Here is a 143243-nt window from a genome sequence, read left to right as displayed (position 1 = left end):
ACGATGATGGACGCCGTAACACCGAGTGGGCCCGAGTATATCTCTCCATCGTCGGAGGAGCAAATCCCAATCTCGAGCTATCAAGTTACTTAACATACTTTCCCATGAACCCGTAAGCCGCCGTAATAGCCATCCAGTTACGGATGACGTTTAACAAACCCCAAAGTTCATGAAGCAAGCATGAAGAAACTCGATACTCTCATGGTCTAAGGAATTATGCAAACATTAACTATCTCTGTGTTATAAACCATTAACTTGTGACGAATGTATCTCATAGCATAACATCAATTCGGGTCGATTCAACACAAATGTCCTTCCTGACATTGTGCCCTCAAAGTTGCTTGGCATAGACATGCCCATGATTGGGAAAACATAATCATCATGCAACACTTGAGCTAGTCTTAGAGGCACGACTAGGAATACATTTTACCGTTTATTATTCCACACGTGCATATGGGTTCTCCCCAGAGCCTTTATGGATATACGGGCTCGGGAACCACAGCAGTTATAGCATGGAACATAAACATAATTATGAACAAGGAGATAATCAATAACATTTATTATTGCCTCTAGGGCATATCTCCTACAGACTCCCACTTGCACTAGAGACAATAATCTAGCTTATGCTAATGCACTTCACACCTGTGGCACACCGGGGTAAATATGCTTCGCTTGTGGTATAGCCTGATGTCCAACGGATCTGACGACTTCAGTTCCGTGTGTATCTTTGCATGTCCTCGCGTTTTCACAAAATTCATATTTTGTGTGGACTTGGCTTTGTATGTATGTGAATCACAGGTCGAACCTGGATTCCTCAGACTGAGTTATGGAGCAACTACCTGCAGTAGTGTCCCATTGTCAAAAGCCATCTTGGAACTATACTAAGTTCATGAATGAACTATATGATTCAACATCTTCTTTGTCGCTTCTAAAGCGTCAACATACTTAGCCCTTGTTATAGAATTCGCCACAGTAACTAGTTTGAACAAATTCCAACTAACTGTGCCACCACATTGTGTGTTACACAAAACCCTTAATTTAAATCAAAAATCGCATGGAGAAAAGATGAAGACTGTATCGATGTAACATTTTACAACGAACTCTTCATGATCTCTGCTTGCGAGAAAACCATGTCATCAGTACTTACTCTAGTACTCTGTGACATCTTTCACTGTTGTCCCATGATCAGTAATTTGATCACTTTGGTATCCATACTCGCAACACCTTGGGAGTATCGGACATATCTGGTTGTTTTACATACCATGGAATACATGATTAATCCAAACACAAAAGTGTGTGGAATCTGCATCATGTATTTTACTCATCAGTGTTTTGGGACACCGAGTCTTGCAAAAACTCTTTCCATGTGACTTTGGCAAGAATCACTCCTTGGCGTTTTAAATGCTAAAAGGTTTTAGCATCTTGTCAATATGTATTCATTGCTTAGCCCCATTAGGTAAATCTATCTCCATAGATCATCATGCCTAATATTGAGGCTATTTATCCTAAGCACTTCATCGAAAAACTATTTTCAAATGAAGTCCTAATTTGTGTCAAGAAATTTATTTCCAATTACCAATCTGCCAAGCACATAAGATTTTTAGAAATATTATTACGCTCCCACTTACTTTCTTGAATTACAAGCATCTTCGTTACCCATTGATGAAGTCAAAACCCCTTTGACCATTTCATCAAAACACGAAGATTCCAACTCCATTTTGCTCTCTTCTGTCCATTGCTGGAACTCTGAAGTTTGCATACCTACTAGCATCCTCTGGATCGACAAATTACTTTGGACTGTATCATATACAAGTCCTAGCTTTCATTTCCATCAGATGGAAATCCTTTTATCATCCATGTTTCATATCTCATGATTGAAATATGTATTAATTGCTAGTTCAACCCGAACCGACTTTAAGCATCGCTACGATGAAAACAACCTCATCGTAGTCAACTCTTGAACTTGTTATTTCAACAAGTCGAGCTTTATGGATAAAACATTTTTATCCGTATCAGTTTTAAGTTCCATAAATGTTCGTTAGACTCTAAGTCTTCCGAAAGGTGTATCAAGGTTTTAATCTTGAATCACTTATATGGAAACTAACTCGGGTTGTATTGGCATTTAGCCAATTCTGGAGTCAGGGCCCATCAAAGCTTCCTTGTGTATCGTAGGTATAATGTTGTCTAACAACAATATCTCGTTTGCGCACCTGAGAGGTTTGCACGAGCCTTGCCTACGTGGTTCAGCTGCAAGTTCGACCGAAGTTCATACATTTTATTGTAGAGACTTCCGTATCAGTCGCAGTAGGAAACTCTGGAATTACTTCCAAGGTCTCTTTCCTTTGATCTGATGAAGATACTGTTTATCTCGTCGAGTTGCACTATTCTCCCACTCACCTTTTAGAAAGAACCATTCTCTTTAAAAGAATACCGTTCTTTGTGGCAAACCTATTTGCCTCGGTATAGTGAGGGAGGAATACCCAATGACTTGGGATAACCTACAAAGTAGCAATTGTCTGATTTGGAATAGGTTTGTAACCTTTTACACAAGCCCCATATTCCAAATGTTAAGAAAAGATACAACATGGTTGGGCGTACCATACCATGGCTTCATTTCAACAGACCCGATGTAGCTCTTTTCAGTGTAAAAGCCGCAGTCTCTAAAGCATCACTTTAAAAAGGATAATGCCAAATTTATTTATGTCATCTTTGACCTTACCATGTCATAAATGGTTAGATTACATCTCCACGGACTTTTCACTTGCAGTGGTGTTCCGGGAGGTGCAAGTTATGAAACCCCTTTCACAACTCATCAGACATTCGCTAAACATGTAACTCAAATATTCCTTTGTGCAATCAAATTGCAGAAACATAATTTTCTTGTTACAATAACTTCTACTTCATTTTTGAAAACCTTTCGAATGATTTCAAAAGATCCAGACTTACGTCTCATCAAGTAAATATCCATATATCTACTTGAGTCATTTCTGAAGATAAATAAATCCACCACTAACAACACTTATCGGACTACACACATCAAATGTGTGATCACTAATAAGTTTGTTGTTCGTTCCTTATGGCCTGTGAACGGTATTTTAGTCACTTCACTTTTCGGAGGAAAGTTGCAAGTGTCAGATGATTCAAAATCAAAAAGACTTCAAAATCCATCATAATGGAATTTTCCATGCGGGTTTCTCCAATGTGACCAAATGTAGTGCCACACTTGTGTGGTATTATTTTAGTCTTGCGACATTTAGCGTCAGTGTTATGGATGTATCATATTACCCTCAATATTCATAACATACGTCCCATCTTGGATGGAAGCATGGCCCTTCATGTTATTCATAATACTTAACAACAATTGTTGTTTTTATGAACAACTCTTTTGCAACAAACATTGTGCAATGGGCTAGAGTGTATGAAACTCTAAAATGAATTATGAAAGTAAACCCAGAGGTATTGTATTATTATCAATATTCATAACATACATCTCATTCATAATGAAAGTATGGCCCTTGTGTTATTCATAACATCGAACATAAAAGGTTCTCTTATGAACAACCTTCTTGCAAGATACCTTATGCAATGGGCTAGAGTTTTTAAAACTCTAAATGAATTATGAAAATAAATACAGACGGCAATACACCGATGGAAGGTATAGTAACATTTACTATGTTCCCTGTGTATACCTTAACCTCATTTCTGGCTAGTCTTTTTAGGCCATAGTAGCTCTTACAGTGATTCGCAATTGAATGCAATCGAGCGGGTATCTTTGTGATTAACTCACAATACCCAAGAATTAGTGATTAACATGTTTAACCATAATTCCCAAGAACTATCTCTTTGAACAGCCTACTATACATCAAAAACTTGTATGACATTCATACATGAGCTGGATATTCCAGTCATCTTTCTTTCTGCCTTTATACTTCTAACAGTTTAACTTTTAGTATTTCTCCTACTCGCAAAAGAAGCACCCAACTTAAGAGTGGCGTTAGCCCCGAATTTCCTAGGCGTGTAAGTCATACTAACACCCTTTGGACACTTCCTTTCTCTTTAAGTTGTTGTTTTATTCACCTTTCATTATATGACAGGCGTTCTTCTGGATCCCTTTCCCAACAGTCAAATGCATAGTAAACACTTTTACTAATACTTGCAAACAAACATTGCTTTGTTTGTATCTGAAAATAATTTTCAGTTCCATGAATATCATATAACTATCCCAACTTTCGAAGTTTGGGTTTCATGGAAGCAAACATATTGCACTTGACTGAAACGGAATTATAGCTTTTGGATCGAAGGACGATAGTCACATGATCCATAGCATTAGCGGGAGGATACGGAAAGCATGCGATAGGACAAAGTCCTTCTCGGCACTTTTGAGGACAATCCTCATATTACGTTACCAATCGTAAAGTTTTAACCAGATATTTAACAGCTATTCAATTTTAATAGGGAAGGTGGAAACGCGAGCCATTATTCTACAACTATTTTGCAAGAAACACTTAGACAGTGTTCATAATTAATTGCACTAAGAATTAAACATGTTAATTCAACAGTGCGCTCCCACTCAAATCAATATCTCTCAAAATTGATTGTGAGTGATACAAGACCCACATTTCAATTGTTCGCCATTGGTGTAACACCACTGATGATGAAAAATCTCAACCGGTAGGCCAACTTGCCAATCACATCTCTATGTGACTCTTGTTCATCTTTCGATGCGTGTGTTCCGAGCTCATGACGGTCATGCCTGAACGTCAAGACAACCAAGTGATCTCGCTGCGAGGTCTCAACTCACCCGCCTCACACTTCTCTAATCGTTCGTACCGGTGTGACACGGCGCACCTCGAAAAGATAGGTGCCGTGACGGTGCTACACTTGGGAGAACACTAACTACTTGGTATTTTTGTGAGAGATCACCCTAATAAAAAGTGACTACCGCGCAATCAAGAAGGGTGCAACATAAGGGATAAACATCTCAGGCAATTCATAATAGCATGATATGGTATAGCCCTTTCTGACGGAGAAGTATTTCATTTCTTCGTCTTCGGCATTCGTGTTGGTGTTCACCTTCGCGAAGATTGCCACCACCTTGTCGATGCACCAGATAATATTGCTATCTCCATAGCGTATAAAATTAATGCATTACTTAAGGTTGACACGCAGGTCATTAAAGTGCAATCATATGGCTCCAGCCATCATGCCGAACCATGACACGCAGGTCATGTTAATCAAATTACATCATATAGTCATCTCATACATAATCGAATTAGTATGAGCACTGCTATACCACATCACATGCACATCCTGCAAAACCAAGTTAGACACCTCTAATCGGTTTATGCAAAATTTTATTTTACGTGGCTTCTAAGGTTTTGACTTAAACCGCAGCTACCAACGTTTTAACATCAAGTATGATTATTCAAGTTGCTAGATTAACATCTCGGGGTGTATGAAACACGAGATAATTAAATCTCGAGCCCCATACTAAACTTCGTCATACGCATGACCCCCGTGCAGATAATATCTGCAATGCCCTTTCATCTGCGAATTTCATCTTTCTTTTGACTACGGCAGAACCCAAAGAACTGATAGCACTTCCATGATCAATCAGGATCACGGATTGCCAGAACTTTGTCAAATTCCACCATGCTGTCTCGAGATTGAGCAAACGCAAATTCTAGGGAAGCAACAAGAACGTCGGGTAACAGATTTCATCTGTCACCCGCATAAATAATTTTCAGCAATAGATCTCATCTACTACCTAATTATATTATGCAATACCCATACATCTCCATGTATTGTAGATCGAAACCTGCATCTACGCATAGCACGGCTCTTGATGCCACTGTAGGGTAACGTAGCAGAAAACAAAAAATTTCTGACCTACGCACCAGCCCAGGACCACTATGGAGACTGCATACAAGGTTTGATCTTTTTCGTTACCGACTCATAGCGCAGCGGGAAGTAGAGTCGATGACGATCGGCGGTGCAGATCCCCGCAGCTAGGATTTACAACCTCCCAACCGCGAGGATGAATACCCTCATCCGCCATATGGACAGCCCTCCGGGAGGCGGTCGAACAGTCCCCCGGACGGTGTCGCGGACAGCCCTTCGGGAGGACCTTCGAAACTCGAACGGTCACTCGGACAGCCCTCCGGGAGGACCCACAGAACTTGGACCGTCACTTGGACAGCCCTTCGGGAGGCACTCTCGAACAGCCCCTCAGGGCACTAAGATCGAAACTACGACCTCTCTATAGAGTTGCACACATACGGTGTCAGCTATCCGGCAGGGCTTCGCCGTCCAGAACTAGTTCCTGCCGGAACCCAGACAGCCTTTCGGCTCTACGAAACTATTTCGCTGGGAGGGAGAGAAGAAGCCAGATCATTGCAATGGCATGTATGTGAGAAGGGATGATCCTTTAGGCAGCCCCCTCCACCCCTATTTATAGGCCAAGCCCAAGGGTGGCTTCTCCAAGAAGCCAAGGGGGGAAATACCAAAAAGGCCCTCAAGGTGGCTTCTCCAAGAAGCCAAGCAAAAAGCACTTTCACTATTCATGACGACATTTTTCAGCGTCCGTTCGAATTGAAAATATTTATGTGGGCTCAGAACATTTCCAGTACCCACTAAAATAATTTTCAACGCGTTCCGAAACAATTTCGGTTTAGTGATTTTCATCTGCGAAAAGCAAACAAGAATGCGTTTTCACTATTCATGAAGACAATTTTTCGCGTCCACTAAATCCGAAAATATTTTTATGGGTCTTAGAATAATTCCAGTACCCACTAAAATGATTTTGGATTCGTTCTGAAACAATTTCAGATTAGTGAATTTCATCTGCGAAAAACAGCCAAAGCGGTACCGGCAGCTCCGAAACATTTTCGGTTTTTATTTCTGAAAATTCCAAAAAGTTTCCAGAATGATTCTGGCACCCTCCAAGAATTATCAGGCATGTGCCGAAACCATTTTGACTTAATGGCATACCCCGAAACAACTTTTTCGGTTTCACCGAAACTCATCCGGTGACCTCTCTCTGCGGTACGATTCCGCTGTCCGAAACTTTTCGGTGTCCGAAACTTTTTCGGTGATTTTCTCTCAGACTCCTTGTCTAGTATTCAGCAGATAGATGACCCTTAAGCGTGTGACCCTATAGGTTCGGTGAAGTATAGACATGACCTGGAACCCCTTCCGATCAATGATCAACATCGGAGCCGTGGACACCCATATTGACCCCTATACCCACACGAATGAATATTCGAGTGAACCTCCAGTTGAGGTGAGCTATTCCTGTTGCTTCACGATATATCACAAACACCTGAGGTGAGATTTATTGCATCCCCGTGGGCCAACACTTTGTCCACTATGCAAGTTACCTCGTTACCGGTTTTGTTCTCTTTTCTCGTTTCGTGTTCCGGCATCCCCGTGATCAAATCACAAAGTGTCTGGCCAGACGATGATGGACGCCGTAACACCGAGTGGGCCCGAGTATATCTCTCCATCGTCGGAGGAGCAAATCCCAATCTCGAGCTATCAAGTTACTTAACATACTTTCCCATGAACCCGTAAGCCGCCGTAATAGCCATCCAGTTACGGATGACGTTTAACAAACCCCAAAGTTCATGAAGCAAGCATGAAGAAACTCGATACTCTCATGGTCTAAGGAATTATGCAAACATTAACTATCTCTGTGTTATAAACCATTAACTTGTGACGAATGTATCTCATAGCATAACATCAATTCGGGTCGATTCAACACAAATGTCCTTCCTGACATTGTGCCCTCAAAGTTGCTTGGCATAGACATGCCCATGATTGGGAAAACATAATCATCATGCAACACTTGAGCTAGTCTTAGAGGCACGACTAGGAATACATTTTACCGTTTATTATTCCACACGTGCATATGGGTTCTCCCCAGAGCCTTTATGGATATACGGGCTCGGGAACCACAGCAGTTATAGCATGGAACATAAACATAATTATGAACAAGGAGATAATCAATAACGTTTATTATTGCCTCTAGGGCATATCTCCTACACCTTGGGGGGGAAGGACTCCCCCCTGGCCGCACCCTTCCTTGGAGGAAGGGCCAAGGCTGCGCCCCCCCTCTCCCTTGGCCCTATATATAGTGGGGGGAAGGGAGGGCAGCAATACACAAGCCCTGGCGCCTCCCTCTCCCTCCCGTGACACATCTCCCTCCTCCCGCAGCGCTTGGCGAAGCCCTGTTGGAATCCCGCTACTTCCACCACCACGCCGTCGTGCTGCTGGATCTCCATCAACCTCTCCTCCCCCCTTGCTGGATCAAGAAGGAGGAGACGTCGCTGCTCCGTACGTGTGTTGAACGCGGAGGTGCCGTCCGTTCGGCGCTAGGATCATCGGTGATTTGGATCACGACGAGTACGACTCCATCAACCCCGTTCTCTTGAACGCTTCCGCTCGCGATCTACAAGGGTATGTAGATGCACTCCTTCCCTCTCGTTGCTAGTAAACTCCATAGATTGATCTTGGTGATACGTAGAAAATTTTGAATTTCTGCTATGTTCCCCATCAGCAACTTCCTGGGCCTCCACTAGCATGGGCTGTTGAATGGGAGGTGGGCCAATGGGCTCAGCTAGAGCTTCTGGTGCCTGCTCTTGTATAGGCCCAATGGGCTCTTCCAATAGGTTCAAATCTGGTACAAGTGGCGCCAAAGGGCCAACCACAGATGTCCCTGTATTTCCACTGCTAGCTGACTGTCCCAGAGAGAGGGTGAGGCTGCTATGAGGTACCAGTTCCAGATCTTGGGACTGTTCCAATCATAGGCAAAAGCAATCATAGAGACATACAACCATACCCCATTCCAGATCAGCCTGTTATATAGCATTAAGCAAGACACCACAAACAGGTGGAAAGAACTGCCAGCATCACAGCCAGAAACAGAAAATGTACCAAAGTGACAGAGAGCTCTGTTTAGCAGAAGGATTACACCCTGGACATCTTTACAAGAATCTTTCCAAAAGATAGAGCCAACCAAACTCATGGTAGAATGCTAAGAGTCTACTAAGAACAACTGAAACTATTAATTAATAGAGCTGGCTCTTGGGACCCCCTTAGCAGCTGGGTTGCTCTTGCTTTTCTTGTGTTTGGTTGTCAGCAACTCCTCTGAAGTATCTTGAGCAGCAACCTTGCAGAAAGAAGTATTAAGACTTTTAATCACTTTAGCAGGAATTGGAGGGGATAGAGCATGACAGGTAAGACAATTCTTATCCATGCAGGTTTTTTTCATGGGAGCCATCAGGTCCTGAAGCTCAAGAAATTCTCTTTCTATCTTTCTTCATTTTCATTTTTTTTTGGGGTTTCACTGGGGTTTCATTGGGTTTTTGCTTATTCTTATTTACTGTCTTCATTTTTCTTTGTTTCTTTGTTTTTTATTTTTTTATTTTTTATTTGTTTCCTTTGTTTTTCTTTGTAAATTTTTCGTATACATCAGGAACTTTTAAGATTTCCAAATACATGATTTACATTTCAAAAATTTATTTTCTTTATGTCTATTTATTTCTATACATATTATACATTTTTCATATACATCAAAAACATCTTATATGTACACGCATTTACCATATTGGGAATACATGACTAATATTTTGCTAAACAAAAAAATTTTGATGTCTACTTTTTTCATAAACATTGTACATTTTTTGTATACATCAGCAACATTTTATATATACACGTCTAACATTTTCTAAATACATGCTTAAGATTTTTAAACATATGTTATTGATACCTCTTTTTCATATACATTGTACATTTTCGGTATACATCGGGAACATTTTAGATGATTGCCTTCTCTCTGCTCCACGTTTCAGTCAAGGAATCAAATCATCTTGTTCATGATATCTGTTACTCTTGCAGATCTACGTGTGAAGGAAAGATGCTTTGAACAGAGAGAAGCTCTTCCTGGGGAGCCTCGCTGCGTTATGTGTGGTCCATACGGCGAATATATATGTGATCAGACTGATGATGACATCTGCGGTGTGGAATGCAAGACTGCTCTTCTTGCTAGAATTGCTGCTGAAACAAAAATACCAGTAAAAGCACCAGCACGCATAAACGTTCCTTTTGGTGATGAGAGCTTCTGTGTCAGAGACAATAATTTTCCTGATATACCGAGTTTGCATGCCAGCCAGATTGCTTCACTGAGAAAAAAACTTGACATTTGTGTCAAGGGTGAGGCCGTTCCTGATCCAGTCATGTGTTTCTCTTCCTGTGACCTTCCTGAGAAGCTTGTGCACAGTCTTGAGGCGGCAGGAATCAGGATACACTATGCCTACTCCGGTGCAGATGCAAATGATCCCTGCATCAATGAGTAATAGAAGCTTACTTGTCTCTGCGGGTACTGTCTCAGGGAAAACAACTTCTTTTCTAGTTCCTATAATTGCACATTGCCCAGGGAGAGGGATGCAGCAACGTACAAGCAAGCATGAGCCCTTGGCTATAGTCCTTGCTCCCACTAGAGAGCTATGCCTACAGGTGGAGGATCAAGCGGAAGTGCTTGGGAAGGATTTGCCATTTAAAACTGCTCTAGTTGTTTGTGGAGACCCCTTGGCTCAGCAAATATATAGAATTGAAAATTGTGTCGAGTTAATTGTTGGCACCCCGGGGAATTGATCTTCTGATGAAACACGATGTTGACCTTACAGACGTTTTTGTGTTTGTTCTGGATGAAGTGGACTGCTTGCTAGAGAGAGGATCCAGAGATCAGGCCATGCAGATCTTTCGGACGCTCTCATGTCCACAGGTTATGATGTTTTCAGCAACGGTACATTCAGATCTTTCGCACGCACCTTCTTGACCAGCATGCATACCAGAGAGGTGGTCAATTTTCTTAAGATGTCAACTGTATGTGCTACCGGTAATATGGCTTTGTTGTTTGATAATTAAGGTTAAAGTTTTGTAGGAAGACAGTCATGAAAGTGTATCGGAATTCGTAACTCCTGAAGTATATGGCAACTTCCTTACACAGCTTTACCAATGAGTCTAAAGGCGGTTCCTCAGGGCATGTTTCTGGAAACAATCAAGTCACGCAGAAAACGTAAACAAGCTACCTCATGTGCAATTGATTTCATAATGGTATGGTTCGCATTTTCCTTGGTTCACTTTTTCAATGTTACACTGATGGTTTTCGGGTTCTTGTTTGTTTCCTTTGTGATTCTGGATTATCTCAAAATATGCTATTTTAACCTGAAATTTATCCATTTGACTAGAAGTAATTGTTCTAATAAATGTTCATACTGAGTTTTCCTCACATCTTACTCAGGTCCTTGCTGAGAATTCCATTATTTTGTTTACTTTATTTTTCTTACTACATATTTGATAATTACATGTTAAGGGGACATTATTTGTTTCCTTTACTGGGAAACCATTCACTAGCTCAATAGTGCAACTACAATGGTGAACCAAACCAACCATATAAACAAATTAGTGTAATCGAAAGTAGTATGGCATTCTCTATAGACATCCTTCCACAACCACAAGTACTTCCATATGTCCTGCCATCGCATCTTGTTACAACCGTAGTGTGGTTCCATTTTAACTACTACAATGACTGACTGCACGTTTTCTTATTAAAAAAACTAGCCATATGATTTCAACAATTCCCATTTGAGTGGACCACTGTCAATTCTTGCATGTCGCTTTTGTTTTTATTTGTTCTTTCAGTTGAAAAAACAGTTTGTTAGTTATAATTTGAACAACCATTCTTCTATGCATGATGTTGGACTAATAACCATCCAAATACAAATTATGCTTTATTATTATTATTCTTTTGCCAAGAAATTATGCTCTATTGAGTCTACTAGACTGGCTAAAACATGGTTTATGTTGCAATTTTGCTAATTTTCAATCGACTGATTTTGATTTCATGCTAAGCCGAGTTTTGTGGCCGTCCGGAGTGTCTGAACTTGGATTGATTCATTCGCAAGTTGTTTTGAGTAGATTTTTCCAGCAAGGACATGCCATAAGTAAGTGCTAAATTTTTTTAAATAATACATTTTATTTTTTAAATTACAGAAATAATACGCAGAAAAAAGAATTTACAAAAATAATACACCGTCGGCCCACTGCAGGCCGACTGAGCCCAGTCGGCCCACAGCAGGCCGATCGGCTATCAGGAGGCCGACTGCAGGCCGCGCTGGCACGCGGCGGCCTGTGGTTGGTCGGGCCACGTCGCGAGGGGGAGGCAGTGGCCTGTCGGCGTGGTGCGCCCCTGTCGGCCTGCCGCCCGCCGATCGGCCACCTGGTGGCCGACAGGGTGCTGCCGACCTGACGCGCGCTGGCCAGCCCGCCCTTATCCTCTCCTTCCTCTCCTTCCTCCATTATTCTTCTCCCGTGCCCGCCCTTATCCTCTCCTTCCTCTCATTTCTTCTGTGTTCTTCCTCCTCCTCTCTCTACAGAAAAATAGCACACATTTGTACACCTAAATGAGCTACATTTTCGCGATTTTGGCACCGTGAATGGGTTCAACTCATTTAGGGCAGCGAAAAGAGGTGTCGATCTACTGACGGGGTAGCTCGTGGTGGTCGTGGTGAGCATTTGGTGGAGGTGGTGGTGGTGAAGTTGGGGGCAGTGTTCGTCGTTGGGGCAGTTGGGGTGGTGAGGTGGTGGTGGTGGTGGAGGTGGTGGAGGTGGTGGTGGTGGAGGTGGTGGTGGAGGTCGTTCGTCGTTCGTCGTTCGTCGTTCGTCGTTCATCGTTCTTCGTTCTTCGTTCGCACGCACGCTTCAAGGGTATATTTCAGCCCACATTTTATTTTTCGTAGGTGCTCCGGTAGTATACGTAAATATTGTTAATTGCCGCGGTAGTATACGTAAATATTTGTGTGCGGTTATTGTTATTTGGCCCGGTAGTATACGGAAATATTGTTATTTGCCCCGGTAGTATACGTAAATATTATTCGTTCGCACGCACGCTTCGTTCGATGTGAAATTAAATTTGTGTGCGATTATTGTTATTTGCCCCGGTAGTATACGTAAATATTTGTAGTTGCTACGGCAAATATTCGTAATATAGTTGTAGGTGTGTGAATTGTATTAGTTGTTAGTGGGGATAATAAGTTGTTGCTTAATACTTGACACGTACACAGGTGCGGGATAAGAAGTTGGAAACATGAATAAAAGTTGGAAAGAAGAGATAAGTTTTTTTTAAAGAGTTCGGGTCGGCATGTGCATAGCATGTCAGTGTGATGGAAATTTAACAAGCAAACAAAAAATGGGAAAAGTAGAACTACATGTTAAAAAACGTTTCAGTCCGTACCCGATGCCAATATGAAGCGGATTACCTGCTAACCTATATTATGCGTATTTTCTAAAGTTTAACCCATAACAAGCAATGCCACACTGTTTTTTTTAAACGGCCACGCTGTAGTTTAACAAAAAAACTTCGGATAAAAACTTCTTTGCAAGGAAGAATTTTACATGATCGTAGAAATAAGACGCATGCCTTTTTCTAAATTATTCTTAACATAGATTAAAATAAAAAATACATCAACATGGGCCATATAATTCAAATAAACTGAATTATCATATTTGTCGGTTATATTATTATTATTATTTGAGGCCTATTTATTATTAGTAAACATGGGCCTATTTATTATATTATTTACTATGGTCCTGGTAATATATATATAGACATGTCTAATACTTGTATTTCTATGTTGAAAAAAAATAGGTGAGTCGAGATGTCCGATGTAGTGAAGTTGAGATTTTACTATGGTCCTGGTACTGTCCAAACAAATGAGTTGGGAGCAGATCTGACTGAATTTACTCACATAGAGGTGGCAATCAGCGCACCACAAACATGGTCTGTTAGTCAGTTGAAAGAATGGATTGCGGCAAGTTTAGGTCTTGATACTGAAACACACACCGTCGGTGTTCATGCATTATGGACACGGTCAAGTTCTCAAATTTACTTTTATTTGAGGCCAATAGAGGGAGACTCCGATTGGGTGCGGTGGTTACAAGGTTGTGAACGAAGGGGATGCAATCCTGTTGCTTTAGTGCTTCCCGTCGTGAAGGAGGTCACTGCACATGAAGGGGAGGGTGGCTACGAAGGACAGAGCAGTCATGTAGAAGGAGGAAATGCTTATGGTTACGAACAAGGACAGAGCAGTCAGGTAGAAGGAGGAAATGCTTATGGTTATGAACCAGGGCAGAGTAGTCAGGTAGAAGGAGGAAATGCCGATGGTGATTACAATGGCGAGGTGGACGCTGACGAGGTAGATGGGCACATGAAGAACCAGATGGAAGAAGAAGACACCGATGTTGAAAGGGGTCATGCCGATGATTCTGACGAGTCAGATGAAGAAGAAAATGCAGAGGAGGTCCCGAATCCTGCATGGTGGAATCATGACTTATCATCTGCAATGACCGTGAATGATGGACATGATTCAGCCTGGCAATATCACCAGAACAATATTGCGACGGGTGCTATGTATCCGAACAAGCAAGCCCTGAAGGATGCAATAATTAATTGGGCAATGTCCACGCAAAGGGTTTTCAAAGCTGAGGTGTCCAGTCAGAAATTCCTCACAATGGTATGCAAGAACGCAGATTGTCCCGCAAGGGTGCACGGCTTTCTCCCTAAGTATGGCACAAGTTGGGTGATAAGTGACTTAGTTAATCACACTTGTCTTATTCCCTGCATCCCTCAAGATCATGCCAACCTTTCATCCACGCTTATTGCTCGACTGTTTTACGATGAGATAGTGCAAGGCAAAGCTATGGAAGTGAAGGCAGTGCAGACAAAAGTGTTCGCCAGGTTGAAGTACAGAATTTCTTATGGCAAGGCTTGGAGGGCTAAGCATGCAGCGCTTGAGAGGAGATTTGGTTCTTATTTTGATGCATATGACTCTGTTGTCCACCTCCTCCACACCCTGCAGCAGCGGAATCCAGGCACCTATATCGATATCCAAGACATGTTCATGCCAGAGTTCCCAACTGTCAGGGTTTTGCATCGTCTCTTCTTCTCTTTCGGTGTATGCATCGAAGCTTTCAGGCATTGCCGACCGGTGATATGTGTTGACGGTACTTTTCTCACAGGCAAGTACAAGGGTCAGATCCTGACAGCCATAGGTCAAGACGGCCAAAATCAAGTCGTCCCACTGGCATTTGCTTTTGTGGAGAGTGAGAACATTGAAAGTTGGACATGGTTCTTCAGGCAGTTGAAAATATCAGTTGTGAAGGAGAAGCCCAATGTGTGCATCCTTCATGACAGGCATGCAGGTATACTCAGTGCGATAAGGACACTGACAAACCCAGGCCCTAAGGAACAAGTTCCATGGCAGGACTTGCAGAGCCGTTGGTGCATGCGCCATCTCGGGGCTAATTTCTTCTCGCAGTTTAGAAATAAGAACCTGATGAATCTGTTCAAAAAACTCTGCAAGCAGAACCAGTTATGGAAGTACAATTTGATACGCGACAGACTTAATGTGTGCACGCAGAGACACGTGAGGGACAGGAAAGCTGCAAGAGATGCAGCGGTGAGGGCACATGTTGAAGCAGTAGCTGCACAGTTGGCAACAGGAACAGCGGCCGTGGAGGAGGAGGCTGTTGGGCTATGTGACCTGCCAGGCTTTGACCCACCTGGTACTAGGAGAAGGCTCGGGAGGTCGATTAAAACCTTCGAGCAGTGGATAGAGCATGAGCCTCTGGAGAGGTGGTCTTTGCTACATGACACACATGGAGCAAGGTACGGTGTCATGACAACAAACCTCGCGGAAACATACAACTTTGTCCTCAGAGGAAACCGGGCATTGCCACTTACAGCCATCGTTGAGGGTATTTTCTATGGCACCATCAAGTATTTCAGAGACAGACGTCAAATAGCAGAGCAGCATATCTTGAACAACCCAAATACATGGTACTGTGAAAGAGTCACGAAGTACATGGACAACAAGATGCAAAAAGCTAGGTCACACACTGTAGTCGCCATCGGTAATCAAGAAAGAAGGTTTGAGGTCCGATTAGCCAACAACAAATTCGGATGTGCAAATGAGTTCAGGACGCATGAGGTGAAAATTGGCAATGAAGCCTGGCCAACGTGTGAGTGCACATGCAATAAACCGAAATTGCTTCACCTACCTTGCTCACATGTACTTGCTGCTTGTGGGCAGCTTGGAATGGACGCAATATCGTTTGTGTCTCCATATTTTCTGAAAGAGGCTGTCCTCAATACCTGGACAGGTGAGCTGATGGGTTTTCGATCAATGGGTAATTTCAACAGCGTCAACCCCGCCGAAAGGCGTTACATTCCAAACCCAGAGCATATGCGTACAAGTAGAGGCAGACGGCAGTGTCAGCGCATCCGAAATGATATGGATGAATCTGAAGCAGGAGGTCCGACTAGGCAATGCATTCTATGCAATGAATTTGGCCATAGGGACACTAATTGTCCCACTTTCGTCACTGGGCGTGGACGAGGCAACCGGGGAAGAAGAGGAGGTAGAGGCAGTAGAGGAGTAAGGGCGAGAGGAAGAAGCTAAGCTAGCACTAGTTTGTTCTGAATTTGTATTAAGTGTGGTGTGGCACTATGTTCTGAATTTATATTAAGTGTGGTGTGGCACTATGTTCTGAATTTGTATTAAGTGTGGCACTATGTTCTGAATTTTTATTAAGTGTGGCAGTATGTTCTGAATTTGTAATAAGTGTGACAGTATGTTCTGAATTTTTATTAAGTGTGGCACTATGTTCTGAATTTTTATTAAGTGTGGCACTATGTTCTGAATTTTTATTAAGTGTGACACTATGTTCTGAATTTTGTATGTGCAGAAATGTCGGGATTGTGGTTGCTGAATGGGGACATTGATAGGGGTCATCGTGCTGCGATATGGTATGAGCGCAAGCTTGAGCCTCTGGTCACTCGCACTCCTAAGGAAAACTGGAAGATACACTCAGGATGGATTCAGCGGTATGTGCTTTATTAATTTGCACACTGACATGGATATTAATGGTTGAAATGGGAGACACTAACTGAAAAGTTCTCTGATGAAGGTTGAAATGGGCCGGCCTTTTACCTTTCGCGCGTCTGGTTGAGTCTATCCCGGGTGAGAAACGCGTCGCCATCGATGGGTCTTTGCTGAGCTGCTTAGTGGACCGTTGGAGGCCAGAGACCCACACGTTTCACTTCAGATGGGGAGAGATGGCTCCTACTCTGGAGGATGTGTCACTTTTGCTCGGACTACCGTTGGCAGGTCATGCCGTAGGACCGTTGGACGCACCGGCTGGTTGGGAGCGAGCTCTTACAGAACGTTTTCACGGTGTTTTTCCGGATGCTCCGGATCTGGTATGGGAGCATCACGGACCTAAGTATGAGTGGTTGCTAAATTTCCGGGTAATTTCCCCTACCTATTATCTTCAAGTTATCGCGCATGAAGTTTTACAGAAAATAATTGCGGCTTACTAAAACTTTCTCTTCGCTTAATGCAGATCCAGAACTTCCGGGCGCCGTTGACTGCGGAACGGATCACTCGGAGCCTCGAGGCCTACTTACTGTGGCTTTTCGGCAAGGTGATGTTCATGGAGAACCATGTCACCACTATTAGCGCCCTCTACATCCCTATGGCACTCGAGATAGCGAGCGCTCAGACGGCGGATCAGATCAGACAGAGGAGTTGGGGTTCGGCGGTGTTAGCGGCTACATACCGAGGTATGTGCAACGGTTGCCAGCTTACATCGAGAAAGCCAGCCCTTCTTGGATGCCCTCTATTCCTCCAGCTGTGGTCGTGGGAGAGGTTCTCTATAGGGCGACCAGATGTACGTGTTCATGAGCCTATAGACGCCATGTTTGATGTTGACGGCATCGACATGCCTACTTTCGGTCTGTGTTGGACTCGTCGCAAGGTATGCACCGTGTTGTAGTTTAATGCAACTTTTTCTGCACAAGAGATCGTTCGATGCTAGCGGCTACTAACTTTTATTCTCTGCAGAGACGCTTTGCTAGTGATCAGACCAGGAAGGCATACACAGCATTGAACGAGCAGTTCGATGCGTACACCGGGGTCATCTGGCAGCCCTACACGGAAGCAGCCATACAAGCGAGATACCCTGCTGGTATGTCTATGCTATGCACAAGGGACCGAGATTACTGGATGACAAAATCGAAGATCATCTTCGATGTCTTCGTCGAGGAGATGGCACAACAGAGGGTTATGAGGCAATTTGGTCTTCTGCAGTTGGAGCTACCTCCCCCTATAGAGAACCCGGTGCCAGCACACATCCACAGGTATTAACCAGTTTTTCAATGTTGCATTTTCTTTCATAGTACTCCATTCGAAGCTTTAGGTAATTGTTGAACACACACCATAATTTTAGGACGACAAGGAAGGGCATGAACCGGACAACTGCTGACTGGCTAGTTAGACTACAGCCGTATGTTATAGAATGGGAGATAGCAAACACAAATCTATGGCACGAGAATCACAATTTCGATCTCGATGAATTCAATCTCTATTTGCGGCGCTACATGACCGGAACACGGTTACGCATTGTTGAGTACTCCCACCCAGAGGAGTTACCGGATCCTACTCCGTCGGATATGTACCCGAGCTATGATACTTCGGGCTCTAGGCAGTACGCGGTAAGATATTTTTTCTTTACGTAATGTTGTCACATACTTTGACGTGCAAGAGACAGACATTATTAATCGTCATGGAAATTTGCAGGCTACCTTGACACGCGAACTGTACGACGACGTGACCACCTTTGGACGATCACTATCGTCTGGACCTCTTCTTCATCATCGTCCAGTGGTACAGCCCTTCTTGGAAAGAATTCAGAATAAGATACGGACTGTGTACGAGGCTATCACGTGCACCCGGAGAACCGATGTTGTTCAGCACGAGCAGGAGCAGCCGCGTCACTCCATGCACCGACATCAACCACGTCCACGCCTAGCACAGCAGCCGACAACCAGGCCACCCCGTCCTGACCAACCTGGCAGTTCTACGTGGCACCCGCAGCACTATGGTCCCACGTCGAGCTTCGTGTTTTCTCCACAGCCACAGCAACACGGTCCCTCGTCGAGCTTCGTGTTTTCTCCACAGCCACAGCAGCACGGTCCCTCGTCCAGTTTCGTGTTTCAGCCAGAGCAGACGTCACACCCAGCAGGTATGTGTTTTCATATTCATTGTTTTCAATATTAATTGACGCGACCTCATTCTTCATGATGAAACGTTCCATCGCGTAGGGGCCTATGGATATCAGGCGTCTATGTCGGCATCACATGATACGTGGGGGAGTGATCAACATCCCGAGGACAACATACAGGCTCAGATGTCGCAGCACACCCAATGGATGAACATGTTTTCGACTCCTCCACCAGGCCCCACACAGGATACACAGCATGACCAGGGAGAGTCTGAGATTCCTCCTCGTCACATTAGGGCACCCGACAGGTTGGGATGGTCCCCGATTCCAGATCCGCCTCCCCGCCAGGCCAGACGTCGTCACTGACGCTTCTATGTATCAATAGAGACATTACCATCTATTTCTGTGTAAGACTTATGTCTATTCTATGTATGAGACAAATGACTATGTACTTATGTATGAGACATATGCCTACTCTATTTTAGTACTCTGTTATCGGAACTACAAGATCATATGTAGATAGAACATAATATTCATACAACGAGACATTGCAAACAATTAGATAGAACTACATCTAAATTAAATGGTACGTAACTGAACTCACAACATACAGCATAAAAACTACATGAAGTCATCATCGTCATATGTTCGCGCCAACTTTTTCCTGCCATATGTTCGCGCCAACTTTTTCCCGCAACCCGTTTCCCGCCACCCGTTTCCCTCCTCCCATTTCCCGCCCCGTTTCCCGCCACCCGTTTCCCGCCACCCGTTTCCCTCCTCCCATTTCCCGCCAACCCTTTCCCGCCATACCGCAGTCGTTTTTTCCCGCCATTTTCTCCTCTCTACCTATAAAACCCCCTTCAGACGGAGCTGCATAAGCATTGCAGTGTGCTGGTGGTGAAGTCGGGGCACTGTGGTGGAGGTGAAGCTGTTGTTCGTCGTTCTTCGTTGGAGCCGGAGCACCAGCAGTTTGGTGGCCGCCGTTCGTCGTTCATCCTTCGCACGCACGCTTCAAGGGTATATTTAAGCCCACATTTTATTTTTCGTAGGTGCTCCGGTAGTATTTGTTAATATATTTACATGTCAACTAATTAGTTGTGTAAAAATGTGTAGTTGCTCCGGTAATAATCCGTCCTATATGTGGATGTCAAGTATTTAGGAGTGTCAGTATATGTAGGAGTCCAGAAAAAAGGTCCGTAATATAGGCGGTCCAGTCAAATATATTAATCTGTCAATATTTGTAGTTGCTACGGCAAATATTTGTAATATAATTGTAGGTGGGTGAATTGTATTAGTTGCTCCGTTAATATTCTGTAATATATAGCTTCGTAATATATAGACATGTCTACTATTTGTTAGTCGGGATATTAAGGGGTAGGGTAGGTACTCAATGCGATTTGTGTGTTGCAGATGGCTGAGGGTACTCAGTGGGTGCTTAGCCCTATTGTTCATGTCCAAGGCTTGTCTCCAAGTGTTGTGCAAGTTAGTGAAGTGGACCTCACTTTTGATTGGTTGAAGACTAAATTCATGTTGAAGCAAGGGTTGAAGGAAGACGATTTTGTGTACTACGTCAGCAGGAAGCATTCAGATGGCCCTGGGGAAAGAAAATTGATTGACATAACTGATGATGGCAAGATTTAAGAAATGTTGAGCGAATGGGAATGGAAAAGGGTTGTTCAGTTGCATTGCTACAGGAAACCGAGTTATATGTGATGAATTTGTCATTCGAGATCCGCCTCCCCGGCAGGCCAGACGTCGTCATTGCCGCTCTTATGTATCACTAGAGACATTACCATCTATTTCTGTGTGAGACTTATGTCTATTCTATGTATGAGACAAATGACTATGTACTTATGTACGAGACATATGCCTACTCTACAAGATCATATTTAGATAGAACATAATATTCATACAACGAGACATTACAAACAACTAGATAGAACTACATCTAAATTAAATGGCACGTAACTGAACTCACAACATACAGCATAAAAACTACATGAAGTCATCATCGTCATCCTCGATCGATGCAGAACTCTTGCCCTTCGACGATGAAGAACTCTTGCCCTTCGACGATGCAGAAACCTTGCCCTTCGATGATGAAGAACTCTTGCCCTTCGACGATGCAGAAACCTTGCCCTTCGATGATGAAGAACTCTTGCCCTTCGACGATGCAGAACCCGGAAGCGGCGGCATGAAGATATCATCTTCGTCCTCGCTCTCCTCAGTCCATAAACATGGATTATTTGCTGCAATCCTTCTGAAAGTTTCACTCTTCGGCACCACTACCTTCTTCCACCTGTCATGCAACCTAAGAAGTTCTTTACGTACCTCCTCATAGGTCCTTTCAGGCCACCCAGACCTACGTAATTGGTGAGCCAACTCATTCATTATGGTGTCACTACCGGTGAGTTCGTCCCATGGAACTATCCTATTATCCATCCTGAAATCGGTAGCTAGCCTAAGAAGAGTCCTGCTCATCCCAGGGTGAAAACTACGATCGAAAGGATAATGGGACATCTCAGCTACACTACACTGCAATGCTTATCCAGCTCCGTCTGAAGGGGGTTTTATAGGTAGAGACGAGAAAATGGCGGGAAAGAACGACTGCGGTATGGCGGGAAAGGTTGGCGGGAAATGGGAGGAGGGAAACGGGTGGCGGGAAACGGGTGGCGGGAAATGGGTGGCGGGAAATGGATGGCGGGAAAAGCGCAGTTTGGAAATGTTGATAACTTTCAAAACAAATGTTCATCACAATGAAAAAAGGTTCCCGCCTTTCGAAAAATGCATGCAATTTTTTTGGAAAATATGAAAAGAAATGGTTCGTGCCACTAAATGAAGCTGGAAATATTCTCGTGTTTCCAAAAAATATCCATGACATTGTAAAAAATGGTACTCCCTTCATCCCATAATATAAGATGATATTACAATTAATATACTCACATATCACGTGGGTTAACAAATGTTTAGATGGATCATGACATTTTAAGAAAATATTCGCGTGTTTCTAAAAAAAGTTTGTGAAAATTTCAGAAAAGCATTTAAAAAAATGTTGTGTGGTTTAAAAAATGGTATTTCCATTTAAAATGTATTTGAAGAAATGTTACCATGTATTCATAACGTGTTAAAATATATACTTTTAAAAAATATCATCATGTATTATTAAAAATAGGCATGCACCAGTCGGCCCACAGCAGGCCAACTGAGCATAGTCGGCCCACTGCAGGCCTATCGGTGTACTGCAGGCCGACTGGACCCTGTCGGCTAACTGCAGGCCGACTGGGCTTGATCTGGTGGCCGACAGCCCAATCGGCCAGCAGCAAACTGATGGGCCACCAGTCGGCCTGCTGTGGGCCGACTGGGCTCAGTCGGCCTGCAGTAGGCCGATGGTGTATTATTTTTGAAAATTCTTTTTTTTGCGTATTATTTCTGTAATTTAAAAAATGTATTATTTAAAAAAAATTAGCTAAGTAAGTGTAGTGTGTTTCATATTCTCATTCAGCTTAGTCAGTCAGTACATGAGGTGATTAGTTAGTAATTATTTGTGGTGTGCACTGGATTAGTATGATAATCATTGGTCACAAGGGGCATTGCTTTGCCTGGATAATATTTTTACTGAACAACTGAATGCAGTACATGCAATTCAAGTTTTTGCATAATAATGCTCTGTCTATGCCATTGATTTTGTGATAGCAAATTTTTAATCCGTCCTCTGCCACTAATCACCCATGGTCATTTGACAGAGCATTCTGGGTTCACTAAGTTTCGCTGAGCATTCCTGTTGATTCCGCTGAGCATTTTGGTACAATTCCAATTAATAAATTAGCTTTTATTTGGTGGAATGCTTTAGTTTCGTAAGTGTTATTCACTAAATTTCTGTGTGTTCGGCTTTTCGTTTCAGATATAATGCTCGGAAAGGAAGGAGTGATCCCTCAGTTGTTTATTAGATACATTCAATAGCAAGGGATCTTATCTTTTTTAGCATGACTCTGCTGAGTCTTTATTTTTGTAGGGTGTGTTTTGGTCTTCTGGCTTCTTCTCTATTCAGTGATGCACGAGCAGCTTGCTCCTCGTCAGGAAGCTAGTGAGGTAAGTCCTCTCAGGTTCTGTTTGGTTGGATCTTGGATGGTTGTCGAGCCCGCCTCCTTTGCCTGCTTCTTCTGGGTCCTATCGGCAACTCTAGGAAAAAAGTGGTAGAAACCACACATTGGTCTTCCTATATTCTCATGATTAGAACGGACCTCCTCAAAGAACAAACTGGAAATTGACCTTTCCATTTTTTTTGAAACTTTTCATTCTTTTTTTTAAAGCTATCATGGCGCATGTTATTAATAATAATCAAGTGTAGATACATCCACAAGTACACCATAAATTAGGTTAGGGGGTTCATCGAACCGTTTACATTTAGTTTTCTCTCTAAAAATATTCTTAGCTATTTTGTGTCTTATGAATGCAATGGACCTTCTTAAAAAGTAAACCTTCCTAAAAGGTAAACCAGAGACTTGTAATGCCATTGGGATAAATGCATGACATAAAAATTACTCCCTTTGATCCAAATATAGTGTCGTGGCTTTAGTTCAAATTTGAACTACATTCGCAAAAAAATGTTCAAATCTGAACTAAAGCTGAACTAATGCCATGACACTTTTTTTTGCAGAGGGGGTACTATATGGAGCAAGCCTCTTTTGTTTTTCCCGGAATAAACCGGATATCTAAGACAAAAAAAATTGGATGAGAAGAAGATGATATAATACAAAGTAAGCAGGGGAAATGAGTGACCGAGCAAAGTATGGGCCTTAGAAAAGGAAGAAACCTGGTGGGGTTTTTTCAGTTAATGAAGAAGGCAAGAAGCATAATCAGAATTTATCATCAGATGGACGAATAAGAAGAAAAGGGAGGAACAAAATGACAAAGCCCAACTAGATAGAACCGGGTCCAGCAGAAAAATAAAAACACAATCAGAGATGGACGAATAAGAAAAGGGCCCAACCAGATAAAATTATCAGAGCCAGGTTTTGATCCTGGGACCTGTGGGTTATGGGCCCACCACGCTTCCGCTGCGCCACTCTGATTTGCTTGTTGAATTTGCAACGCCGAGCTACATATACACAGATAATCAGTTAGCAAGCGTCCATCCTTGTAAGGCTAATCTCGGGCCGTTCTGAAATTAGAATTTCCGACCAAGAATAATCTATTGTCAGAGGTGGTACGTTAGTCCCAATTGAGACAGGCAACGGGAAGTTTCCCAGGAAAGAAAAACATCTTCTTCTCACCAACAAAAGGAGTTTGTGAGTACAGTTGGTTACCAGTTTGGTTGAATAATTCTCGAAGAAACAGGAAAAAGGAGTTCGCTTTGTTCACACACAAAATGTTTCTATTGATTGGATGCTGCTGTCTCCCTGTTTTATTCTACAAATACAACTAATAAAGCTGCAAGAAATGCATTTCTACACTATATATGGAGTCTGAGAGAATATCTATCCATTATCTTGGTACGGCAATGATCACTGTCACTCACACTGGTATCAAATTTATTCATGGTGAAGTACAGCAAAATGTCTGGAAAGATTTGGTACAAACAGAACGGAGACTGGTCAGACAAACGAGACATCGGATTCTTTCCCGACAGCGCCACGCCACGCTTGTTCTTCAGCTAAAATCTGGACAGATGAACCACAGGAATTGATAGGAAGAATTTCTCATGAAAAACATCAATGGTCACTCTGGACCTATCACAGCAACTCTTGAGTAGGTAAGTTTTCGAGAATTGCCAAACCTGGTACAATGTTTTCGCAGCTCTTTTAACTGTCACTTGCAACTGTAAAAGGGCATCTTCCACGCGCATTCCTCGATCGAACCAGCTTAGCTTCCAGATTCACCTTCTTGGGGCTCTAAAACAAGCAGGAACATTAAGATCAATTGGAGAAATAAATATCTCTTGATGGTGCTACCAATACATTAGGATCAGTAAACCGGTTCAAGACGTTAGTTGGCCAACCTTAGCGTCTCTACGTGCTCGTTAATAGTAGTATGATCTAGTGAAGTAATATAAGCAGTTGTTTTCCAACCAATACATAAATCTAGTGATGCAAACACATTTTAAATTGACCTTAAGAAACAAGTGCATCTTCGGCCAAGAGCAGACAACAATGAAAGCTTTCTACTTTCACCGTTGCTGACAGTATGCTTTGCTATGTAACCGTTGGTCCATTGACAATGACACATATTTAACAATTGCAGATGATGTGCGTCGCCTAATAGGCGATACTCTGTAAATCTGTATACATGATCAGTAATGAGCACTACACCGGTTCATGGAGTCTTATGGGCAGCCCTGGTCCCTCTACGTGCTCGCTATTACATTCCAGTGAAGTGGGATGAGCAAATGTTATCCAACCAATATATAAATTTAGCGATGAATAAGAGCAGACATGTATACATTCATCGATTTCTACTTTCATCGTTACCAACAGTGTGCTTTTTCTATGTAACAGTTGCAATTCTCAGGAACACATATCTTGCAATTTGCAGGCAATATATATATAAAGCTTAATGTGCCTAACCCGTGATCTTTGCAATATCCGTTACTTGGTTGGACTTACTAACTATGCAAACACTTTCAGTATGTTTCATAGAAATTCGTGAACTCTCTCCAATTCGCGAACAGACCTCCTAAAGAGAAGATCTTGGTTTGCAAGATATACAGTAGCAAGAGTACTGCATTGGCCGGCCTTGAATCTTTATTTTCTTCTATTTGACACATTTCGACATGTACACACTTCCGGTCGTGGAATCTAGGCTGTATTTGGCACACACTCCTGTCGATCGTTCTTCCGTTAAAAGGCCGGCCCATATAGCGTAGCTTAGCGTGCCATCTGGTAGTAAGCTGCTTCTATTTTGCAAGCTTCCAAGCCCGGTTTTGGACCCCTTTTCTACTGTTTTACCTGGTTTAGTTTAGTTTTAGTTTTTATTACTTTTTTGTTTCTTTTTAATATTTTTGTTTCTTTTTCTTTTTCGTTTTCCCAAATGTGTGAACTTTTTTCGTTTGTTTTTTGCAAATTCTTGAACTTTTTTGCTCAAACTCATGAACCTTTTTTCAAATTTCATCAAGTTCTTTCAAATTTCCGTGGTTTTTTTTCATATTTGTGAACTTGTTTTCAAATGATGAACTTTTCCAAGTTTTGAACTTTTTTCAAAGCGTGAACTTTTCTTAAATTCGTGAACTTTGTTTGCAATTTTTATGAATTTTTTTCAAACTTGAGAATTTTTTTAGAATTCATGATCATTTTATGTAGACGCTAACTGTTTCAACATTGCTAAAATCTAACTCATGAACATTTTGATTGTTCTTAAAAAATCAACTTTTTCGAAAAATCAACAGTCAACCGGTCGACTGGTTAACTGGTCAACAAGTTTTTTTGGAAAAAAAAACTAGGCAAGCGAGCTGGGGGAGCTGGGCCTGCCCATATCGCGTGGGCGTGAGCGCCAGCTGGGTTGCTGGCGCCACAAGCGCTGTTTAGGAGGTTTCCTTCCGGGCCGGCTAATCTCGGCTTCACAAGTTTAGCAGGCATCATAGTGGGGTGGGCTCAGGGCCAGCGGCTGGGAGTTGACTAATCAAGGCATGACCTGGTCAGACCGGCCCAGATCGCCGAGCCAGCGACGCTGGCTTCACTTCAAACTGTTTGTCGGTCCATCGCCGCGACCTGCTCAACCCGCGCACATAAGTGACGAGAAAAAGTCATGCGCAGTGGTCAAAAGCGGAGTGCTACTCACTATATGTTTTTAGCTCAAAAACAATCTACTCCGTTCTCCCACCATCCCAGATTATTTTTCAAACTATGTTAGCTTGAGAAACAGTCTTATACTGTACTCCCTTCGTTCCATAATATAAGAGCGTTTTTGACACTAGTAGTAATTTTTTTTTATCTCAACATCGGTCTCATGGCTTAACCAAACAGCAGTACGCATGAAAGATCTCGCTAGCTAACCCCAGCATGTACCATCTTCTACCCGGAACGAACCATCAACGCTAAGTTTAGGCCGTGTTCGGTAGCCCTCCAGCTTCTCAACTCCTTAACTCCAAATCGGGAGTCCAGCCGAATGGTTTAAATCCTGGCTATGGGAGTGAGAAGCTGACTATTTTCTGTAGTGTAAAGTTGGAGGAGTCATGAAGTTGGAAAGCGCTAGCTCACATAAATCAAAGGAGTGGGAGTTTGACATAAATTACCTTCCTCTGCCACTGCCAAGTGACTATCGAACTGAATTAATCGAAGGAGTGGGAGTTTGACATAAATTACCTACCTCTGCCACTGCCAACTGACTATCGAACTGAATTGGTACGAGAAACAGCCCGAGCGAACAAGGCCCAACACGAATCCCTGGTCAATCCCTTCGTTCTCCCCTCACGCTTCTTAGCAAATTTGAGTATTGCTTCCTTGTCACATGAAATAACGAAGCCCAGAACAACCCCACTGCAGGTGCAAGAGTGGATACCACCACCGGCGGGTCACCACAAGGTAAATGTTGATGCAGCTACTTGTAAACACCCTCCTATCGGGGCTGTTAGCGCGGTCTGTCGGGATCAATCAGGAGCATATGCTGGGTCAGCAGCGGTGGTATTCCATGGTATGACCGACCCGAATATATTGGAAGCTCTGGCATGTCGCGAGGCTATTGCATTAGCCAGGGATCTCGCACTGACTCATTTTATGGTGGCTTCAGATTGCCTTTCGGTGGTCAAGGACATACAAACTGGAACTATGGGTACAATTGCTCCAATCGTGCAGGAGATCATCGACTCGAGCAGGGAGTTTCAGTCCTGCTCTTTCACCCATGAGAGACGTCTTTCCAACAAGGAGGCTCATGGCTTAGCTAGACATGCTTTACATTTAGGGGAGGGTCGCCATGTATGGCTGTTACACCCTCATGATACTTCTATTATTCCTGTAATTCTCTCTATTGATCAATAAAGTAAAGCATGTTTCCCTCAAAAAAACGTAGCCCTCGCAGGACACTGACCAGGCGATCTGGTCGATCGTGACTCGGCGGCCACCGCCCTCCCCTGCGCCCGCTCCTTGTCTTCTCGTCGAGCGGTCGTCGTCCCATTCCCAGGGACCAGGAGGCGCCGTCCCTAGCGACTAGGAGCACATGAGGATCCCCGGTCCACCCCTCGTACACCTCCTCCGTTTGTGCTCCTCCACCAGCCACCAGTTGCGCCTCACGTTCCAGCGGCGACGCGACGACTCAAGGGACGGATGCCCTGGTCAACGTCGGCGACCACAGATGCAGGACAACATCGATGAAAGATGCAGGACGGCCAAGGGCCTGATTTCAATCTTATTTTGTTTTCCAGGGTGGTTTATGCTAATGTGAGGGATCGGTGTGAGAAGCCAGCTCGCCGAACGATCAATCAACTCCACCTTTTTGACCGAGAAGCTGGATGTTGGATTTGGGCTGAGGAGTTAAGGAGTTTTGGGTCATAAAGAGCTACCGAACAGGCCCTTATTCTAGCCTGAAGGAGGATGGCACCAACGCCTAGGTGGAGTACCATTGGTTTTATCTGGCAGTCTCTTGTGCACGTTTGTAGGAGTCCCTCGTCGAGTCCACGACCATCTTCACCTTTTCAAGATTAGCTTTAGGGTGCATAAATGGATATATATATAGAACTAAAAATACATCTAGATACATTTATTTCCACGAAAGTGTACTAGCAAGTCAATGTAGTTGTTATCCTCAAAAAAAAAAAGTCAATGTAGTTGTTCAAAAACGTCCTCGAGGCAGCAACAAGAGGCACCGGGTTGTTGTGGGTTATCTCATTGTAGACGTGCCAGGCCCTCCACAACGTCATAATTAAGAACAGGAAGTCCCTCATCATCAGAGCATTAGTGCAGCAGATGGAGGAGCCATTTAGGCCCCGTATTCTTGATCTCCTTATTTCCGTTTGTGGACAAAAATAAGAACATTGTGTGTGTGTGTGTGTGTGAATACCAATTGAATTTTGTAGGTAAAGTGTGGAACCCTCTTATTGTAAAGTTCTAGATCTGCCCCGGCCCTCGGTTCTCGAATTCTAACCAAGGGTTGGTTTTTCGCATAAATGAGCAAAGCTATCCACCATTGGTCCCATTGTCGATTGAAGATTTAATTATGTCCAAACAAACATTTGTTTTTTGCTACCATGCATGCCGCTCGATATTTGTTACTCCCTCCATTTTCTTATACAAGACCACTATCAAAAATACATTTTGTATCAATACAAGGCCACCAACAATAACCGAGGCAAAAGTTAATGATGTTTCCTCGTACTAGCAACTTTTTAATACTTACATGCATGTAGTCATAATGACACTCAGATACTTCCTTCCCATTCATTCGTTGCATGCTTGTGGCGTATTAATGATCCCGGTTAATGAAAAAAAAAGGTTGAATTGAAAAGCAGTCATTAGATTTTATCTTGGTACCTGTAATACGAGTTTGTGGCCTTGTATCCGTTTCCTTTATTGTTTCTCACATATATACGCTCGTTTGTCCGAATATATGGACATCTTGTTGCCTTGTTGCGCGGGTGCGGGACATCAGTAGTGGAGGAACTGGGGACCCCGAGCAATGTGAGGAAAACGACGGTGCTTGAGAGGAAGGCGGGTCCGTCCGCCTTCCCTGATAACGGGGGAGGCGGTCATTTTCACATAGTCAAACGCGTTTGAAAGTATACTTGTGGTATAATTCAAACATGAAGAGTCTGCGCACGTACTCTACGTGTTTTGCTTTGACCACTGGAATACGTACGGTGCTGCCGTGTAGACGAGGGAGAATGGAAATCTAGGAGTAATGCAAGTATACCTAGGTCTTTTTGATTAAATGTCTCTAAATCTTGTGCAAAAACATGAAAATCTTGGTGGGAGACGTGCGCATGGCAGCTTGGTAGGTGGCTGCCATTTTCTCCTGTCCGTCTGTCGCGGGAGGAGACAGACAGAGCGAGGGACAGCGCACAGCTCGGACGGCGGTTGGCGCGCGTCACGTGGCCCTACCACCGCGCGCGCGCCCATTCGTCCACGCATCCCGGCCGTGCGCTGCCGGATCGGCCGCCGCGCGCGCGTGGACCGCACCGCAACCGGCGTCGCGTCCACGTCCACGTCCACGACGTCGTCGCCTCACCCCGCCCGGAGTGGGAGGGGAGGGAACAGTGAAACTTCCTTTCCTCTGCTTCGCTTTCCCCTGCTTGGCTTGGGCTTGGGTTGTTCTGTTTGTGCGGTTGGTTGGACTCCCCCTCCCCCTCTCGCCGTCGCACGCCGTTGCCGCGCCCCACGACTTCCGCCCCCTCCACCCACCTCCCCCTACATATACGCGCCGGCCACAACCTCGTGCCGCACCGCCTACTTTCCTAGCCGCTCTGCCCGCCGCCCGCCGCGCACCTGCTTGCTTTCTTGGTTGGTGGGATTCGGCCGGCCCGGGTTCCGCCGCCGCTCGGCTCGATCTTGTACTGCGTCGCCGGCGGCCCTGTCTCCCCTGCCCGGCTCAGCGGCCGCGCCGGAGGCGAGGGGGATCGGCTACCTCCCCAGCAATCCAGCTTCCTCCTCCGCCTCTGATTCCAGGTAGGTGCGCACACAGCTTCCTCTCTTTCCCCAACCCTTTTGGAGTAGGAAAAAAAATGCTTTTTCTTCTTCTTCTTCCTCTCTGAAAGCACGCTTTTAGGTAGGTAGGTAGGTAGGTAGGTTGAATTCGTTGGATTTGGGGATTGGATTTCAGCAGATGGGGACCTGGATGGATTGCTACTACTAATTGGCTGTTCAATCAATATATTTATCACCATCTAGTATTGTTTGTTTAAGAAAACATTTTAGATTATAGTTTACGAGTTGAATCCTCCCCGTAAGCATACTTGGACTTTCAACGCTCAAGTCTTAGTTAATCAGCTGATTTGGTCGGTCAGCAGCAGGAGTAATCAATCCCCGTGCTTAATTACAGCCAGGTCTCTCAAGTTGACTGCAGGCTAAATTTAAACTGCTGTTACTGCTTGTTGTGATGTTCGATGGATACTTCTGAGGTTGAGCAATTGCAGGCTGTCAGCGTCTTGTGGGTCACTACAATGTGTTCTGGTTGGTCATTAGTTCATCATGCATAAGTCAGAGAGAGGCAGGTTTCTCAAGTTAGCTCCACGCAAAATTACCACTACTACTACTACGATGACTTATTAGCCTTCCATTCATCGCGAAATATCGTGTTGTTCAATGCTTTTGAGGTTGAACAATTTCAAAATGTCAGCGTCTTGGGGGGGCATTAGAATATGTTCTGGTTGTCAATCTTGAAAAAAAAAAGAATATGTTCTGGTTGTCAATCTTGAAAAAAGAAAAGAATATGTTCTGGTTGGTCATTTGTTCATCATGCATAAGTCAGAGAGGCAGGTTTCTCAACTTAGCCGCAGGCAAAAAATTTAAACTACCACTTACCACTTGTTAGCCGTCCATTCATCATGAAAACATTGCATTGTTTGATGCTTTTGAGGTGTTGAACCATATTACAATTGCAAACTCTCAGCGTCTTGTGGGTCATTAGAATATGTTCTGGTTGTCAATCTCGAAAAAAGAAAAGAATATGTTCTGGTTGGTCATTACTTCATCATGCACAGGTCATGCAAATATGCAATGTCACTTGCTTGTACTTCTCGGGGACCCTCACCATGGGCTTGCCATTGCGTTTCCTACAGGCTTTCATTTTGTTCTGCGTATGGTGCGGCGCAACTCCATCAGCATGATCTCTGGACGATGAGTAGCAGTCCTCGCTCGCAACTGTCCACCCCCTGTGGTTGCGTTCTTGTACTGGATCATGGCGAAATTCCCAGCTGTCAGTCGCAGGTGTGTACCTTTTTCACGCTCCACTTCTGATTCCAATTGGCTGTACGCTTCCCCTGCAGTTAATATTTCCCCATTTGCTCTTTGTGTGGCATGTCAATGCTCGCAGCGTGTTTAGATTTACGAATGAAACCATGAGGATCGTTATGGTAACGGTTATCGGAGTGGTCCTTGGCTTCTTCATCGGAATTTCATTCCCGTCGGTGAGCATAACGAAGGTAATAATGATGATTTTTTTTATCAGTGAAATAACCACATTGTTTTGGTTCATCGGAACAGAGTAACTTATTTGTGTTTGGAATGTGCCAGCTACACTTCCCATCCAGCTTTGTTTCGTACATAGAGGAGAGGAACTCTGGGCTCACGACCCAAGCTTTGCTTAATCATGCCTGGAATTCTGTCAGAAATGCAAGGGAGAACACTTCCGAACCAAATACAAACACTACTTTAAAGGTTTTGTTCTATGACTTGTTAATTTTGACAGAGTGACAGAGTGCTAGTTTAGTTAGTAAAGTATTTGATATGGTGTCCATTTGGCAAAACATTCTGCTTGAATAATCGGTGTGCATAGATTAACCATTTACATTGTTTACATCCATTCCTGATCAATGTTCACCTCTACTAGATTTTGTTCACTAAAACAAAATATTTGCTTATGAATCATAGATTTATGTCCCGACAAACCCCAGGGGTGCAGAGAGGCTAGCGCCAGGCATTGTTGTGCCAGATACCGACTTCCATCTGCGCAGGTTGTGGGGAGACCCAAGTGAGGTACTTCTTCTTGTGCAGAATACTCACATCACCCAACTGCTATTCAGTTCAATGGAACTATTTTATAACTGAACATCTTGAGAAATGTCTTGAATTCCTATCTCTTTATCAAATATTCAGATTTACAAGCATGTGTGCCTTATCTTTAAGCTAGTTCTTTCTTTAAGATCAAAATGTTATGCATTGTTGAGATTGAAATTGATGTTATACTTTGTGGCTCTTCATGTTCATCTCCATTGTTATTAAGTTAGAAACTTAGTACCTCACAACCAGTGCTCACAACTCACATGTTATGTCTTGAACCAATTCAAATCAGAAGTCCTAAATTTTCTGCCCTTCTACCGTCTGGTTCTTGGAGTGCTGACATTTGATCTCAAATATGCAGGACCTGCCATTCAAACCAAAGTACCTTGTGACTTTCACTGTTGGATATGCACAGAAAGAAAATATAAACAGAGCAGTGAAGAAGGTAATGCTGTTGGCAACTTTATTGAGCAGAACAACCAAAATTTTAACACTACGCAGTTTCGGCAGAAACTGAATTTTCTTATGTATGCATGCCGTTCCACTTGATTACCATTCTGATTGTTTTTTTTCCCTTGTTGCAGTTTTCTGACAATTTCGCTATCCTGTTATTCCACTATGATGGTCGTGTGACCGAATGGGACGAATTTGAGTGGTCAAAGCGAGCCATCCATATCAGTGTCAGCAAACAAACTAAATGGTGCGCACTGTGCTGTAATGTGCTGGCTGTTCCTCTGATTGTAATTTGAAATCAATCTTCTTCTAACGCTTCTTTATGCACGTACCTCTAGGTGGTATGCCAAAAGATTCTTGCACCCTGATATTGTGGCAGCTTACGAGTACATATTCATCTGGGATGAAGACCTTGGGGTGGATCATTTCAACGCAGAGGAGTATGCTTCCACTCTTCAGTTCTCCAGACAATTTTTTCTTGATATGAGAACTGACATATGCATATTGGTGTTGGATTACAGGTACATCAAACTTGTTAAGAAAAATGGTCTGGATATCTCCCAGCCCGGCTTAGAACCTGACCGAGGACTAACTTGGCAGATGACCAAAAGAAGAGGTGACCGAGAGGTCCACAAGTGAGTGGTGCAGTTACAATCTGAAAGAAAGCAAAGAAATAAATTTCTTGTTCTGTTGTAGTAACTTCAGCTGGCAAATTCTGTTGTTGCAGGGAGACGGAGGAAAGGCCAGGCTGGTGTGCTGACCCTCATCTTCCACCTTGTGCTGCGTATGTGCTTATTATCCTCTTTGCTGAGTTCTATCCACATCTATACTATTACAGAGAGATCTAACTGACGCGCCTCTGTTGCTGATTACTTTGATCTATGTTTTGCTGTAAAACAGGTTTGTTGAAATAATGGCTCCAGTCTTCTCAAGGGAGGCATGGCGATGCGTATGGCATATGATTCAGGTCAGTATATGTTACCGACTAGTGCCTGCCGTCCTATATGGACTTGCTCCGTCTTTACTCATTGGTGCCTCTCCTGAACGCAGAATGATTTGGTTCATGGATGGGGCCTCGACTTCGCCCTCAGGAAGTGCGTAGAGGTATATTTACCTCTCTTTAAATTCGTCGTGAAATTTCAGCAGCATATATCTTTACTGAACTGTTTTGGTCCTCGTTCCCAGCCTGCTCATGAGAAGATCGGAGTCGTCGATTCCCAGTGGATCGTTCACCAGGTGGTTCCTTCTCTCGGGAACCAGGTAATTATTCATTACAGATACTTCGCGTATCAGGTACCATGGCATTGAGGCCAATCTGCTGATTTGTATGAGTGTTGAATCTGGCAGGGCAAGGCAGAGGGCGGGAAGCCGGCGTGGGAAGGGGTGAGGGCACGGTGCCGGAAGGAGTGGGGCATGTTCCAGACGAGGTTGGCGGATGCCGAGAAGGCCTACTACAAGATGATGGGCATCACCCCTCCAAACTCCACACTTGTCTAGCTTAGCTGATGGCTCGTCTCGGTCCTCCTCGTCTCCATGTTTTCTCTCGGTGGATGACATGACAAGCCCTGACTCCTCTACTCGGATGATGGAGATGATGATGACGATGACGATGACGACGATGATGAATGTATAGGTTTTAGATGCATGTAGAGTACATGATGGTGTTATGTATGAACCAACATTACAGTGCAGTTGTCGACCCACAGTCCTTTCTGACTGTCAATCTCATGAGAGAATTGGCTCGAGAATTTCGAGGAACCTTGTCTTTTTCGGAGTGTACCTGCATATATGATCCTATATATAATACTACTGAACCAGATTGCATGATAGTAATGAGCACCAGTTAATCAGGGGTGGTGCATCCCCTGTTCCTTGGCCTTACCTCTGTGCCAGATTGTCTATGGAAGATGTTGTTTTTTGGTCTGGTGAATGATAGTACAGCACATTACAGGTGAATCAGAATAGCTCACCATTGCCAGGCAGTCGGCGGCGATGAGTTCATCATCTCCATCGCAAACCTGAAGACAACACCTTCTCGCTGATCTTCCTGGTCTCCTTCCGGTGAGATTGCGTGCGTTGATATCAAGGTGCCATATTGAACATTCCTCTCCAGAAAAGGTGCAATACTGAATGGTTCTGCTGTCTTCTGTTGCAGTGTATGTAGGGGAGGCCCAACGATGAAGCTGTGCCTTGATCCCGCCTTCAATGTCTGTTTGGGTAGTTGAGCTGCAACTGCCTGCAAAGAAGGGCTGGTGCTAGTTTGTGTGCTGGAATATGCCAGGACAGGTATGAACACAGTATGTGTGATTGCCATTATTTTCTCTCCAGACCCCTGCTGGTTTTATTCCCTGCAAAGTAGAACAGCGCAATCTTGGTTATTGACCCAATTTGGATTTTGATCCTTTTCGCAAATAAATAAATAAATTGGATTTTGAGCTGAAATGGGGTACTTTCAGATATGCAGAACACATTCTTTTTTTCAGTTTATGAAGTTTCAGAAAGATAGTTCACACATGGAAATGTTCGTATAATATGCGTATTTGCAGATTTCATGTCCCTGTGCAGAAAAGAAAACAAAAGCTGTTTCCTGTGCTAAATTACCCCTTCATCCCTGTCTCATTGCCGTTCATCGCCGTTCTCCTTCACTGCGGAGAAGATGTTCGTCATTCTCCATTTATCTGCAAAGAAGATATTCAGTCAGTCTATATTTTTCTACAGGGAAGATATTCATCACAGTCTAACTAAGTTTAGTAGGCCATTCTGTAGACAACCTAATGAATAATTGCTGAAAAGGGCAGCCCGTGATGCAAGAATCCAAAGAGACATAACTACAGCAGAAAAAACTGCAAGGCCTGCATTCTACGTGATGTGAGACGAGAGCTAGCAACAGATGTTAGAAACTGAATCTGATTAGTTGCATTTTGCTTGAAACCCAATCTTTTGCACATATGCTTGTTACAATTTTATAAACCTGTTACTCTTTACTGCACTAAGGCGTGATGGCCAGATCATCGCCAACTCCTACCCTGACCCCAAGGTCGCTGTCAGCATCAATCCCAATACCCAGGTCGCCGCCACCCCCAACCTCGACGTCCAGGTTGTAGGCAGAAGGTATATTCGGTCGCTGGTACATTTGTTGTATGAAGGTCCAAGGTTTTGAAATCTAAGAGTAAACCACCTGCTACTGAAATACGTGCAAGGGTTAGTTTTGTTTTGTTCTTATGAAAAATGGGCATAAAGTTCAGAGAACATATGCAATGGTTAAGCTTTTTCTTCTTGGACAAAAAAATGCATCAGTAAAATATATATGCTCAAATTATGCACCAGATATTCCCAGTCACAAATCTTGGTTATGTGAGCACTCCTTGCCCTATTATTTAAATGAAATCATCCTGATCTCATTAAGCCATCTTACCACGAGGCAAAAATATTTTTAATTTGTAGGGTTAGGGACCTAAGATCCTAAGCAGTAGTTTTTTTTCCTGTCTCTTACAAAATTATGAAAACAAAGTTGGTTATAGCAGCAAAAGATCCATGCTTTGTATTTTACAGTGGTAAGACCTACAGTCAATAAATTCAAGTGCCACATGTGGCTCATCTGCTGCTACGATTAGACTACATGTGTATGCTAGAGGGAAGTTCAGAAGGTGTATCCGTCCCACAAGGATATGCTGCTATAATTGGACTCTGACGATCTATGAATATGTTGCATCCAAATCTGCATTTATCTCTCTGCAATATGCTCATTTGCTATATAGTTTTGAAGTTTACATATCATGTATATTTATTACCATATCCTGCTCGAACGTTTGGGCGTTCTTCGAAGGAATATCTTTTTTTTCTATTGCAGCTTTCTCCTGGAAACCGTTGTTATGAACCAATCAACTCTTTGAGAATTAAAGGTATGCCAATATACTCGACTACTATTCTCATGTTGCTTTGCTATCTACTATTTTCATACCTGGTTTGGCTTGCTTGTGGTGCGTTCTGTTGTATAGATGCATTGTTATGAACCATTATTTGGACTGCACACCTAATATAAAATACCAAGTATTTGCAATGCTTGATTGTTATGCAAACTTTCCTTAGAATTTCGAGGACTTGGTGCATGAGCTATACAGTGATACACTATATGTAGTTTACGTCGCTACACAGATTTGGCGGTGGCCATCAGCCATCATGTTATCTGGCCTGCAGCTCGCCAACCTCGCCTGCTCGAACCCAAGACGCCACTGCTTCTTTGCCAATGCCATGATAATTTGATGACTGTACCATCTTTCTTATTTTCATTGGAATGATATTATAGCCTCTGTTAGTAGCTATTTTCCTTGTTTTTTAATGCCACCGAATTAAATGCCATTGTTTCCAATGTGTGTGTCTGTCTCTATGTGTGTCTGTGTGTCTGTGACAAGTTCTGCTCTAAACAAATATATGAGACACACAAATGCACATATGTGTATTCATGTCCAATTGTTGTGACTGGTGCAACTATATTTTGATCCAAATTTCTGAACAAGCATAGGTACGAATACTAATGCCAGTGCAGTTTCGCTCGTCCTAGGACGGCCCGGATGGCCCAAGGTGAGCAGCCTTTGATACGCCATGCAAGACGCCTAGGGGCTGCCTTCCAGATAAATCCGGCTGCCACCGACCGGCGTGAGCTCGCTTCAGCCTCCTCCTTCGATCGCCAACCCACAACAAGGTGAGCCTCCTGCCTTTATATGTTGTCATGATTAAGAAGGTTGGAGTAGCTTTGTTAATGGGATGGAATCCCCTGCATGTTCCGTTCACCACCCCCAGTGACCAGTGTTTAGCCCCAATGTCCGTCCAATTGAATCCCTTGCTACAGTTGCTAGGTCCCAGCCTCATTTCATTAGTTAATTTGATGTATAATAGTGTGATAAGACAGTGAGGTTTATGCATATCTATACCAGTATATCATACTTTTGATTGTGGTATAGGTAATTTGGCCGTTTTGGTGCATGTATCTAGCTTCGATTGGTTTTGTGCTTTCTCTAATTATGCTACTATGTTGTTTTGGTTGATAAAATAGCTACAACGAAGATATATAGATTTCGTGTCTTAGTCAATGTGTTCTATAATGATGAAAGCCTCTTTTATTTGCCAGCCTTATGAGCTCCTTTATAGGTCTCTTGATGCGAAGCTTGTGGTTGGCATACCATTCAAGGTCTGATCTCCTATAATTGTATCTTCTAGCATGCAGCCATTTTTTTTTGAGGTACTCAAGTTTGAACTGACTGATTTCTTTTATGAACATTAGGATTTGGAAACTGCAGCTTCAATTCTTGCGAGCGCAGAGTTGGAGAAGGTGGGGCTGCAGAGCAGAGCCAGTTGCAGCATCCATGGCCTTGTTGTGCTTTCCATCGACGATGCGCCAACGCCAAGTCCATGGTTGGCGACCTCGCTGAGCATGAGGACAATGATGGGTCCTCCTCGGCCATGGCCAATTGTGCGAGATTCACCAGGTTGCGGGGCTTGGTCAGCAGTGTGTGTGGCCAGTGGTTGTAGTGCACTGAAGCGGAGAGGCAGTGCCGTCGTTGACCATGGATTCAGGTAATTTCAGGTTTTCTCTCCTGTTGTGGTGGCCCTCTAGGTTATTGTTTACATTCTGCATTGGTTGTAGTTGGTGTCGTGCTTGCGTGTCTCCTAATGCCTCTGCTATAACATGACATGTGGTAATGTAGTGTTTATTAAGGTTTGGTCAGCATGCTGACTAAGTCCAATATCAATCTGTTACATTTGATCAGTGTGCAGGTTCTCTAAAAGCAAACTTGTGTATTGCAATTAAACTGTCATTTCTCTTGCCCTTATAAATTGATAGATTGTTGGTTTATGTGTGTTCCTCTCCTATGCATTCCTTCTTATACCTTATGTGATTAAGCATGGATTTATTTGTGTGTAGCAGATCCTGGGAGTTCTGTCAGGATAGGGAGGCAAAAGGAAAATGTACATGCTCCTTATTACTTATCAGAAACATTTCCTACCAGTTCTTTTTTATTGTGTCTCATCTGAAATGGGTAGTTCTGAGTTTCATATCCTAATGGGTAGCAAAACTGTACGTCTTTTAGATCTTGGTTCTAAATTTCCATTTTCGAGAAATGCCATCTTTTCATTTATATTTACTGTTTTAAGAAATGTTCTGAAGTGACAAGATTATTTTTTGTATGCAATTTCCAATAGTAGGTATTTTGTCAATCTATTTGTAGATGTTGCATTTGTCTTACTACCCTTTTCACTAATTTGCTACATTTCGTAAATGCTTTTGCTAAATGTCTTTATCCTTCTGGGATATACCTATGGAAAATAGAAATCATTTAAACTAGACATTCTAAATTTCAAATTTGATAATCCATATATTTGCATAGGTATTCCCAGGAGGTGGAAATCCCATAGCTCTCTTAACTTTTATTTGTTTGTAATAATGAATGCTTATCCTATTTGGGTAATGTTTGTATTCATATCTATCACAAAAAGATTGATGTCAAGTCTATGTTGTTGTTTGGTTTCTCTTAGAAACTCTATGCATTAGACTACAATACATAATAGAGCGAGGGAATCATCTTACCATAGGGAGGCAGGGGAGCATTGAAAAATGCACTGTATTGGATTCCGCAAATTCAGTGAGTATGAATGCACCTTTTACTAATTAGTTTGTGACAAGGAGGGGAGATCCATGTGCATGCAAGTTTGCTTGGTTTTTGCCGATTCACTCGATTATTAATTTTGGGATTGTGACGATTAGCAGGGGCTGTGGGGTCACTGGCAGACGACGTGCTTGGTTCCGCAGGTCGTATTGTCAAAGTGCCAGTGAATTACCTGCCTTCAGGCTCTTCTCCTATCAAGGGTGACATCACCTGGGATTGCTGTGGTCTTACTGAAGAAGCTGACAACCTTGGCTATTTGTCTATGATGTCGACTGATGCCATCAAGACCATTGGTAATGACACGTGTGATGATGAGTCTAACTACGCCGAATATGATGAGTTTCCAGGCTTACTATTCATCTGACCATGAGGACAACAATAGTGGTTACTGGTTACTGCTCATCTGAGCTTAAGCTGTGGTGAATGCGGCCGATGTTTCGACCACATAAGAAAATGAAGTTCGATCGCATAAGAAAATGAAGTTATTTTGGTTTATCGAGTAATATTATGTGTGGTAGCAGACTACCACACCCTTATTATAAATTACGTGTGATCGTCACTATGAGACAGTCCTACAGTGTGGTAGTTCTACAGAGAATTTCTAAATCAGTGTGGTAGCAGACTGCCCTACCCTTATTGTAAATTATGTGTGATCATCAATATGAGACAATCCTTCAGATGGATTAACTACTAAATGGTTATGTCAAATTATGAACGAATTATGTCTTAGTTCCAGTGTTGGTTCTCTAATTTATTTTATATGCCTGCATTATCCTATATTAATGAATATACTAAACTTGGATTTCTATTAACTTATCATTACCTGCATTACCAAAACGTTGCGCCCGGCACCCTCGCGCCAAGGCGCGCTCCCGATCTAGTAGGAGATGGTATATGAAGACGGTGTGAGGCCACGAGAGCTTCACGGGTGTTGTGTGGTGGATAAAAAATTGGTTGCATGCATATGCATGTGTCTAGGCGTACGGGCCACCGCTTGCCCGTTGTATTGACCGAGCACCCACAAGTGGTCACCTCTTGATTAGATACCCTGAAGAATTCCTAGGAAGCAGGAGTAACATCCATCTAGATAGTCATTCATAAGTAGTGAAGCAATTTTGCTCTTGTCTAAATGTACATGTTTTCATGTCTGAGATTAAGTCGAACTAAAACATCTTAGTAGGCAGAGGAAAAGACTAAGAGGCTATCTGGTTTGAGACTAAATTTGTTTAAGGTTGTCACACCTAAGGTTAGGAAACTTTGACCAACTTAGATGGAAGTTTGGTTTAAGACGCATCATAGGCAAGATGCTTTTTGCCACACTGAGAACCCATGTCGCGTACACTCAAAAAATGTGGCAAGATTCTCTTATGTTTGCCAACTTGTGGCTCCAATTTATGAAACTAACCTCAGGCAGGTTTGCCAAAAATATTTAGTGTGGCATTCCTAGGTCTAATACCAAACAACCCCTAAACCTTTGTACTTAATCCATTGATTTTATCTCTCAGGAATACATGTGTCATTCTTGTTCTTGTTCAAGATTTGGTCGGTACTATTGTGCATGACTCACTAACTTGTGATCTATTGTTTTGAGATTGTAAATTTGCAAAATGCATGTAGTGTTGGTTGGTTGTGCGGATTGATGCCCCAGAGTGTTTTATGATTAAGATGCTTGAACTGAAGCAAAGAAATTATTATTTTTACATAACTATGTTTATGTCTGAGGATTTATGCATGTGCACCATATAATTTAAATATATCTTTTTTGAGTTTGCAAAGCAAGATGTCCAGGTTTAGCCCATATACATTTTATCTATCTGATGTCTTTCTAATAAAGACATCGTGTTATGGTGTTAGGTGCAACTCAACCTTCTAAATTTTCCTTGGTAAGTTTCATGTATAGTGTAGTATGTGACACCCTATCATTAGATGGAAAATGTGCCTTCTTTAACACTGGGACACTGGGTCATTTTCCCTCTTGGTCCGCCCCTGATAGTGAGCTGGAACATGCAACTGAAAAAATAGGAAGACGATAATAATTAATGAGGTGACATGCATGTGTGATAAGGTGGCATGTGTGCATATTGAGAAAAATAAAAGTAGTGAGAATCAACTATCTTGGTATACTAGAAGATAACTATCTCCCTTTTCCTGCAAAAAAGAAGAATATAACTCTCTCATTGCAGCAGTAAGACATGCTAAAATTGGTAGGATAATGATATTATGAGGATGAGTTGCATGGCAAACATGCATGACTTATTAAGGTGGATGAGTTGCATGGATAGGAAAAAATGTATAAATTATGAGGATTAACTATGTTGCCATTGCATGTTGATGATGTGACAAATGTGCATGACTTATTGATGTGGATGAGTTGCATGGATGGGAACAACATATATAAATGTGAGAATTAACTATGGTGGTGATGATGGCGTGGCAAACACGCATTACTTATTGATGTGGATGCATTGTATGGATAGAAAAAAATACTAAAGTGAAGCATGCAACTAAAGAATGGAAAAAAGAAAGCAATTGACGAGGTGATATATGTGATTGTGTGTGTTTTAAAAGAATATAAGTATTGGGCATCAACTATTTACTTGCCATTTCTACTTCTCCATGGAGAAAAATTCATCGATGCCAAGCTAATCCTGGTTGCAATTGTGATGGTGTGCATTCGTGGAAGGGGTGACACTCATGCTATGGGACGAGTTGCCCGATGAAAGGTTTCTTCCAAACGACAAACTTGTTAGCGAGGGTGATGACACTGGTTGCTACCATGATGGCAACAATGGTAGGTGCAACTGCTAACAAGTTTGGCGTGATGGAAGCAACCTTCACCGAGGCTGCTCGGCCAATAACATGAATGACACACTGTCCATCAATGAATGCACACTACCGGTTGTCCTAACAAGTGGCTGAGGGATGATTTGGGAGAGATGTTGTTGCTTCCAATGGGATGCTTCATGTGGAGGCTTATGAAGGTGACCAATGCTTGAAATAGGAGATAGTGCATGAAGGTCGCTTGAGGCCACAAGAGTTTCACGGGTGTTGTGCGGTTGGTGCAAAATTGGTTGCATGCATGCATGTCTAGGAATATGGATCACCACTTGCACATTGTATTGACTGAGCACCCACGAGTGGCCACCCATTGGATACCCTCAAGAATTACCAGGAAGCAGGAGTACCATTCATGGCCGCAACGTTGGAGCGGGGTGGCTATTTATAGCCGCAACCTTCCCAGATGGGAAATGATCATTTTGGACACGAGGTCCAGCCAATGGCCAACCGACACGTTCACAACGGTCGGATTTTGGAGCAACGGTAACATTACTTGAGGAACAAGTAATGCTAACTCCTCGGTCCGAGTCAAATCTCTCGCAGCGAAGAAGAACACAGTCTCTTGCTGACAAGTATTTGCTCGGAGCACAAAGAGATTTCTCTCACAACTTTCATAAGTTTTGGCTAAGTATCACAGCAGATCTAAGCATCGAGAACCTATACCCCTCTTCATAGTACGGAGGTCCTATGACTCAAATGAATGAAAGAAGAACAATGAAATGAATACTACGCCTTCACTTTGTCTTGGACTTCCATCGCTGTAGTCAATTTCTTCGGACGACAGTACCGAATCGAAAGCTTTCCTTCAGCAGTGAAGTTTTGAGGGGTCAATTTCTTCACATCATTCTTCTCGACTATATGACTTCAACACACATAGCTCATTCCTCTCTTTAGCGCAGATAGCCAGATATGCTTTGGTGAAGTTCCTCCAACTTAGCACCGGAGACAACATTCTCTTCGGTTGTGTAGGGAATTTTTCTCCCTGTGTGCACTAGCAAACAAATCAGTCCATACCTATTTCTGTCAGCAATGTCCAAAACACAAGGTAGGCAGATATTGCACCAACAGATATGATGCCAGTATTCCCCCGAACTTTTCTGGTACCCTAAAAATGACTTCCTATATATCAATCTTTACCTTCAGACCAGTCCGAAACTCCTCGTGACGTTCAAGATCTCACCCGGGACTCCGAACAACCTTTGGTCACCATTGTACATATCCCAATGCAACCCTAGCGTCCACGAATGTTAAGCGTGCGACCCTACGGGTTCGAGAATCATGCAGACATGACTGAGACTCCTCTCTGGTCAATAATCAATACCTGGACCTAGATGCCCATATTGGTTCCCACATATTCAATGAAGATCTTTATCGGTTGAACCACGATGTGGAGGATTCGGGTAATCCCGTATGCATTTCCCTTTGTCCGACGATATGTTACTTGCCCAAGATTCGATCGTCGGTATCTCCATACCTAGTTCAATCTCGTTACTGGCAAGTCTCTTTACTCGTTACCGTAATACAAGATCCCATGAATAAACTCATTAGTCACCTGAAATTTCTTGTGATGTTTTATTACCGAGTGGGTCCAGAGATATCTCTCCGTCATATAGAGCGACAAATCCCAATCTCGATCCATGCAACCCAACAGAGACCATCTGAGATACCTGTAGAGCACCTTTATGATCACCCAGTTACGAAGTGACATTTAATAGCACACAAGGCATTCCTCCGGTATCCGGGAGTAGCATGATCTCATGGTCGAAGGAACATATACATGACATGAAGAAAGCTATATAAAAACTAAGTGATATGATCTTATGCTAAGCTAACAGTTGGGTCTTGTCCATCACATCATTCTCCTAATGATGTAATCTAGTTATCAAATAACAATTCATGTCTATGGTCAGGAAACCATAACCATCTTTGATCAACGAGCTAGTCTAGTAGAGGCTTACTAGGGACACGATATAGTTTATGTATTCACACATGCATTTAAGTTTCCGCTCAATACAATTCTAGCATGAATAATAAACATCTATCATGAACAGAAAATATGATAATAACCAATTTATTATTGCCTCTAGGGCATATTTCCAACACCATGGTGCCAACATTTTTCCTGTTTGTTCTTTTCTTTACAGTTTGAACTATTATTGCTTAGTTTTATTGCAGAGTGGCCCTTATTCACCGCAACATGTGGTTGCCTTCATGGATGGGGAAGAATGCAACTCTGCTTGGTACCACTGGTACCACACACAACATACCAGACAGAAGTCGTCGTTGCCTTCATGGCTGCCATAGTTGATTTGGTGTGCGGAAGGCAAAGCTGCCATCAATGTCGACGACATGGACGGTAAGCGGTTGGCCAAGTGGAGGAGGATGGTCTTCGAGGTTGCCAGGCAGGACCACATTATTTGCTTCTAGCTGCTCAAGACTCACCTCGCCACATGGCCAGAGTAATGCTACATACTTACATTTTGTGGTTTTGATTCTCCTTGTTGAAGTGATGGATTTTCTGTGATGCCATTGATGATTACTTCACAATGATAACACAAAGTGGTATGTAGTATTGTCCCAGTTTTTTCCTTCAATGGGCAAAATTCAGTCAATGGTAGCACAACTTGAAACTCCAGTCAATTTTAGTTCATATAAAATTCAGTTTACAAGTGCAAGTTTCAAATGATACTACATATTTTCATCTGCATTTTGTCATGTTTAGAACCAAGGATCATCGGCCTATGGCACCTTCATACAACTCAAAGGTCATGACAGCAACGTTTGTGTTCCTTAGATGCACAAGCTTGTATCTTAGAACTTTGATGAATTATGTCATCAGACCGGCTTATTTGGAAACCACTTACTTCCATTACTTCTATACACACACACTTGCATATCTATTTTTATTTATTTTTCGATGGCTACTGTAATGACCCATTCATAGGAACCAAATAGAAGGAAATAAGATTGATATATTTTTTGATTGGAAATAATATACCTCATCCTTAGTTAAAATTGGATACAATGATGATAAATCATAGACAGAATGTGCTATCAAGTTATGTCCGCGATACAGGACAAATAGTGATAGTGATGTCTCCGATACAAGACCAACATCTATGTACCATGGTTAAATACTGATAGTGATAGAATTATTATATTTCATATGTATTTTAGTTGAGACATGTGTTGCACGTGCATGCTTACTAGTTATAAAAATAAAATAAAATAAATCAATAGGGAGCAATTGCTGATTGAAAAATAATAATGTTAATTGTTCGTAATAGTGACCAAGAGCTGGTGACAGTTTTCGGGTGGTGGTTGCAACAAGTGATGTAGCATTAATGATTCATTACAAAATCGTTAAGAATTGTATTTTTTTTCCTGATAAATTTAGGAAAATGGATATGCATCAGCACATCTCCAAATAGTAGAGGATACGGCTTGCATTCATAACAATAGTAGTACCATTCCTGTTTAGCATTGGGATCATCGCTGGTTGACGTTCTGTTTGAGGAATACAACATCTCGAATGTGGGCCTTGCTTATATAGTGCACGTGTCCGTACATGTTTGACATTCATGGACTACATGAGAAATACTCGAATGCACTTGGGTCATCATGCCCTCTCCTATATCACATCTTTCAAGTTCATTGAGATCCGTGCTCTTCTTATTAGACATTCCTTGATGAGGGTATCATAGCACGTAGTATTATGCATGTCAACTAGGCAATTTGGTTCATTCGTAAAAAAAAACTAGAGAATTTGGTTGACGTATCATAAAGTTAAATGGAAAAGGAGAAGGTTAGATATCATATCACGATACTACTGTATGATACTTTCCACTACGAGCAGTCTTAGTATCTTTGTTGTATTTTATGAAAATATTCAAATACAGCAAACTTTTAAAAATTTACACTACGTGAAAATGTCGTACGTATAGCAGCTCTGGTACAGAAAAACTATTTGTGGTCCGATTCTTGCCGTACTTACCCTTTTTTTAGAAAGCGTTGTTATCATTCAAAAAAAAGGGCTGTCATTCAAAGATCAGCACCAGCAGCCACAATACAAACATACACACACAAACAGACGAACACACCAGAAAACAGATGTGCTAGATCTTTACACAAAATGAACTCGTCACAGAAAAGAATATTACATTAGCATCCTTGGAAATCCGTGTGAATACATCTCCCGTATGTGGAGAGGATTTCCTTGCATGGGCACAAGAACCCTTAGGCAACTACACCGTCAAGTCGGCGTACCGAGCTCTAGTGACTCAGAAAGAGCGTCAAGCTCCAGATGAAGGGCAGGTTACCTGTCCCTCAGTTGATAATCAACGGTTGTGGAATGCTTTGTGGAACCTAAATGTGCTACCTAAAGTGAGAGTATTTGTCTGGCGGGTTCTTCGGGGCATTCTTCCAGACGAGAGTACCCTTATGTATCGACATCTGAGACAAATTAGTCTCTGTAAAATCTGCATGGTTTTGGAAGAAGATTTGGAGCACGCTCTGCTCAAATGCTCACATGCTAAGCTATTCTGGCATGAAGCTGAGCGGCTCTTTGACTTTCATTTGCCACGGCTGCATCCTTCTACTTGGGCAAAGTATATTATCTGTGATGACAGATTCACAAATAGGGATCGGGCTGTTATGGTATCTGTAATGTGGTCGGTTTGGCATTCAAGAAACAAGTTGACACATGGTGAAGAGAGCCTGGATCCTGCTAATTCGGTGCGCCGAACCAGGGAGGCCCTTGCGCTCCTGGATATTCCTCGGCCACATGCGATGGTACTACCAGGACATGGTTGGCATCCTCCTAACCTCCAGTTCATCAAGATCAACACAGATGAGGCGATCAAAAGAGAGGACGGCAAGGGTGGCGGTGGCGGGGTAGCTCGCTCGCCCAATTCTTTTAAAGGAGCATGGAGCAAGCCATATCTGGGTGTTACTGGTCCTCTCACCGCGGAGGCGATGGCAGTGCGGGATGGTGTTATTTTCGCCAAATTGAGAGGTTTCACAAAGGTCGTCCTCGAGATGGATTATTTGGAGGTTGTAAACCTTTGGTCCACTCGCCATGACTCTCGTTCTGTCGTGGCACCAATTCTAGTAGAAATTGGAGAGCTTACTAGTAGTTTCCATTCTTTTGTTATTCAAGATGTATCCAGGTCAGCCAATGGTCCAACACATATTTGTGCGAAGCATCCTTGCACGATTAATGTGATCGAAAGCTGGCTTGACAACACTCCTAGCTTCCTGATCAGTACCCTGCTGGCTGACTGTTCGGCGAATGCTTTTATTGAATAAAGCTCTCAGTTTTCCCCCGCAAAAAAAGAATGACAAAGACGGTTGCCATGAGGTAAGATTCCCGAGTGGGCCACCACAAAGAGCATCACCGCCTGTCCGTCTCGTCTCCGGTGGCCTTAGGGTCATGGGGGCGCGTTGGATCCTGGCCCTTGCCGGTGGCAGGGCTCCTTTTTTAGATGTGTCTTCGAGATTTGTTAGGGTTTGTGTCCTACTCAGGAAGGCAAGACGGCGGCAGCTCCCTGAAAATGGAATAAGGTTCTCCCTGCCTAGCCTCAGTTTCGATGGTGCGTCTAGCATCATTGGTGGGCGTGTGGAGGTGTCTCTCCGGCGGATCTGTCCTTGGAGGATTTGCTTGGATCTTTTCGTCGTTCGTCTAGGTTCATGTGTCTTCAGGTTGTATCCTACCGATCTACGCTACTCTTCATCGGCAGCGATTGTTGTTCTGGTACGCTAGTCCTATTGGGTCTTAGTACGACGACTTCCTGACTGTCTACTACAACAAGTTTTGCCCCTCACCGGTGAGGGAGGGGCGATGACGGTGGCACGCCTTCGGCTCGCTTAAGTGTGTGTACTCGTCGTTAGGTGGTCTACGAGTCTGGATATAATTTTTATTATTTCTGGTGTTCATTGTACTCACGTGATTGAAGATGAATAAATTCGATGTTTTCACCCAAAAAAAAAAACATTACCGTTGGCGTGCTCCTCCAACCCGAGCTCCTAGAAGAATTGGAACCGTCCAAAAGAGGGGATCAACACCTGAGTCCACACAAGAAGAACAGGAAAACTTACAAATATATCATATCTCAGAAACGATAGCAATCCGCTTGTAATCATCTTCTCCAACGAGCTAAGAGAGAATACTACAGGAGCCATTGTGTTAAAAGATCGTCCATGGTTTTCAAGCACCCACAAAACACACACACACACACACACACACACACACACACACACACACACACACAGAGGGAAGCTCGTATGCAGGTTTGAAGTGGAAACGTATCTGGTGCACCGGGGCCATTGGTGCTACCAGTGCACCGGAACCCGTTGAACATCCAAAAACATTTGAAAAAATCCAGAAAATATGACACAACATCTAATTTTGTGTCAATGCACTAATTGTTTTCCTAATTTTTTCAAACATTTTTATATATGCAACGAGGGATTGGTGCACCGGTAGCACCAATAGCCCCAGTGCACCAGATACATCCCTGGTTTGACGCAGGCTGGTAGCAGGACTCAAGGAAGAAGAAAAAGTTCTTGCTACAAACTCTCACATGCTCCCATGTTCTCATTCAAAATGATTGATTTTAAATGTTTCGAACAAAATCAAAACAAAATTTTGAATGTTCACAAGATATGTGTGTCTACAACTTCAAAAATTCAGATCCAGATTCAAAACACATTGAGAAACCGAAAAGGCAAATTCAGACGTGATTTTTTTTTCTGTTTGCAACGCTATTCATGCTGATTTTCTCTTTTTTGTTTAGTCATGCGTATTTCGAATTAGGACCGGAAACTTTTAGGGGCTGTAAAGGCATGTCTTGTGCACCCTCATAAAAATTGATTTTTGTTTTAAATCTTTAAATTTGTATTTCTGAAGTTGGAATAATGAGATCATTTTTTTAGCAAAAATGATCAAAGCTATATATTATAAAAGTTCACTTGAAGTACAAAGCATCTCAAACGTAATAAAAATTACATTGAGATTCTGAGACCATCGAAGGACCACTACTGGTGCCAGAACAAGCTGCCGACACGCCGTTGGAGCCCTTCCCTACCGGAGCCGGCTTGACCTTGTCGATGACAACCGAAAAGCCTTCGCGCATGTGTCTCTAAGGACCTGAGATCGTTTAAGGGGTGGTATCGTACTTTCCTTGGAGTGAACAGGTGGACTCTGTTCTATAACAGGATCTCAGAATCTCCGTGCTACCAGCCCGAGCGAGGTTCCCTATATACACACTACCGATCGACGTACGTAGAGGACGATCGAAGAAAACCATGGAAGATACTACTACCATGTTGGTTTTCTTATTATTGCCCGCCCTCACCATCCTGTGCACGCTACTCCTCCGTGCAGCTATCTCGAAGGAGCACGCCACCAGCTGCAGTAGCGATGCCGTCGACGTTCCTGTGCCGCCACCTTCCCCTTGGCGACTCCCTCTAGTAGGTAACCTACACCAGCTCGCCGGCCGGCGGCTGCTCCCGCACCGCTCCCTGGCCAGCCTCGCCGCCGCTCACGGCCCCGTCATGCTCCTCCGTCTGGGCCAAGTCCGAGCCGTCGTCGTGTCGTCCGCCGCCGCAGCGCGGGAGGTGATGCAGACGCATGACCGCGTCTTCGCCAGCCGCCCGTCGCTCGCCGTCCCAGGGAAGCTCTTCTACGGCTGCACGGACATCGCCTTCGCTCCCCACGGCCCATACTGGATCCACGCCCGCAAGATGAGCGTGCTCCACCTCCTGAGCCCCGCGAGGGTGCGCGCCTACCGCGCCGTCCGGGAGGAGGAGGTGCAGGCGTTGGTGCAAATGGTACACGTACAGAGATTGTCCTGTGGTGGCGGCGTCGTGCGCCTGAGTGAGCTCCTCGCCGGCTTCGCCAAGGACGTGGCCGGGCGGATCGTGTTCGGGGCGAGCCCGAGCACTGCCGAGGGGTGGGGAGCCAAGGTAGACACGCTGCTGGAGGAGGGCAACGCGTTGCTCGGCACCTTCCACGTCCAGGATTGCTTCCCGGGGCTTGCCTGGCTCGGCCTCGGCGGACTGGACAACAAGGTGAGGAAGGCCTTCGAGAGGATCGATCCGATTCTTGAGGAGATACTGGAGGTCGCGGGTAGACAATTGTTGTCACCGCAGCAGGATACTCCTACGACTACGAGTGGCAGCACGTTTGTGCATGTGATGTTGTCACTCGATAATATCTCGGGCGGGTCAGCATGGCGCTTCAGCAGGGACAACCTCAAGGCTATCTTAATGGTAAAGTAATAAACTGCTTAATTTTCCTTCTTCCCGGGCTGTGGACCACCGCCGATCACTTTTTTCTAGGGGAGTTCCCCGGCCTCTGCATCACACAATGCGCAGAGCCACACTGCCCATCATCACTGAGATAAACAAAAAACAACAACACGCCGGCTCTAAAAAAAATCACAACACAAGGTAGCATCTATTCCAAAATATAAGTCACTGGGGGAGTTCAGTTTACACTCCCCCAACGGCTTATATTTAGGAATGGTGGGGAGTAGCTAGCCGCAAAGTGCATAAAATAGTATCTTATATTTCTTTACAGAGAGACCCATGATTAAACTTTAACCATCGCTTGGATCATAGACATATATGTATTAGTCACATGTCACAAAATTATACACTTCGTAGGAAATGATTTTAAGACGAACTGAATTGAGCCTTTCTACACATAAATCACGCTTTCGTGATCAAAATAAGTCACATCGAAATACATGACCGTCACCTAAATAGAGACCGCCGAGTATAATAAATAAAAGACTCTTTTTCGATCTTGCAGGATCTTTTCGGGGCAGGGACAGAAGCAACCATCGTCGTCCTTGAATGGGTTATGGCGGAGCTGGTTCGCAACAAGGGAGCCATGGAAAGATTACAACACGAGCTAAGGAAATCGTTAATCTCAGACTCCGATATGATTACCGAGCATGATTTACAAGGGATGGTTTACCTCAAAGCGGTGATAAAAGAGACGATTCGGCTGCACCCTCCCGGGCCTCTCCTGCTCCCTCACGAGGCCATGGAGTCCACCAGGATCCAGCAGTACCACATCCCGAGGAAGACCATGGTGATCATCAACGCGTGGGCCATCGGTAGGGACCCACATACCTGGGAGTCACCCATGGAGTTCCGGCCAGAGAGGTTCATCGGTAGTGAGGTCAGCTTTCGGGGTAGGCATTTCCAGCTCATACCGTTTGGCTCTGGAAGAAGGATGTGCCCTGGAATCAACTTCACCATGTCCATTTTGGAGATTGCGATAGCGAACCTCGTCGGCCGGTTCAACTGGGCGCTGCGGGAGGGAGAGACAGAGTTAGACATGGAAGAGACGCCTGGGGTGGCCTCAAGGAAGAGGGTTCCCCTCTGCGTCATAGCTAGACCGTGGCCATAGGGAATATATATTTGACTTCCTTCTTATCAATTGTAGCACCCGGTTGAGCAAATAAATATCTAGTAATGGTGTCTTTCTTTCTTACCAAAAATTGTAGCAAGATGCTCAACTTTAGGCAGAGCGGCCAAGCAGGGCAGCGGAGCCTTGCGGGGCTGCTCACGGAGACCTGTCCCAGGGCCGGTCCTGAGATTTCGGGACCCAGGGCAAGATAATACGACGACGTCGTAAAGCCATATAAAGATATGCATATGTTTTTGTATTTTAATTGCAAATAAATGCTCTATACACTATAATTTAGGTGCCTTGTCATCTCGAATATTCTGCAAACCAAAAATCATAACTGAAAGTTGGTCGCAGTTGTCAACCGACACTTGTATTTTTTACTATGTGAATTAGGAACACTTCCCTGCCTACTCAAAATTTTATCATCCTATTGTTTTTCACTAGGTTTTGTTCTTCAGCAGCGACTATACCTGGCCATGGGCAGCCCGGCCCGGACGGCCCGACCCGACCCGGCTCGAAAATCCCGGGCCAGGCTGAGCCCGAGCGTGCAATTGGGCCGGGCTCGGGCCTGAAAATCAAGCCTGACATGTAGATCGGGCCGGGCTCGGGCTTGCGCAAAACACGTTTTTAGCCGTAGCCGGGCCGGGTCGACCAGGCCATGTCGGGCTTTTTCAGGCTTGGGCCGGGCTCAGGCCCGATGATCAGGCTGGGCCGGGCTCGGGCCTGGGTTTTCAGCACCGGCATTTTTTTGGCACGGCCCGAAGTCCGGCCCGAGGTATGCCCTTGTATAACAGTGAATAATGCTAATTCCTCATAAGTCCTAGCAGTAGGCATACCGTCTTTTTTTTTTGCGAGGAAGCAATCAAATTGTGTGTGTTCTAAAAAAATGCCAATAACTCCTTTCTGGAACTCAATCAACTTATATGCATTGGTCTCAATGTCAGACGGATATTTTCCAAAATCTTGCTAAATCAATAGCAATCTTGCTAGTTAACACCCAAACCAATAAATTAAGAACACTGCTGAGTAAATAAAACTGCTGGAAAGGGCAATGAACAAGGTACCTGGGTCGTGGCAAGAAAAATAGAAATTGAAAGATTTTGGTGCTGCTTACGAGTCACAAACGGAAATCTAAGTTTCCCTTTTCTAATCCCAATCAACACAGGAAATCGGGAAATCGGAGTGTGAGAAAGATATAAGTATGTACGAGGAACGATCTCCCAAGACTATAAAAAGAGGGGATTTCCATTGAGGAGGTTGATGGAATCTGTAAAATCGAATTACCTCCTCCGGTAGTCCCGCTCCAGTAGCGAGAAATCACAACTATCCAGCGGCGTGCCATCAACCTTGGCATTATCATGGCTCATTCGTTGTAGAATCCGAGAATCCGTGGGGCAAACCGAGAATGAGTGGATTTGTTAGGGGGGGGGGGGGGGGGCGCAAGCGATCGGGGGCCTTTCCTACCCCTGCCCCCTCAGGGCCGGCCTAGCTCATCCCCCACCACCGCTAGATAACCAAGAATGCTACAGCCTGCGCGGCTTTGGTCGGTGCGCCGATGTGGTCCATCTCATGCAACCAATGGAGGACAGTGCGGTGCTGCAACATATTGTGCCATGCAAAGCGCTGGCTGCGGTGGTGCGGTGCCTTTGTATTGGCGGTGGTGGAGGCTCAGATGCACTGTGCCGGGAAGCCCTGCTTGACGTGGTTTGTTGTGGCCAGGGTTTTGCCATTGTGGCTAGTGAGCAGTTCGTGTTGGAAATATGCCCTAGAGGCAATAATATTTTATTATTATATTTATATTTTATAAAAAAGTTTATATTTCATGCTATAATTGCTATGATCCTGGAAGATACGATTCAGTGAAAAACTTATATGCACGTGTGGAATGATAAATGGTAAAGAATAGGTTCATAGTCTTGCCTTTAAGACTGGCTCAAGTGTTGTTGGTGATCATATTTTCCGGATCTTAGAATATCGTTAAGTGTAACGATAGCCCTAAAACAACATTGAGAGTATGACGTTACAACAACGATCATATTGAATCGACCCAAACTTGTTTGTTATACGTTGAGATAATTTCTTCTGAAACCAATTGTTATAACACGCAGTGTTAACATGTGTTTTTAGTTTCTTAGACCATGAGTGTATCATAGGCACTTTTTACCATACGGTGGACTTTGTGGTTGCTCAAATGTCATGTGTTACATGGTGATCATATATAATGACAACTTACAGGTTCATCGGAAAGTTTGACAAAGGACTAGATAGCTCGAGAGTGAGATTTGCTCCTCCGACGATGGAGAGATATTCTTAGGGCCCTCTCGGTGTGACAGCATCCATCATCGTCTCACTAGACACAGGGGACTATGTCATGGGTGACGGTGTCTTGGACTAGGGTGTCCCGGCTTAGCTGGCCTAGTCCATTGGCCGAACTGACGGCCCACTAATAAGGAAGGACGTCGGAGGCCTCAAAATTGTGACATGAGCATGTCGGGCTTCACCGAGGACTTGGCATGTACTCCAAGTATGACTATTAGATTCGGCATGTAACGCCTAGATGGCAACCGACCATGTGTAACCCTCGATATCCTTGGTGCCTATATAAGACAAAGGGTTTTAGACCATAGGGGGATCATTCATTCACCATCATCATTACTCCTAGGGTGTCGGTGCAACAAACCCAGGGTCTGTTGCCCAACTGCGCACAGGCACAAGATCAAGATTGAAGCACTAGCTCAAGTCAGAGATTGAAGAGCCAAGAGATTTGAAGAACCAGCGTGCAGCTCAGAGAGACCATGATCGAGCCAGAGGAGCAAGATATCGGCAAGAGAAGGGCCTCCCTTGCCGGGCAGATGAGCCCGGCAAGGGGCAAGGCCACCACCAGAAGCAAGCAACCAAGGATCCCCGACAGAGCCTGCCGGGGCTCGCGGGGGCTGAACCACCCCGCCAACCACTCAGGCACGACCCACGTCGTCAATCAGTGCGGTGTCAAGCCGCAAGATGATTAAGTGGCAGTCATTCGCCACAAGGCAGCCATTTCCTACAGGAGAAACCCACAGATGACACCCGTCCTGTGACGTGTCAAGGGAACAGGCGCGGAGCTGGTAGGATAACCCGGCAGGCCTTGCCGGGCAACCAGTGATGTGACACTAAGCGGCTCAATTAATGCACCCTGTCAGCCCGTAGAGTTAGGGATGATAGCACTGTTTGCTATCATATCACTGGATAATGACCACTTTGCCACTGTGGTGACCCCTTAATCTATAAAAGGAGGCCCATGGCACTCGTAGGAGGGGTTAGAAGGTTGGAAAGTTGATGAACCCAAGCCACCATACACGCGTAGTCGCTACGGCCCGGAGGAAAACCCTGCCGGGCAAGTGTACTACGCACCACCACACTCATTCCACCATCAATCCACCAAAGCAGGAGTACGGTCTTATGCCTCGCAGCGGCCCGAACCTGGGTAAATTGCTTGTGTGCTCTCTGCCATGCTACCGTGCGCTGATCTGCTCTTTGTGCAACGCAACGTCCCCCCGCCGAACCAGCAAGGGGCCACCCGGTCCCATAGGTGGCCGCGGATATCCCGCGACATAGGGTTTAGCCCACAACTTACGATCTTGAGGTAGATCAACTTTGTACTTTGATACACCCATAATACAAGCAGCAACAGAACGTAGGGCTTTACCTCCTTTAAGCGGGCCCGAACCAGGGTAAAATGATCATGTCCTCTGTCTCTTGTTACATATCGATCTGATTTCACAACTCATGCCCCCCTACCCGAGGTCTGTCGGTTTTGACATTGACACTAGTGCTTTCATTGAGAGCTCATTGTGTGATCGCCTAGGATTGATGGCTCACTTGCAGATTGATAGCAACATTGGTTGTGGTGACATCTTCGTCCCCGGCAAGCTCTTCGCCTTTGGCAGCATAGTGTTGCACGCTGACCTAACTAGCCGCCTAGGCCGTGTCGAGAACTTCGCCCCAAACCAGGTCATCATGTTTGGAAGCCTGGAGTACATCATGGATGCCCGAGGTGATCTTGTTCTCGCGGGACCGATCTTGAATCAACTTGAGGATCCCTCCAGCGCAGGAACTCCAGAATAGGTTTCCGATCTGATCCTCGAATCCGACCTCCCGATGGAGCCAATCCCGGAGGTAGATCTGGTGGCCACCACGTCCAATCCAAGCCCTGCCTCCTCGGATGATGGCTCGGAGCCGAACTCGTCTTCGTACCCGACAGCGGTCTCTGAGGCAACTTCTCCACCCACCAACCTAGGGTTGGCCTGGAGCGATCGAGATGACCGGGCCCGCGCCAAGCGGAACGAACAAACCACTTCATATCAGAACGGTTTATAGCCAGGTACTCGACACCAAGGAGCTCTCGCAAACAAATGAGGTGCTGGATCGAATCCAAAACTTGGCGATCTCGTTCGCTGTTTATGATCAAATCGGGTGTCAAGTTGCTGATCGGGAAATTTTCATTCCGCCCACCACCCACCTAGTCGCCACGATCGAGGACGTGACCGATGCGCCTAACTACGGCTCCGACAAAGCAGATCCACCCGCGGCCAAACCCTGTACAGGGAACTGGGCTGCAACATCTATCTACGACGTCGTTGACACCCCGAAGGACAAGTCTAAGGAGAAACCCAATGAAAACCCTAAGCGTCGCGACCCTAAGAGGCGGACGAAGGGTAACAATGGAAGCAGAAGTATGACCAACACTACGGGCGCCGCCGATAACGATGACGCCGCCACCGCCCAGAATCCAATCGAGGAAGGGCACGCCTCACCCGCCCAACAAGATGGGCCCGTAGGAAGACCACCGAAGAACGACCCCGAAGACACGGGTACCCACGACGATGGTCGGACAGGGACTACCTCCCCGGATCCGATGACGAGCTTAGCCTCGGACCCGAAGACTTCGTGGTACCTATAAACACGTCCGAACAGGCACGGTTCCAACAACAATTCATCACAACCGCGCGAAGCATGAAGAAGAACCAGCAGGAGTAGTATACTCACGAGAACACGCTTAACGACAAATGGATGAAAATCCTTGTGGTCGAAGCGAACCTCGAGGACAGAGGCGCGGCCGCCAAATCGTTCCCGAAAAGGCAGCTGCTGCTCGACTTTGACGATGAGGTAGCTGATAACGAACTACTCATGCATGGCCACGCAGGCCAGGCTGACCGCCCCCCTAGAGGGCGAGATTGCCCAACAGGCACAAATAAAAGAGCTCCCTATAAAAACCCGCCCTCACGGCAAGACCGCCATCGAATATCCTGAGCCCTTCGATTTGCGCGACAAGATACAGGCCAATAAAGCCCCTCCTCGATCTATTTATGGATCACGTGATCGCGCGCCTGCCGGTCCAGAGGGCTACGATGCTTGGTTAGACAGGCATGAAAGAGATCGGGAGCAGACACGGGCTAGGACGAAGGCCAACGCCCGACAAGACACGGATCAATATCGACGGTCCGCACATCCAGTGTGTTCCACAGACGAGGTCATGGAGCATCACTTCCCGAAGGGGTTTAAACCAATCAATATCGATCAATACGATGGAACAACTGACCCGGCTATCTGGATCGAGGATTTCCTCCTCCATATTCACCATGGCCCGAGGTGATGACCTCCACGCCATAAAAATACTTGTCACTCACATATAAAGGACCGGCAAGGCATTGGCTTCACAACCTCCCCAGAAATTATATTCGAAGTTAGTAGGAGCTCGAAGAGGCCTTTAGGGCAAACTTCCAAGGCACCTACGTTTGAACCCCAGACGCCAACGACCTCAGCCACATCATTTTTAAACGGCGAATCAGCTCAAAAATTCTGGAACCAGTTCTTAACTAAAAAGAACCAGATTGTCGATTGTCCCGACGTCGAGGCAATTGAGGCATTCAAGCATAGCATCCGGGACGAATGGCTCGCCCGACAACTCGGGCAGGATAAGCCGAGAACCATGGCGGCTCTTACCTCACTAATGACCCGCTTTTACGCGGGCGAGGATAGCTGGCTGGCCCGTAGCTCCCGCAGGAGCGACTCTGACACCTCGGAAGCACGCGACGGGAACGGGAAATCCAGGCGCAACAGATACAAGCACCGGAACAAGAACAGTGGCAGCGATGCCGAGGACCCAGTAGTCAATGCAGGGTTCAGTGGCTCACTGACCGGACCCAAGAAGAGGCCCCTCAAAGTTCAAAGAGAACAAAGACGTCCCAGAACATGTATTAAACTATTAATACAACATGTTTGATAACATCATTGTTTCTCTAGGGCACTGCTGGTTTTACTTCCTGCAAAGTGTAACGTCGTACCGCACATCATAGCGGAAAAATCTTGTTCATTGACCCAATTCGAATTTTGATCTGAAACGGGGCACTTTCAGATAGTACACCAATCTTTTGCCGCTTCCTAAAATTCAGAAATCACACATGTACATCTTTGAACAAAATAGTACGTATTTGCAGATTTCATGTGCCTGTGCAGAAAAGGAAACAAAAACCAATTTCCGTGCTGAAAAAGTTGCTAAATTGTCCCTTTATCCCTGTCTTGTCTACTACTAAATGCTACAGTAGTGTACATCTGTCACTGTTGACTAATCAGGTTCAGATCGAACTAGTACATTTCGACGAGATTCGCATATGCTAGAAGATCCCAGTGTCCAAGTGAAGGCATGGATATCGCTGGTGAGGGAGCTGGCCTACGAGTACGACACCGAGGATTGGATCGACAGGTTCATTCATCGCCTCGGCCTTGGCGGGCAACAGGGCGGCATCAACGAGTTCTTCCGCGGCACTGTTCGCCGTCTAAAGACACCTCGATCTCGGCGCCGAGTAGCCAACCAAATTGGCAATCTGAAGGCTCGTGTCATGGAAGTGCAAGAGCAGAAGAATCGTTACAAGCTGGATGATATTCCTCGTGCCACCTCTGGCCATGTTGCTGTGGATCCTCTGCTGTCTGCTCTTTTTGCCGAGGAGGCACACCTTGTGGGTGTTGAAGGTCCCAGAGATGATCTTGCCAGGTGGATGGGGGAAGAAGGAAACGGCTCGACCGAGCATCATCGCAGGGCGCTGTCTATTGTTGGGTTTGGAGGACTGGGAAAGACAACACTGGCGAATGAGGTACATCGCAAGATTCGGGGCCATTTTCGTTGTCGTGCTTTTGTATCAGTCTCGCAAAAGCCAGATGCAGAGAAGATTATCAAGGATGTCATCTCCCAAGTGATCTCTCAAGTAACTTGCCAGGATGGTTTCACAGAAGATATCAACATTTGGGATGAAAACAAATCCATAGCAAAGCTAAGAGAACTGCTACAAGATAAGAGTTGATTAATTTCGGCCTTTACACAAAGCATGATGCTCCATTGTAGTCCTCATTATTTGGGTAGTTGCTACTGCCTGTGCTATTAATATTCACATACCGAGTAACACTGCACCACCGACAGTGCTTGTTAGTTGTTACCACATGGCCTGAACAATTTCAGGCATCCTTGCAAATTGCCACACCTACCAGAAAGTTTCAAATAATGTAACCAAGGACACACACAATACTGCATACCTTTACCGGAGGTGGAAATCTTCTTCAGAAACCTGGCTAATAAGCTTTACACAAGTAATATTTGTCATCATGCAAATATGTACTCCCTCCGTTCCCAAATGTAAGTCTTTCTAGAGATTTCAACAGGTGACTACATACGGAGCAAAATTAGTGAATCTACACACTAAAATATGTCTACAAACTCCAGACTCTATGGATATACTGTGATAATGCAACTCCCCTCGAGTTCTTAGATTCTTGGTGCCCTCTACCATCTTCCCTCCAAAGATTCCAGATGAGCACCTACTACTATATATTTTCCAAGAACTCCGACATGGATCACGCAAGCACTCGCCAGTCTAGCTTTCCTAGACATCAGTTTAACTCAAGTAACAGAGGGGGACCTGCGCATCCTTGGGAAGCTGCATGCTCTGCTTTTTCTGGGGCTATGGCTGGAATCAGACACAAAGAAAAGGATCACAATCCAAGGATTTCCGTGCCTGAGGGAGTTTGTCCTCGTTTGCAGAGAACGAACAGGCGGGGCGTATGTTACGTTCGTGAAAGGCGCCATGCCGAAGCTTGAGAAGCTCAGGCTGCCATTCCATGTGTCGATGGCGACAACCTGTGGCTTCTACTTTGGCATCGGGCATCTCCCATGTCTGAGAGATGTAGTAGTATATCTCTACAAGGAGGGTGCTGGATACTCTGAAATCAGGGCTGCGGCAGCTGTAATCAGGAATGAAGCATGTGTCCACCCCAACCATCCCAGGGTTATTATTTCTGGAGAGGATGATGAAGATTCCGATGACTAAAATATTCAACCTTCCGGATGAAATTACCCACTATCAAGTTACACGAGGTATTGATGATTGTTTCAACTTCAACCTTCCCATCCTCTCTTAATGACATAGGCCCCATGTTTTCTAGTACAATCAAAATGCATGTCCACTTTTACCTTTTTTTTTTACTATATGTCCAAGTTGCCCAAGGGTTCTCAAATTCATATCCTCTGCTGTTCCACTTTTCCTGTGCAGGATTATCATCTGCTGCTGGCTTTCCTGTAACGTCACTCTGAATGAGGCCTGAGCTACTCTGCTCCTTCCAAAAAATAAAAAAAGTGTGGTGTCAGTGGCAACTTGCTCCATATATTTCTTTTTTATCCTTTCCATTGTTAGCTTGTAATGATAAAGCTTGAACTAAATCTTGTGCAACTTATCTATGCTTAGGCATCAGCGGTGTTGGATTATTTCTGTTGAAACAAATATATGCTGAATATGTGCATTGCAATTGCATTGTTTTGTGGATTATTCATCTGGAATACTTCCTGATGTAAGTGGAATGTTGATTCTTGCTTGCCTGCTTGCCCCTGTGGCCGGGCAGGGTGAATGTCTGCTTTTGCTCCTGTTTTTGATGATATGAAAAACGGGCTTGGGTTTTCCTTGGCCTTGCCTCTGCCAGTTGCCTATGGAAGATTCTGCTTTTTCGGTCTGGAGAATGACAGTACAGGTGAATCAACAATAGACTCTTCAGGTCCAGGCCACCAGCTGGTTGACGATTGACCGCCCTGGTGGCTGGTGGGGAGCTTCATGATTGCCGGGCAGTCGGCGGCGACGATACACCATCTTCATCGCAAACCTGAAGGCGACGCCTTCTCCCTTATCTCCCTGCTCTCTTCTCTACCGGCCAGTCTGCACGCATTGATATCAAGGTGTAATACTGGCCTTTTCTTTGAAATAAATAAATAATGCTGAATGGCTCTGCTGTTTCCTCTGTTGCAGTGTATGCAGGGAGGCCCAACGATGAAGCTGTGCCCTGATCTCGCCTTCGATATCTGATTCGGTAGCTGAGCTGCAACTGCATGCAAAGAAGGGCTGGTGCAAATTTGTGCGCTGAAATATGCCAGGACAGATATTAACACAGCATGTGTGATTACCATTATTTTCTCTCTAGACCACTGCTCGTTTTATTTCCTGCAAAGTAGAACAGCGCAATCTTGGTTATTGACCCAACTTGTATTTTGATCCTTCTCACAAATAAATAAATAAATAAATAAACTGGATTCTGATCTGAAATGGGGTACTTTCAGATATGTAGAACACTTTCTTTTTTTCAGTTTATGAAGTTTCAGAAAGATAATTCACACATGGAAATGTTTGTATAATATATGTATTTGCAGATTTCATGTGCTTGTGCAGAAAAGAAAAGAAAATGGGGTACTTTCAGATATGCAGAACACTTTTTTTTTCAGTTTATGAAGTTTCAGAAAGAAAATGAACACATGTACATGTTCGAATATGTACTCATTTGCAGATTTCTTGTGCTTGTGCAGAAAAGAAAACAAAAGCCGAGTTCTGTGCTAAATTAGCCCTTCACCCCTGTCTCATCTAAATGTTAGTGTACATCTATCACCGTTGACCAATTAGGTTCAGATCAAACTATATTTGGATGAGATTCGCATATGCTGCTCATCCAGCATGTAAAAATAAAAGCCTACTTAAATCAATGTACAAGTGGGTGGCAAGATGCATGCTTGAGGGCCAAATTTCTTGTCTCGGTTCGACGATTAACCTGAATTCATCACGGCTACTGAGGAATATACTACGGATACTGAACCAGATTGCAGAATACTGAGTGATGAGTAGTAGCTGGTACTGAATGATGCAGGAGCATCATCCAGTCAGTCAGGATGGTGCGTCTCTACATACCTTGTTCGTCGGCATTCTTGAGTGTACTGATTTATTCACCACTCTTCCTTTTGTTCTTCCAACGTATATAGTCGCCGCTCCCCCTTTTTTTTACGCCAAGATATTCGTCGTTCATTCTGCTTTACTGCAAAGAAGATGTTCGTCATTCTCCATTTATCTGTAAAGAAGATATTCGTCAGTCTCTATTTTTCTACAGGGTAGATATTCATCAGAGTCCCGTTGCAGAAAAAAAGATATTCATCAGAGTCTCACTAATCCATGTTGCCATCATGGTGATGTGCATTCATGGATGAATCGGGTGCAACCCATGCTGTGGGACGAGGGTCCTCGTTGAAGGCTTCTTCCATACCGCAAACGTACCACCAGGCACAGCAACGGTAGCAAGGATTAGCGCAACCGCTGACAAGTTTGCGGTTATGGAAACAGCCTTCAACGAGGCCGTTTGATCGTCCCATTGCATAAGTTGCATCCCCTTCATACATGAATGCACACCGCTGGACAAGGAATAGCGCAACTGAGATGCTCGTGATCTTGGCAATGGCCAGTGGACCTAACAAGTGGTTGAGGGATGATTCAGGAATCCAATGCAATGAGATGCTTCGCCTAGAGGCTTATGAAGGTGGACATTGCTTTAAATAGGAGATGGTGTATGAAGATGGTGTGAGGCCATGAGAGCTTCACGGGTGTTGTGTGGTGGACGCAAAATTGGTTGCATGCATGCATGTCTAGGCGTACTGGCCACCGCTTGCCCGTTGTATTCACCGAGCACCCAAAAGTGGCCACCGATTAGAAACCCTGAAGAATTCCTAGGAAGCAGGAGTACCATCCATCTAGATAGTCATTCATAAGTAGTGAGGCAATTTTGCTCTTGTCTAAATGTACATGCTTTCATGTCTGAGATTAAGTCGAACTAAAACATCTTAGTAGGTGGAGGAAAAGACTAAGAGGCTATTTGGTTTGAGACTAAAATTTGTTTAAGGTTGTCACACCTAAGGTTAGGAAACTTTGACCAACTTAGATGGAAGTTTGGTTTAAGACGCATCATAGGCAAGATGCTTTTTGCCACACTAAGACCCCATGTCGCATATTCTCAAAAAATGTGGCAAGATTATCTTATGTTTGCCAACTTGTGGCACCAATTTATGAAACTAGCCTGAGGCAGGTTTGCCAAAAATATTTAGTGCGGCATTCCTAGGTCTAGAACCAAACAACCCCTAAACCTTTGTGCTTAATCCATTGATTTTATCTCTCAGGAATACAGGTCTCATTCTTGTTCTTGTTCAAGATTTGGTCGGTACTATTGTGCATGACTGACTAACTTGTGATCTATTCTTTTGAGATTGTAAATTTGTAAAATGCATGTATTGTTGGTTGGTTGTGCGGATTGATGCCCCAGAGTGTTTTATGATTAAGATGCTTGAACTGAACCAAAGAAATTATTATTTTTACATAATTATGTTTATGTCTGAGGATTTATGCATGTGCACCATATAATTTAAATATTTCTTTTCTGAGTTTGCAAAGCAAGATGTCCAGGTTTAGCCCATATACATTTTATCTATCTGATGTCTTTCTAATAAAGACATCGTGTTATGGTGTTAGGTGCAACTCAACCTTCTAAATTTTCCTTGGTAAGTTTCATGTATAGTGTAGTGCGTGACACCCTATCATTAGATGGAAAATGTGTCTTCTTTAACACTGGGACACCGCGTCATTTTCCCTCTCGGTCCGCCCCTGATAGTGAGCTGGAACATGCAATCGAAAAAATAGGAAGACGATAATAATTAATGAGGTGACATGTGTGATAAGGTGGCATGTGTGCATATTGAGAAAAATAGAAGTAGTGAGAATCAACTATCTTGGTATACTAGAAGATAACTATCTCTGTTTTTTCACAAAAAAGAAGAATATAAGTCTCTCATTGCAGCAGTAACACATGCTAAAATTGGTAGGATAATGATATTATGAGGATGAGTTGCATGGCAAACATGCATGACTTATTAAGGTGGATGAGTTGCATGGATAGGAAAAAATGTATAAATTATGAGGATTAACTATGTTGCCATTGCATGTTGATGATGTGACAAATGTGCATGACTTATTGATGTGGATGAGTTGCATGGATGGGGACAACATATATAAATTGTGAGAATTAACTATGGTGGTGATAATGGCGTGGCAAACACGCATTACTTATTGATGTGGATGGATTGTATGGATAGAAAAAAAATACTAAAGTGAAGCATGCAACTAAAGAATAGAAAAAAGAAAGCAATTAATGAGGTGATATATGTGATTGTGTGTGTTTTAAAAGAATATAAGTACTGGGCATCAACTATTTACTTGCCATTTCTACTTCTCCATGGAGAAATATTCATCGATGCCAAGCTAATCCTTGTTGCAATTGTGATGGTGTGCATTCGTGGAAGGGGTGACACTCATGCTATGGGACGAGCTGCCCGATGAAAGGTTTCTTCCAACACGACAAACTTGTTAGCGAGGGTGATGACACCGGTTGCTACCATGATGGCAACAATGGTAGGTGCAACTGCTAACAAGTTTGGCATGATGGAAGCAGCCTTCACCGAGGCTGCTCGGCCAATAACATGAGTGACACACTGCCCATCAATGAATGCACACTACCGGTTGTCCTAACAAGAGCTTCACGGGTGTTGTGCGGTTGGTGCAAAATTGGTTGCATGCATGCATGTCTAGGCGTATGGATCGCAGCTTGCACATTGTATTGACTGAGCACCCACGAGTGGCCACCCATTGGATACCCTCAAGAATTACCAGGAAGCAGGAGTACCAATCATGCATGTAGCTAGGCATCCATAATTATTGAGACGGTTTCCTCTTGTATGAATGTACATGCTTCTAGGCCTGAGATTGAGTCGAATAGAAAACTGAAACATCTTAGTAGCTAGAGGAAAAATACTAAACCTTATATATGTTTGGATTTCCATTGATTTTATCTTTAGGAAATGATTATGCCATTCTTGTTCTTGTTCAAGATCCAATCGATACTTTGTGTGCATGATTGACTAGCTTTCTGATCCCTTGTTTTGAGATTGTAAATTTGCACAATGCATGAAGTGTTGGTTGATTGCTTGTTTTGAGAGTGTTCTATGATTAAGATGCTTTAATTGAACCAAGAAATCTTAGTTTAGATCATTATGTTTATGTTTGACGCTTTATGTATGTATAACATATTTTTTCCCAATATTCCAAGCAAATCAAGTTTAGCCCATAACATTTTATCTATTCGATCTCTTTCTAGTTAAGTTACTGTGTTAAGGATATCACAAACTTTAAATTAACACACACATCTATTAAGCCTTCCCTCTCACTAAAACCCAACTAATTAATTAATATTTTTATTCTATGTATAATGTGTGGCGCCCCTATGATATAAGTGGCCTAGGATACAACATATTGCAGTAGCCATACCCATTCCACACCAATTACAACTTGAAGTCCAAACGCAATTCGACGGTTGGATTTTTGTAGGTTGATACCCGAAAACTCATGGGACATGAATTAGAAATAACCTCAAGGACCCATTGGGCACCCATTTGATAGGTGGGCCCACATGGAAGTGGCCCAGGTCATATAGGTAGTCCCGAAGCCCAATGGCCCAAAGGTGAATACATGTCGTGCTTGTGATGTATGCAAGGCTAAATATATGTGTTGTAACATGTGCAGACTTTCAATATTGTTATTGATGTCATACCGTTGTGGTTCTTGTTCTTATTGTGGATGTTTGGCGGACAAGACACAAGCAGAAGTTGTGACCCATGAATATTTTCGTGGACGCGAAAATGGGAAATGGGTGGACGTGGATATGGTCATAGATTTGAAAGAGGTTTGTCCGTCCAACCCGCCCTCATTGCCATCCGCGGATAAACTAGAGACCTCTAGTGGACCCTCATTGTCGTCATAGGTGGCCATACCTGAACCGAGCCAGTAATGGTCCGGCCCACCCTAGAGCGCTCATTTAGGCGGGTGCGATTTGTTTTCCTTCTCTTCTATTCTAGTTGGGGTTTTTCTTTCGAAAAACCGAACGTTGGACTTTTTCAAAGGGATCTAAATAAAAACCCTACTTTGATAAATAAAACAATATTAATAAAATTTTGGTGTATATTTTTAAAAAGTTCAGTATGTATTAGAAAAAATAGTTCACAGTATATTAAAAAAAGTTTACCGCATATAAAAATTGTTCATCTATATCTAAAAAATGTTCAGTGTGTATTAAAAAAAGTGTTCGCTTATGTTAGAAAATTTTGTAGTACATAAAATACATTAAAAAAGTGAAAATAAAAACTGGAAGAAAACCAGGAAAAAAATCAAACCTCAAGAAAAGATGAAAATAAAAAATAAATAAAATGTAAATAAAAAAATAAGGCCATACAGAAAACCAAAACAAAACCATAGAAGAAAAATCGAAAAAAATACGTAGCTTTCAGCGGACGAGACAGAGTAACCGGACGCGAACTCTGGAACTGTGCTAACTCTGTCTCGGGCGCTGGCGTCAACTAGGGTTTGCCTTGCCGATAGATCATAGTACTTTTTATTTTTCTTTGTAGAAGATGAGCCGATAAACCATACTCAAACAACAACAGGTAAATTCAGTATGGGCTTTGGTGGGCCGTGAGAAAGCCCATTTAACCTCAGGCCCAACCCAAACCACAGAGAGAGAAAACAAAAACTTAAACCCATGTCTAAACCCATAGTGGGCCACACAGCTCTTCGTCTCGGCTCGATCCCCATTTCTCCCTTCCTCCCGCTAGGGTTGCGTCGCCGCCAATGGCCGCCGCCGCCGCCGCCGCCATGGCGCGCAGGCTGCTCTCCCCCTCGGCCTCCACCACCTCCGCGGCTGCCGCCCGCCTCCTCCTCTCCCGCCACCTCTCCTCCGCCCCTTCTTCCTTCCCGCGCGGCGCCGCCCCGGCGGCGCTGATGGACATGCTGCGCCCGGCGGCCGTCGCCCCCTCCTCCTCCCTCCATCAGCTGATCCGCAATGCTGTAGGTGCACCACTCCTCTCCCGCTCCAATTTCTTATACATGATCCGCGTTGTTGATGAAATTCGCTGATAGCTCAAATTCCCCTGGTGTTTCGTTGCAGGGGATATCGACCACGAGGAGCCTGCTTGCTGCGGATGATGCCATGGTCCCCGTTTCTTCGCCGTTGTCGTCTCCGTTGGGGGCTGCGGAAGAGACCGACAAGAAGGGAGCGGTAGTGAAGCGGACGAAAGTCCAAGCCATCAAGAAGGACATCAAGCAGGTAAACAGCAGCTTGGTAGTAGTTTGTTAGTTATGTTCCTCAATCCTCAGAGATATCCTAAAATGCTTGAGTAATGGCATGTGTTGTGCAGCCCTGTGACGGCCGTGTCAAGTGCGCAGTTTCCTGAAAGCTTTCGTTCACCATGTAGTTTTGTCCAAATACATGTCATTTCCATGAAACTTACTGAAAATTGCTTGAGTAAGGACATGTGCGCGGTTCTGTGGCAGCCGTGTCAAGTAATGCAGTGTACCTGAAACTTTCTCTTCAACATGTAGCTTAGTCAAGATACAGGTTGTTTCCATGACACTTACTAAGAGTGTTTGGATGCTTGGTATGTCGGAACCACCAACCGGTATGGAGAAGATAAAGCATTAGGCGCATGAAGCTTTTTATGCACATCATCTGCAATTGTTAAATATGTGTTCCTGAGATTTGCTATGGCTACTTAGCCTACTGGTTATTCATTGCTGAATTTTTATGTTGGTTGGAAAACACTTGCTTATCTTACTTTGCTGGAATATAATAATGAGCATGTAGAGAGACTAAGGCTGCCCGGCAGACTTCATGAACTGGTGTACTGCTCATAATAGTATATTGCTAGTACCATCAAGAGATATTTCTTTCCTCCAATTGATCTTAATGTTCCTGGTTGTTTTAGAGCCCCAAGAAGGTAAATCTGGTAGCCAAGCTGGTTCGAGGAATGCGCGTGGAAGATGCCCTTTTACAGTTGCAAGTGACGGTTAAAAGGGCTGCGAAAACATTGTACCAGGTTCGGCAATCAGCAAAAAAAAAAAAGATACCTACTCAAGTAACTCTACTACTTTCTGCGATAGGTCCAGACTGACCATTGATGTTTTTCATGAGAATTTCTTCCTATCAATTGCTGTAGGTGATCCATTCTGCTCGTGCGAACGCAGCTCACAACCATGGACTGGATGCAGATAAACTTATTGTGGGTAAGATAAGATTGCAGCAAAGCTGCTCACATTTTACCTCCATGTCTGCAATAAATTAAATCTCATCACCCTCCTCCCCGACGACACTGCAGAAGAGGCTTTTGTGGGAAAAGGACTTTATCTCAAGAGGCTGTCTTACCACGCCAAAGGTAGGTGCGGTGTGAGGGAGAGACCTAGGTGCAGGCTGACGGTGGTGGTCAGAGAAGCCACAGCCGAGGAGGAAGCCAAGATTGCGAAACTCAGGGTCATGAACTACAAGAAGCTCACCCGGAAGGAGAAGCAGCTCATGCCGCACCGGCTTATCGAGGTCAGCCCCAAGTGGGCTCGCAAAAGGAAAGAGGAGGAGGAGGAGGCTGGTGCTTCAGCGTAGTACGAGTTTCTGTTTGCAGCAGGGTCCGTCTTTCTTGGCGGGCCTGGAGCCAGAGACTAGTAGCTGGATCTGCAGTTGTCTCGTCCATCTGTTTGTTGAGATTTACTGAAGAACAATCATGGCGTGGCGCTCCCTCGAAAGAATTCATGATCTCGTTTGCCTGACCAGCCTCTGTTGTGTTTGTGTCATCCATCCGTACGAAATCTTTCAAGACATTTGCTCTTTCAAGACATTTGCTCTGGTTGACAATGAATAAGTTGACCTCTGATGTGTTGTTCGGCATGTCTGTTCTTACACATGTCGGTCTGTTTCTTGATACTGGTTGCGAGGTAAACCACATTTTGAATTTTTGATACTGGTGTGGGATCCAGAAGTTGATATTCAAGGGTGTTTAGGTTGTGGCCTTGGGTGCGTTATTTTTTGAAAGTTGTCATGAATGGTGTTAATCAGTGGTTAGATATTCTCTCAAATTCTGGATCGAATAAAATGCATTTCTTGCAACTTGATTAATTTTCCTTGTTGAGAAAATGCAACCTGATTAGTTGTGTGTTGAATACTCCCAAACCTAATAGCTCAGCAAATCGGAGTATTATTAGGTTATTCATTTTAAAATTTAAGTCCGGCCTGCCAAACCAAATACTCCCTCCATTCTAAAATAACTGTTATGGTTTTATTAGTTTAAATTTGAACTGAAACCATGACACTTGTTTTGGAACGGAGGGAGTACCTTATATTGTCAAAACCATCTAGCTTTGCCGGACTGAAAGCAGCTTTGACACTGATGTGGACATAGTTCTTTGCACACCTAGCGGCCCAGTCAAGACAGACTTGAAAAGCAAGGGGAAACAAGAAAATGTAAGTGATAAAAACATATATATTTCTAGAAATTTTAATGATGCTTGTTAGTCCAAGATATATATTCTAGAAAAACACATGGGATTCAAAATCATTTATTATTATATAGGTTTCCAACTTATCACATTCTCCTTCAGTTTGTTAATGTATACGTCTATTAAAGTAGGACAAAACCAGCATAAGAGGGAACGTCGTCGTCCATGTATACGTCCAGAATCCTCTTACTGTACGTGTGAGTGACATGAACCGAGCAGCTATTTGTATATATAGGCGACTCACACCAAAATAGACATGAATATCAGAGTGGCGCAGCGGAAGCGTGGTGGGCCCATAACCCACAGGTCCGAGGATCGAAACCTGGCTCTGATAAGTTCTTTTTTTAACATATCTTTTACTGCTGGGCCCGGTTCTATCCGGTTGGGCTTTGTCAAATTGCTGCGCCCTTTTCTTTTTCGTCCACCTGATAAATTCTGATTGGGCCTTTTCATCCACTGAAAACAGAGCGGTTGGGCTTCTCCATTTTCGCTGGGCCCATATTTTGTCGATCGCTCGTTTTTTCTGCTTAATTTGAATTAGAGCATCTTCTACTGAAAAATATACTCCCCCCAGTAAACAAATATAAATATAAGACCTTTTAGATCACTGGTGTCATTTAACATGTACAATGCATATGCTATTCTATATAGATGTTGTAAGCAGGTGAGATGGAAACTCCAAAAAAAAAAATCCCAATGCAAGTACACTTCTCGTCAACAACTTTGGCAGCCAGAGTAGCAGCTGGCGCAAAAGGTGGTGGCGGTGGCATAGGCTTCACAAGGGAAACGTGAAAGGTCACGATAATACCGTTAAAAATCAAGGAATGGAAACATAGACCAAAGAAGAAGACAATATACCTAAAACTTAATTTTTACATTTTTTTTGCCAAAGGAATGAATGCATGTTGGTCTACTCTCCTTTGTGTTCCAAGGAGCATAACGCTTGATGATGGGAGAAGTTGATATCGACAACGGATGGAGAAGGGATGCGGCTGGGAGGAGGTGGAGGGCGGCCTGGAGGAGCCAGCGGTGGGCGACGACGAGGATGACGGACGAGCGGAGGCGGACGGTGGCCTACAGAAGCAGAGGGAGATGGTTTGGAAGAGCTGACTGCGGAACAACATCTAGAAGAGATCTACAAGGCTGCCCGTCACATGGGAAGCCCAATTCTGATCCAAATATACTCTTGGATGAAAACTTCATGCTAATGTGGCAACCAGGTGGCTGCTTTTTTTCTCTCGAGTCAATTTTGGTCTTATTTGATCAAATCAACGAGTTTATGGCCTAAATTCATCACTCCTCGAGTTGTTGGTATAAAGCATGCAATCACTTTGAGCCAATGGATTAGTAGAACATTTCACTCTTATTTCAAGTTTAATACTCGACTGCAAGGGCACCCGTGATTAGGTTTTCTCCTGCCTCTCGTCGGCGCTGCCGTCGGTCTAACTTGTCTCCTGTGGCCTTAGGGTCATGGAAGCGCGGTGGATCTCGGCCCTTGCCGGCGGGAGTGCTTCGTTTTTAGAAATTTTTCTGAAGTTTGTTAGGATTTGTCTCCTTCTCAGAGAGACGAGCCGGCTCCATGAAGATGGACTAAAGTCCTCCCCGACTACCCCCCCCCCCCTCCGTTTCGATGATACTTCTAGCGTCGTCGGAGGGCATGCGAGGTTTGTTTCGACGGATATCGCGGGATTCGGTCGGCATTTGTCTACAATGGATCCGCATGATTCGCTCTTCGTTGGTCTGTGTTCGTGTATCTAGAAGTTGGATACTTTTGATGTACGCTTCTCTTCGTCGTCAGTTCTGGTGCGCTGATCCAGTGGACCGTAGCATGACGACATCCTCACTGTGTACTACAACGATGTTTGCCTGACACCGTTGAGGGAGGGGCGATGATGGCAGCACGTTTTGGGTCCGCTCTAGTGCTTGTAGTTGTCGTTACGTGGTCTATGGACCTGAACGTAAATTTGTAAAAAATGGATACTCTGTAATTAATGAGTACGTTTCTACTTTTGAAAAAAATAAAAAGAGTTGGTCGGTCGGTTAGTTGAGCGAACCCATGGTACACGGAGACATGGAACCCATGGACTCTAAGAGCATCTCCAACGGACACGTCAAAACACGTGCGCGCGGGGTAAACTGGCATTTTAGCGCGCGCGGCAAGTTTTCACGCGCTCCAGCGGAGGCAGGAAACTACCGCGCGCGGGAAGCGATTGGGCGCGCGGGAAATAGCGGCAGCTCGCGCGGTAGATTTGGCGCGTGGGAAATAGCACCCCTAGTCCAGGCCAACTTCACTTCCTCTCAGCGCCGTCAGCCCAAGCCAAATCCACTCTCCCTCTATGCCTCCCTCTTTGCTCGCCGTTCGAGCTCATCATGGCCTGACAAAGGGTGACCACATATGCGATGTTGACGCCAGAGCGGCGCCTCCGGCTCTCGAGGAGATCCCGGGTAGGCGCGCCGCCCGGATCACAGCCGGCCGTCCTCCGGACACGCCGGAGCCGGAGGAGGACGAAGAGGAGGGAGAGACGTAGCCGAAGGCGGAGCAGCAGCCTCCCATGGAGGGGGCCGATCCGTAAGAGGAGGACGCGGCGGAGCCGGAGTTGGTTGCGAGCTTCGCCATGGAGGACGCCATGGCGAAGTTAGATGTCGCCGAAGCGGCGGAGATGGCAGAGCAGACTACCATCCTGGAGTCCATCCAGGATAAGGCCTATGTGGAGGCCAACCGACGCTTCATCCGGCAAGAACGGGTGGAGAGCGAAGAGCATTTCGTCGAACTAGAAGCGGAGGAGGAGGTGGAGGAGGCAGAGCCGCAAGAGCCAGAGTTACGGCTGCCGCCCATGTACCCGGAGCCCGGCACGGAGATCGTGAATATCACCGATGAGAATGATAGTGTAGTGTAGGTTTTACTTGATCTACGATAGTACATAGGTTTTCCTTTTTCATGCTTTCTATGGATTTAAGGTTTGAAATATGAGATATTCGGATGCAGACAAGGAAATTCGAGGGCTGCCTGATCACTGCCCGCGGACGCTTCTAAGCACGTTCGCGGGCGTATGAGGGGACGGATCTAATGTCCGCGGCTGTAGATGCTCTAATGATAGAAGAAGGGATTTTCAAAATTGTTGTTTTATTCATGAGTCAAGATGTAGAAATTATGAAGCTGACAGTTTGGTAGACATGTGTGGTTCGGTGTTTCACACGATATTGTAACCATTCCTTCAAACTTTGTTCATGAATAAATAAGACAAGGTTTATACAGAAACCTCATATTAGTTCACGAAATTTTACGGGTACATAGAGACCATTCATTATGTACTTGTAGAAAGAAATCCTATTTTTTGGGATTTATATTCTTTTCCCAACGGAATCCGGTAAGGTGCGAAAATGATGCACTCGTTCTGCTAGCTCTTATAGACTAGAATATCTAGTTGGACCAAAATGTCACAGACTAGAATATCTAGTGTCGGACTAGAATATCTAGCTGGCCCAAAATTTAGATAGTGGGCGCCAGACGCCAGCCACGTATAATAGGAGTAGTGTGAAAGTCTAGTCTCGGGACGTGGGCAAGTGCAAGTGCAGCGCCACACCATAGCCGTTAAGAAAAAAAATCTTATACAGGATTTTTTTTCAGTTGAGTACGACCAAGTCGTATAGGATTTTTTTTTCCCGGCCGTTAACGTTGCGGATTGTTGTTTGGCATGGGAATCGCTCGGCCCTCCTTCCTCCACGTCGTCGCCAGACCAAACAAGGGTGGCGCGTCGCCTCCGTTTGCACTCATGTACGTACGCACGTCCACCGGGGGTCAACTTGCACGGGATCCCTCTCCTCCTCTTCAAATACGCGCCGCATGGGGCGAGGGGAATCAAGCCATGCAGCCGCACCACGCTAGCTAGCTGCCTCCTCCTTGCCCTCTCCACTCCTGTCTGCCTGCAGGTGCAGGAAGAAAAAACGCGCAGCCGCTCGCACGTCTTCGGAGATGTTGCGCACTGGCGTGAGGCGGCCGCGCTGCGCGCCATGCGTCGCGGGGGCAGACGTGCACTGCCATGCCGACGCGGCGTTCCTCTGCGCGCCCTGCCACGCCCAGGTGCACCGCACCAGCTCCCTCGCGTCCCGCCACCGCCTCACGCGCGTCCCACCGCCCAACCACGTCCGCGCGGAGGTTTCGGCCAGGGCGATGGGCCTGCACACCTGGGGTGCGCGCCTACGTGCCGCCGGCGGCGGCCGCACGCGTGTCCCGCCGCCCAGCAACATCCGCGGCCGCTGCGGGGCCGCGCTCCAACTTTTGGCCAGGCGGGTAGGCCTGGACGCGGGGGTTGCGCGCCTGCGTGCCGCCGCAGCCTTCCACACGCTCCGGGTCGAGTTCGCCTCCACGCCGCGCATGCCGCTGCGTGTCGCGATGGCGGCCGCGTTGTGGAGGGAGGTGGCGGCTCACGGCGGTGTCCACGAGCCCGGCTACGCACTCCAGCGCCTGGCAACTTGGGCGCACGTGCCTGCGAGTTTCATTGTGGCGGTGGCGGCGGCCATCGGGCGCGCGCGCCAAGTAAGGACGGCCGCAGTGGACTGCGCGATCGTGAGCCCACGCGCGACACCACAGGAGCTTTGCTTATTCGTCTAGTATATCCACTACTAGCAAATATGACCGTGCTTTTGCAACAGAAAAAAATTGACACATTACTATGAGAAAAGAGGCGTTTCTCCATCCGCCAAAACACCCAACAGTGAGGCACAAGCTCCAGAGTCAATGCAATATCTACCGTTCATGGATTTAGTCGATTTATCATTACTCAATCACCCCAAGGAAACTTTTAATAAAATTATATTGTAATCTTGCATATCATTTGTATTAAGCCTAAATCTATTGTGCGGGTGACCCCGTTTAACACGGTCCGATTGGTTTTGAGCATTGATACTTCCTCGCGTATGACATTAGTGGGCAACAATGACGGTAGTTGATTTATGATCCACATCTATTAGTCCCAATATGAATAAGAATTATGTGCTTATGGCATGACCATCCTTGCAAGACGCTAAGAAATGTATGCACTATTTGGTTTGCAGGTTTTCTAGTTTTATTCCGACCTCCTAATGATGCACTAATTGGTCGTGGTTAATGCAAGACATGCGTGATCGGAGAGACAGGAGAAAAGGAAATTCATCCGGTTAACTATTTTGACAGGTTCATTAACCAATAACCTAAATCAATGATAATTGTTTTTCCTAAACCTACGACATTTTTTTCATGGACTTTTCTACAATCTTCTCGAAAGTTAGAATAATTTATCATAAACCTGAAATAATTATTTTTCTTGAATCTAAAACATTGCTCTTTTTTCAAAAAAGATTTTATTCTAAAAACAGTGGAGGTACCACGTCAATGTAGTACCAAGCTAGTTTGGCAGCAATTTTTCATAGGCCTACACGGGTATCGCACAAGCATCGGCCGCCAACGGTGCTTCGATGGATTTTTCATAGGCCTACATGGGTATCGCACAATTTTTCCTCAATATATGCTCTGATCCAAGAAATAATCAAAATCACAAAAGCAATGATGAACAGACCATACTCATGAAAAAGAAAATATCAAGATAGATACATGACGAGTTATTTCTTTCCTTCCTCGGATGTATTTTTATGAAGGACTTTGTGTTGGTGTATAGGTAATGTAATTAGGTGAGTCCTTAGGGTCTAAAATGTAAATTATACAAACAATATATAAATCAGCACAGAGAGAATGGATCGGTGAGGAACGATCCGAAATTTTCCCAAATGCTCTTCACGCTCCCTCCAATCCCTAGCTCAAATCCCTCAAATCTCAGATGATTTTCAACATGGCATCGGAGCAGGTTAATCCTGTGTGATTTCAACCTTGGTGACGGCTAATTGTGATGTTGTGTCGCCGTGATTTACTGTCGTGGGCACTCGAGCTGCCGCCGTGACCCGCGACATCATCTCCAAGCTACGGCACGGAGTGCTGCGGCAAACCTAAGGACTAACTAATTACATTATCTATAATCAAATAAGATGCAGGCTACTCGCATCATGCAGGAGTTGACAAACTTGAAGCAAGGCTACAAATCAGTGACTGAGTATGCAGGTGAGATGAAGAGACTCTATAGGGAGTTGCACTATTACCATCCTTTTCAACCCGTCGACAAGAATGACGTGGCTGTTCACCATACCTGGTGTGAACCATTTGTGGGCAAGCTCTTCCTTGATGGCCTAAATGAGGAGTTTGATCTCCACCGCCAGCTAATATTCTCCAAAACTGAACGGCTAAGCCTTGATGATATCATTTCCAGTGTGATTGAGAAGGAGACTCGTCTTGCTCAACCCAGTGAGCATGTTCAAGAAAAATCAAATGCACGTGCTGCTGAGTAAATAGGCAATTTTTGATTAACTTAATCCAAAAAAAATCATAAACATGGCATTGACAGAATTAATGACATACTGAATACGATCTAAATAAGCATGTACTATACAAACAGTAGGCACATCTACGCATAATGCCAGTACGGCTAACACGGAAATAAACATGAGCAAGATAAACGAGTTATACCCTCCGAAAAATTTGTTATTCCATAACACCCACGAATATTTTAGCTAGTTTTTGTAGAAATCACGTAGCGCAAACACATAACGTCACTTCATTCTTCCATTGTATCGTATATAGTACAGTAGTCACAGCAGCGCTGCTGCAGGGCAGGGACAGGGACGACGACGTACACGCTGGTACGTACTGTACGTAGTGTTACGTTACTAAGTGCCATTCGCGGGAGGCTAGCCGATGACGGGGGTCTTGGAGACGACGCCGCCGAGGTTGATGAAGACGCGGACGCGCTGGGCGTTGTAGTCGGGCATCAGCGGCGCGCCCGGCGGGAGCACCTCGACGGCGACGTCGGGCCTGTCGTGCGCGATCTGCGTCGCCGCCAGCGTCGCCAGGACGCCCACCAGCTCCGGCCACGACGACTTGCTCATCTTGGTACCTATTAGCTCGTGAGCACCGACGGAAGATGGTAGATAGCTAGCTAAGGTGCGTATCTAAGTGGCATGTTACGCCATGGTGTATTTATAGGGAGAACCACATCGGCCATCATGCATTTCTAACCAATTTTGCGCCTCGTTTTATCAGTACCGTTTTTGGTGTTGTTGTCGTCCGTGGACGGGCGGAATTAAGTAGGACAACAACAACATCATCATAAGAGTGACCGTCCAGCACCCCTGCCTACTTACTTGCAAACTCAGGCGTTGCCGTTATCTAACTTTGACGTTGCAAATTCAACAAGCAAATCAGAGTGGCGCAGCGGAAGTGTGGTGGGCCCATAACCCACATGTCCCAGGATCGAAACCTCTTACCAACTTTAAAAACATGAAATTGAAAAAATGCTAATCTAGGGTTAAAAAATTAGCGCAGTTTGAAAATGTTGATAACTTTCAAAGCAAATGTTCATCACAATGGAAAAAGGTTCCCGCCTTTCAAAAAATGCATGCGATTTTTTTGGAAAATATGAAAAGAATGTTAAACAATGTTTGCATAATGTAAAAGAAATGGTTCGTGCCACTAAAAGAATGTACGTCACCTTTGCTGGAAATATTCTCGTGTTTCCAAAAAATATCCATGACATTGTAAAAAATGGTACTCCCTTCATCCCATAATATAAGATGATATTACAATCAATATACTCACATATCACGTGGGTTAAAAAATGTTTAGATGGATCATGACATTTTAAGAAAATATTCGCGTGTTTCTAAAAAAAGTTTGTGAAATTTTCAGAAAAGCTATACAATTTTAAAAAATGTTGTGTGGTTTAAAAAAATGGTATTTCCATTAAAAATGTATTTGAATAAATGTTACCAAGTATTTTATAACGTGTTAAAATATATACTTTTAAAAAATATCATCATGTATTATTAAAAGATCCAGCATGTATCAGAAAAATGTTTTACATGTGCTCTTAATATATGCATTATTTACTGATAAAAAGGTAGATATGTGTTCAGAAAAAAAACTGATACAAACTGACAAAGAAATAAAAGAAAAGCAAAAAATGGAACAAAACGAAGAAAAAAGCAAAGAAAACCTAAGTATAACGAGAAAAGAAAGAAAAATTGAAAATCCCAAGAAGAAAAGAAAGAAAAATTGAAAATCCCAAGAAGAAAAGAAAGAAAAGCAAGCAAAATAAAGTAAAAGAATAAAAACCAAAGAAAGCTGGTCAAAAATAAAAAATAAAAAATAAACAAAAAGAAGAAGAAAACCAGGGCAGTGAGGGAACCTACATGGGATATGAGCGGAGGCGATGAATCTGAGCTAACGAGAGGCGGCCCGCTAGGCGTCGCAACAACTTCAAGAAAGTAGTGGAAGCAAAGCTTAGCAATGGCAGCTGTAGCAAGCTTCGCCCCTTTGTGCCAGCTCCTTGTTCTAAGAGCACAGTTTCATCCATGAGCCCTTATGAATTTGCCCTTGCATCTCAATATCTTCTACTCCCTCCGTAAACTAATATAAGAACGTTTATGTCACTATTTTAGTAATCTAAACGCTCTTATATTAGTTTACAGAGGGAGTACAACTCAGACTTGTTATTATCGGACTACCTATGAGGATGGAGTTTGGTCTCCAAAAATGTTTCCGACCAGCTTTAAGTGACTTCATCCTAATGCAACCGTAGAATGCTTCAATTTCTTCATTTCCTCTCTTGGAACAAAAGCAAACCATTATGTACGCACTATTCATCACATCAGTGCTAAATACCAACTACATGACGTAATTTTGTACCTTTTTCACGCAAGCTTTACAGAAAACTTGAATTGTACTCTTGAAGTCATTTTGTCAAAGGATTTGAGTAGGTTTTCTTTTTGGCAATAAACCATACCTTTCATAAGTCAACATGTGTTCAATGTGGAACAAGTGATGTTCATATTCAGAGTGGATTACGTCGGTGACGTGACAACTTAAATTTTTTTTTTAATCGAAGATGTTTGTGTGCGCAAGGTTCGTGCAAATTTTTGTGCTGTTTGGACATATGAGGAGCTTGTGCATAAAAAGACAAATTTCGGGTGTGTGAGAAACTTTGGAGAATAACACTGTTCCGAGCTGATTTTGTCTTTTTTGTATGAGCTACCCAGATGTCTAAACATCACGAAAACTTGCCCGCACCTTGCGCACTTGAGCATCTTGGATGCTTAAAATAATTCAGATTTTTTATTTCGTTCACTAATTTTTTTTTTTGAGTTTATTGTTCAACGCGCGTGTAGATGAGCCTGGGCACCGTTTTGAATTATAGCTTTATATTCAGATATTGTAAGAATGTGAAAATTCTAAGGTTGTAGGGTTTACGCTTATTAAGATACTTCGGTCTTGGAATTTGTTGTAACTACTAATACTGGTTTAATCGTCAACACAGGCCATGCAATCCCAACAAATCTTTTTAGACATACGAATGTTCATTTGCTCATGAACAATCAATGATGTAGACCTAACTTAGTTGGTTGTGTCACTAGTATCAAGACATTGTAGATAAAATCACAATGTATCTTATGCTTAAATAAAATGCGAATTGTAGCATACTCTTTTACTTACAGAGATCATAACAGATCTTCGTTTAGTTGTAAAAATCTTGAAATTACTATGAGTGGAACTTGTATTTCGATTTTTCTTTGCTCCTTTTTATCGACATTGTAAACTAGCATGCTTACATCAACCTGCATATACACAAGTGGTAATATTGGAAACCCCTAGTGAATCAAACTGTTTAAATCATACTCTCTTTTTTACACACTACAAAAAACCCTTGATCAATTTGAAAAGGCTTTTTCTATTTGTTCTCCCAGCGTCCATCTAGACCGTCCATCCAAGATCAGACGGCTGAAAACGCTAGAAAGAAGCCCTCGGCGATAACGCCGTCGCGCAGCCGCACGACAGAGGGGGGAGCGACGGCGAGATGCTTCGGAGCGGCCGACCGGCAGTGGCCACGGCGGCGGCGCTGCTCCTCTCGCCGGCGGCGCCGGCGCCCCGCCTCCCGCGCCGGTTCCTCTCCCTTACCGCCACCCCCTACCCGCTCTACTACGACCTCCTCGTCCACCGCCCCGTGAAAACCCCCAAATCCACCCCTTCCGACGCCGACGCCGCCGCCGCCCCCCGCCCCCCACCGGCCGACGCGGAGGGCGCCGAGGAGAAGCAGCAGCCCGCTCTCGACCGCGCGCAGCGGAAGTACCTCCGGAAGCGCCGCAGCCGGCAGCTCCCGGACCCGGACGCCACGACGGGCACCAAGCCGACGACCACGTCGGAGATGGTGGAGCTGCGGCCGGAGGTGGTGGACTTCCCGCGGCTGCACGCGCGCGAGGAGGCGCTCTACTTCCACGACGCCTTCGCCATGCCCTGGGAGAAGGACAAGCACTACCGCATGCTCTACCGCCTCGAGAAGAAGTACTTCCCGGAGCAGTCCCTCGACAACGCCTTCGTCGCCGCCGACGCCGCCGCCCCGGCCCAGCCGCCCTCCGACGCCGACAAGGGACTTGTTTTCTTCGAGGAGGAGAAGAAAGAGGGCGAGGCGGTCGGGAAGAAGGAGGGGGCAGACAAGGGGGAGGTGCTGGAGAGGAAGGTGGAGGAGTTCTTCAGGGCCCTGAAGAAAGGGCCTGGTGAGGGGAAGGCTGACGACGCTTCGACAGCGGCGAAGAAGAAGACGGTGTTGGGAGGGGCGCCGAGGCAGGTGAAGCGGGATGCGGAGGGGGAGGAAGAAGACTGGCCGCGGCCGCACCTCGCGAGCACGAGGACGGAGCTGCCGCCTCGGTGGGACGGGCCGACCGGGACCGTCGTGCTCATCGACAAGCCCAAAGGTGACACGTTCGCTTCCACATTGATGAATGCTCTCAGTTTTTTGTGAATTCCATGGCAATGTATTGGTTGTGTAATATGCCGATGGCGATGCTAATTAGCAACCCATAGATGAGAAGCATACCACCAGTCCACCTTTTATGTAGATGCAGTGTGTGTAAATGCATACTTGCAGCCTTTATTTTATAATTGGTGGCCATCTTGCAGAATGAGTAGGTTAGATGGATGTGGTAGCCGTTTAATTAGTAAAAGAAATGGCATTGGCAATGATGCTGAACTTGTCTTTCTACTAACTCAAAATGAATTTTGTCTTTTTACGGAATTCAGGGTGGACCTCATTTACTGTTTGTGGAAAACTACGGCGGTTGGTGAAAGTGCAAAAGGTGACTTAACAGCTTTCATGGTGTGTTGTTAATGTGGTGTTTGCTCCCCCCACATGTTTACGGTAGCTTTGGTTGCAGGTTGGCCATGCTGGTACTCTGGATCCTATGGCCACTGGATTGTTGATTGTTTGTGTGGGCAAAGCAACCAAAGTTGTTGATAGGTACTTTCTATTCTTCTCTTTTCGGGGAAACCGTGAGGGTTACTGGAACAATCTTCCTTTCAATTGTCACATTTCAATTTCAAGTTATTCTAGATTGTTATGATTTGGAATAATATCATCTGCATTCTGAAGAACTGGACTGATGACATTGTTCCGTCTCTCCTGCACTAGCATTTTGTGAACTTCAAGCCGATTTTCCTGACTCAATGTTTTCGTGATCTGAAGATATCAAGGCATGGTTAAAGGCTATAGTGGTGTTTTCCGGCTTGGAGAAGCAACATCAACCTGGGATGCAGATTCACCCGTATATATCTTAATATCTTTACAATGATCTACTGAGCATTCTTCTATTATAGGAACTATCAAATGGTTCTACTTTTGACTTATATGATAATCCCTCCATCCTAAAATGTAAGATCATTTTTGACACTATGGGACGGAGGGAGTATGAATCATATGAGGAAGTATAATGGAATGCAAACTTATTAGATTGACAATTAGTTATGCTACCTATGGACTATTCAATGTTGCCAGCAAACTGGAATGTAGATATGCTATCCTGAAAAAAAAAACACCTGATTAGCGATTACCTTGTTGACTGATATGACCAATGTCTCATTCTCAGTTAGTGTAGTTTAACTCTATACGAATTTGCATTATCCTCTGAATTGTGATGATTCTGGTCCTATCCTTGTGCTATATACAATGTCACAGAAATCACAGTGTGTTTAAGACCAACACATACGAGGTTTGAGGTGCAAACCACCCTTAGGTGTAATCATAGAACTTGGTCGGTTGAGGCACCAAATCAACAGGAATAATGCCATAAAAAGTACACATGTACTTCTGAACTTACTCTGCATGTATATCTTGAAGTTCAAATTCATTTTCTGTTAGTAGGAATAATGTGAAAATTGTGATAGATGACCAATCAGAAGGAAAGGGTTACTATGCACACTCAACTTACCTTTCCTTTGTTTCTTTTAACACATTTTGAGTTTCGTGCTGATATTTTGAAGAGTGCTATAACACTTCAGAGACTACATAATAAATTGCATTAATTTTCATGTTTACTTGGTGCTAAATAAAGCCAGGTTATACTATTGGGCCCTGAAGATTTGCACCTGATATGTTACCATTAAGATCTTAAATTCTGATTTATTCGATCTCACCTTTTATTCGAGGACAATACATTACATCCATTTGTTCTTTGTCACTCAATCCTTGCTACCTAATGAAAACTGTTAATGTTCACACTGACTTGATTTAAATCACGTGCCATCTAGTTTATATTATGCCTAACCATCCATTTGTGACCAGGTTATTCAGAGGGAATCATGGGAACACATCAAAGATGAAGATATTAGAAAGGCAGCAGCATCATTCATGGGTGAAATATGGCAAGTTCCTCCGATGTTTTCTGCCATTAAGGTACACTATATCCTTGTATACTGAAGCCATTGTTACTCCTTGTAATTTATGTCATTCGGTTGCTAGTGCTGGACTTTATAACTTCTTTTTATGTATGAATGAGTGTCTTTGAGACTTGGATGGTCTGCACAACATGTCTCACGCATCTTTTGCATAACAGTCTACACACCGTTCGTATATATTTATGAAAAAAAAGGAGAAGGGCATTGAAAGATATGATGCTTTTTTTTCACCATAGCCGCCCTATCATACTGTAGCTGCTGTAAATAATGTTATGAAGTTGTAATTGGGCATGGTTTCTGATCCTTGGCTGCACACTTGTGATTACATTATCTTGCACAGAAATGTAGAATTACCAGTATATTCCGTTCTTGGCCAAGCAAGAGGATGCTAAACAACCCATTAACATTATATATAGAATAATAGCAGACTATGATGTTTATACAAGTATAATTGTTATGTCTTCAGTGTGTTGGCACATGGGTTTTTCCTGCCTATTACTCACCGCTTATCAACCAACCACGCTGTAATAGGTTCATAACTTGTGTGTTTGCAATTGATCATCGGCATCAGGTTGGTGGAGAAAAAATGTATGACAAAGCAAGGAGGGGTGAATCGGTAGAGCTTTCACCAAGACGTATATCAATATACAAGTTTGATATCGAGCGCAGTTTAGAAGACAGGTATTCTTCCTTATTCCTCCCTTTTTCGACTTTCGCATTCCATGTGGACAATACAGATCCATACTTAAGTGCCTCATACTCTCATGCCATGTTTGAATCCCCTTGAAGATAAATTTTATTTGCATATCTGCAGGCAAAATTTGATATTCCGAGTTACTTGCTCGAAAGGAACATACATTCGGTCCCTCTGTGCAGACTTGGGGAAAGCACTTCGAAGGTGTGCTCTATTATTCTTTGTAGTAGAGCTTTGTTTGGTTTGCATATATTCCTATATGTGCGACATGATTTAACTGAATCAAAGGCCATAATTACCTTCATATTTATTTATTGAGTTCTCAAAGAGAAGATTGTGCTATAAGTGTGTGCAAATATCATGTTACCTTGTTATCATCTTATTAGTTTATCAAATTGCTTTCTCCCCTAATGAGTGATAGGACTTCATGTGCAACAAGTATTTGCATGTCATTGAACTGGGGGATTCTTTATTGAATTTAACTATTGCACTATAGGTTACTATCTTCTGGTACTGATTCTGTTGAATGTAGTATCACAAAAGTGTCTTCCATTTTATTTTTCTGGAAGCATTTAATGGTTCACTTTTATCTTTTCATATGTGGTCTTAGAGGAATCCTGTTGTTCTACTTGTCATGAATTACTGCCCATGGATATCTCCACCTCTTTTATGCTGATACATTGCGATGACTAAATCTAATGTGTACGCATTTTCCTGCAGCTGTGCTCATTTAACTGCCCTTCGGAGGGACTCAATTGGTATGTTTTGTATGAGCATTATATACATCCTCTGTTTTTTCACTAGTATCACTAAGTTACATATCAGCATTATATACATATGTGCTTTCAAGGCACATAAGACTCAGAAATTGCAAATACTTTTTATGCCATTGATTTTTATGCCTGCTGGCTGCTCGGCAGGTGACTATTCGGTCAATGACGCTTGGAACTTCGACGAACTGCAAGAACAAATCACCAAGGGATACTTGTGAGAATTGGTCATGCCCTTTGCAAGATTGCGATAAAGAGCCACTATTTCCAGACATGTGGTGGATTGAGCCCTCATGGTCATGGTGCAAGGAGCTGATACAGTGGTATGGTCTACTTGAATCTGCACAAGCTGGCTTCTGGTGTCTGATTGGAATCAAGGAATTCATTCGCTAACCCTGAAGGCTGTATGGTTGTCGTAGTTCTGTTTTATTGCAAACCTGCAATGAATGCTTAGTTTTATGTCTTGCAAAATTGTCATGGATGCATTCGTTGATGTAGCTCTTCTGCCGCAAATTTTGATGTTGAATGCATTATTATTTTTTATAAAATATAGTGTAATCCTACCTGCCCTTTTGCTTGTACAGTGTACTTGCTGGATGTTTCTTCTTTGTTGAGAAAGTTTATGTTCTTGCATTATGTGTACTTTTAATGCGAAAGAGTGAAGTGTCAATTATGTAAAAGAAAAAAAAAAGTCACCAAACTGGTTTCTCCTGGGAAGAGACATGAAGGTAACCAGAGCTTAGCTTAAAGGATCAACATTGGTCAATTCAGGTATCCAAGCTTGCAGGTGTACATGTGCCAAAGGGTCAATCTCAACAAAAATGGCACACTTCCAAGATCCTGGGCAATCCTAGCTACTCAAGTGCTATAACCAGCCCTGGAGAATCAGTCCCAAGCCATCGTCGTCATCAGCATCTGCTTCACAAACTCGACTCTCCGCAGCCGCTCCTCGAGGTCCTGCTTCGACGCATCATCCATCACAACCTGATTCAGCCTGCAAGCAAGAAGGAAGCAGAGCATTTGGAGCAGTCAGCCACCATTGTTCAGATTCAGGACCTTTCAAGCTCTATATGCACTGATCATACCTCTGATCATCTGAGGAAGGTGCAGCATGATCAACCTCCTCGGCCTTGCTGGGCTCTGGATCGATGACCGGGGGCGCGACGGTGCAGATGAACTGGGAGAGCAGAGGGTCAGGGGAATGATCATCAGCTACCGGCCGGCCCATGATGTATGAGGATTCTTCGAAGTAGGAGTCATCCTCTTCATATGCCTCCTTGTCAGCAGCTGCTGCTCCTGCCCTGGAAGAAGAAGACTTCCTCATCTGTTGTGATCAAAATGGCATTGCCAGTGAGCTGCAATGTGGTTTGCAAATTGATTGCAGTGTCTGTTCATGACATTACTGCAAGTAAAGATGAAGTTTCACTGTACCTTGAGTTGCTGTGAGTGCTGCTCCCTGAAATGCCCGGCCGTGTCGGCCCCGAGGTTGTCGGCGCAGATCGGGCACACCTGGAAGAAGAAGAAGAAGCCACTCAATCACCAGAGAGGAATTTTTACATCAAGAGAAGCCACTGAATCACCAGAGAGGGGAATGCACAATGATTTTTTTCTTTTTCTTACAGCGTTCCTCATGTCAAAGCAGTGCTCCTCCTGCAGGTGGTCACAGAGGAAGGGGACCTCCACCTCAATGTAGCAGAAGGGGCAGGGGAAGTACTCCCACCACTCATCTTCTCCTGCAAATTTGTTTGTTTTATTATACAGTGGTAAAAGATGTGGAGCCAGTGCCTCTGAGAAGAGAGAAAATCAGTAAGTTCACAGCTGCATCTTATTTTTTTTAACTGCATTTGTGAAATTTATCTGCACTTTGAGGGCATTTTTATGGTTTGAAAGGAAAGGATGGGAGTCACAAAAGCTGTGAGCCAACTGGACAGAGACAATATGCAGATAAGCCCAAATTTTCCCACACAAATCCCTCTCTCCCTCTCTCTCTTTCTCCCTCATGTGATTCACACTGCAGACCCTTGCTATTACTGGTTCCCTCCCAGAAATCAAAAGGTTAAAAAGACCATCATACTCTAATAAATTTCACTGTTGAGAATCTTTTCCTTGTGCAGAGCCGATCTGCTGGATCACATCACAAGATAACGCATGATGTATCCCTGAAAACAGGAAAAATATTGCCTCGGTTGCTCCTGCTTCTAATGGAGCAAGAAGATAGATGGGACACGTTAGGTCCCATCTAACCCTGCCGGGCAGAGATCAAAACGCAGGCCCCTCCTCAGAAGCCAGTAAAACCAGGGGAGACGGGGGAAAGGGGAGGAGGGAGGGGGGGCATAAATTTGAGAGAGCAGAGCACCCCAAGAACCAAACAGAGCCTTCCAAAGATTGGATCAAACAGAGCAATGGCTGCCCAAGAAATAAAATTTCTATTGAGAATGCAGAGGAGGATCACTGGACAGGAGAAGCAGAAGAAAAGAGAGCAGAGAACTGTCGGGCAAGAGGGGGAAAGAAGAGAATGGCCAAGAGTTCTTGCAGAGACCCCTACCTGCGGGAGGTTGTTGGTGAGCCTGGCCATGGCCATGGAGGTGCTGCTGCCTCCCTGTTGGTAGGCAGCCATGGCGAGCCTGCACCTCCATCTCCTTCTTCCTCTCTCTCTCTCTCTCTCTCTCTGCCTCAGAGTTCTCGCTGCTTGCTCTTCTATTCTTCTTCTCTCTCCTGTTCACCTCAGCAGCGGCAGCAGCACACGCCAAGTAATGGCAGAGCAGGGAGGGGGTGGGGTGGGTCAGCCTCGTTGCTCCCTCTCAGCTCCTCATGTGGTATACACACGCATTTATAAATAAACTAGGATGCCCGTCCGTCCATGGTGGGCGCCTCCTCGCCTTTGTGGCCACAGGAATATCTTCTTTTCTTCCCGTGCGATGACATGTTCAAAAGCAACGCGAGAGAGAGAAGAAAAAGGATGGTGAAAATGACGCCCGTGATGGAATTTGGTTAGGTGAGGGGAGAATGTTAACTATGTGTCAACATGAACCCTTTGTTTTCTTGATTGCTCAGTTCTGCAACTATCCTAATTGTTGAAGTTTTTTATTATTATACTGCTGTATATTATTTATTTTTATTATTGTAGATATAAATATTTTTCCCTACAAACTTGGTCAAAGTTTGCAAAGTTTGATTTCTCAAAAAGTTTATAGGCACTATATTATGGAACGGAGGGAGTAGTACTATAAAACAAAGCGGTATTGGTCTCGTCCATCTTGCTCTTATCCTAATGTGACTTTGGATTAAGCAGGCGGGCACTCTCAAGGCATATTTCTGACCTTTGTTGTCAGCAAGGCACGTTGCCCTGTACGGAACCCTGGCACAGAAAGATTATAGAGAACATTATAGAGAGCATGTGGCATGTGGTTAAACAAATGATGCAACTTGCACAATGGCCAGGTTTGTTTGTGGGTGTCCTGATCTAACTCTTAATTAATTGTCTTCATGGCCGGCCTTATGTTGCTTCTCTTTCCAATAAGTAACAGTAGTTAATCACCTTTCTGAGGGAACTTGGGAGCCAAGCCAAATTGGAAAGTGCCAGCAAAGGAAAACAAAATGTGTACATGCAGTGCGTTTGTTTGTTTGAGACCTGGGCCTGAGTGAGTGCTTAGCCATTAAGGCTGAGCTTTCTGCATGCATGCCACTTGCACTCACTCAAGCCAAAAAGTCTGCCTTTTTTGCAATAATGATGATGATGATGATGATACATGACTTAATGTGCAGGGGGTGGGATCTTGGAAAACGCCCCTGGGCTCTTGGGTGGGTAATATGCACATGGTATGCAAAAAAAGAAAGTAGTAATTACGAAAAAAGTTGAAAATATCTAAAACTTTTTGGAAAGAAACTTGGCCTGCCATTGTACTCGTATCAAAAGTATAACAAAGTTGATTACATTCAATATAAACCGCTTGTTTTCTTTCTTTCATAGTGTAGTGTTAAAAACGTTTTTATATTATAATATTATGGAACGGAGGGAGTATTATATGCAAAAGAAATAGTGGCTCCAGCTGCCACGTTGCCTCGTACGGAACTCTGGCACTACAGAACAAACAAACATTGGGAGTGTTGCTCATCATGACCACCCTGACTTAATTATCAGTGCGTTTTGTTTCTCCCTCACTTTTTGGATGGATGGGACTTTTTTTATTTTATTTTTTCCTTTTTGAGGATCGATGGATGGGCCTTTTTCCATGAGGGAACTTGGGAGGCAAGCCAAGTTGGAAAGCGACCCAAGAAGAAGAAAACAATGGTGTGCATACATACAATGGCTTAAAGAGCGGACGCATTCCTAACCAACATGTGTTCTCGTCGACTACGAAGGTGTATGTGAAAACATGTGTTCTCGTCAACTAGAAAGATGTGTGTAGCGACTTCGTCAGTTTGATGATATGCCCTTTCAGTCTCTCGGAGGTGCTTATATGGATATGATATGCATGCATGCATGCATTCAGAGGGATGAGTATATATGTGTATGTATTAGCGTTTCTGTTTGTACCGTATTCTTCCTTTTTTACGAAAAAACTTTCGATATATATTCATCTTCAATCATGGCAGTGAACACGTGTAGGTTGCTGACTGAAGAACCACAACAAGCCTTTCCAGCTTGTACTCCCTCCGTCCCAAAATTCTTGTCTTAAATTTGTTTAGATACGGATGTATCTGACTTGATACATCCGTATTTAGATAATTCTAAGACAAGAATTTTGGAACAGAGGGAATAGTATTTTGGATTGTCTACGAAAAGCATGTTAAACTTGTGCACGCAAAAGGCTCTGGGTTCAGTGGACCGGTGGTAGAGCGGCTGAAACCAGGCAGGCACATGGAGGAGAGCTTTGGCTGGCTCCCCCTGTTCTCTGAGCAAGTGTGTGGCCGTCAAGGCTGAGCTTTCTGCATGACACTTTCTCACACTCAAAAAGGGCACCCTTTTTCTTTTGCAATAATGATGATGGCTTAATGGGAAGGAAGGGGGTTGGAACTTGCCACAGCTTCCTCTTGCACTTTGTAATCTTGCAACTTGCTACGGCAGGCGCGGGAGGTGGAGCAGTGGGCTGCCTCGCTCGTATCGGGCGGGCTCGGCGGGCCACCCAGCCGGCTTGTATGCCGGATAACTGCTCTTCAGAAGCCATCAGAAAATATGGGGAGCGGTGGAGGGGTGTGATTCTTGCCCGGCGTCTGGCCTCGTTTAAAAAAAGGGCAGACAGGAGGAGTTCGGCCGGCGTTGTGTTTAATGCCGGTCCTGGCATGAATGGACGTGTGGCCAGAGTAGGTTTCTCGGCTTCCACATTGGTTTAATGGAGGAGTATGAATGCGGCGAGGAGGCGTGTTCAGCCAGGCGTGCAGCGGGCGGCGCCCTCAGCCGGCGCGCCGCTTCAATGGCGGAGGCAGTGAGAGGTCGCGTCCGCCCTGAGCCGCCTTTAATGAGAAGCGGCGCGCTCTACAGCGGCATGAATGCGGGCAGCTGACGCCGCACGGGATGCGCTCGCTGGGGGGAGGGTTTTTTGGTGGGCCATGACGGTCAGAAGCGGGCGTGAGATCGGTATGGACTCCCGCAAACCTCCCCCACCTTTTGTCTCCGGTTTGCAAGAGAAATCGCGTCCGGACTGCTCCGTGGACCGATACAGGTCGGTGTTGGATGGCTTACACGGTCTGAACCATGGTGGGAGGTTTACGGTGCGTCTTGGAGATGCCCTTAGCCATTAAGGTTGAGCTTTCTTTCTGCATGTGACTTGCAATCACTCAAGCCAGAAAGTTCACCTTTTTTGCAATAATGATGATGATACATGACTTAACGTGAAGGGGGGTGGGATCTTGGACAACAACCCTCAGCTTTTGGGTGTGTAATATGCACATGGTATGCAAAAAAAAAAAAAATAGTAATTATAAAAAAGTTGAAAATATCTGAAACTTTTTGGGGGAAAAACTTGACCTTCTGTTGCACTTGTACGAGAAGTTTAACAAAGGATTATTCGACATAACCCACTTTTTTTTAAAATTGCTCGGGTCGCCACCTAATGATTTTTTCCCTTTCATATTATACACAACTTTCTGTATTAAGTCATGTATGCGGCCCGGTCATGAACGAACGTGTGGCCAGAGTAGATTTCTCGGCTTCCACATGGGATGCGCGCGCGGGAAGGGGGATGCTCCGGCAGGTCGGGCGAGGGAGGTGGAGCAGTGGGCTGCCTCGCTCGTATCGGGCGGGCTCGGCGGGCCACCTAGCTGGCTTGTATGCCGACGAACTGCTCTTCGGAAGCCATCAGAAGATGTGGGGAGCGACGGAGGGTGTGATTCTTGCCCGGCGTCTAGCCTCGTTTAAATAGAGGGTGGATGGAGGGAGCTCGGCCGGCGTTGCGTTTAATGCCGGCTCGCTCATGAACGGATGTGTGGCCGGAGTAGATTTCTCGGCTTCCACACGGGTTTAATGGAGGCGTATGAATGCGGCGAGGAGGCGTGTTCAGTCGGGCGTGCAGCGGGGGCGCCCTCAGTCGGCGCGCCGCTTCATTGGCAGAGGCAGTGAGAGGTCGTGTCCGCCCTGAGCCGCCTTCAATGGAGAGCAGCGCGCTCTACAGCGGCATGAATGCGGGCAGCTGACGCCGCACGGGATGCGCTCGCTGGGGGGAGGGTTTTTTGGTGGGCCATGGCGGTCAGAAGCGGGCGTGAGATCGGTCTAGACTCCCGCAAACCTCCCCCACCTTTTGTCTCCGGTTTGCAAGAGAAATCGCGTCCGGACCGCTCCGTGGACCAATACAGGTCGACGGTGGATGGCTTCCGCGGTCCAAACTGTTACGGGAGGTTTACGGGTCCGAAGATGCCCTTAGCCACTAAGGTTGAGCCTTCTTTCCGCATGCCACTTGCAATCACTCAAGCCAAAAAGTTCACCTTTTTTGCAATAATAATGATGATGATACATGACTTAATGTGCAGGGCGTGGGATCTTGGAAAACACCCCTTGGCTCTCGGGTGTGTAATATGCACATGGTATGTAAAAAAATAGTTATTGGGAAAAAAATTAAAAATATCTTAAACTTTTTAGGGGCAAAACTTGACCTTTTGTTGCACTCGTACCAGAAGTTTAACAAAGTTGATTATTCGACATAGTAAACCACTTGTCTCCTTCAGTTGCTCAGGTCGCGAACTGTCCTAATGATTTATTTTGCCTTTCATATTATACACAACTTCTGTAACTTATTACAGTGTCAAGAAAAGGATTGAGATTGAGATTGAGCAGATCTTTGTCGCCTACTGCTGCCACGTTGCCCTGTACGGAACTCTGGCACAAAAAGATTATAGCAGGAGAACAGGCACTGGGAGCATGTGGGATAAACAAAACAGATGATGCAACTTGTGCCGTTAAGTATGTAATATGAGTTATTTAAAAACTCTGAAATTTAATCATCAATGCGTTTTGTTTCTCCCTTTCTGAATGGGCGGGCCTTTTTCATGAGGGAACTTGGGAGGCAAGCCAAGTTGGAAAGCGATCCCAAGAAGAAGAAAACAATTGTGTGCAATGTTTGTTTTAGGACCTGAGTGTGAGCGCTTAGCTATTAAGTCTGATTGTGAGTGTGAGTGCCACTTGCCACACTGAAAATGCTCACTTTTTTATAGTATTAGCAATGTCTTAATTAAAAATTGTGTGTGTGTGTGCGAGGTTGCCATGAATGAACATGCGTAGGTTGTTGACTGGAGCAGTGGGAAACATAAGAATCACAAACACAAGCCTTTCCAGCTTGTAGTATTTTGGACTGTCTGTCTAAATCATGTTAAACTTGTGCACACGAAATGGCTCTGAATTCAGTGGATTGGGAGTAGAGCAGCCCAAACCAGGCACATGGACATGGAAGAGAGCTTTTGTCTGGCTCACTCTTGCGCATGGACATGGAGAAGATTTTGGACAGTTTTCTTTTTTTTGTCCTCCCATGGGTGAACGTCAGATCATGGTGGTGAACAAGTGTGTGGCCGTCGTCAAGGTTGAGCTTTCTACATGCCACTTTCTCACACTAAAAAATGGCACCTTTTTTCTTCTTCTTTTGCAGTGATGATCATGATGATGATGGGTTTTAATGGGAAGGAAGGGGGGGGGGGGGGTGGGAGCTTGCCATGAATGGACATGTGTAGGTTGCTGATTGGAGGAGTCAAGACAAGAACCACACACCACAGCTTCCTCAGGCACTGTGGCATGCTTTGAGTTTTTTTCTCCCCTGTTTTTGGTGGCCTGGTGAGTGTGCATGTGTTAGGCATCTCCAGCCGCGCCTTCAGAAAGGCCTCCGCAGGCGATTTTTTTGCGCCGGCGCCGAAAAATCGGCCCAGTCGCGCCCCCAGGAGCCCGATTTTCGCCGGCCTGGGCCGAAATTAGCGTCGGCGGACCCAGGCCGAACCCGGCGCGCTGGGGGCGCTCGGGGGCACCGGGGCGAGCGGTTTTGGCGCGAAAGAACCGCGGGCCCGGCGCGTTAGCGACATCGCGCGTCGTCTTCCCCCCAACGCCTCGGTTTCCCGCGGGGAATCAATGGCAAGGTTGCCGCCGGTCAGCCTTACCATTGATTCCTCACGCCGCCGCCTCCCCTCCCTCGCACGCGTACACACGGCGCGGCGCGGCTATATAAGTCGGTGGCCTCCCTCGCCTCTGGCCACACCACAACCCTAGCCCTAGCCGCAGAGCTCTACCTCTCCCGAGAGCCGCCGACGAGCCCTCCCTCTCCCGAGTGCCGCCGTCGAGCCCTCCCTCTCCCTCCCTGCCTCTCCCGATGGTCGAGCGATTCCCCGGAGATGAGGCGGCGGCCAACGGCTTCGGCCGCCGCTCGCTCCGCGAACAGGAGTCTTGGCTCCTGTTCCAGGCGAACATCCCGGCGCCGCCAGACATGCGCGCCGGGCCGACAGGGTGGAGACTCAGCAACGGGGGAGTGCCCATTCCCCGTTGCTCGACGCCGTGGCGAAACCCTCGTACTTCGCCGACGAGGTCGAGGTCGTGCGCGCCTCCCTCACCGACGACCAGCTCGCCCTCCCTGAGTACGCCGCCGACAATCAAGCAGCGTGGACGGCGTACTTCCAGCGCCGGCAGCAGCAGAGGATGGCGTCCACCAACGGCGCGCCGGTGGTGGCCGGCCTGAAGAACAGCGAGGGACGCCACCTGTGGTGGGGTGTCCCCGGCCGCACCCTCGAGGGCGTTCTGACGTACCTCGAGGGCGGCAACGACCCGCCGTTGGCATACCCCCCGGCGAGGGCGGCCGCCACGGCAACGGCTCACCGCCGACGCGACGGGCAATGGTTGCCCAGGAGGTTCGGCGCCTCCTCTTCTTCCTCCTCCTCACGGTCTTCTTCGCACTCCTCCAGCTCTCCGGCGCTGCTCGGCGTCAAGGCCGAGCCCGCGGCGGAGACGCCGCTCGGCCGGCGCACTCGCAGCGCCGGCATCGTCATCAACGAGGGCGGCCGGCGCGCCCCCTCGTCGGCTCCTCCGCGCTTCGTCAAGTCCAAGACGGAGCCGGGGCTCGTGTCGGTGAAGCCGGAGCTGGGCCTCCCCGCGGTGAAGACGGAGCACGGCGGCGACGTCGAGCTCGACGACGACGAGGCCCTGGAATGGACGCGCACGGACTCCCTGAAGATGGCGAGGGAGCGCCAGTGCGCCGCCCTGCGGCGATTCGCACAGCGCCGCCGGGGCCGCGACGAAGGAGGAGTCGTCGTCATCGAGGACAGCGACGACGACGACGCGCCGCCGCCACCAGTCCGCGTAGGCGACGCCGGTTAGGGGTCCACCAGGGACGGCCGCGTCAAGGAGGAGAAGCCCGACGACGACGACGGCGACTACTCCGCATTCAGCCAGTTTCTTTTTTAATTAGATATATTATGTAATAAAAATCCGCCGACTTTTATGTAATATATGCCGAACTTCGCCGAACTTTGAACTTTGCTATATTTTTTTATTTTTTTGAACGCGCCTAGGACGGCCCTAGGGCCGACGGCTAGGGACCAACTCGCCCCGGCCGATTTTTTGCTTTTTGCGCCGGCTCACCCCCAGGCGGCGATTTTAGGCGCCCGTGGGGCCAACGGCTGGAGATGCTCTTACAGTATCTTTCATGGTCAGTAGCAATCAGACCTGAACTGAAAGGTGGCTATTGCCAGTGGAAGCCACCTCATGCATGCATTGCATGCAGTTATTATTCCTTCTCTCTCTCTCTTTCTCTAGCGTCTGGCCCTACACAAAAAGCAGAGCAGAGAAGAGAGCAGGGCAGAGCAGCTCTGCTCAGTCTTGTCACCGGTCATTCGCCTCAGCTGTGCATGTGCTCAGCCCATCTCTGATTCTCTTCTCTGCCACCATTACAAGTGGCCACAACAACAGCATGCTGGTGTCGGCTTGGCACTGGAGCTCAGCTCGGCACACACATCTCTTGACTTTTCCACCTGAAAACTGCAATGCAAAGCCAAGAAAAATACTCTGCTTTCTGCTTGTTCTTGGCACAAACAAGCATTTCCCAGCCAAAAAATCCCAGCTAGTACATATCAATGATAATATGGCAGGCTGGAAAAACCCGGCATGAGTTCGGCGAAAAACACCGGCAGCACACAAGATCTGCTAAATGTCACATACATTTTCCAAACAAAGTTTTGATTGCTACTTACTCATTCAGTCACCAGTTATATCAAAAGTTCCGGAAACAACATTACAACGACACGGATCGGGAAAAAGTTCTGTGGCTGCGATGCGATGCGATGCGATGCTCTAGAGCATCGCGTACCAGGAGATCCTACAGGTACCCATGGATTATGAAGATGGCAATGTGGCGGCGGCGGTGGTGTTCTTCTCTAGCGGAGGTGGGGGTCGAACGAGCCCCGCCTCCGGGGGTCACCAGCTCGCTCGCGCCGGAGCGAGCTGCTTATTGGCTGAGTAGCTTGGAGTCGCAGGCCACGATCTTCACCTTGCCGACCTGCTCGGTGGTCTCCTCGTTCTTGAACTGCGCATCGGTTAATATGAATGTCCACACGTTGTCGCAGAACCTGTAGGTGTGCAGATGGCCCTGCATATATGCACAGAAAAAGGAACAGGGATGAGTATTATTCTGGCAAAGATTATCAATCTAAGCTAGATGCAGTGAGAATCATGGCAACGAGGAGAAAAAGGTCTGAAACTAGAGCTGAATTTCGTGGCGACAGCATTAACCTGATGGATTATCAGTGCGGCACGGAATTGGATTATCAGTAGCACACAGTCTGAACTACAGCTGTAGCAGAGAACAGGGTGTGCAGATGGCCTTGTTTGTACCCAGACACGGACAGGCATGAGGAATGCAGATGCAGTGACGACCATGTCAATGAGAAGCAAGCACAAGTCTGAACAACAGCTGAATTTGTGGTGACAGCATTAAAAAGCTCGAAATAACTCCTCCCACGTCAATCCACACATTAACTAAAAGAGATCCATTAAACAAAGGAGGTTTCCTAGAACGGCAAAGAGTATCTTGGTTTACTCAACCAATTGACAACTCTACACATTTTCAACAACAAAAAATCAACTTGTTTTTGTGGGAACAGTTTCAGCAAATTGACAGGAGATTGGTCGATGCCAGGTTCCATCCCTAAAGTTGCAACCAAGAATCCAGTTCACCGTCAGATTATACACGCACTGTCAACCCTCTAGAAGAACTTCTAAACAAACAGCAACCGGGAGCCAGGAACCAGTCCTGCTTGCGCCCTCTGTGCTCTATCAGCTAGGCCCAGCAACGTATAAGAAAATGGTAATTATATGCTTTAGATGTTTTCGAGTACAAAAAACAGGCTACAGGCAGCATTTATGAGCACACAAAGGTACAAGATTTAGTTAGTGATGACGGCGGTTCGTTGTATAGCCTCCAGTAACAAGGATATCAAATGCAGCTTGCAGATCTAACTTGAATTCAATTCACAGAAACTGCATACGAGGTGATTTTCAGGTCTGACTATCGTGAGATAGAGAATATTGTTGGCTGAGTTAGGACTATGTTTTTGTTTCATGCCACGGGTGGAATGTATTCATAAGGTATTGCAGGACAATCATCTTTGGTTTCTATATAGGAGACCAGGGGACTCCTTTCTCAGAAAAAACTAAACAACTTACCATAGTTGAGTGAAAAAAAAATAATTGGCAAATCCATGTCTTTGTGATTATCCCATATTCCAGACTCTGACATCAGTTCTCTATCAGGTTCAAGTACAATGTAGAACGGAATCAATGAAATCCTTAATAGCGCCTGCTATGGTGAACTATGGACGAGACGGGGTGTCTGTTTGGATGGCTAGCTAGAGCAAGGCTGAAGTGCTCGCAGCCTGCCGACCCACGCTCGAGGCTCAGCCTCCGCAGGCTCGCCTTTCTTCTTTTTAAAAATGCTACCAGGGTCTAGCATTGGTTGACTTTTTATGGTGAACCATGAACCACATAATCTGATATTAGAAGCTATTTAACACATTATCTTTGGTTTCTATATAAGACCAGGGGACTCCTTTCTCAGAAAAAAAGTAACACCCATAGTTGGGGGAAAACAAAATATTAACATCTCCATGTATTTGTGATTATCCGTATTCCAGACAAACATCAGTTCTCTATCAGGTTCAAATTCAATGTGGACATGAGGAATCAATTGAAATCCTTAATGGCACCTGCTATGGTGAACCATGGAAGAGATCGAGCATCTGCTCGGGTGGCTAGCTAGAGCAGGCTGAAGTGTCGGCAGCCCGCCAACCAGTGTTCGAGGCTCAGCCCCCACCTTTCTTCTATATTTAAAAAAATGGCACCGAAGGCGAAGTACTGGTTGGTCGAGGTTTTTTTTTATGGTGAACAATGAACCACCATATCTAATATCAGAAATCATTTAACACTATTGTCGATAACTTCATTTATTTTGTTGAAGATCAATCAGGCAAGCGGAAAATTCTAATGCATTCCACTCTTATTCATTTGCGCCATAAAAGGATAAAAAAAATTCCACACTCCATCTTAATGTTTTGGATATTGAGAATATCCAGTAGTATTTGAAATCATGCAAATTAAGGTGACTGAAACAAAAGAATTAGAAACAAGTGGTAGCTTCAGAAGCTCATTTTTAGTTGTACACATACATTATGTCAACAAGTTTTGTTTTGTAAACAAATTTTTATTACACAATTCCAGAGTTGCCCAAAATTGTGCGACATCCCTAGAACTCGGAACATCATGTACAAACAGATTCCCCAGGACCTTTCCCTTTACGGCCTTGGAAACACTGAACTTATCTTTAGTAATCAATGAAATCCTTAATGGTAGCTGCTATGGTGAATGATGGCACCTGCTATAGTGAACCATGAACAAGACCGAGCATCTGCTCGGGTGGCTAGCTAGAGCAGGCTGAAGTGCTTGCAGCCTGCCAATCTGCGTTCGAGGCTCAGCCTACTCAAAGTTTGGTGCTTGCCTTTCTTGCTAGCAAAAATGCCACCAAGGGCTAATCCTGGTTGGTTTAGTTTTTTTTACGGTGAACCATGAACCATAATCGGATATCAGAAATTATTTGATACTATGTTGATAACTTCATTCATTTTATTCAAGATCAATCAGGCAAGCAAAAAATCCCAACGTGTTCCACTGCAATTCATTTGTGCTACAAAAGGATATTTTCTTCCAAATTCCATGTTAATGCTTTAGTTATTGAGAAAAACCAGTACTATTTGACATCATGTAAATTAAGGTGACTGAAACTATGGTCACGAAAGAAAACAGAAAATAAACGGTAGCTTTAGAAGATATTTTTGGATGTGAACACACATTATGTAAACAAGTTTTATTTAGTAAAACATGGTTTTTACACAATCCCAGAGTTTCCCCAAATGGGCGACATCCGTTGAACTCAGAACGAACAGATTCTCCAGGATCTTTGCCATTACGGACTTGGAAACGGTGGCCCGTATCTCTAGTAAGAACTAAGAAGTATATGCATATGCAAGACAAGAAAAAGTTGAGGTTTGTTTCCTTTACAGAGGTCTGCGATGTGAACAAACAAGCTAAACTGCAGTGCAACTTGGCACTGGTACCACGTGTCGTGCGGATATTGATCGACCGCTATCTAGAAAAGCAAACATATTTATCATACTCCAAAAGGTCATAACCTTTTTAGAACCCGACAAATTAATTCACGGCAGCATATGGCAAATAATAACGGGCCGACCGAGCAGGCGAACACCGAAATGGCGCGAAAAATTACAACTTTGTTTTCCCAAAGCACGTACCTTGACAGTAACCTTGCTCTTCACTTGGTTTTCCAGTGCCTCCGTCATAGACTGCACACACACACGAGAAACACAGAGAAACCATAAATCAAATCATCTGCAAGATAACTAGAATCATGTTCCCCCAATCTGAAGGGGGAAGACTGGCGTTAACCCAAGGAAGAATGTCCCAGCTGTCGCACCTTATCGAACTGGACGAGCACTTGGATGGCGAGCTCGGGGCTGAGGGTGCCGCTGGAGACCATCTCGTCGAGCGTCTCGGTGAGGCACATGCCGATGGTGGACCGCCTGTACAGCTCGAAGGTGGCCATATCGGCTTGCCTGCGCCGAACAAGCACACTCTCGTCAGATATTGGCAGCAAGCTAGATAAGTATCCATTCCATTCATGTCACATACAGAGTAAAGTCTAGTACTATAACAACAAGCAGAGGCGATTCAGTCATGCCATGTGAATCGTCTCTGAACAAAAGATCCCCCATTTGATGATGATTCGATACGAACAAGTAGTAAGCTATTACTACACATCAACCAAAATCAGTGGCTCATCTGTCCGGTTCCTCTGCTAGATGCAGATCAGCCACTCCCCACCCCCGCAAGGAAGGACGAATAAAAAGATCTTTTTTTTCCCGGCGGGGTTCCATTCCGGCGGCATCTCCCCTCCCACCGAATCCATCGACGAATCCGCCGTGGAACGGCAAGCCCAAGGGGGGCGACTAATCCCCCCCTCCCACCGCTCAACGAACGAACGAGCGAGCGAACCCTAGAAAAGCAGAGCGGAAGGCCCGGGGGACGGCCGCCCAGCCCATTCCGGCGGGCAGGACTGATCCCGGACGGAGCAGAAGCCGGCGACAGAGCAACACAGCGGGCAGCGATTTGATCTGCGGGACGGAATCGAAGGGGCGACGGAGAGGGGAATCACCTGCGGTGGCTGCGGGTCGACGACGGTCCTGGCGGCGAGATCCGGCGGGTCCTGGAGCGGGGTGAGGGTGCGGATCGGGGGAGAGGAGTGGGGGGGAGGGGAGGGGATGGGGGGTTCGAAATCGGGAGGCTTTATATGCTGGGAGACGAAATTGGGGATTATATATAGGGAGCAGGCGGATGAGGAGCTCTCTCTGCTTATCGCTCTCTGTCTCTGCTCTCTCTGCCTCCGGCTCTTGGTGGCCGCAGGCTGGCTGTGGCTGGTCGGCACCGGTTGACGGTTCTGCCCCTGGGCCACGGTGGCCACCCACCATGGGCCGGGCCGGGCCGGGCTGGGCTGGGACGTACTTGACCGTGGGCCGGAGCCACATGGGCCAAGCACAAAGGTCAGTTCCCAAATAATAAACTTCAAACAAGTTGCTCAACAAAAAAAAACTTAAAAGAAAAGGCATTTTGAAGACCCGATTTTTTCGAATACATATGTTTTTTTTTCCAAAATCATGAATATGTTTTTGAATCCACGAACATTTTATCATTTCCTGAACATTTTTCAAAATTCATTTTTTGAAATCTGTACTTTTTTGCAATCTCGAATTATTTTACCAATAAAAACAAAAACATAAAAGAAAAAAAAAGAAAAAACAAAAAATGAAATGAAAAAACTCGCCCCACGCATGGGCCAACCCAAAAAGGTGTGCAGGGGAAAGAGTAGAGCAACTAGTGAAGGAAATATGCCCTAGAGGCAATAATAAAGTTGTTATTTATATTTCCTTATATCATGATAAATGTTTATTATTCATGCTAGAATTGTATTAACCGGAAACATAATACTTGTGTGAATACATAGACAAACAGAGTGTCACTAGTATGCCTCTACTTGACTAGCTCGTTGATCAAAGATGGTTATGTTTCCTAGCCATTGACATGAGTTGTCATTTGATTAACGGGATCACATCATTAGGAGAATGATGTGATTGACCTGACCCATTCCGTTAGCTTAGCACTCGATCGTTTAGTATGTTGCTATTGCTTTCTTCATGACTTATACATGTTCCTATGACTATGAGATTATGCAACTCCCGTTTACCGGAGGAACACTTTTTGTGCTACCAAACGTCACAACGTAACTGGGTGATTATAAAGGTGCTCTACAGGTGTCTCCGAAGGTACTTGTTGGGTTGGCGTATTTCGAGATTAGGATTTGTAACTCCGATTGTCGGAGAGGTATCTCTGGGCCCTCTCGGTAATGCACATCACTTAAGCCTTGCAAGCATTGCAACTAATGAGTTTGTTGCGAGATGATGTATTACGGAACGAGTAAAGAGACTTGCCGGTAACAAGATTGAACTAGGTATTGAGATACCGACGATCGAATCTCGGGCAAGTAAAATACCGATGACAAAGGGAACAACGTATGTTGTTATGTGGTCTGACCGATAAAGATCTTCGTAGAATATGTGGGAGCCAATATGAGCATCCAGGTTCCGCTATTGGTTATTGACCGGAGACATGTCTCGGTCATGTCTACATAGTTCTCGAATTCGTAGGGTCCGCACGCTTAACGTTTCGATGACAGTTATATTATGAGTTAGTTATAAGCCTTGAGTCCGTAGGGTCCACATCATTATAAGCCTTGCAAGCATTGTAACTAATGAGTTAGTTGCAGGATGATGTATTACAGAACGAGTAAAGAGACTTGCCGGTAATGAGATTGAACTAGGTATTGACATACCGACGATCGAATCTCGGGCAAGTAACATACCGATGACAAAGGGAACAACGTATGTTGTTATGCGGTCTGACCGATAAAGATCTTCGTAGAATATGTAGGAGCCAATATGGGCATCCAGGTTCCGCTATTGGTTATTGACCAGAGAGGTGTCTCGGTCATGTCTACATAGTTCTCGAACCCGTAGGGTCCGCACGCTTAACATTCGTTGACGATATAGTACTATGAGTTATGTTAGTTGGTGACCGAATGTTGTTCAGAGTTTCGGATGAGATCATGGACATGATGAGGAACTCCGGAATGGTCCGGAGATAAAGTTTGATATATGGGATAATAGTGTTTAGTCTCCGAAAGGGTTCCGGAATTCACCGGAAGGGGTTCCGGATGTTTCCCGAAATGTTTGGGTACGAGAACACTTTATTTGGGCCAAAGGGGAAAGCCCACAAGGTTTTTGGAAAGCGCAAAAGGAAGTTTTGCGGAGTCCAGGGGCCAGACGCCAGGGTCCCTGGCGTCTGGCCCTGGAGTCCGAGAAGGACTCTTGCCTTTCGGGTGAAACCGACTTTGTGGAGACTTTTACTCCAAGTTTCGACCCCAAGGCTCAACATATAAATAGAGGGGTAGGCCTAGCACCAAAGACACATCAAGAAACACCAAGCCGTGTACCGACAACCCCGTCCCCTCTAGTTTATCCTCCGTCATAGTTTTCGTAGTGCTTAGGCGAAGCCCTGCAGAGATTGTACTTCACCAACACCGTCACCACGTCGTCGTGCTGCCGGAACTCATCTACTACTTCGCCCGTCTTGCTGGATCAAGAAGGCGAGGACGTCATCGAGCTGAACTTGTGCAGAACTCGGAGGTGCCGTACGTTCGGTACTTGGATCGGTCGGATCGTGAAGACGTACGACTACATCAACCGCGTTGATAAAACGCTTCCGCTTACGGTCTACGTGGGTACGTAGACAACACTCTCCCCTCTCGTTGCTATGCATCACCATGATCTTGCGTGTGCGTAGGATTTTTTTTGAAATTACTACGTTCCCCAACAACTAGTTGGCGAGCGCTCCTTCGGGAGCCTGCCAAAGATCGCTTGGGGGTGGGCTGAGAGCGCGCCCTCTCAACCGCCGCCACGTGTCGCGCTTGGGCGCTCCCTTCGGATTTTGTTTTTTTTTCACACGCATTTTCTTCTTTTTCGGCTTTTTGGTTTTTCACCGGTCTTCCTTAGCTTTTGAACAATTTGTTTTTGAATTTTATTCCGCGAAAAAACATGTTTTGTTCTTCCGCGAAAGGCATGATTTTGCTTCCGCGAGAGGCACGGTTTTGCTTCCGTGAGCAGCACGGCAATGCCTCTCGGAAACAGAAAAATGTGTTTTCTATTTTTTTTTCCACCGGAGGCACGGTTTTGCTTCCTCGAGAGGCGCGGTTGTGCTTTCGCGAGATGCACGGCCGTGCTTCTCTGAAAACACGTTTTCTATTTTTTTTTTCTCCGCGAGAGGCACGGTTTTGCTTTCGGAAGAGGTACGGTTGTGCTTTCGCAAGAGCCACGGTCGTGCCTATCGTAAACGGAGAAAACATATTTTCTGTTTTTTCCTCCGTGAGAGGCATGGTTTTGCTTCCGCGAGAGGCAAGGTTGTGCTTTCGTGAGAGGCACGGCCATGCCTTTTGGAAACAAAAAATAAAATGCGTTCTCTGTTTTTTTTCTTCTACGAGAGGCACGGTATTGCTTCCGTGAGAGGAACGGTTGCGCTTTCGCGAAAGGCACGGCCGTGCCTCTTTTGAAAAGGAAAAAACATGCTTCCGGTTCGGTTTTTTTGTCTGTTTTTTTTTACATTTTTTTGTGAAAAAAAGTTCATCAAAACCTATCAACATGAGATCTAGTTTTGAAGATTTCGACGCGAGAAATTCAATGATGAAAACAGTTCAAGATTTGAACGCACGGTTAAGAGATAAAATATTTTGAATAAACGAAGTTAAGAAAAAAAAGGAAAAACTCTCAAGTTGACAAGGCTAAGAAATGACCCATTGACATTTTTTTATCATCTCTAAATTACATGCAAATATTAAAAATAAAATTATCTTATCAACCATTATACATGTCCTAATTAGTTATTTCAGAAAAGAGGGTGCGCAGTGGCTCGATGGCCAGCGCATAGCGCGCCAAATAGGAGCACTCACACATTGCTTTCACCATTGCCAAAAGGTTTTTTTTTTAATTTGAAAATCACCATTGCCAAGAGATTGACAGTCTTAAATGGGTCCATAAAATTAACCACGTGAACGCAACACCCCTCGTACACGTGAAAGGGCCCAGCTCCAAACAAATATGGGCCTAACACGCGTGACGAAGTGAACCCGAAAACGACCTGAGTGTCTTGAGGGCATCTCTACTCAGATGAGTAAAAATTTCGGTCAGACACATAACCGGGGTCTTATTCATCGAACCCTAATTGAAAACTGTTCATTTACAGACAACCAAATTGGCTGGACTCACTATGTCCCGACTCGTTGTACGTATCACGCGCGTGGTAGCAATGGGTACTGTTCATCCAGAGGCAACCCAACCGGTTAGCTACGTCTCGCACGGGGGTTCGATCGGCTCCAGTAAGCAGCAATAGCGATCGATTGGGTTCAGTTAACAGAGAAGGAGTCGCTCGGGTTTAGTTAGCAGCGAAGAAATCAATTGATTCAGTTAGAAGCAAAGAGATCGATCAATCGGCTTCCGTACGTAGCAGTGCGATCGGTCGGGTTCAGTAAGCGAACACCTCGCTCAGGTTCAGTTAGCGAGCGCTTCACACACACACGCAAAACCACACTGCATCGCTCGGCCTCGACCACCTACCGTAATCGGGAACTTTCTGAAATTTTTCGCGGCCTCACTTCTATCACAATTTTTTATGTCATGGACGGCCCAAAGAATGTCTGTCACGCAGCTACGTCTCCGGCCCGCCTAGGACAAAAAGTCCAATTTCTGTCATAATTGTTTATCATAGAAGTACGAGCCCACCACATCTATGATGATACGTATTTTTTTCAAAATTATCACCATATAAATGTCATAAGCATGACAGAAAAAGTTTTCGTCCGGACCATAATGTCACGGATGTGTCTTTTTTATAGCGTGTACTTCTGATTTATCCTATAGGGTGAGCGCAGTTTCAGTTTTTTGGTTTAGACCTGCATATATTATGTTGTTCAATCATACTGGCGAGGTTTCTACCCTGTGGAGCCCATTTCACGAATTTGCAGGCAACACATGTGATGAAATCTAACACGCCATTGGAGCAGCATGCGAGTGAGGTGTACACTAGGGCCCACATTCAAGAAGTTTGGCGAGCGAAGCAGGGCGGTACAAGGTCGAACCGGTTGAGCAAGGGGTGAAGTACCTAGTGCGGCGGCACCATCCGGAGAGGCGTGGCAAATGGTGCAAGGTGGTGTACAAGGCCATATACCCGCGGTTGATGGAGGGGTGATCAGTTTCTATGCGAGCGTGGCAACTTCAAGCACACGGGAATGTTGTGCTGTCATTCGCTGAAGGTACATCAAATTTGTTCAATTGCTTCATGCCTATGGCAACGGTGTTTAATGGATCAACATGTGGCATCTCGATTAATGATGCTATTCGGGATATATTGCTGATTAGGCGCGCCATACGGTGTGGGACCCACTGTCAGCCATTGAATGGCAGAGATAGGGCTTGTGGCCTGTTATTTTGTGAATCCCATCGAAATTATTTTTTCTCGCAAAAAGGCCACTGCCACGTGTCGATCCATGTGTCAGCGAGCAAATTATGTGCAAAAATGGTGGCTGATGTATTTTGAACCCGTGATCTGCAGCATGGATGCGCGTCTGCCTAACCAATGGACCGAGAACCATTTTTCATACTAAACGGATACGCACTCTATGTATTCGGTTGACCTTAAGCGGGCTCGACACCCTACTGACCATTTTGCACTGTTATTCGCTACAAAAATTAAAAATTATATGCAAATTATAATTGTGCATTATAAACAAAATAAACTGCAGAATGAAAATGAACACTTTTATAATACATAACTTTTTTTATTAAAGGCATGAAAATTTTAAATATATATTATCATTTATTTAAATATATAGAAAAACAAAAAATACTTTGATATTTTTATTGAATATGATTATTACGTGCATAATTTTCTTATTTACAATTTAACCATATGGATATTTTTTAAATAATACATGAATAATTTTATAATGTAATATTATTATGTATTATATAATATTATAATTTATATATATTTTATAAAATTTTGAAGAAAAGAATAACGTTGTCGGGTGGGGTGGTGGCTACGCGCACCTGATGACTACATGTCACTCGTTTGAATCCTAGCCAACGATTTCTACATTATATGAATATATTTTTCTTAAAACATGGACACTTTTATAGACTACATGGGTATTTCATTAAAACTGTGAAGATTTATAAACTTATATAAGCATTTATTAAAATATATAGAAAAACTATTAAAGCATGAACAGTTTAATATACTACATTAATATTTTGGTAAAACTGTGAAGATTTGTTTCTAAAAAAACTGCGAACATTTTAAACTTCTGTAAGCATTTATTAAAATATATAGAAAAAAAACCTAAGGCATGACACACAAGTATGATTTACATATTCGTAAAAAGATTATAATTTACATATAGTTTAGTTTTTGTTAAAAATATAACACTACAAACTAGTTTAGGGTCTCCAGCTAGCTTAAGTGCACCTCGATATATAAAGTACATCTGAAAATATAGCAGAAAATCGTTTTGGGTGCATTGGTTAGGTATGAACCCTCCACGCTGCAGATCAGGGGGTCAAATCCGGTTGGCCATAATTTATGTTTGAAAAATATTCCGAGGGGTTTTCCACAAAATAACAGGACACGCCCTATATGTACCCTTTCAGTGACGGGCAGCGGGCCTGATGCCATATGGCGCGCCTAGTCAGCTCCGTATCCGTCTACGAATGCAATTTACACCGTATATGCACGCCAAAGCCAAGTTGTGGCACCAGTTTAATGTATGCCGCAAGTTTTGGCATCAAAGTGTTTTTTCACGCCAAGTTTTAGCACTTGTGGTGTAATTGACTCCTGAGAAAACCAGGGAGGGAGGGAGCGGAAATGCACCAACCGTGGCGTAGGCGGTTACTGGCGAAACACATGCGGAGACCCAAGTACTATCGTGGTTCATGCAGTGCCTCTTGCTGAAACACCAGTCCGGCTGGAGGGGGACAGTTTTGTAGTTAGTTTTGCGTCCAATTTGCACAATTTGACGCTGTCTTGTGAGCCACTTAGTGCAATTATTCTAAACTTGTGTACATTTTACGTAACCCTGTCTCACTCGAAAAATAAGCTACCTCTGGTAATCGGTGGGGTGATTGTACAAGTATTGCGAAAAATGATGATTGTGCCTAATGAAACGGTTTTCATGTTTATTCCCTGATGGAAAAGACTGGTCCTACGTGTCAGTAGGGACGCATACTCTCTGATACGATCGAGGTCACCTTCTATGTGCCGGGCAGCGAAGAAAAAGGGGCTCTTGTTTTCCTACCCTAGTCGCCGCCGGGAGCCAGGTGACTATGGAGGCGATCTTTTTCCACCGATCTCCACAGGCGAGGGTGTTGGGCCCCTCTCCCTCTTGTTGCTGTTCCGGCGGCAGGAGGGAGGAGGACCCTGTTCCTCCACTCTATAGTTAGGGTTTGGATTTGTAGGTCGTGGTGCGTCATTGGGAACTTGGGATGGTGGGAGTGGCGCCGGGCCGAATAAATCTGCCTCAACTTCACTCCCACACCGGTGGTGCCCTTCATGGCGGCGTCTCGCAGTTGATGGCATCGTGTGTTTGTCGATCCTTCAGATCGGCAACGTTATTCATGGATGGTGTCGGTGAGGCGGCGGTGGCTACTCCATCAGGTGTGTCTCTCCTTCTACTCTGTCCCCGTTGCTGCGGCGTTGTCTCCGACGTCATGGTGGAGCAGGGAGGTTTTGTCATTCAGGAGTACGCGCAGACGGTTGTCTACGCAAGTGACAGCTGGAAGATGGTGCATCTTGTGCTGGGTTTGTGGTTGGAGGCTGACAATTTTGGTTTCCTCCTCCGACGCCGTAGTCGTGCAGGGGTGTCAGTTCTGAATTTCGATGTCGTGTCCAGGGACAGGTTGTCCCGGTCTGATTATCTCAACGATGATGGTTTTGCTTCAGGCAAACTACTTTGGAGATCCATAAAGCTGCTGATCAGCGATGGAGCCGCATCGAGCTCGGATGAAGAGGTGATCAATCTCTTTTTTCTTAATGGAGACTGGAGAGGGACACGCGCTGATTTTTTTTATAGGATTATTTTATTTTTCCAGTCCTGTAATGTCGATGTTTACGTGGCTTGTAAGTGAGTCTATATTTATTAATGAGACATGTATTACTACAAAAAAACAAAAAAGTGAATTGTCTGAATTCGAATACGGCCTGTGCGGTGGGTCAGAATGTGGGCTGACAGCCCGCCGTTCTGTCCAAACACGGTTTTTCCTCACGCCTAATACTGGCCCATACGCGCTGGATACCGCACTTAATCGGCCGGGTGCTGTGATCCCGATACGAATGAGGGCGTGGAGTTAGCTAAAAAAAAATGAGGGGGGTGGAGATAACGTGAGCATGCGAGGACGAACGCTCCTACCATTTATTTTTTTGAAAACTCCACCCATATATTAATTAAGTAACACAAATGTTCATACAATCGTACGTTACAGCTATTGTCATGTAGGGCGGAACACTATTAATAAGATAAGAATACCATCAGACCTATTTTAAAAACTAAATTTTGCAACCTCATGCGCCACCATATTTGCCTTCCTGTTTATCTTGGTGATTTTTAACATACTCATCATCTTGGAGACACTCAACACTTCCTTTTTCAAATCAACAAAGTTTGACCTGTCCAGATTATCATTTGCAAAACAAGAGGCCACGAAAGAGCAGTCAGTTTCCAAAATAATGGGCTTGTGAAGAGTGATACCGATGTAAAGGCCTGAGATGTCGCTCGAAGTTCCGCTTCCTCTGCACTAGAGCACGTACCAATATAATCCCAAGAGGAGATAAGTACTTCTCCAATATGATTTCTGACAACCACCCCTACGCTCGCGGCGCTAATGGTCTTCACAAAACTTGCATCAACATTAATCTTGAGGGATTCCGATGTGGGAGGCAGCCAAGGAACACAATTCCTCTCCATATTACTACTGGGTTGTAATCCATCGATCACACCCTTACCTTTGTTACTTACCTCTACCTTCGTGCTTGCATGACAAGACGAGAAAGATGCCCAACAATTTTGAATAAAACTTACTGAGACCGAGATAGATTCCTTTTCTTTACCAAAGATCAAGTCATTTCTCAAATGCCAAGCTCTCAAGAACATGAATATGGTTTGCTCACGCATAGACGAACTTAACTGATCCAGCAAAATAAGTAACCAGTCCGGCCCCGAGCAGTTTAAAATATCTTCAGCCAGTAAATTCCACACCTCCCGCAAACCCATACGAAGCGCACGTGCCTTGGGACAGCATACCAAAGAATGAAAAATACTTTCATCTTCAATACCACAGATTGAGCACGTATCTAGGGTAGCTTGATGGTGTTTTACTCTGTTAACTTGTACGGCCAGGTTGTTAGACGTAACCCTCCAAGCAAAGATTCTAATCTTTTGAGGATGTTAGCCTTCCAAATAATATTCCATAGCCTTCTTTCCCCATTAAAAGCTACACTGGAGTTCCCCACTACCATGTTCGAGTCCTTAAAATTCAGGGCCAACCTATACGCACTCTTCACTGAAAACACCCCATTTTTCTCATGGTGCCAGGCGATGAAATCACCCTCACTCAAATTAAGAATACTCATTTATTTAAAGCATTTGATGTTGATTATTTACAAATTTGGATAAAACTCCATTTGGATCACGTGTTTGTTACACTGTATGTCAGACGATTTGGTTCCCCTGTTTTCACTTTAACCCACATTCGGTATTTAGTTGTAACTAGTAGTATACCCGTGCGTTGCCACGGGCTTTTGAAACATTTTGCTGAAGGTATATAAAATAATTCATGTAAAATATCACATGAAGAGACAATATAGCATGGACACAATTGCATAATAATTGAAGTCTACATAATTTGTAATGTAAACTGATAACAAAAAGGCAAATTGACGATGTATACACATTAATCAATGATCCAACTAAAAATATATTACAAATTATTAAAATCTACTTGATGCACTTAAGAAATTCTTGCACAATATCAAGAAAGTTTTTTTCTTCATTCGCACGATGCTTGAGCAAGTATAATAAAAACTGCTTTCTCAACTCATACCCATCATGCAAAAACAATAGTAGAACGCCCGTGCGTTGCTACGGACTGCTACGGGCAACAATGCATATAAATGAATCAGAGAAACAATTAAAGTCGTATTTAACGTCTAAGCTTATTTTTTTCCTCATACGTCCGAATGTGTTCGGACATCAAACGGGCTACTACAACCGTCTTGATAGTTCGGATGCCCCAAATCCAGCCCATATGTGAGAAAGAAATGTTGCTATCCAGACTATTCGTGATGTTATCTCCAACATGTGAAACCAACGCAAAACCCCACCACCATAACACACCCTCTCCTTTTCTCGTCGGACCCTCCCCTTTCCGCTCTGTTTCCCGCCGTAGTGGGTGACGTCCGCCTCACTTTCACCATGACACCCTCTCTCCTTCACACCATACTTCCTCATAGACTGATAAGGAGGAGTCCCCCGTAATGCCTGCCCCGCTCTCCGCCATGATCCCCTCCCCCGTGTTCGTGTGTTTTCACCACTGCCATCAAGAGGGAGGAGGTATTGCGCCGCATGTGGCGCCCCCAAAGCCAAGAATGCAAATTTGTAAGTAAACATACCAAATCCAACCTCCGTCCCGCTCACTCTTATCACAAAATCCATCAACTTGTATTTTAAGTGAGACGGTGATCAACATCGTCGTGGCCGGCCAACACTGGACCCACCCTTCATCCCGGCCATGGCCAGATCCGTGGTCGGTTGTGGCCACGGCCAGATCCGTGGAGAACGGCGACGGGAGGTCGGGGAGGAAGAAGAACGACGACGGTGGAGGTCTCCCTTTGTCGATCTAGTGACGTGGACGGATCCATCCGGGAGGAGATCGATGGAGGTTGAGATATAGTGATGTGGAGGTGAGGGTTGGTGGCGGCGATGGAGAGGAGGGCGTCGGTGGTGGCCATGGCCGAATCATGGAGGAGGGGAGGCGATGGTGACGTCTTGAGGAGGATGACAGAGAGGGCATGAGGAGGGGGGTCATCGCCGGGAGAACCGCGTCGTCATGAGGTGGAGAGCCAGATCAGGGATTGGGGTGCGACGGCGGGTGCGGCTGGAGGCAGGGAGACGAGGGGTAGCTAGGGTTTGAGGGAGGGAGGGAGCCTCATTCGTCCAATTTTTCGCGTTACGTGCGAGGGGGCCTCGTCCCTGGTTAAATTTCGTAGGTTTTTTTCGTAGATTTTTTCCCTCCGATTTTCTCTGGATCGACCGGAGGTTTGGCACCTTGACTTCGTGGGGGCATCGCTAACCCAAACTTCTTCTTTTTTCGACGGCCGGGGGGGGGGGGGGGGGGGGGTTCGCTGGGAGGTGGGAGGGAGGACGAAAAAAAACCAGTGAAGGTGAGACGAGAATTAACTGTGGAACGGAGACTACCAACTGAGACATTAAGACTAAGAGACTAATATTATTATTCTCTGGCAAGCATCTATTCAAGTTTGTTCTCACAAGGTGGTTATACGCATTCTTATATGTGAAAACATAAAACAAAAGCATTATGCTTAAACACACAAACAAAAGCACACATCACTGTTAGTTCCATTCTCGTTGAAAAAGGGGTGTATATTCACACTAAATTGACATCCGAGCAACACACCAGATTATTTTATTCAAAGCATTGGCCATAGCTACGATATTAGCCTCAGCCTTGCATTTGAATATCTTTAGCTCAATAATATCTTGTCCAACTTTGGCGTGCAAGGTCAGCTATAAACTGGGAGTCAACACATGTTCTCTTTAATTTACAAGGCTACAAGTTACACTCAAGTGAACACGGCTCAATTGTATGAGAAAGGGGGCACCTGACCCACCCAAAGAGTTATATGTGTTTTAGTAGAAACTTCTAAACACAAACATCATCTGCATAGTTTGCACTCCATAGTACTAAACAAGATTGACTTGTTGAAAGCTGGAGCAGAGCACCTGAATCTGGCTTAGAATGCACGTTCCGTCTGAGCACTGGTGGGCTAATCCTTCCACAAGTGCAATCACCTGAACATATATTTGTTCAGGCAAAAAAAGACATAAAAGAAGAACACAACTGGCAAGGATTCGAGAGCTATAAAACCTTCTTTTTGCCAACATACATTACTTGAAAGGAAAGCAATGGCGCTTCGGTTATCAAGAATGAGACAAGGAAGCGAGTAAAAAAGAAGAACATCACCTATCACAATTTTAAAAATAATACTACATGTTCTTTGGTGGAAACCATTTGCATAATGTTGGCAAATGACTATGAGCAATAACATTGATATGTAAATATCGTATAATTCAGCCCAACTAAAAGGCATTGTCTGGTAGAAGTATATATTGTCTAATTATTGGATTATATGTGATATTGACAGAACCACAAATGATAGGTTGTGTGTGTGAAATGGTCAAAATTCAGATTGTATGACCAAGCAATTTTTTTTAGTACCAGTTTCTAAGCCTTAAAGATGACACTAATGCAGAGTTATTACTAAAGAAATTAAATATTGTTGGAAGTTTGAGATTCAAAATTTATACCTATACAATACAGAACTACATCAGCAGGGTGAGAGGTCAACAAGGAACCAATATATAATTCAGCTCCTCCAATTTCCTAGACGAACGTATATGGAATACAAGAGAGTAGTTATAACTACATAACCATGGAATTAAGGAAATGATACAAAGATTGCTAGAAACAAACTACGGATCCCTCATTAGAATATCATCAGAAGGTAAGCAATTTAGCTCCTCTAGCATTATATCCGTCATTGTGATAGCTCTCACCTTATTGTTGTTGGCCCTAGCTAGGAATGCCGTTGACGCTTACTCAAACCAGAAAGCTGATTTCTTCAAAAAAAAAAAAATTTGCAGGCAATTGAGTGTGTGTTTCAAGGAGCCTTTGTTGCTGCGTGTGTACTGTATGAGCACCCAGGTGCATGTTATTATTGTTACATGGTTCTCGTACCTGCAGATGCTAATGGGGCCCGCTCATTACAATTGGTCATGGGAACCTTACGAACTGACAACGTGCTATTAAATTAGCTAGAAGTCATTTGCAACCAATGCTATGAGATAAACTGATCAAGATAAGATAGAGCAATAGCTGATTAACAGCACTTGCATACTGGAAGTGGCGAGAAGTAAAACATATCTTGGAATAGGAAATGAGACTGGAAATTAGGTAACAAATAAGAAAAGAACTTACATGCTATCGGCACATGTCATGCTCTGTATTATCTCATTTCACTCCCGAAGCTAGCTGCAGAACAAGAAAAAAAAATAGAGAAAAGTAGAAGGATGAGCAATGCAGTCTATATCATGACACATATAGTCTAAACCTCAGATTAGGTTGCCCAAACATAATCTGAACTTTAGTTTGTCGTATATAGTTGAAAATATGCAAATGAGCAGTGTAGACTTTACAAAAGTATCCTCTAAATAAATCAATAAGATTTAATAGTACTCTTTTTCTTTCTAACCATAACCATGTTTAGCTGAAAGGTCTATGCTAACAATATAAGCATTAATTTAGAGAATAGCCGAATGGCCATGCGTTGTAGCAGTTTAAAAAGCATATTACTGTAGCATGTCAACCTGCACACGCTGCCCAGGTTGCTATACTTGGTCCACGATATGCCCTTGGCTCTGCTGTGTAACAAACTGAGCTTTACCTCAACACCACAAACAGACATGCTCATGTTCAGCCTACAACAATTAAATTTTGGAATTAAGAAATGTGACATTTTAGGGCAAAAATATCATAGCCTACCAAACATGAACTACAATGTAGCATATCAACATCATCTGCCTTCCAGAAGCATTTAAAAGCAACTCAAATTGAATTTTGGTGTTGGATCTGATTACCTGAGATCATCTGCAACGACATGGTACGTAATCAAGAAAGATGGCAATGTAAAATAAATTATTATCGAATATGACTTGAGATAGTAGACTAACTTAGTGGCATTTCATCAAGGACTATCATTAATCACGCAGTTCATTATCACAAAAAAAGAGGGCCAATTGTCTATTAGAATGCACATGGGAGAATATATTGAAGCAGAAATACTCCCTCTGTACCGTTTTATTTGTCGTTGGGGGTTTCTAGTACAAAGTTTGTCACGTACAATTCTTTTTGCTGTTTCCTAAACTACGCTCCCACCGCTCGCTCTCGTCCACTCTCTCGCTCACTCACAACTCACAAGCTCGCTCTCCCTAGCCTGCGTCGCCGGCGCCTCTATCTCGTCTGCGTCGCCGGCGCCTCTCCCTAGCCTGCGTCGCCTGCGCCTCTACCTCGTTTGCGTCGTCGGCGCCTCTCCCTCGCCCGCGTTGGCGCCGCCTTTCCATTGGCTCCGCCGCCGTCGCCGTCGCCAAGATCTCATTTTTATTCTCCGGCGGCTCGATCTGCAACGGCCTTCCTCCATTCCAACGCCAGCAGCTGTGGTACGTCGCCCCCTCCTCGCTCCCTCGCTGCTGCTCATCTACCAACGCCTCTCCGAGCTTGGTACAAGGATTGAACTTGGCGATTCAAGCAAGTGCAGATCTCCGAGCTTTACCAACGCCTCTCCGAGCTCGTCCCCAACGTGCGGCAGCCGACCATGTAGCTTCGTCGCCGACAAGCTGGAGCAGAGGAGGACCGAAGCAAGCTGGAGCAAGTTGCAGCGTGCTTCCCCGACAACGATGGTGAGTATTCTTGTTGTTCATGTTCATGTGCTTTCAGTAGATGCACTGTGATTCAAGTATTCCAGTACTCCTGAACAATTACCTCATCAGATGCAGTTTATAGTGTCTGAATTTTGTTCATGTGCTTTCAGTAGATGAACTATGAGTAGTTGTACTGCATCAAATGCAGTTTATAGTGTCTGAATTTTGTTTGCAGTAGGAGTACATCAGTATTTACTGAATTTTGAAGCTACTCCACTGAAAATTCCATTGTTGCATGAGTAGTTTCAGTATTTACTGAATTTTTTCAGTTACTTAACTGAAACTTTTTCAGTTACAGTAGGACTTCTCTTCTCTCTTCTCTTTCTCTTCTTGCATCTGTAGTTTAGTGTAGGGTTTATTGGAGTAGTGCTCATCTTGAATTGCTACTGTGAGAGGATGAGTAGTGCTTTGTTAGGAATAATTCCTACTGTTGGAGGAACATGCAAGTACTCTAAACGGAGGCAACTCTGCATTGTTACTGAATCACATTTTAGTAAAAAATTACTCCACAGAAACTGTAGACTAGTGGCATGGAAATGTAGACCACATTGCTTGTTGACACTTAAACTGCAATACATCAGGCCTTAATTCAAATGGAGTAAACTCTCTTATCTTCTTCTCCTATCTAAACTGGAGTATGGAGTAGCTTAAAATGAAGTGCAGTACTATTTTAGTTTTATGTTATTTAAGGTTATTTTCTGAGCTGAATATTCAAGCTGAGCTCATGATACCTTTGATAACAAATACTCCTGAGCTGAATATTTTCAAAAGTAAGACTATTTAGTTCATGAAACAGAACATACTCCTTCAGTACAATTTTGTTTCCTTGTCAAAAATACCAGTTTACAGAATTTAGTTTCCAAAATTTTGCAAATTCTGTAATTTTGCACATGAAGCTTCAGTAATTTTGCCCATGAAGCTTCAGTATTTTAGCACATGAAGCTTCTGCTACTGTTAATCTTGTCATGAATCTTCTGTTGACTTGGTACATTAGCTTAAAATGAAGTGCAGTACTGTTTTGGTTGCAGTAGTTTTTCAGTAGCTTAAATTTAGGAGTAGGAGTAGTTCTTGGAGTAGGACTTGTTGTTGCTGCTGTTACGTTTCAGTTAATTAACTGAAATTTTCTTCTCTCTTCTCTCCATCTTCTCTTCTCTTTCTCTTCTCTCTATGTTATCTCTTCTTGCTCTCTTATGAAATTTTAAGTGAAACTTTAATTTAAACTTTAAATTGTAAAAATTCAAATGGGTTAAAAATTCAAATGGAGTTACACATACAAGCATCATCACTAGCATCACAGGCTCATCGCAAAATTGAGGAGTACTCCTGTTCATTTGGAGAACTCAAACAACAATTAATATGCATCAAACTTGGGATCAACAGTAGCATGGGGCCTTATCATTCTTGTTTTTGGATGATTTAGTTAATCAAATTCCTCAATTGAGGAACACATGGACTTGTCATTCCGGTCTTGGGATCGACAGTAGCATATGGACTTATCATTCTGTTTCTTGGATGAATTAGTTAATCAAATTGACATCAATTGACCTGTTTTTTTGGATCGATTGCAGATTCTCTTGATTGGAGTGGGGAGGAGCAGAGACGAGAGGAGCAGCAGAAGTGGACAGCGGAGCGGCTGACCTCGAGCTCTTGATTGGAGTGGGGGAGGCAGCCGGCGAGGGATCTGTAGCAAGCAGGGAAGGATCCGAAGCTGTGGCGGAGCAGGCAGCCGGCGGGGAAGGGCGGCCGGCGAGGGAGCTGCGGACCGCGACGGGGAAGGGCGGCCGGCGAGGGAGCTGCGGACCGTGGCGGGGAAGGGCGGACGGCGAAGGAGCTGCGGACCGCGGCGGGGAAGGACGCCGGAGATGCGGACGGCGGAGGAGCCCGGCGGAGAATCCTGGCGGAGGGGAGGAGCGACGGAGGAAGACGCCTCCTGATCAATTTCAAATCAGGGGTACTTCCGTACTTTCACGCCATTTCACCTGGTCGGAACGAAACCCCCAACGACAAATAAATCGGAACAGAGGGAGTAGAATATATGGCTGCATGTCTCAGTACAAAATATAATGTTGAAACAATATATAAATTATGAACTTATCATAATGTAGAAAATATGGAACATAGCATTACATGAGGTATTTTCATGGAGAAAAATGGGTACCCATGTGATAATTCTAACTGACAAGATACTTTGAAATTTCTGTCATATACTTATTCACATGAGCGTGGGAATCAGAGCATGTAAATGTGGTGAACCACAAATGATAGGTTGTCTATATGAAATGCTAAAATTTCAGATTGTATGACCAAAAAAGTTTATATGTTGAAACCGGAAGCACGGCTTCCGGTTTATATGCTGTAGACACTGAACTTTGTATCTACTACCCCTGACAAAGTTGCATCCTTTCTATCTACGATCCAGAAAAAAATAGCTTCCTTTCTGAGTAGAAAAAAGCATAAATTCTTCCAATTCCATGAGCCAGGGCAGCTGCACTCTTCCAATTTGTCTCTACAAAACTGTTCCAGCTGGAGCGGGCCACCATATCAAAAATGGATTTAGAAGAGTTATAACAATGGCAATACAATCAGTGCGGAGCAGAACAACACACAAGTCAAGATTTGGTGGAGAGGGGAAGGGACCGTACCATGAAAACCAGAGGGAGGCCGAGGTCCGGCGTCTCGTCGAAGCCTAGGTCCAGCAGCTCGTCAAGGCGGAGGTCCTGCAGCTCGGCCACGACGTCCCAGTACAAATTGCCTTCGTCTCCGCCGCCGGCGTCCTGGGCAGCGCGACCACCAGAGCCAGGAAAATTCATGTGATAGTTCATATGCTAGAAAATTCTAAAAAAATAAAAGACACGATTATGGAGAAACACCGAACAACAATATGAAATTTTAAAGCACACCACCGACTAAAATTGCCTCTTCAAGTTTCCTGGTACAAGCCTAAAATTATCACAGGAAGATAATAATGGTGAGTGTGTGCATCTTTTTCTGCTTTCAAGCTTGGTGGTGTTTTTCTAAGCCCGCTTCCAATTTCTGCATGCTAAGCAGTCCGATCAAGTAACTGAACTGTCCTAATTCCTTAGCATAGTGGGCCAGTTCGCTTAGATCATCAGACAACACATCCTGGATACCAGTAAAGATCTTAAGTGCCTTTTGTTTGTTCAGTTGATCTATGGATGCGGTGAGGTTACTGTAGATGATATCCAACTTTGAAGGAAGGTCAGCTTTAATAGGGTTAACCACCGGCCTATATGCAACACCTAGCTTTATCCCGTCCTGCTATTTCTGAATACAGTGTAGTACTATCACGGCTACAGTTTACCAATTCTGGTCACAGAGCACAAGCTAGGTGTGTAAATAATGCATTGAGATATTGTTCGAACTAACAGAAAGTGCTACTGTGGGGATGGAAAATGAGGTAAAAAACTGAACCTGCTTTTAACTGCTGGTCAATAGTGAACTCTTTCTCCTTCAGGTTATGGCACAAACTTGAAAACCAGGAACAAATGGCCTACTTTCTAGAAACAAAGAAACACAATAAGGGGATATAGAAGTGATAAAAGGTAAACACCCAACACCAGCGAACATTTTGTACAAACTCGTTGTATAATCAGTACCACTGATAGCTCATCCTTAGATCCTAAACCTTCTGAAAAAAAACTCAAATTCCAGAGAAGAATGTTGTATCTGGGTAAATATTTATGGTGGAATTCCTATTAAATGTTGCTCTGCTCCAGTAAAGCTAATGGTAGCTACACCAGAACATCATGCACTAAAATGACCTCTCTGAGGTATAAATTATACATTGCCACGGAAAGAAATGAATGCAACAGCTAGCTAGAAAGAAAGTGAGCAAAACACTATACATACACTAAAAGGACTTTATGTGAGGGAGAATATTACTTACTTGAAACCGATGCTTGTGATCCCTGCCAGCTCACCTAAAATTGAAGTAGCCTGCTCAAAAGAAAAGTGGGAAAGTCAACATACATATAATCAAGACCATAGTTGTCCTGCCCAAGTGAGACTTAACAAAAATCCCAGCCAGTTGATGAAACCAGGACAAGATCTTTACATATACACCGATTTTGCAATCACAAGCATGAACTTCTCTTGTGTGCAAGCATCATATCTCAGGCAATACCATCAATTTCGGAAATTATTGAACTATTTTGCCCTATTTGGAATCTGGACACAACCACATCTTTCTCCCTCGTGCTTCACCAGTCCATCCAATTGACGGTTCATCAGAACTCTAAGGTAGCTAGTCTGCAGATTAGGAATAGTTGAGCTTCAGAACGCAAGGCAAACTTACTTGCTTGAGGACCGGGGGCGGCGGGGCGGAGGCCAAGCTGAGTGGGAGCGCGACGGGCGGCTCCGGCGACGAGCGGATCCAGGGGCGGGGCGGCTCCGGCGGCGACCTGCGGCGAAGGGCGACCCGCGGCGGCGGATGCAGCGGCGAGCGGCTCCCGCGGCTGCTCGGGCTGCGGCTCCAGCGGCGAGCGGCTCCTACGGCGGCTCCCGCGGCGAAGGGCGAATAACGGCTGCTGGAGTTTGCGGGGCGGCGAACGGCGCGGGAGGAGGAGGAGGGGGGTCATCGCCGGGAGAAACGCGTCGTCGTGAGGTGGAGAGCCAAATCGGGGATTGGGGTGCGGCGGCGGGTGCGGCAGGAGGCGGGGAGACGAGGGGTAGCTAGGGTTCGAGGGAGGGAGGGAGCCTCGTTCGTCTAATTTTTCGCATTACGTGCGAGGGGGCCTCGTCCTGGTTAAATTTCGTAGGTTATTTTTCGTAGATTTTTTTTAGGACGAAAAAAAACCAATGATTTTTTTATGATGTACTTATCAAGTATTTCTATAGCAGGCCAAGAGTATTTACATGCAAAATACTGTGTGAAATTCTATATTGTCCTTTCCAAAAAATTATACGTACCATTTTGTTCATTTGTTGGCAGACATTTAATCTAATATGCACTAATCATTGTGCAAGAACAGTCTCTAGACCCACCTAATAGAGGGAAATGGAAAGCAGAATTGAGGAGACCATGTTCCATACACCGTAGACCAATACTCGCTCAGGGCAAGAAGTTGGAGCCAATAGAAGTCAAGTATACCGACGAGCTGATATTCCTCACATGGCCAAGGTTTTATTAGAAATTTTGAAGGAAACACCAAAGGATGTGGGAAAAATGGCGCCTACTTAGTGGCGATGTGTTAAGAGATCGAGCACCACACAAGACGATACAATTATTCGGGCCAGGAAAATGACGAAGGCTATCAATAGAAGTTCAACTGGTGGGCACTCAAATTTAAAGCGATATGGTTAATTATTGACTTGTGCCGCTCCTGATTGATGATGTAATAAGTGTTATAATTTTTTACTAGGACATATGCCCATGCGTTGCAACGAGAAAGAAAATTGACGTGCATTTGCAACCACAACACCCCATACTTCGCTTAGAAAAAAGCCATCATTCCAAGGACATTTACATCATATAATTTCATATGATGCACCTGTGCTGCTCTTTCTACACTAATACACTGTTGCGTTTAACAGAAACACTAGTTCCTCATGATTCCCTTGTTAGCCCTCCAGAAATAAGGAAAGTATCTCTCGTGATTGTCTGTATCTCTCCTTGTTGCAAAAGTAGGAAACTATCTCTCTACCGATTGCATGTATCAATTACTTTCCTGGAGTTACTGATTTACTTGCCACTAATCAATAAATTGGTCAAGGGTAATTTCGTCCTAACATATTTATAATTATGTGACTTGGTCACCGTGCCGAAAATAATACACCTTACATAAAGGAACTGAGGGAGTATAATGTTAATCACTTGAAGATAGGACAGAACAATAATTTATCTCTTGACAAGTTTGAAAAATACAGTATGCCAGGATCATGTACCTCGATCAAGGGCTCTGATATGTTAACATTAAGCTGCTTGCTTGAATTTAGCGAACCACAGTACTGGGAGATACATCTAGTGCATGATCAGCACATTTCTAGGTATATTAAACTGAAAACATGAGGGCTCTATGAAAGGCTCCCACATAACCTATACACATATAAATTGTTATTCCTTTATACCATGAAAAACATGATACATCGGACAGCAAGGAAGCATAACTTTACCTTGTCGATGTTGTTGTAATTTATCAAAAAGTCAACAAAGGCAGAAACTTAAATCTGAACGCCCATTTGACTAAATTGCAGTGACATGTTCTTCACCTAGGTCTCTATAACAGGCCCATGACTGCTCCTCTGTCAAGAAAGCATTACCAAAAACCAGAATGGGCCAAATGTTGAAGTTGAAAAGAGGATACGCCAATCAATATATTTGAGTACCAAGAAAAGACACGTAGACATAAAACAACGGTTGTCTGATCAATTAAAAAATGGACGATTTTTTTTGTTAGGGACAAAGTAAACTTCAAAGTCATCTTACAGATTTAGTTGCAAGGTTGACCAAGCAAAGCGAATGATCCATTACTGCTGAAGGTACAGAATCGTGTTTGGATGGCACCAGCTAATGTTTCATTCTGTGACATTTTTTAACATTACCATAGAAAATATCCTACCAAAACATGCTCGGCACATATCAGAAACCACACATATATCTTTATTTGATCATGAAAAATGAAACACACATGAGCATGTAGTTATATAGATGTGAACATATCAAATACTTGTTTTCATGAATATCTTGAAGTAACACAGTCCTATACTTTTTTTTGCTAGAAATCACAGTCCTATTCGAAAAGGCTAATCTCCAAAGAAGTAAATAAATTATTTCTTTCTTATACATCATATCAATGTACAGAATCCCAACCTGCAAATAAAAATCCACAGATATGTGCATTGATCTTTTTTGCTGTTATTATCCTAGTAGGAGGCCGCTATCTCATCTTTTACTGTTCGTTTATACTTCAAAGTAAAATACACGACATTGATCTTGATAAATATACATGTCAACAATTATTTTTGGTCGAAAGTAGCATAATAATAACAGCAACCGGAACGGGGGCTAAGCGGTGAGAACCTTATTCCATCTCCAGGGAGCCGCCGCCGTCTCGTCTTCCTAAGCAGGACACAAACCTAACCAACCTTGAAAGAACATCTAAGAACATAGCCCCCCGTCAGTAAAGTCAGTGATCCACCGCGCCGCCATGGCCCTAAGGCCACCAGAGACAAGGTCATGCCCATTGACCGCATAGTTGCAAGGAGATTGCTACGGGTGGTGAGGTGTTGCTGGAACGTCTGTGTTTACCTCCGACCGTTTCTTGGCTTGGTTTACACGGGCAGCCAGGGAGAACATCGATGCCTTGGTCCCACCTCAAGAGCCTCACACGGTTGCAACTGTCGTTCTCCAACATCGACGAGGAGTCGTTCTTCAGTCTGCTAGAGTTACATGGTTTATACCATCTTGATCTTTTCAAGACCTTTGTAGGGAAGAAGCTGCACTTCTACTCAGGATGGGTGGAGTTGGAAAGACTACTCTTGTCTCCCATGTCTACAATTTAGTGAAAGATGACTATGATACTGCTGCATGGGTTACAGTTTCAAACAGCTACCAAGTTCAAGCCTTGTTGAGGATGATCGCCAAAGAATTTGGCATCAAAGCTGATGTTGCCAGCATGAGAAAGAGAGCGCTGACTGAGGTAATCTCCACACGACCAACAAGGAGATGAGCATACGGACCTCAAGGGCGATGGCGGCCAAGGTGAAGCTGCGCCGGACGACGAGAGCTCCGGTGCGGCGGCTGTGGATGACGCCGGCCTCCTCTCATCGTTGGTCATGGCGTGCAGCCGCGGCCGGGTCCGAGCTACCACCGCACGCCCGAGAAGGATCCCGCATGCCTCACAGGCAGGGAAATCACCTTCGCCTTTTGCCGTCGCCCAAGTCCCAAAGTCGTAAGTCGCACGCGGATGGATGACCATCTTCAATATATATAGACAAGACAAGACAAGAGAAGAGATGACTGGCATGGTGGGATGCAGCTGCGTGCGTGGTCAAATGGCCAAAGACGACAAGTCAGGAGAACTCGCGTGCCTGACGCTCCCTCGGGCGCACCCGCGACTAGGCGACTAGGGTTCCCCCTCCCCTCCTCCCGCCGCCGCCGGCCGCCGGCCCCGCGCCCCACCTCCTCCCCCTTCCTCCCTCCCCTCTCCCCCGTCCAGACCCGCCTCGCGCCGCCTCCCCGGGAGGTGGCCGGGGCGGAGCTCGTGCCCCTCTTCCGCGGCCCCCTCCTTCCCCTTTTCCTCTCGCCGCCGCCGGCGTCGCCCCCAGCGCTGGCCCGGGTGGTTCCGGCGGCGGCGGGCCTTCCCTTTCCCGCGCGCGTGTGCTCCCTTCCCGGGGCAGGGAGGCGGCGGCGGTGCAGCTCGGCGTGGCTGCGGTCCGGCTGCCCTGCGGCGGCGGCCGGCGGCAGGCGTGGTGTCGGCACCGCTCCTTGGCGGCGGGGCGGCGTGGTGGTGCTGGGTGGCCGTCGATGCGACCCCGGCCCAGATCTGGGCCCGGCGGGCCCCATCTGGGTCCTAGCGGGCCGGCTCCCCGGCGTGGTGAGGAGGAGGAGCGGCTCGGATGTGGGGCGTCGGCGTCGACGGCGTGCCGGCAGCAGCGCGAAGGCGGGAGCTTTACGGGCCCACGAGGGCTCGGCCGGGCCTATGGGCCCACGGACCTGGTGTGCTTCTGCTATTGCGTCCAGACGGCTACCGTCGCGGACGGTGGAGGTGGAGCCCTCCCGCGTGCCTATGATGCCGATGTCCTAGCCCCGGCTCTGATTCTTCGCCGCGTTGTCCTCACTTCACGGTGCCGTGGTGAGACGGCGTGGGGGCCTCATGTCCGCGTTGGCGCAGGGTAGTGGTTGGTCTGGTGGCTGGATCCGGAGCTCCCGAGGTGCGGGTTGGGATCGGGGGAAACCCATGTCAGCGTGTCCGACACCGGCGCGGTGACGCCTGTGGGCGCCACCTGACCTTCCGGGAGGGCGTCGGGGGCTACCCTTCCTTTCGCCTCGTCGTGTACCGGGGGAAACCCTTGGCAGCAGCGTCGTCATCGTCGCGATCCTTCTTGGAGGTGTTGATAGGTGCCGGCGCTCCGGAGTCTTGGAGCCTAGTGGAAGATCCTGGTGGGCGCAGTGGTCGTGAGGCTTCTTCGTTTTTGTTGATCCGCCGTTGTCGGCATTTGTTTCTTTGTTCTTTCGCTGTCGTTTTTTTTTGGGCGTGACTGTGCTGCTTTCACCCCAGCATCTATCCATGTATGGTTCGGTTGGTTGCTTTGTATACAAAGCGGGGAACCCCTTTTTGGCAATGGCCAAAGACAAGCCCATGCCATGGATAGCTGAGGTGGCGCTATCCAGACCCTTCCTCCCTCCCTTGGCTGGCGTCCCTAGGCACGATTGGTAACCAAGCGCTTGCAATTAATCTCCTCCTAGTAATCAGCTAGCATCCACCAGCTGAGCCAAGCCAGCCCAGCCTGGAGAAAGAATGCCTTCGCTGGCAGCTGCATGCATGCAGGAGACGAACCACACGGGGGCATTAGTTACAGAAGTTGAACTGAGCACCAGATTAATTGTATGACTTCTTGGTCTTGGCACCGCTAGTGATTAAACCCATTCAGAGAGAGTAGTGACAAAGCAGATTAATCCGCGTGAGGCCGATGGATCGATGGCATGGGGATCCAACGACTGAGCAGAGGGAGGGAGTAAGAGGGTGCTTGGATACGTTTTAGTCTAATGACTAAAAGTAGTGGGACTAAAACTTGCTAGTCTCACCCATGCTTGGATCCAAATACTAAAGAGACTAAAATCAAGTTAATGAACATTTATTATTCTCCAAACCCTTCAATCCAGAACTTGCATGTGTTAAAGGAGAGGAGTTAAATGAGGAGAGAGGACTAATCCACATTTTAGTAGGGGTACCCCTGACTAAAAAAAATTAGTCTCAAAACTAGTTTTAGCCCCTCTTTAGTCATGGGTGCTTGGAACTTTAGCCTCTTAAAGAGACTATTTTTAGTCAGAGTAAAATAAGTCCCTTGGATCCAAGCACCCTCTAAAATAGAGCTTTTTTATGGTACCCTATACTGTTATAGATGAAAGTGAGCAGTATACAATCATCCACGCCGTTCATTTCACGAGGGCAGTCTCGTCAGATTTCTGTTTTTCAGAATAACGCTAACCCGTCAGCAATTGGTATGTTCGTCCTGGTTGTGCTGTCGCCCTGTTCCCCGCCACCCACTCGACGACTAGTCGGCTCCACCGTACGTCGTCGAACTCGCCACTACGTCCTGGCTTCACAGCTCGCCCTTGCCACTGGCCTCCACCCGCGTGCTTGACCCAGATCGTCGGACGTTGGTCGACCTAACCATCGTGTTCTCGAACCTCCAGCCGTGCCTCGTATCACCCTCGTTGTACGTCCACGTCCTAGTCAATATAGGTCACCTTCTACAAAAATGTTATGTTTTTGGTTGATTGATAGAGTCTGCCGAAGAAGAGGAGCTCGTCGGAATCGCGCTCAGTCCATGGCCATGGCTGAGTAAGGGACGCGGAAGAAGACGAGATGCAGTGGCGGCCGCCGACTGAGAGGAAGGGGAGCCGGGAGGAGAGAAGGCCTCGGCGAGGAAGACGATGCAGGTGCACAGGCGGTGGACGCTCATGGCCGGCGGCGTAGCAGCATCGGTCCACGAGCATGGTCGACAATATGGAAGTGACGAGGCAGCCGCTGGAATCCTGGCCGACGGGCGCGTGCTTACGGCCGAGCAGAACAAGTGAAGAAAACGGGTTCTCTCGGTCATGAGGCGGGCTGACTTTTTTTCTCTTCCTAAATCACCCTCACGACAAGTATACTGCTGCACCTGGAGCGGCCAGTGGTACCGATACCGCTGGCGATGGTCCTCGCGCAGTTGAGCAGTATGGATGCATCACCACCCTTAGATTTTGATAATAGACGGTCCATATCTATTCGGGGTACAGTAAAAGAGCTCCTAAAATAGCATAGGAGACGTGTCTGGTTTCAAGGGAGAATTAATTCCTCCTTTCTCTTCTTCCTGTGCCATAGGTGCAGCCTTACGTACGTACCTATTGCTGCTTGTGGTGGACGTACGAGATGAGATATAATGGCATCAACTAGTGTGCTTGTGTGTGTTGGTTTGCTGCTGACTGGTTGGACATTTGCCCTGGCCTTTTTTGTTTGTTTTTGCTACTGATTGGATGGCTGTGGTTACTGCTAGCAACAATTCTGTCGCCAAAGTAAAGAATTTTATGCATGATGATGCCTGGGCAATCTACATTCACAATATGCATACACTCTGAGAACATACATAGGGAGCCACGACCAAATTCTCTTCGACTAGTTGCTTACACGCACTCCATAAAAAGAAAGGTCGATGATAAAGAAGAACAAAAGCTCCTATGTTGCAAAATAAATTACGCATGCCATGTCTCCTCCAAACAGAAAATTCAAGTCTTATTTAGCAAAGAAAACACGAGTTCAGTTTCGCAGCCAACAACACAAAGCTCAAACAGCTTGCTCATCTCGCCATTTTATCTAGCGCCAACAACACAAAGAAAGATATTTTGGTGCCTTGCCACAATAACTCAGAATATGATAAAACCGTATGTGCATTTACACCATTTACACCAGTCTCAACACAAGGAATGAGATTGTGGATCATTTACACCAGTCAACGGCCAGCCAAGAATAACCCATGCATGGCTCACTACTCGCCCAAGAAAAAGGAAACCTATATAGTTCCAACCATGTAGTTACACCACCTCTACAACAATCACGTTCATTACAACTTGGTCAAGAAAGCAAAAATAAATCAACAAGCGAGCAAAATAATTCTTCATCTACAGCTTGCTTGGCATTTCATTTCAACACTAGCTAGTTGTACAATACCGGCACTGAGAACCAGATCTTCAGCTTGCCATTTACCAAATTTGCACAGCAGCACAGACTAGCTCATGAGTTCAATACCAATACCAGTCTCCAACAGTTCGGCAACACCACCAACCAAGAAACAAAGCACAAGCGACCAAACCAAGTAGACAACAATATCACCAGCCAGGCATATCAACAAACAGAGCACAAGTTGCCATTTCCTCTAGTGCTTCCAAGGTCCACTTATGGGGGTCACAGCATCGTCTTCGTCAATCTCCATGGCACCTACACCAAACAATCGGCCAAGCTCTCAGCAGAGGAAGTCACCAAATTAAATAAAACCTCAATCTGGGTTAGGGTACATAAATAGATAGAAGTAATAAAGGAAAATACATAAGCATCCTTGATGAGCCGCATAAGAAAAAGCATGATAATCTTTTTGCAAACAAGAATGAGATTCTAACAGCTCGTGACAGCAAATAAGCTTAGATTAGTGCCTTTTCAAGCTATCGGTGAAATAATAGTAGCTTCAGGACTATGCAAAAACACTAGCTGACCATACATGCATCCTGAACTGACAAGTGAGCTATGCAAGCAGAACCAGATTGGAAAAACTGAAAACACAGTGATCATGTTCCATCCAGAACAGCAAAAACAGCTGCCGAAACTGAATACGTTCGTCTTCTAGCTCAAGAGCTTCTCTAAACAAGTAGCCGGCAGGGACAAGAGAAGAGAAGAGACGAGGAAAGAAAGGCTAGTCCTCTAAACAAGTTGAACATTACAACTCCTTGATTGCTTACCTGACAAGCTGTTGAGGCGGATCTTCAGGAGGTCACCCTCGTACACGAGGCAAAGCTCTCCTCTTCTATCGGGCACCTGCTGCTGCAAATCAAAACAGCCAAACCCGCCCAAATAGCAGCCCAAACTATACATTTCACTGAATTTTAATCTCGGACTGCGATTAGCAAAAGTCAAATGAGTGTGTATGACAAAACTGAGATATGTACTGTGAGATCGAGGACCCTCCACAAACGTCATCATGAACATGCACCGACCCCACCCCCACCCCCACCCCAACTAATAAAGTTCTTAACTTCTTATTGACATAGACTCTGAATTTTTACAACATCATGAACTTGTACCGCGAGTTCAACAACCCTTCCATTGTCATCAAACTATTAGGACACACATATGCTTGGACATGGACAAGCAACCAATCAAGTTCAGGTTTCCTCTTCCTGAGAAGAATGAGAAATATCCTCCTGTAGTAACATAACGAGTGATTTACTTGATAAGCACACAAGTCACTAGCTAGAACCGAACAAGAGGAATACCGATTCATATAAGTAACTACAAACAAGCATCACCGAGCCCAATTGGGGCCATCAAGACCAAACCGAAAAGCTAAATAGCCATTGCACAGAGAGGCTATGACCCAGAGAGCTAGACCATGGCTCGATGACCATGTGCACAAAGCAAGGGGAAGAGCAGAGGATACCTTCCAATGTTAGTAGCCGAGGCAGAACCACGCCATCAGGATCATTAACCTCTTGCTTAAGTACTGTGTTTGTTCTTTTTGCTCCATGGCGGTAATAGAGCCCCCTTGAAAACCAGAGGGGAAAAACAACATGTGATTTTAGTAAGGGGAGGTACAAAACTAAAAGCTAGAGATGTCGTATGAAGAAAAAACTACAATACTATGGTCAAGTAAACAAGCCAAGGTAGGTAAGATAGGCCAAAGAACTCGTAGCCTTCCAATGATATAGCTTCCACATTCAAAATGAGAAGATGGTCGATATAATGAACACCATTTAGGTGCAAATAGGCCAAAGAACATCTGTTGTGAGATGCACTTTTATGACAGCAGTAGATAAAGGATGCCAAAAGGCACTAATCATGATAAAAGATCATGTTAGAGAACATTTGACCTCAAGTAGTTGTATTATTTAACAGGATGGAAAAACACGAATTGCAACCCTACAATACACAGCAACACTACAAACTGTGGCAAAATCGAGTCAAAGTTGAATAGGCTATGGAGCTCTAACTTTTTTAAACGCTACATGTAAACTTTCGAATTGACAAGTGCACCATTTAGTTAATCTCTAGCTTTCTTAACAAACAAAATTAATCAATGAAGATGGCATATTTAGTTCGTGCGAATCAACCTGTGATTGGATGGTTAGGAGGCAGTGGTATCCTCAGCCTATCAGAGTTTAAGTCCTAGACTTGACACTGGCGCTCACATTTTCGTGGTTTTATTTCAGGCCTTCCGGCGATGTCTGTTTAGTGGGAAGAGACGTTCCCATCGATTACGAAGGCGTATGTGACAACTTCATCAATCTCAAGATGATGTGTCACATGCTTGCGTGCGTTTATAGGAATGAATGTATGTGCATATGTATGAGCGTCTGCGTCTGTATTGTGTTAAAAAAAGTACCTCGTAATAGAGTGTCATGTTCCGCTAATTAAATGGTTCGCTTACACTTGGCAAAACCCATTCTGGTTTTTTTTTGTTTCATCAAGAAGGTTATAGTGGTAGATCCGTTGTTAAGTTGTGGTGGATGATTAGAAGGACAGTGATATCCTCAATCCACCTGGTTCAAGTCCTAGATTTGACATGGATGCTCGTATTTTCCTAGATTTATTTTAGGCCTTTCGGCGATGGGCGTTCAGTGGGGGAAGACGTTTTCGTTGAATACGAAGGCGTCGATGGCGACTTCATCAATCTCAAAGATGATGTGTCGACTTAGTCTCTCGGACGTTGATACGTCTCCAACGTATCTATAATTTTTTATTGTTCCATGCTATTATATTATCTGTTTTGGATGTTTTATATGCATTAATATGTTATTATATTATTTTTGAAACTAACTTATTAACCTAGAGCCTAGTGCGAGTTTCTGTTTTTTATGAGCTTCGCAGAAAAAAAATACCAAACGGAATAAAACCTTCGCGATGATTTGGATCATTAGAGGAAGTGGCAGAGGGATACTTGACCGAGCTTGTGGATCGAAGCCTACTACAGGTAGTGGCGAGGTAGCGGTGGACGATTAAAATGCTGCCGGATGCATGATGTTATACGCCTTCTTGCTCTCAAGAAAGCCAGGGAGCAGTGGCGTAGCTAGGGGGTGGCCAGGGTGGTCCATGGACCACCCTGGAATTTCCCCATAGCTTGTATATAATGTAGTAAAATAAATATTTTTTTAAAAAATAAATAACTTATGTTAATATTTTTATTAATGGACCACCCTGGTGTATTGGGCTGGCTACGCCACTGCCAGGGAGGAATGCTTTGGAAAAGTTTATGATGGATCTGGTGCATTCTCTGTAGAAGGCACACGTCGTATATCGATCCAGAGTGAAAAATTGAACAGCTGAGTCAATCTTGTGGAACGCATTTCCGTGCACTCCATGTGTTTGAGACTCGTATCAGTGTTAATTTGCTCAAGTCTATCCTATCATCTTCGAGGCTGCTGTCGATGTTGGATCTGCAAGGTGCACGCATCAAAATGCTGCCTAATCAAGTGTTTGACTTGTTTAATTTGCGGTACTTGGGCCTTAGACATACTGGTATTCAGAATTTGTCTGAAGCAATAGGGAGGTTACAAAACTTACAGGTCTTGGATGCTTACAACACTGAACTGTCATCTTTACCAAACAGCGTGGTAAAGCTTCACAAGCTGAGGTACTTGTATGCATGTACTCGGCGGAAGGGAGAAGAACCGAACGAGGATCTTGTGAAGATCAGTCACATCAGAAAGGTTACTGTTCAGCTAACCAAGAAAAATATATGGGAAAGGATCAGGTGACCGCAAGACATGGATAGCTGCTGCCAGAGGTAATTAATTTATACACTGCTAATGTTGAGGTTTAAGCGATCTCCTTTACCATGTTTTAGGTGAAAATACCGTAGCTGATGCCTTTTTTGCATGCCCATGGTCTTACGCCTAGAAGTTTACAGACTACATGGTGCAGATTCGATAAGATTGTAGGAACAAGTCACCTGTACAACAGGTCCAGTTTTATCAGTATCTATACATATGTTATGTTCTTCAGGATTTGCGCGCATGTTTATACGTATGCAATATAAGAGGCTTTAACTTGCTGGACTACCTGTGAGTCTGTGATTGCCTTGCCACCCCCCACCAGACACGTACTACCTGTCTATCTTTTGTATAACACTGAATCACAGAGGTATAGCTACTGCCCAAATGTATAATTAACTAATACACCGTTGGTGCTGAATTAAACGATCTCTGGCGTGATTTTTGCCATTTTTAAAGCTAAAAACAGCTTGATTTTAAAGCTGAAAATACCTGTTGTTCTTCAGGATTGTGCTTTTGTACGTATCTAATATAAGAAAGAGACTTTTACACACTTTAGTCGCTGGGCTAGACAAGTTACTTGAAAACGTTTACATGTGCTGTTCCGTTTTCTTCTTATATAATTAACCATAAAGTGCTAATCAGCTTACCTGTATGTGATTTGCATTACACTGAATCTAACTCCAGATCTTTTTTTTTTCTCATGGGCAACATACACAGCAGGGTTTGGTTCAGTAGCTCCACGGGAAAGGAAAAAAAGAAGAGATCAGAGAGAGGCGATTTTCTTAATGGTACAACTGAAGAGGATGGCGCGGAGGATGATGGTTGTGCAGCACGAACAGAACTCGAAGATCGGATTGTGTTGTTCCCCTCAACATTGACCTTTCTTTTGTGTGTGCTTGATGCCCATGGTGTGTCTTGTTGGCCTGGCTTTCCTTGCTCCTGTTTCCATGTGTATGTATAGTGCGTGAATACACATTGTGTCGGGGGTGAATAGTGTACAAAGACAAAAGCAAAAATAGCACCGTTCACATATGGGTTTCTGTTTTTTATGTGTTTTAAATTTGGGTTTGAACTGATTGTAGACACATTTGTTGTAAACATTCACAATTAATTTTTTGGAACACTTAAATATTAATTGTACAAAGCGAATCTTTTTTTTGGCGGGTGAATTGTACAAAGTGAATCTATGTGACAAAGTGAATATTTAAACATTAACAGCCATTTATTGAAAAAAATGTAATAAGTATCCACAAAGATGTACAAAGTGTCTATAGAACTCAACAAATACCAACGGATAACAAGATTACTTGACTCGTTCATATAACCAAGTACTGATCAACCATCATCCAAACTGATTGAATAAATCTCGTGCAACCATCTCCAGTGCGACCACCTTCTAGTGTTTGCATCCAAAGTCCATCGAATCCTAGTCCTTCATAGATTGCAGGGAGCACCACGGATGAATCCACCATGTAGGTCTAAAGATAACTTGTAGATTCAATAGTCAATGGCTCCAAAGGTATGGACCATATTTATGTCATTAATTTGTGATTTTGTGTCAGGATGTGTATTAGAAATGCTAGAATTGAATCTATGAAACAACTTCAACCTTACTTTACACTCTTTTTATTTCTGGCATTTAATGGATTCAAAAGATTACAAAAATATTTTTTAATCATGGTCTTAATATCTTGTGAAACAAAGCGGCTCGTGCAATTGACAACTGGACTTGAGAATACATAAAACTATTTTGTATCATTTTTTGTGTTATTTTACGAAGGAAAACATATCACCAATTACCACTCGCGGGTTTATAACCTTAGGTCAATCACTTAAGAGAAAGGTTGATGTTATCTACAAACACTTGGACTTTCGAGTCGGACCTGCTCCCAGGGCAACCCGAGATTTAGCCTCATGCTTAGGCCCAAAACTACACCAATTGGTCTTTAAAATCTACTCCCTCTGTAAACTAATATAAGATATTTTAGATCTTTTTTTTGACATTGAAGTACTCTTTATTGGAAGGTGATCACCATATTATCTTTTACAAGAGTATACAACTTTTATGGGTGGATCTTTCATCCACCCCGCACACACCTTACTTCTAGCTAGTTTGGCTAAATCATGGGCAACCCAATTAGTCTCTCTAGGAGCATGCTCAAAAATAATATTTAGAAAATCACACGCAAGGTGATATATATCGTAAAAAACTGCCGCCGATAGACCGAAAGAGCAACCTCCATTCTCCATTGTCTCTATCACCTCGATGTTGTCGGAGTTTACCTCTATGCGGTTACACCCGACTGTAGTTGCCAAATTGAGACCAAACCGTAAGGCCAGTGCCTCGGCCATAAGCGCATCTCCGCACCAATCGATTTCCCCATTTCCTGCCATGACGAATCTGCCATTCGACTGTCTGATGGCAGCACCATATACAAGCCCTTGAGTAAGTCTGGGCCTAAAGCCCCATCCACGTCTAGCTTCACATAGTTGCTCCTTGGTCTTTCCCAGCCATGTCGCTTGATTGTCGCCTCTGCTGCACTCACCATAGTATAATTAGCAACCAAAGCTCCGATTTCCATTGCTACGAACTTAGGTTCCTGGACCTTTTCATTATGCACTAACTTTCTCCTCTCCCACTGGTACCAATAGCAATTGATTCCGTTGAATTTCAAAGACCGAGGACCACAAATTCTTCAGCTGGTTGTAGCAATTAATATTCTAGCACAACTTCTCGCACATGATCCACAACATATGATCAATAGCAAAGTCCAAACCTAGTAACCGCCATAGCTCTTTAGCTTTTGCACAAATGAATAACAGGTGCTTGGTATCCTCCGCTCCTATACCGCACGTAGGGCATTGTCCACTGACTTTTATATGTCTATTAGCCAAAGTCACCTGACATGGCAGCGAACCTAACAAAGTTCGCCAGAGGAAAAAGATTAACCTTAGCAGGACAACTTAAGCTCCAGATCGTCCCCCATATTGGTGAACTCCGTGAGGGTTCGACTGTATTTTCTCCTGATATTTTATTTCCATATTTTCTATGCCACTTCGCAAAGTATGCCGATCTCACTGAGAATATCTCATTTTTGCACAACTTCCATGCTACGAAGTTCGACATATCAAATTCAGGCAACAGACTCGCAAGGATCTGTGCCATATCCATTTGCCAGAATGTTTGAGAAACCAACTCTTCATCCCAATGACCCGTAACAGGGCCAATGAAATCACTTACTTTTGATAGTAAATTGCCTCCACGAGCCGTGATCACTTTCCTGGTAGGTGAGTTAGGGATCCATTCATCATCCCAAACATTGATCCGACTAGCATCACCGATCCTCCATATATGACATATTTTTAGTGTGAGCATGATGTCTACTACGCAACTTTATTCTTGTAGACTCCTTTTGGGCCTCCAAGCGCAGAGTGTTGTAGGACAGTAGCAATTTTTCCTCAAGTAGATGACCTAAGGTTTATCAATCCGTGGGAGGTGTAGGATGAAGATGGTCTCTCTCAAACAACCCTGCAATGAAATAACAAAGAGTCTCTTGTGTCCCCAACACACCAAATACAATGGTAATTTGTATAGGTGCACTAGTTAGGCGAAGAAATGGTGATACAAGTGTAGTAATGATAGTAGATATTGATTTTGGTAATAGGAACAATAAAAAATAACAAGGTAGCAATTGATAAAATGGAGCACAAATGGTATTGCAATGCTTGAAAATGAGGCCTAGGGTCCGTATTTTCGCTAGTGCAATCTCTCAACAATGCTAATCTAATTGGATCATATAGCCATCCCTCAAAGTGCGATGAAGAATCACTCCAAAGTTCTTATCTAGCGGAGAACATAAGAATAAATTGTTTGTAGGGTACGAAACCACCTTAAAGTTATTCTTTCCGTTCGATCTATTCAAGAATTTGTACTAAAATAATGCAAAGTTATTCTTTTCGTTCGATCTATCCAAGAGTTCGTACTAAAATAACACCATATGACACGCATCAACCAACTCTAATGTCACCTAGATACTCCAATGTCACTACAAGTATCCATGAGTTAATTATACGACATACATCAAACACTTTCAGATTCATAATACTCAATCCACACAAAGAACCTCAAAGAGTGCCCCAAGATTTCTACCAGAGAAACAAAGACGAGAACGTGCATCAACCCCTATGCATAGATTACCCCAATGTCACCTTGGGAATCCGCAAGTTGAGTGCCAAAACACATATCAAGTGAATCAATATGATACCCCATTGTCATCGCGGGTATTCATAGTAAGACATACATCAAGTGTTCTCAAATCCATAAAAGCATTCGATCCGATAAAACAAAATCTCAAAGGGAAAACTCAATTCATCACAAGATAGAGAGGGGAAAACACCATATGATCCGACTATATTAACAAAGCCCGCGATACATCAAGATCGTCACATCTCAAGAACAAGAGAGAGAGAGAGAGATTAAACACATAGCTACGGGTACAAACCCTCATCCCCGAGGGTGGACTACTCCCTAATCACCATGGTGGTCGCTGGGATGGTGAAGATGGCCACCAGTGATGATTTCCCCCTCCGGCAGGGTGCTGGACGGGGTATAGATTGGTTTTCCATGGCGAAAAAGGCTTGCAGCGACGAAACTTCTGATCTAGGGTTATCCCTGCTGGTTTCTCTATTTATATGATTTTTGGCGCCGGTTTCACGCGAAGATGGGCCTCGAGGTGGGAACAACCCACCGGGGCAAGCCAGGCCCCTCTGGCGCGCCGTGGTGGGTTGTGCCCTCCTCGTGGCTCTTCTAGCCCTCCCACGAAGCTTCGGGGGTGTCTTTTGTCCCAAAAAAAATCTTCAAAAAGTTTCAGCTCATTTGGTGAACTTTCATTTCTGCACAAAATAACACCATGGTAGTTCTGTTGAAAACAACGTCAGTCTGGGTTAGTTCCATGCAAATCATACCAAAACCATATAAAATTGTTGTAAACATGGCATTAATACTTCATAAATTATAGATACATTGGAGACGTATTAGCGCACCCCCGACATAATACTTTGCCATGTGAATAAAGCTCTCTTTTTCAGGGCTGCATTCAAAATATCACAATGTGGATAATATTTGGCTTTGAGAACACGGGCACAAAGGGAATCTGGATTATTAATTAATCTCCAAGCCCATTTCGCAAGTAGGGCTAGGTTAAAACAATGAATATCTCGAAATCCCATTCCACCTTCTTTCTTTAGCGCACACAATTTCGATCACCAAACCAGTGCATTCTCCTCATTCTCCTCTGATTGCCACCGTCATCCCACCAATAATGCGACACCGCGTCTGTAATTCCTTTACAAATATGTTTTGGAATTTTAAAAACCGACATTGCATAAGATGGTATAGCGTGTACAATTGAATTGAGTAGCACTTCCTTTCCTCCTATTGAAAGTTGTCTTTCCTTCCATCCCATTATTCTTTTCATAACTCGATCCACCAAAAACTAGAAACAATCTGTCATATCTAAACCCGCAGTGGACGGTAAGCCTAAGTATCCGATAGTGCCTCGGTCATTATATTCAAACTGCTGCCAATTTGTTCCTTCATCTCAACTCTAGTATTAGAGCTGAAAAACACACTTGACTTGTCCACACTAAACTTCTATCTCGAAGCGACACACTATGATGCAAGGATTTCATCGGAATTAACGAATCATCCACAAACAATAGATTAGTGATGGCCAGTACACAACATTGGTCATGACGCGGTCTTGCTCCTTTGGGTCTCACCTACTTGCTTTCTGTGGCTAGACTTCGGACTAGGCGAATGTGTGTTGTATTGTATTCTATTCCTCCCTCCCTCTCCTTTATTTTATCTTTGTTCTCTCCTACCTACAAATGAAAAGATACACAGGCTTTGCGTATTGACAAAAGAAAGGGCCGGTATTTTCTAATTAATGTGGAATTTTCTCGCATATTCCTTCGTATTATGCTTTTAGCATATAATAGATTGATTACATACCATGCACACATTATTAACTTATTGCCGAACCTAATTTGCAAGACACAATTGTCATACACTAGACGTTTCTGTAAATATGATTATCTAGTAATAAAATCGGAACCACTCTTCGCTTTAGAAATCACTATCACAATATTAATGATATTAAAGTCTATACAAGCACAAACATATTAATTTAATTTAAGTATCATTGTTGTTGCATCATATAACTTAATATGAGTTACAATTATATATCGGGAAACACTATAACAATTTATTTATCATTTTTATTTACTATGGTAGTTCTTTGGTATAAATTATAACCATTAATGCTGTAATATCATACAATTAGACAAAATAAGTATAAATGTTAATATAAAAATTAAGGTGTCACTTCCGCTTCACCAATAGCTTCAACAGGTCCAGCCGAAAAAAGAAGTGTAAATTAGTAATTTAGATTACCTTACTACAACGAGACTTGCGAAGTCCATTGTCCTGCTTCTGCAATTTGTGGAGGCTCTATAAACTAGTGTATGTATTGCACGTGTTAGAAACCTTATGGAATACACCACTCTATGGACTTCATCATCCACTCTAATATGCGAGAGGAGTTGCGAGCAGGAGAGTGAGTTGTGGGAGGAGAGCATCAACCGACGCGCATGTGGGAGGGGTCTATGTTTTAGGCTCCGCGCTTGGGGCAGTGCACCGCCTCCCCGCTTACCGCACGAGCACCCGAGCATGCGGTGCCATGCCACTGCTCGAATCGGGCATGCCGACGCCCATTCACTTGGGTGACAAGGCCGCGATAGTGTAGGTTGCTCTATGATGTCCTCGAGATTTGTCAGGTAGTACGCAACTCCACCGCCACTGCCGCAGCCCATCGTCGCCTCCAGTGTAGATAGGGTTGGTTCATCGTTGGCATGGTCCGGAGGGATGGCTTGTTCGCTTGGTGCGGGTTGGAGGAGGATTGTAACCATATCTTGTTTAGATGTATTGTGGCACGGTTCGCCTGGAGCATGTTGTGAGAGGCCTCAGGCTGCTCTTGGAACCCCGCCTAGTTTCGGTGATGTGTTTAGGCTTCTCGAACGATCCCAAGGGAGGGACAATAGAATTGCTTGGGTATGGATTATTATGTTATTTTGGGCGCTTTGGATATCGTGAAACAAAGCTGTTATTGAGGGACATGTTTTCAAGTACCCGACTGACCTTATTTATAAAATGGTGGTTTTATTACAGCTTTGGAGACCCTTGGTGAGGCGGCAGTACCATGCACAACTTGACCCCTTCACTACCAGCTTAAAGTCTAAATGCCAGGAGCTTCGGTCGACATCACGAAAAACCAATGCAAGATAGGGTGGCTCCCGAACCGTGATGCCCATAGCAGGTATTCGGCTTCGGCAAGGATCTGTGTCTTTTTCGTCATTATCTTCTTTGTCTATGTAATCTCCGTAATTTTGTGTTGTACCACTTGATGGGTCATTGTTGGCCTTGTACTGAACCCCCTTGATTTGTCTATGGCATGCTGTTATTGCACTCTCACTGAACCTTGTAAGGACCTTGGTATAAGGCCGGGCAATTTCCTTGTTTCTAAAAAAAGAGTAACCCATGGAGTCTTTATTTTCATAAGTACAATACCTTCTTTCTCTTAAGATGCTGAATAAATAGCAGCACTAGTGAGAGATAAGAGTTACTATTGTAGCTAAAGAAGCATTTATTTTCCCAAGGTATCAACATATTGGGTAAGCCATGACTTTGAAAGCCCTCATGTTTATATAACCTAACTTTTTACTTGATGCATGCAATTCCCTGGCATTGTGCATATGTATTTGGGTTCCTTTTTACACATGGGTTCAGTTGTACAAAGAAGGTACTGCTAGTAACTTTGTTTGCAAGAGCTGAGACATCCCAAGCATGACCCCCCGAATAATTTGACTCATAACCAACCAATACCAGCCAGTTATATATTGAACAAACCAACATTCCTTCAGAATAGCCATTTTGCAAAAACCTCATTCATTCGACCAACAGCCAGCCAGTCTCTTTGTTGTTAGGACGACATCCACTAGTTAAGTGAAATAACATAGTACAATCAAAGTTTAGAACATTATGTTGGGAATCGTAGCATAATTTTAAAATTTTCCTACGCTCACCAAGATGCATCTATGGAGTATACTAGCAACGAGGGGAAAGGAGTGCATCTACATACCCTTGTAGATCGCGAGCGGAAGCGTTCTAATGAACGTGGATGACAGAGTCGTACTCGCCGTGATCCAAATCACCGATGACCGAGTGCCGAACAGACGGCACCTCCGCGTTCAACACACGTACGGTGCAGCGACGTCTCCTCCTTCTTGATCCAGCAAGGGGGAAGGAGAGGTTGATGGAGATCCAGCAGCACGACAGCGTGGTGGTGGATGTAGCGGGTCTCGGCAGGGCTTCGCCGAGCTTCTGCGAGACGGAGAGGTGTAGCAGGGGGAGAGGGAGGCGCCCAAGGCTGTAGGTTGCTGCCCTCCCTCCCCCCTTTATATAGGCCCCCTGGGAGGGGGCGCGGCGGCCAAAGCCCATCTAGGGCAAGGGGCGGCGGCCAGGGGGGTGCCTTGCCCCCCAAGGCAAGTGGGAAACCCACCCACCCTAGGGTTTGCAACCCTAGGCGCAGGGGGAAAGGCCCATGGGGGGGCGCCCAGCCCACTAGGGGCTGGCTCCCTTCCCACTTCAGCCCACGGGGCCCTCCGGGATAGGTGGCCCCACCCGGTGGACCCCCGGGACCCTTCCGGTGGTCCCGGTACAATACCGGTAACCCCCGAAACTTTCCCGGTGGCCGAAACTTGAATTCCTATATATAATTCTTCACCTCCGGACTATTCCGGAACCTCTCGTGACGTCCGGGATCTCATCCGGGACTCCGAACAACTTTCGGGTTTCCGCATACATATATCTCTACAACCCTAGCGTCACCGAACCTTAAGTGTGTAGACCCTACGGGTTCGGGAGACATGCAGACATGACCGAGACGCCTCTCCGGTCAATAACTAACAGCGGGATCTGGATACCCATGTTGGCTCCCACATGTTCCACGATGATCTCATCGGATGAACCACGATGTCGAGGATTCAATCAATCCCGTATACAATTCCCTTTGTCAATCGGTATGTTACTTGCCCGAGATTCGATCGTCGGTATCCCAATACCTTGTTCAATCTCGTTACCGGCAAGTCTCTTTACTCGTACCGCAATGCATGATCCCGTGACTAACGCCTTAGTCACATTGAGCTCATTATGATGATGCATTACCGAGTGGGCCCAGAGATACCTCTCCGTCACACGGAGTGACAAATCCCAGTCTCGATCCGTGCCAACCCAACAGACACTTTCGGAGATACCCGTAGTGCACCTTTATAGTCACCCAGTTACGTTGTGACGTTTGGCACACCCAAAGCACTCCTACGGTATCCGGGAGTTGCACGATCTCATGGTCTAAGGAAAAGATACTTGACATTGGAAAAGCTCTAGCAAACGAAACTACACGATCTTTTATGCTATGCTTAGGATTGGGTCTTGTCCATCACATCATTCTCCTAATGATGTGATCCAGTTATCAATGACATCCAATGTCCATAGCCAGGAAACCATGACTATCAGTTGATCAACGAGCTAGTCAACTAGAGGCTTACTAGGGACACGTTGTGGTCTATGCATTCACACATGTATTATGATTTCCGGACAATACAATTATAGCATGAATAATAGACAATTACCATGAACAAAGAAATATAATAATAACCATTTATTATTGCCTCTAGGGCATATTTCCAACAGTCTCCCACTTGCACTAGAGTCAATAATCTAGTTACATTGTGATGAATCGAACACCCATTGTGTCCTGGTGTTGATCATGTTTTGCCCTAGGGAGAGGTTTAGTCAACGGATCTGCTACATTCAGGTCCGTATGTACTTTACAAATATCTATGTCTCCATTTTGAACACTTTCACGAATGGAGTTGAAGCGACGCTTGATATGCCTGGTCTTCCTGTGAAACCTGGGCTCCTTTGCAAGGGCAATAGCTCCAGTGTTGTCACAGAAGAGAGTCATCGGGCCCGACGCATTGGGAATCACCCCTAGGTCGGTAATGAACTCCTTCATCTAGACTGCTTCCTGTGCTGCCTCCGAGGCTGCCATGTACTCCGCTTCACATGTAGATCCCGCCACGACGCTTTGCTTGCAACCGCACCAGCTTACTGCTCCTCCATTCAAAATATACACGTATCCGGTCTGTGACTTCGAGTCATCCAGATCTGTGTCGAAGCTAGCGTCGACGTAACCCTTTACGACGAGCTCTTCGTCACCTCCATAAACGAGAAACATACCCTTAGTCCTTTTCAGGTACTTCAGGATATTCTTGACCGCTGTCCAGTGTTCCATGCCGGGATTACTTTGGTATCTTCCTACCAAACTTACGGCAAGGTTTACATCAGGTCTGGTACACAGCATGGCATACATAATAGACCCTATGGCCGAGGCATAGGGGATGACACTCATCTTTTCTATATCTTCTGCCGTGGTCGGGCATTGAGCCGTGCTCAATTGCACACCTTGCAATACAGGCAAGAACCCCTTCTTGGACTGATCCATACTGAACTTCTTCAATATCTTGTCAAGGTATGTACTTTGTGAAAGACCAATGAGGCGTCTTGATCTATCTCTATAGATCTTGATGCCTAATATATAAGCAGCTTCTCCAAGGTCCTTCATTGAAAAACACTTATTCAAATAGGCCTTTATACTTTCCAAGAATTCTATATCATTTCCCATCAATAGTATGTCATCCACATATAATATGAGAAATGCTACAGAGCTCCCACTCACTTTCTTGTAAACACAGGCTTCTCCATAAGTCCGTGTAAACCCAAACGCTTTGATCATCTCATCAAAGCGAATGTTCCAACTCCGAGATGCTTGCACCAGCCCATAGATTGAGCGCTGGAGCTTGCATACTTTGTTAGCATTTTTAGGATCGACAAAACCTTCCGGCTGCATCATATACAATTCTTCCTTAAGGAAGCCGTTAAGGAATGCCGTTTTGACGTCCATCTGCCATATCTCATAATCATAGTATGCGGCAATTGCTAACATGATTCGGACTGACTTCAGCTTTGCTACGGGTGAGAAAGTCTCATCGTAGTCAACCCCTTGAACTTGTCGATAACCCTTAGCGACAAGTCGAGCCTTATAGATGGTCACATTACCATCCGCGTCTGTCTTCTTCTTAAAGATCCATTTGTTTTCTATGGCTCGCCGATCATCGGGCAAGTCAGTCAAAGTCCATACTTCGTTTTCATACATGGATCCTATCTCGGATTTCATGGCTTCTAGCCATTTGTCGAAATCCGGGCCCGCCATCGCTTCTTCATAGTTCGAAGGTTCACCGTTGTCTAACAACATGATTTCCAGGACAGGGTTGCCGTACCACTCTGGTGCGGAACGTGTCCTTGTGGACCTACAAAGTTCTGTAGTAACTTGATCCGAAGCTTCATGATCATCATCATTAACTTCCTCCCCAGTCGGTGTAGGCACCACAGGAACATTTTCCCGCGCTGCGCTACTTTCCGGTTCGGAAGGGGTGACTATCACCTCATCAAGTTCCACTTTCCTCCCACTCAATTCTTTCGAGAGAAACTCCTTCTCTAGAAAGGACCCGTTCTTGGCAACGAAGATCTTGCCTTCGGATCTGAGGTAGAAGGTATACCCAATAGCTTAGCAGACTGCGGGAGGACCGGCCTAAGCCCCTTCTGCCAAGCTAACCCGGCTCCGGCGGTAAGCTACCGATCTGAGCACTTTACTTTCCATTTTAACAATTTTCGTTTTAACTTCAAGGAAACCTTTGTTGCATTTTTTCAGGCCAATGACAAGTTCTGGAAGGTCAGGTATGACCATGAGGCTGCGAAAAAAGCCAGGAAGGCTAAAAAAGCCGCTAGGAGAGCCGCTCCCCGCAAGAAGGGGAGTAAGCCTAGCGCCTCAGAGCTGCTTCAGTTGGATGATAGCTCCGAGTCAGAGGTAGCCCTTGATTCTTTAGGCTCTTCTTTTGTTTTTCGTCTGTTTTTAACCACCTTATTGACACTGATTATCAGCAGGATGATACCGGAGCGAGTAACCCGGTGATTGAAGAGGTAACTATACTTTCCTCCGACCCGGAGCCCTTGCCAAGGCTGAAAGTCCGAAGAGTAACCCGAAAAGTAAGATTTTCACATCCTTTAGCTTATCAAGATCCTCAATTTCTTTTGAAGCGACAGATTCATGAGAGCCGGAGACACACCCGGACCAACAAGGATGCAGACCTCTCCTCCGGCTTACCTGAAGCATCAAGGAAGCGCCGGACTGAGGTTATCTCCAACTTATACCCTTTTCATCCTTTAGCGGGCGTCACTCGTCAACCACTCAATTCGTCTGATTCAAACTATCAGGAAACTTCACCTTCCTCTGGTGACTCCATGCAATCCAACCTGCCGGCTTTCAAGACCGCACCCGGGTAATGATGATCATCTCATTTTGTGCTTATCTTATTTATGTTTTTTGTACTAACCATTTGACTTTCAGTGCCCAAGCCAAGCTCAGCAAGAGAGCAAAGAAAAATAAACCGGTCGAAGAGCCGGACTTAACTGAACCCAACGCCTCTGCCTCTGAGCCGCCATCTGCACCAGCTCCGGAAACCGCCGCTTCAACTGAAGAACAAACCATGGCGGGTTCTGATAACCCGGAGATTCCCAGCTTAGCTCAACCGGCCGATGACCCGGATGTGGTGATTACCCGGACCGAATATGTTGAGCCGGGAAGACCCACTGTGCTGGCCAGATGCTCTGCCAAAGAAGAACTGCTGGAGCGCCGCAGGGCCAGACTGGAGATCACTGACTATGCTAACTTGAGCATTGGAGACATTGTTTCTGGTTACATTGGTCAAGTGCACAACAGCCGGGACCTGGAGATTGACATGGTAAAGCAGATACAGCAAAAATCTGAGCTACAACTCTCTTGCTTACTCCATAGTCATCCTTACCATGCTAGCCCCCAAGTCTATTACTTATGATAGAATACATTGTAGACTTAACTTCCGGCTTACCTTCATGAACCGGCAATTATAAATAGAATCTTTCAGCATACATTAGCCCCCAAGTGCCAAGTGTCTTTGCTTGCAAAGTGCTTGGGACTTTAATGTTGCATGATAATTACTCAAACTGTAACCCGGAATTTGTACAGGCTGTCTGCAAGAAATTTGAATCTGAAATCTCTGAGCTGAAGAACCGCCTGAAGACTCAGGAAACTGAGACCCGGAAGGCCAATGCCAAATTTGAGTTCAGTGTTGCTGCACAAGAAAAACTGAAGAAGAAATTTGAAACAGAAAGAAAGGCTTGGGCCGAGGAGAAAACTGCCTTGCTCAGCCGGG

The 143243-nt window shown here is 44.7% G+C and overlaps 8 protein-coding genes, 1 long non-coding RNA gene and 1 pseudogene across 12 annotated transcripts; 7 read left to right on the top strand and 3 right to left on the bottom strand.

Moving 5' to 3' along the window:
- The first annotated feature begins 9229 nt into the window (after nucleotides 1-9229).
- Nucleotides 9230-10837, top strand: LOC123156935 (DEAD-box ATP-dependent RNA helicase 41-like; annotated as a pseudogene).
- A 19512-nt stretch (nucleotides 10838-30349) lies between these two features.
- LOC123179901 (uncharacterized) lies at nucleotides 30350-35044 on the top strand. 2 transcript variants are annotated; one of them, XM_044591806.1, is made up of 14 exons: nucleotides 30350-30710; nucleotides 31823-31970; nucleotides 32077-32185; nucleotides 32277-32420; nucleotides 32634-32738; nucleotides 33124-33207; nucleotides 33347-33462; nucleotides 33554-33655; nucleotides 33737-33850; nucleotides 33943-33999; nucleotides 34116-34182; nucleotides 34266-34319; nucleotides 34401-34475; nucleotides 34563-35044. In XM_044591806.1, exons 2-14 carry the CDS (start codon nucleotides 31942-31944, stop codon nucleotides 34710-34712), a joined length of 1206 nt encoding a protein of 401 aa, XP_044447741.1. In that variant the 5' UTR covers nucleotides 30350-30710; nucleotides 31823-31941; the 3' UTR covers nucleotides 34713-35044. The 2 variants fall into 2 exon arrangements, with proteins under 2 accessions (XP_044447741.1, XP_044447742.1); XM_044591807.1 differs by having other exon boundaries at nucleotides 30442-30714.
- Nucleotides 35045-38139: 3095 nt separating this feature from the next.
- Nucleotides 38140-40502, top strand: LOC123162794 (uncharacterized). Of its 2 annotated transcripts, XM_044580567.1 has the most exons (4): nucleotides 38140-38403; nucleotides 38497-38789; nucleotides 39142-39182; nucleotides 39750-40502. In XM_044580567.1, coding segments are annotated over exons 1-4 (435 nt in total). In that variant the 5' UTR covers nucleotides 38140-38304; the 3' UTR covers nucleotides 39752-40502. The 2 variants fall into 2 exon arrangements, with proteins under 2 accessions (XP_044436502.1, XP_044436496.1); XM_044580561.1 differs by lacking the exon at nucleotides 39750-40502 and having other exon boundaries at nucleotides 38146-38403; nucleotides 39142-39352.
- Nucleotides 40503-49983: 9481 nt separating this feature from the next.
- Nucleotides 49984-52480, top strand: LOC123162785 (cytochrome P450 71A1-like). Its single transcript, XM_044580552.1, has 2 exons — nucleotides 49984-50989; nucleotides 51534-52480. The coding sequence occupies exons 1-2, from the start codon at nucleotides 50024-50026 to the stop codon at nucleotides 52137-52139; spliced, it is 1572 nt and encodes a 523-aa protein (XP_044436487.1). The 5' UTR covers nucleotides 49984-50023; the 3' UTR covers nucleotides 52140-52480.
- Nucleotides 52481-67119: 14639 nt separating this feature from the next.
- On the top strand, nucleotides 67120-69399 carry LOC123179898 (39S ribosomal protein L22, mitochondrial). Its single transcript, XM_044591804.1, has 5 exons — nucleotides 67120-67414; nucleotides 67515-67673; nucleotides 68332-68442; nucleotides 68563-68629; nucleotides 68722-69399. The coding sequence occupies exons 1-5, from the start codon at nucleotides 67199-67201 to the stop codon at nucleotides 68997-68999; spliced, it is 831 nt and encodes a 276-aa protein (XP_044447739.1). The 5' UTR covers nucleotides 67120-67198; the 3' UTR covers nucleotides 69000-69399.
- Nucleotides 69400-73766: 4367 nt separating this feature from the next.
- On the top strand, nucleotides 73767-74748 carry LOC123179899 (uncharacterized). The gene has a single exon (XM_044591805.1). It carries the CDS (start codon nucleotides 73863-73865, stop codon nucleotides 74499-74501), a length of 639 nt encoding a protein of 212 aa, XP_044447740.1. The 5' UTR covers nucleotides 73767-73862; the 3' UTR covers nucleotides 74502-74748.
- Nucleotides 74749-79740: 4992 nt separating this feature from the next.
- On the top strand, nucleotides 79741-84727 carry LOC123179896 (uncharacterized). The gene is made up of 9 exons (XM_044591802.1): nucleotides 79741-80719; nucleotides 81045-81100; nucleotides 81179-81261; nucleotides 81487-81565; nucleotides 82582-82692; nucleotides 83266-83375; nucleotides 83509-83592; nucleotides 84109-84146; nucleotides 84309-84727. Exons 1-9 carry the CDS (start codon nucleotides 79825-79827, stop codon nucleotides 84377-84379), a joined length of 1527 nt encoding a protein of 508 aa, XP_044447737.1. The 5' UTR covers nucleotides 79741-79824; the 3' UTR covers nucleotides 84380-84727.
- A 150-nt stretch (nucleotides 84728-84877) lies between these two features.
- On the bottom strand, nucleotides 84878-86965 carry LOC123179897 (protein DEHYDRATION-INDUCED 19 homolog 6). Its single transcript, XM_044591803.1, has 5 exons — nucleotides 86704-86965; nucleotides 85779-85891; nucleotides 85590-85667; nucleotides 85244-85482; nucleotides 84878-85152 (listed from the first exon to the last, which is right to left on the bottom strand). The coding sequence occupies exons 1-5, from the start codon at nucleotides 86792-86794 to the stop codon at nucleotides 85044-85046; spliced, it is 630 nt and encodes a 209-aa protein (XP_044447738.1). The 5' UTR covers nucleotides 86795-86965; the 3' UTR covers nucleotides 84878-85043.
- Nucleotides 86966-94762: 7797 nt separating this feature from the next.
- Nucleotides 94763-99510, bottom strand: LOC123179895 (transcription initiation factor IIA subunit 2). The gene is made up of 4 exons (XM_044591801.1): nucleotides 99341-99510; nucleotides 98603-98741; nucleotides 98421-98471; nucleotides 94763-95206 (listed from the first exon to the last, which is right to left on the bottom strand). Exons 2-4 carry the CDS (start codon nucleotides 98729-98731, stop codon nucleotides 95066-95068), a joined length of 321 nt encoding a protein of 106 aa, XP_044447736.1. The 5' UTR covers nucleotides 98732-98741; nucleotides 99341-99510; the 3' UTR covers nucleotides 94763-95065.
- Nucleotides 99511-110966: 11456 nt separating this feature from the next.
- LOC123179894 (uncharacterized) lies at nucleotides 110967-118834 on the bottom strand. 2 transcript variants are annotated; one of them, XR_006490606.1, is made up of 8 exons: nucleotides 118428-118834; nucleotides 118020-118069; nucleotides 117545-117630; nucleotides 116755-116886; nucleotides 113003-116635; nucleotides 112614-112667; nucleotides 111944-112019; nucleotides 110967-111427 (listed from the first exon to the last, which is right to left on the bottom strand). It is a non-coding gene; the product is annotated as an uncharacterized lncRNA (long non-coding RNA). The 2 variants fall into 2 exon arrangements; XR_006490605.1 differs by lacking the exon at nucleotides 111944-112019.
- Between the last annotated feature and the right edge of the window lie 24409 nt (nucleotides 118835-143243).

This window comes from Triticum aestivum, chromosome 1D (assembly GCF_018294505.1).
Source record: "Triticum aestivum cultivar Chinese Spring chromosome 1D, IWGSC CS RefSeq v2.1, whole genome shotgun sequence".
In the NCBI taxonomy this organism is placed as follows: Eukaryota; Viridiplantae; Streptophyta; class Magnoliopsida; order Poales; family Poaceae; genus Triticum; species Triticum aestivum.
This window is presented reverse-complemented; position numbering and strand designations above follow the sequence as displayed.

Bases quoted from the DNA above. Each gene is read 5' to 3' on its own strand.
- LOC123179901 (XM_044591806.1), top strand. From the start codon at position 31,942: ATGGCGAAATTCCCAGCTGTCAGTCGCAG. The intron at 33,208-33,346 runs GTAATGCTGTTG...CCCTTGTTGCAG, and splicing joins TAAACAGAGCAGTGAAGAAG to TTTTCTGACAATTTCGCTAT. The intron at 33,851-33,942 runs GTGAGTGGTGCA...CTGTTGTTGCAG, and splicing joins GGTGACCGAGAGGTCCACAA to GGAGACGGAGGAAAGGCCAG.
- LOC123162794 (XM_044580561.1), top strand. From the start codon at position 38,305: ATGTGTTCTATAATGATGAAAGCCTCTTTTATTTGCCAGCCTTATGAG. The intron at 38,404-38,496 runs GTCTGATCTCCT...TATGAACATTAG, and splicing joins TGGTTGGCATACCATTCAAG to GATTTGGAAACTGCAGCTTC. The intron at 38,790-39,141 runs GTAATTTCAGGT...TGTGTGTAGCAG, and splicing joins GTCGTTGACCATGGATTCAG to ATCCTGGGAGTTCTGTCAGG.
- LOC123162785 (XM_044580552.1), top strand. From the start codon at position 50,024: ATGGAAGATACTACTACCATGTTGGTTTTCTTATTATTGCCCGCCCTC. The intron at 50,990-51,533 runs GTAAAGTAATAA...TCGATCTTGCAG, and splicing joins ACCTCAAGGCTATCTTAATG to GATCTTTTCGGGGCAGGGAC.
- LOC123179898 (XM_044591804.1), top strand. From the start codon at position 67,199: ATGGCCGCCGCCGCCGCCGCCGCCATGGCGCGCAGGCTGCTCTCCCCC. The intron at 67,415-67,514 runs GTAGGTGCACCA...GTTTCGTTGCAG, and splicing joins ATCAGCTGATCCGCAATGCT to GGGATATCGACCACGAGGAG. The intron at 67,674-68,331 runs GTAAACAGCAGC...TGGTTGTTTTAG, and splicing joins TCAAGAAGGACATCAAGCAG to AGCCCCAAGAAGGTAAATCT.
- LOC123179899 (XM_044591805.1), top strand. From the start codon at position 73,863: ATGTTGCGCACTGGCGTGAGGCGGCCGCGCTGCGCGCCATGCGTCGCG.
- LOC123179896 (XM_044591802.1), top strand. From the start codon at position 79,825: ATGCTTCGGAGCGGCCGACCGGCAGTGGCCACGGCGGCGGCGCTGCTC. The intron at 81,262-81,486 runs GTACTTTCTATT...CGTGATCTGAAG, and splicing joins GCAACCAAAGTTGTTGATAG to ATATCAAGGCATGGTTAAAG. The intron at 84,147-84,308 runs GTATGTTTTGTA...GCTGCTCGGCAG, and splicing joins CCTTCGGAGGGACTCAATTG to GTGACTATTCGGTCAATGAC.
- LOC123179897 (XM_044591803.1), bottom strand. From the start codon at position 86,794: ATGGAGGTGCAGGCTCGCCATGGCTGCCTACCAACAGGGAGGCAGCAG. The intron at 85,668-85,778 runs GTAAGAAAAAGA...TTCTTCTTCCAG, and splicing joins GCTTTGACATGAGGAACGCT to GTGTGCCCGATCTGCGCCGA. The intron at 85,153-85,243 runs GTATGATCAGTG...TCTTGCTTGCAG, and splicing joins CCTTCCTCAGATGATCAGAG to GCTGAATCAGGTTGTGATGG.
- LOC123179895 (XM_044591801.1), bottom strand. From the start codon at position 98,731: ATGGCCACCTTCGAGCTGTACAGGCGGTCCACCATCGGCATGTGCCTC. The intron at 98,472-98,602 runs GTGCGACAGCTG...GTGTGTGTGCAG, and splicing joins TGCTCGTCCAGTTCGATAAG to TCTATGACGGAGGCACTGGA. The intron at 95,207-98,420 runs GTACGTGCTTTG...GCATATATGCAG, and splicing joins AGAGCAAGGTTACTGTCAAG to GGCCATCTGCACACCTACAG.